Source organism: Emys orbicularis, chromosome 1 (assembly GCF_028017835.1).
Source record: "Emys orbicularis isolate rEmyOrb1 chromosome 1, rEmyOrb1.hap1, whole genome shotgun sequence".
In the NCBI taxonomy this organism is placed as follows: domain Eukaryota; kingdom Metazoa; phylum Chordata; order Testudines; family Emydidae; genus Emys; species Emys orbicularis.
The window spans coordinates 356,348,647-356,492,825 of NC_088683.1; the positions used below are offsets into that span (position 1 = coordinate 356,348,647).

The 144,179-nt window shown below is 47.0% G+C and overlaps 1 protein-coding gene across 1 annotated transcript; it reads left to right on the forward strand.

Moving 5' to 3' along the window:
- The first annotated feature begins 23,920 nt into the window (after positions 1–23,920).
- Positions 23,921–95,729, forward strand: MAP6 (microtubule associated protein 6). Its single transcript, XM_065397408.1, has 4 exons — positions 23,921–24,678; positions 77,366–77,579; positions 79,480–79,676; positions 95,660–95,729. The coding sequence occupies exons 1-4, from the start codon at positions 23,921–23,923 to the stop codon at positions 95,727–95,729; spliced, it is 1,239 nt and encodes a 412-aa protein (XP_065253480.1).
- The last annotated feature ends 48,450 nt before the right edge of the window (positions 95,730–144,179 follow it).

The window sequence follows — 144,179 nt, forward strand, 5'->3', positions numbered from 1 at the left end:
TTACAGATCCTTGGAGAACATCACTATTTACCTCTCTCCATTCTGAAAACGGACCATTTATTCCTACCCTTTGTTTCCTGTCTTTTAACCAGACACTGATCCATGAGAGGAACTTCCTTCTTATCTCATGACTTCTTACTTTGTTTAAGAGCCTTTGGTGACGGACCTTGTCAAAAGCTTTCTGAAATTCCAAGTACACTGTATCCACTGGATCACCCTTGTCCACATGTTTGTTGACCCCCTCAAAGAATTCTAACAGATTGGTGAGGCATGATTTCCCTTTACAAAAGCCATGTTGACTCTTCCTCAACAAATTGTGCTAATCTATGTGTGGAACACCAGCTGTGCTCCTGGTATGCACGTCCCATCAGAAGATGACTTGCTGCACTCTCCATTAGCTTCAGTTTCCAGAATAGCCCCAAGATAGAGCTCACTTTGAAGTGTCTGCTTTTGTGGTGACAAAAGCCTGGGGTTTTCAGCTGATTGATTTTAATGATTACACTTGTAGTGAGAGAGAGAAAAGAGAGGATTCTGCCATCAGGTCTAAGAGCAAGGTGTGGTTAGGGGTGGGCAGCAAGAGGCTCTCCGATTGCACAGCTAACTCGGATCATGATCTCCATGATATTTGCTTGAATTATAAATGGGGCCTGTGGCGTATGATTGAGATAAGTGAGGCAGCTAACTCAACACTTACCAGGAGGGATTAGTTTTTTCTAACAACCTTGAAGCATTCAGCAAACTTCTACCTTTACAGTAAGGAGGAAAAATAGATTTGACAACTGGGAAACTAGACAACTCTTGTTCTGATTTATGTACTGTTGCTTTTAAAGGTGGCAAAAAGGACCCCACCCTGGGAGTTGAAGATCTGAGTTCAGTTCCCTGCTCTGCCACTCACCAGCTGTGTGACTGTGGGCAAGTTTAGTTTCACTGTGCCTCAGTTTCCTCTTTATCAGGCATTAAGGGTACACTTTCTATGGGAGATGCTTTGGAAATCTCTGGATAAAATGGATATTGAAAAATTAGCGAGCTCAGAGGAGAGCTACCTTACATTACTAAAGGAGCTCAACCTGCCTAGCTTATTAAAGAGAATATCTGGTCCTAGAGGGCTCTTTCACCCAGCAGAGCAAAGTGTCACAGGATCCAGTCGCTGGAAGTTGAATGTGAAATAAGATGAAAATTTTTTAAGGAGAGTCTCTAACCAGCTTGCTAATAGGGCGTGATAAATTCTCCATGGCGTAGAGTTTTTAAATCGACACTGTATGACTTTCTACTAGTACAACCACCAGCTTTTGAGCTAGATACAGGCCATAGATTTCCTGTGTTAGACAAGACTAGATGTTCAGAATGGTCCTTTCTGGTCTTAAAGTATCTGAATCTAACGTGCTTTTATCAGAGCTAAACAGTGGCTAGACTTGTGATGGCTGAGAACATCCTGATGACTAACTTGTCCTTCCACCTGTTTCTTCACCATGTCTTGTCTAAATCTTAGCTTGTGAACTCCCTGGGGCAGGGGCTGTCTCTGTGGCTTGTTTGTTGTCTGTTACAACGGGGTCCTGATTCCCCTGTGGGGACCTTAGATGCTATTACAATAGAAATATTTATCATTAAGTCTTCATTGCATAGATGGGGAACGGAGGCATGGAGAGGCTAAGTGACTTTGCCAGAGTCTCACGGGAAGTCGGTGGCAGGCAGGGCTGAGTCCTGATGTGCTCTGATCACTGGATTATCCTTTCTCTGTAGCTTTGTCATCTAAACCACGTGGTATTTCTGCTCCCTGACCAGATGATTGAGCCTCCTTAACCAGAAGAATAATGGATAACAAACTCCAGGTACAAATTTTCAGCTCTGTACTGAAGTTCACAAACATTTGGTGGATCACCAGCAGCAGTCTGAATATTCTCCCCCCCAAATCGCTGAGAAACATTAATAGATCCCTTCCCTCTGCTCCACTAACGTATGGCCAGCTCTGATCATTAAGAAATTACTCAAGAAAATGAGCTAATCCATTGCCAATCCCATGTGCTGTGTAACACTCACTGTGCTCATGTGGTGTAAAGCCTAGAAGATAAAGGCTTTGCATCATAAAAGGACAATAAAGTAATAAACATTGGCAGAGCGACAGTTGCTAACACTGGCAACTTTCTGATAACCAGAAGATTGCAAAGCTTGAAGGTTCAGAATTCAAAAGTCGAAATCTCAGTTTAAACACAGGGTCTGTGTATGTAAGTGCTTTGGGGGCGGAGAAGCTGGGAAAGTGTTGGATGCCTGTTAGAATGTGCAGGGCTCTCACACTTTTTAAATGACTCCCTTGCACTGTGTGCAATCTGCTGTGGGAAGATCTCCCTGAATAGCTTGACTCTGTCAGTTTGGCTATTAATGCAAATGATCAAATTCTAAAGGCAGCCAACTGGCTCTGCTGGTCTCCCTAACCGTCCCTGCCCCCACCTAATCAAGACAGTCTGGACCTCCATCTGCCTGATATGTCTGGTCTGGAGCCGGTCAGGAATCTCCTGACTGAACAGTCTTTCAGCAGAAAATAACAATTAGTTGAAACCAAAATGTTTTGTGGAAGCATATTGGTTTTGATGAACTTCCAGTGAAACACAGGCAGGCTTCAGAATCAAGGGTACTCAGGCTTCTAGGATCTGTGGCAATGTGGCTGCCCCACCACATGGACTGCCCTAGGGCTTCCAGTGACTGCAGCTCTGGGGAAGTCCTGCCAGTTGGACTGCCTCAGAGACAGAGACTCCAGAGCTCTTAAGCTCCCTGCCCATGCACCAGGGATGATGGGGAATCTGGGAGCCTTGGAGTTTGGGTTCCCAGGCTCAACTTCTTTAAGCAAAACATTATTTGGAAACAAAGGGGGTGGGGTGGGGGTGGGGGTGGGGAGTTGGATTCCCCTTGTGATGTTCCCCTGGTGTTATCTGGACCGGTGATCTGCTAGGTCACTCCAATCCTTGACTCTGGGAGCCAGCCTTACCCTGCTCTGCTGTGAGAACCCCCACTCCTGGGCTGTTCACGCACAGCCTCTGGCATGTAAGCTGCTCCCACCACATGAGTGAACACTTTTGGCCAGCCACTGCTTGGATTGTGCAACCGAATGACACTAGCCAATATCTCCGGTCCCAGACACAACCCTAGGAACCTCCATCTTGCAGTGTCCAGTTATGCCCGCTGGATGCTGCAAGCTTGTATTAGTTCGTCAATTTAACAAAGAAATTGATATGTAACAGGCTTGTTATCCCAAGGGGAGTCTCTGACACGCTTCAAACCAAATGCACTGCTCCAGGTAGAATAAACAGACAGATGTATTATCTACAAAAGACAGATTTTAAGTGATTATAAGTCAAAGCACAAGAAGTCAGATTTGGTCAAGTGAAATAAAAGCAAAACGCATTCTAAGCTGATCTTAACACTTTCAATGCCCTTACAAACTTAGATGCTTCTCACCACAGACTGGCTGGTTGCTCTTCAGCCAGGCTCTCCCCTTTGATCAGCGCTTCAGTCGCTTGGTGGTGGTGTCTCTAGATGGAGATGGAAGAGAGAGAGGAAGAGCTTGGCAAACGTCTCTCCCTTTTATCATGTTCTTTCTTCCCTCTTGGCTTTGCCCCCCCCTTCAGAGTCAGGTGATCATTACCTCATTGTAGTCCCAAACTGACCAAGGGAAGGGGGGTGACTCACTCGAGAGTCCAACAGATCCTTTGTTGCTGCCTAGGCCAGTGTCCTTTGTTCCTGTGAGGCTGGGCTGGGTTTGTTCTATACATGCCCTGATGAGGTGTGAACTGCCCCTCTGTTCCTGGAGAGGGCTTGTTTTAAGCCATGAGGACACATTTTCAGCCTCATAACTATATACATGAAATTACAACCTATAACATTACTATAACAACAATGCTCAGTGCATCATGAGCCTTCCGAAGAAATCTGACATGACAAACTTTGCATTGGATACCACACAATCATATTATAAGGATGAACATGGAGGTGCAGGATGTTTCCCCGAGATACAGTGTCACACCCCTTTGGTGAGAAACTGAGAAATTTCTGTTTTGTTCCAAAAAGGGAGCAATCGTTTTTCACAGTTTTGGAATTTCCCACAGAACAGAAATTCCGACTTTCAGTCAGCTCTAGGCAACATGTCCCTGCTGCTTCTAGGCGGAGGCACGGCCAGGCGACTCTGCGCGCTGCCTCCGTCTGCAGGCGCCGCCCCCGCAGCTCCCATTGGCCGCGGTCCCCAGCCAATGGGAGCTGCGGAGCCAGCACTTGGGGAGGGGTGGGGGTAGCGCACGGCGCCCCCGTGACCGTTCCTCCACCTAGGAGCAGCAGGAACATCTTGCCACTTGCGGGGAGCTGCCCAAGGTGAGTGCCACCCGGATCCAGCACCCCGAAATCCCTCCCGCGCCCCAACCCCAAGCCCCCTCCCGCACCCAAACTCCCTCCCAGAGCCCATGCCCTGCACCCCTCCCGCTCCCCCAGTCCTGAGACCCTCCCCCCCCAAACTCCCTCCCTCTTAGTTAACCGGAATTTTTGACTTACTGCCCTCCCCCCCCCATTCCCCCAACATGCCAGATAACAAAGCTTTTACTGTATATGGAGTCCACTGGCATGGCTTGAAGATCTGCACTGCTGGGACGAGGAGGGCAGAAGGCTACGGTGTGAGTCACGCAGGGCTAGTGGCCCAGAACTTGGCATCAGTGTGCCGTTAGTTCCTCATCGATTTCAATGGTGAGTTCATGATAAAAACTAATGTCATGATACAGCCCTTGGAAAGCAGGAAGTATGACCATGCTCAATGCATGGCCATATGGAGGGGTCGGTCTGTCTGCACCGAGCCCAGAAGAGTGGTGATTAAATAGCCTGGGATCAAATAGCTCTTTAAAGTGCATAGCTGAAATGCTGCATGGTAAGTTAAAAGGTAACCCGGGGTCGTTTCTGCCAGACAAATGAAAATGTCCTGTCATGAGCGCGGAAGCAAATCCCACGTTATTTATGGCTACTTGAAAACTTCAAATGTAATTCCCTTGTAATGGACAAGAATGAAATTACAAAGCTACTTGCCTGATATGTGCCATGTAGTCGCCGAGTAATTACACGAGTACTTGAGTACTGCTATAGCTCCTTAAATGTGTTGCCAAACAGCAGTAACAGTGTTCCCATTAAAACACTCCTAAAGATCGCAGAACACATTCATTTTAACTGGGATGCAGCTAACTGCTACACTTATTGGCATTACAGTAGGGCCTGAGGCCCAGTTGAGACAGAGATCCCCTTGTGCTGGGTGCTGTAGTAATGCCTAGTAACAGGTGCTACATGTAACACTTTGCAGAGAACTGTTTGTTCCATTAATTTCGCCCCTTTCTTTGTTTGCAAATTACCAGCACTTTTAATTTGTACATCAGTAAAAACTGTTCAGTGACTGGTTTCTGTTGACTTATTTCAGCCTAAGTTTTTGCTTGCAAGTCAGTTGCTGCAGCGGTTGCATTGGGTATTCCTTAGAGGTCTGATTCGGAGAGGTGAGGAGCACCTCCCCAGAGCTGTCGAGAGCCCTCTTTTCCTTTCAGGAGGTGCTCAGCGCCTTACAGATACCGCCCTTTGTGGTGCTGAGCGCTGGTCTCCTCAGTAATGCGCTATTGTTAATTGGACGACTTATTAACTCCCTCAGCTTTCAAGATAGCCCCGCACACACATTTCTGATGCAAATACGCTCTGGATGTTTATTCACACAAACATTGCGAACTTTCTCTTTAACACATAGCGGACAATTGTGAAATAACCAACCTCTCAGGGAAGTTTGCTTCCTTACCCTCGTCAGTGAATAGGTCAGGGGTGGGCAAACTTTTTGGCCTGAGGGCCACATCGGGGTTCTGAAACTGTATGGAGGGTCGGGTAGGGAAGGCTGTGCGTCCCCAAACAGCCTGGCCCCTGCCCCCTATCTGCCCCCCCCCCACTTCCTGCCCCCTGACTTCCCCCCCTCAGAATCCCCGACCCATCCAACCCCCCCCCTGCTCCTTGTCCCCTGGCCGCTCCCTCTCGGGACCCCCCACCCCTAACCGCCCGCCGGAACCCCATCCCCTATCTAACCCCCCTGCCCCCTGACTGCCCTCACCCCTATTCACACCCCCGCCCCCTGACAGGCCCCCTCATGACTCCCACGCCTATCCAACCCCCCCTGTTCCCTGTCCCCTGACCGGCCCCCCCCAGAACCTCCGCCCCATCCAACCACCCCTGCTCCCTGTCCCCTGACTGCCCCCCGGGACCCCCTGCCCCTTATCCAACCCCCCCCCCACTCCCCGCCCCCTTACTATGCCGCTCAGAGCACCAGGACTGGCAGCTGTGCCGCCCAGCTGGAGCCAGCCACGCCACCGCGCAGTCTAGAACACTGGGGCAGGCTGGCGGCTCTCGCAGCCGCACTGCCTGGCAGGAGCTCGCAGCCCGGCCGCCCAGAGTGCTGGTGGCGCAGCGAGCTGAGGCTGCGGAGGAGGGGGGACAGCAGAGGAGGGGCCGGGGGCTAGCCTCCCTGGCCAGGAGCTCCAGGGCCAGGCAGGAAGGTCCCACAGGCCGGATGTGGCCCGCGGGCCGCAGTTTGCCCACCTCTGGAGTAGGTAGTTCATGCCTTGAAGCATGTGTTTACTGGTGTATCCCTTCCCCCTCTCCCCGGTGCAGCTGTGGATGTTCTCATCACTATACAGATCTAATTCCTGTGTGGGTCCTGCTAAACTCTTGGCCTTAATTATATCTTGTGGCTATGAGTTCCACTGGTTAGCAAAGTGCTGTGTGGCTTTAAATCTCTATCAGTTTTAACCTTTTTGCCTTTCACTGTCATTGACCATTCCCTGCAGTGGAGTGTACTAGCCTATGACGGCTGCAGAGGGGAGTCTCTGGGACCATGTCTGGGTTTTGCTGCAAAGACCCAGGCAGGCTGCCACTGCATGAGAGGAAGGTGTTTGGTGCTCTGAGAAGACCCTGGGCTACTCCTTCTTTCTATAGCTCTAGACTGGAGTTTTGCAATGTGGGTGCGGCTCCCCCTCCCTTGGCCAATCAGAAAGAGTTCTGAGAAAGGGGACAGGATACAAACCAACCTCCTTCTCTCAGGCCTTGTCTACACTACGAGAGTACTTCGATTTTAGTTAATTCGACTATGTGGAATCGATATTACTAAGTCGAACGTGTGTGTCCACACTAAGGACAGTAATTCGACTTTGTGAGACTTTGTGAGTCCACACTAACGGGGCAAGCGTCGACATTGGAAGCGGTGCACTGTGGGCAGCTATCCCACAGTTCCCGCAGTCCCCCCTGCCCATTGGAATTCTGGGTCGAGCCCCAAATGCCTTCTGGGTAAAAAAATGTGTCGAGGGTGCTTTTGGGCGCCTGTCGTCATCCGTCCGTCACTCAAGCCCTCCCTCCCTCCCTGAAAGCGCCGGCGGGAAATAATTTCGCGCGCTTTTCTGATTACTGACAGCGCGGACGCCACAGCAGTGCGAGCATGGATCCCGCTGCGACCATCGCTGCAGTTGTGGCAGTTCTCAATGCCTCGCAGCTTCTCCTCCACCTGTACCAGAGGCAGCTGCAGATCAATCATGAGAGGAGGCTACGGCACTACCGTGACGGCATGAAGTCGGACACTAGCTCCGACCTCTCTGAGAACATGAGACCCAGCGCCCAGGACATCTCGCTGTCACTGGGTCTTGTTGATACTGTTGAACGGCGATTCTGGGCCCGTGAAACCAGCACGGAATGGTGGGACCGCATAGTGCTGCAGGTCTGGGATGAATCCCAGTGGCTGCGCAACTTTCGCATGCGGAAGGGGACTTTCCTCGAACTGTGTGAGTTGCTGTCCCCTGCCCTGAAGCGAAAGGACACCCGGATGCGGGCAGCCCTGACTGTCCAGAAGCGAGTGGCCATAGCCCTCTGGAAGCTCGCAACGCCAGACAGCTACCGGTCCGTCGCTAACCAGTTTGGCGTGGGCAAGTCTACCGTGGGGGTTGCTGTTATGCAAGTAGCCAGGGCAATCGTCAAGCTACTGCTATCTAAGGTAGTGACCCTGGGAAACGTTGAGCTCATCAGAGATGGCTTTGCCGAGATGGGATTCCCAAACTGCGGTGGGGCTATAGATGGGACTCACATCCCTATCCTGGGACCGGACCACCAGGCCAGCCAGTACATAAACAGAAAGGGATACTTTTCCATGGTGCTGCAAGCACTGGTGGACCATCGGGGACGTTTTACCAATATCTACGTTGGATGGCCTGGCAAGGTTCATGACGCTAGGGTGTTCAGGAACTCTGGTCTGTGTAGACGGCTGCAGGAAGGTATTTACTTCCCGGACCACAAAGTAACTGTTGGGGATGTGGAGATGCCTACAGTCATCCTCGGGGACCCTGCATACCCGCTAATGCCCTGGCTCATGAAGCCCTACACTGGCGCACTGGACTCAGGGAAAGAACTATTCAACTACCGGCTCAGCAAGTGCAGAATGGTGGTGGAGTGTGCTTTTGGCCGTCTCAAGGGCAGATGGAGAAGCCTACTCACTCGCTGTGATCTCAGCGAGACCAATATCCCCATTGTGATAGCTGCTTGCTGTGTGCTCCACAATTTGTGTGAGAGCAAGGGGGAGACCTATATGTCAGGGTGGGAGGTTGAGGCAAATAGCCTGGCTTCTGATTACGTCCAGCCAGACAGCAGGGCGATTAGAAGATCACAGCGGGACGCACTGTGCATCAGGGAGGCTTTGAAAGCCAGGTTCCTGACTGAACAGGGTCTACAGTGACTTTTTACTTTGTGGACACAGATGCTGAACCTGCCCCCGTTTCTTTACCCAGTTACTGTTGACTATCCTTCCAAGTTACATACCCCCTTCCCCACCTTCCCAACAAATAAAATCTGTTCTGTTCTGTTAATGAACAAGGTTCCCTTTTCTACTGTTTTCGCGGGAATGTTTTAAACCGGGGACGCAGACTGTGGCGGGGGGCGGGCTTACTGTTTTGATGCAAATGATGCTTCTAAAGTCCGGGAATGACAGGCTCCGCAGTGCTGCATTGGTTGTTTCAACGCAGCCTGCCAGCAGTCCTGGGCGGGACTGGATGTATGTGTCGGCCAAGTGACTTTCTGGCAGGGGGTGGAGGGTAACAGATCCCCTGCTGCGTGGCTCTGTGATCCAGGATAAGGACCGCGGCATAGGATCTCTAACTGCCCTCCCCCGACACAAAGTCACAGATCAACCCCCTCGCACCCCAGAACAAGAAAACCGCCTCCCAGACTGACCAGGGTAACTGGTGACTGTGCTGTGTATGTGTCCTGATGCTGGACCTGCCCCCGCCTCTGTAGCCTGCTACAGGTGACTGTCCTGTCCAAGTAACAAACCCCTTCCCCCCCTTCAGACAGAATCCCCTCCAAAAGACACTCTCGGAAACAGTACTTAACAGAAACAGATGTTTTATTACGAACTGCACATGAAAAGGGGGGGGGGGAGGAAACTTGGACATGGGCTAGTGTGAGATGGGTAGGAAAGGACTTTTCAAACTTTGGATCGAGAGCCTTCCATTGCTGCAGCAGTGTGCAGTGGCCGACTGACAGTTTTAACGGCCCTTGCCGCCCCTCCTTCTTTGTACTTTTGGTGAGGGGGGTGTGGGACTTGGTGGCGGGGGAGGGCGGTTAGAGATAGACAGCAGCAGTGCTCTGTCCTCCTGCCTCCGGTCTTGCAGAACATCCACTAGGCGCCGGAGCGTCTCCGTTTGCTCCCTCATTAGTCCAAGCAGGGTTTGAGTAGCCTGCTGGTCCTCCTGGCGCCACCTCTCCTCCCGTTCCATGACTGCTCTGTGCATTTGTGACAAGTTCTCCCTCCACTGTGTCGTCTGGGCTGCCTGCTCTCGTGAGCACTCCATAAGTTCATAAAACATGTCTTCACGAGTTTTTCTCTTCCTTCTTCTAATCTGCGCTAGCCTCTGGGAGTGTGATGCCAGGCTGGGTTGGGAGACAGTCGCAGATGTGTCTGTGGGAATGGGAAAAAGGGAGTAAATTCCTGAGCCAGATAAATGAAGTTGCTAACAAAGAGCATAGTCTTTCTCTGTGAACAACACCATGCACTGCACCTTTCACATGCGCACTCAGGACAAGGTCGAATTTTCGGCCCTCGCCTTATGTGTCTGGGGTCCTGCAGTTGCGATCAGAGAAGCGTTGCAGGACACCTCTACTTCTGCTGCGGGCAAACATGGTAAGCCGTAGACTTGTGGCAGCTTAAACATGTAATAGTAGCACTGGGCTCCTTTCGCACTGAATGCAAGGCCACTCTCTGCTGGCAGCAATCAGGGAAGCATGAGCTCTGCCCCTGTCCCACCACCTCGCGGCTGTCCCCGGGAAAGATCCCTGTATGCTGCCCCTCTGCCGCCTCCACCGCGTGGCTGTAAAGCAGTCCAAATACTAACATTCCCCTCCCTAATTTAAAGCAGGGCGTCATGTGTGACATAACCCTCATGAGGATCTCGGAGACCGAGAGGGGACGGATGCTGCGTGAATGCATGCAGAGGCCTGGGCCATATGCCGCCATGCTGTGCCGCGCACTGATCCCCGACTACCTCATGGACTCATGGCGTGGGAACGTGTGCTACCACGGGGGACCAAACAAGATTGCCCTGCCGTTGAACCTCGTGCGCATGCTGGAGCGGTACCTCCAGGAGAGCTATGCGGAGCTATCCCAGGAGGACTGTCTGTCCATTCCCGGGCACATTGACCGCCTTTTCCTTTAAGTTGAGCATAACGGACTACAGAGTGGAGGGGCCGTGTTGTGGACTAATCATGAATATCCGGACAGTACTTGATTTTCTATACATAGTTAGTAGTAAAAAGTTTACTAAGCCAAATAAATCATGAACAACAAATTACTGAAATAGTTATTATTCCTGTTTTGTTATAAATAAAAGTTTCTATGTTTAACTGAGTGACTGAAAAGCCCATTCTTAACAATATAAATATTCCACTTATGTTAAAATGAAATGTTTAGATGTTTAAAGCACTCACTGCTTGATCCTTCCCCTGATTCGGTGTCCGGGGTAAGGGCTGTGGACGGTTGGTAGGGGATCTCGGTAAGGGTGATGAAGAGCTCCTGGCTGTCGTTGAAATCAGCGGTGCAAGCGCTGTCGACTGCCTCGTCCTCCTCATCTCCTTCCTCATCTTCCCCGTCACCTAACATTTCCGAGGAGGAACCGGTCGTGGACAATATCCCATCCTCGGAGTCCACGGTCACTGGTGGGGTAGTGGTGGCGGCCGCACCTAGGATGGAATGCAGTGCCTCGTAGAAACGTGATGTGTGGGGCTGGGATCCGGAGCGTCGGTTTGCCTCTTTGGTTTTTTGGTAGCCTTGTCTCAGCTCCTTGATTTTCACGCGGCACTGCGTTGCATCCCGGCTGTATCCTCTCTCTGCCATGGCTTTCGAGATCTTCTCGTAGATCTTTGCATTCCTTCTTTTGGAGCGCAGCTCTGAAAGCACGGACTCATCGCCCCAGACAGCGATGAGATCCAACACCTCCCGATCAGTCCATGCTGGGGCCCTCTTTCTATTAGATTGCACGGCCAACTCTGCTGGAGAGCTCTGCATCGTTGCTAGTGCTGCTGAGCTCTCCACGCTGTCCAAACAGAAAATGAGATTCAAACTGGCCAGACAGGAAAAGGAATTCAAATTTTCCCGGGGCTTTTCCTGTGTGGCTGGTCAGAGCATCCGAGCTCGAAGTGCTGTCCAGAGCGTCAACAGAGTGGTGCACTGTGGGATAGCTCCCGGAGCTATTACCGTCGATTTCCATCCACACCTAGCCTAATTCGATATTGCCATTTCGAATTTAGCGCTACTCCTCTCGTTTTGGAGGAGTACAGAAGTCGAATTTAAAAGAGCTCTATTTCGAACTAAGTAGCTTCCTGGTGTGGACGGGTGCAGGGTTAATTCGATGTAACGGCGCTAAATTCGATATAAGCTCCTAGTGTAGACCAGGCCTCAGAACATGGGGGAGGTGGGGCTAGGGAGGGAGGTGCCACTGCTGGTCCCTCCCGGACAGAGGGAAGGTTCAACCTGCTCCTCTTGCCTTAGCCCAGCAGGAACACCTGGGGAAAAGAAACCCCGCAAAGGGGGTGTTTTGAAATCTGTTATCTCTGGGCTTTGCTCTCTGGGAGAGGCTGGCTCTCTGTGGGGAAAAAGCCTCTGCAGGTTTACGGAGCGCCAAAAGTTCTTTTAACGAGACGCTGCTGAGCATAGCTATTGGAGAATGGCAGCCTACCCCATCCCTTCCTCTCCGTAAATAGCTGCGCCCCTCTGTATTGCTGGTGCAGAGCAATTGCGATAGTCATAAGGCATTCAAAGGGTGACCTTCCTGCTGTCATTGATCTGTCAGTTCCTGCACCGAGACACCTTGTATAAATCTCTGCCTGCTACAGCTCGTGAAAGGATGCTGTCGAGCGGCCGCTTCTGCAGCTCCCTGGGCGCTTCTGCCTCACACAAGGGCACCGTTAGAAACTAGGTGCAAACGTTCATCTCTAGCAGTCATCAGATTGTTTTTAAAGACTGGAGAGAAATAAAAAGGCTGCCATTGCAACTGAGGGGGTTGGTTTTTGTTTTGTTTTAAACCAGACTAGGTTTAAAGCACAGGCAAAACTCTGGCCTTGGTAACACACGGGGTGTAGGATGGGAGCAAAAGATATTGGAGCCATGCTTTCTGGTTGGGGGCAGGCACAGCACATTCCACAGGGTCCTTAATGTTACTCTAAAAAGGAGCTGTAATGAAAAATTGAAATACTCTGTTGCAATAGGGTTGAACGAGAAACGGAGTCCTTTAACCTCATTGAAGCAGCCGTATGTAACCACACTCTGAATGTGTAACTAAAGCTAAGTGTAATGTGGTGTGCATTAATTAAACAGTTCTTTTTTAAATAGAAAATGATTTAAACTGGGACTAATTAGTTTCTCACGGGGTGATAAAAACCATTATTTTACTCGGTAAAAACGACTTCTGGTGAATACAAGACATCTCTGCTTTCCAGAGTACTAACTGTGTTCATCAAGTGCTTGGCAATTGCAGCAGCAATTTGGAGGAGACAAGGGATCGTGGTATTGGCTCATCTGAGGAAGATCAACCACAGCACATGAACAATTCAATGTGCATGATCCTAGAGATTTCTGACACATTGGAACTCAAAATTAACAGAGGGAAAAAAACCCACATGTTACTGACCCAAAGCCTAGGCAGCGTGTTCATTTGAGATCAGTAAGAGCTTATTTATCATAGACTGGAAATAAGGCATTCATACTAGAAATAAGGTATACATTTTTGACAGTGAGAGTAATTAACTAGTGGAACAATTTACCAAAGTTCATGGTGGATTCTCCATCACTGACCATTTGTAAATCAAGATGGGATGTTCTAAAAGCTCTGCTCTAGGGATTATTTTGGGGAACTTCTATGGCCTGTTTTATACAGGAGGTCAGACTAGATGATCACAACGGTCTCTTCTGGCCTTGGAATCTATGAAATGGGTGCAGTATAATATCAGAGCATCTTTACCAATGTGCAGTAAATTAATAGACAGAGGTGGAAGGATGGGCTCATTTTGGGGTCAGAAGATTTGGATTCAATTTCTGGCTTTGACACTGGCTTCCTATGTGACCCTGGGCAAGTCACTTAACTGCTCTGTGCTTCCATTTCCCCACCTGTAAAAGGGGAAATGGAAGGGGTGGTAATATATTTCCTCAGAGAGGTGGGGGGAGGCTAAATCACTAATGTCTGAGGCTCCAAGATACCACGGTGACAAAAGTCAGAAAAATCTCTATAAATAAAGACTCCCACTGACTTTCAAAAGAGCCTTAGAGAAACTCCTACTGAAATTCAAACTCTTAGCCCAGTCCAATTTCTTTCCTGTGCCCCCAGGACAGTTCTGGTTGCAATATCTCTTCCTCTTTGTCTTCCTTCTCCTCTTCTCTGCTAGGTTGAGGAAGCTTCTCCTTCGAAAGCTCAAAGGAGGGATCTGAGAAGTAATGATTCTGGGCAAGGGGAGGACACCCTGGGTCACCTCGCGCTGGATTGCCCACTGTACTGATCCCTCAGTGTTTTATTTAGTGTATTGTCAACACCACAAGCCTGGTGCCTCAGTAACATCTCCTGGCAAATTATTGCAAATACACCCTGGTATTTAAATTCCTCCTATTCTAGGGAATTCCCACCTATTTGACATGCATGGCCACACACCCCACTCACCTTTAATTAAGGATGCGAGTTTGTCACAGAGGTCGTGGAAGTCACGGATTCCGTCACTTTCCGCGACCTCTGTGAAATTCCGCAGCTGCAGCGGCCGGTGTGGCTGACCCCAGGGCCGCCCGAGCAGCGGCTGCTGTGGCGCCTCGGGGACTGCTTGAGCAGCAGTCCTGGGGTGGCCGGAGTAGCAGCTGGCGTGTGGCTCCAGGGCAGCTGCACCAGCTGCTGCTCAGCAGCCCTCGGGAACTGCCTGAGCAGCGGCTGGTGCAGCTGGCCCCGGGGACCGACTGAGCAGCAGGACCTGGGGGGCCCCTGGTGCAGTGGGGGCCTGGGCAGCTAAGATTTAGTCAGGGGTGTTTATAGTAAAAGTCATGGACAGGTCACGGGCTGTGAATTTCTGTTTCTTGCCCGTGACCTGTCCATGACTTTTACTAAAAATACCCGTGACTAAATCTTAGCCTTACTGTGACACTGCACCCCATATTCTTCATAGTGATATTATTATGATATGAGTATGGCATAATTCTGATGTATTTTATGCAAGGTAGGTCATGTGAGATATCATTGAAAAGGTTATAATTTACTGAATATGATTATCCTATTTGTATGCATGTATCATTTTTGTATCTGAAGGTAGGAATATTGACTATGGATCTGTATTACAAATGTGTTTACACCTGAGGAACACCCACTAGGCAAGATGCATTCATTCTGAAAAGCTGGGTGGGGAAGGGCCATTAGAGAAAACAACAGGCCTTAGAAGAAGCTTATCTCCCACCTGGGGGGTCTTCCTGAGGATGCTACAAACGGCCTCCAAGCAATAGCTCCTGTGACACTACAGGGACATGCGACCAGCTCACCTGGTGCTGGACTCCATCTTGGGATATCAATATTTTTCCGCTAAATGGCATGAGATCCAAGCTTAGAAACAAAGGGTTCCCACCATATGCAAAAGCTATATAAGGCAGGGGAGTGACATCATCACTGACTCCCCCACCCAAGAAGACTCCTGGAAACACTTGAGGAACAAAGACTGAACTGGGGGAAGTGCTGGACCCAGGCTAAAGGGATTTTTAGCCTGTGAATGGAACACCTGGGGATTCCAAGCTGTAAGCAAGTGCAGCTTGCCCCTTAAGAATCTGCAGCCTGCTTGTATCATCACTTAGACTGGATATGAATAGCAAATTCTCACCCTATGTAGTATATTAAGCTAAATTTGTGGTTTTGTTTATTTTCTAGATAATCGGCTTTGATCTGTTTGCTATCCCTTATAATCACTTAAAATCTATCTTTTGTAGTTAATAAACTTGTTTTTGCTATATCTAAAACCAGTGTGTGGGAGTCATAACGCGGGGCAGAAAGCTGTTGCATATTCTTCTCCACATTGAGGGAGGGGGCAAATGCCATGAGCTTGCGCTGTACAGTTCCCTGTGCAGTGCAAGACAGTATAATTTTGGGTTTACACTTCAGAGGGGGTGCGTGCCTGAGCGACAGGTGATTACCTGTTCTGTTCACTCCCTCTGGGGCACCTGGCATTGGCCACTGTCGGAAGACAGGATACTGGGCTAGATGGACCTTTGGTCTGACTCAGTATGGCCGTTCTTATGTTCTTATGCCATTCTCACATAGATGAAAGAGCCATTTAGTATGTGGTGGTTTCTCCCCACGAAGGTGCTTATACACTATAATCCAGCCACCTCTTGAGAGAGTTTTTTTTTTTTTATAAACTAAACAGATTGAGCTATTTTTAAGTATCTCACTGTAAGGCATTTTTCCAGCCCTTGAATAATTTTTGTGGCTCTTTCCTGTACTTTCTCCACTTTTTCAACATTCTTGTAAAAGTGTGGACACCAGAACTGGATGCAGAATTCCAGTGTCAGTCTCATGAATGCTGTAACCTTTTTGCCACAGCGTCTCACTGGCAGCTCATGCTGGGTTGCTTGTCTGCTATGACCTCATAATCTTTTTTGGAGTCACTGCTTCCAGGATACAGTTCCCCATCCTGTAGGTATGACCTGCATTCCTTGTTCCTAGATGCATGGTCTGTATTGTAGAGGTCTGCGATCCCTGATCAGCAATGCATCTCGTATAGCTGGAATTCAAGCTGACAATAAATTTAGCCGTGTATTTTGATCCCTGGGGCCTTAAAGGAAAAATAAGGGATCAAATCACTCAGAAACTGGTGGAAGGATCTTGGAAATGGCACCTTAGATACACAGGCCAACATAGCAGCCATGGTGTCTTGTCAGACTCAAAGCCTGGTGCAGAGGTTCTCTTTCAGAAAGTTTGTCCCTACACAAGGAGACAGATGTGCTTGGCAGCCCTAGCTGCAATGGAGGTAGTCAAATATGTCCCAGGTCTCTGGCCAACAATTTCAGACAGACTGTCTCACTGTTGTGTTTTTGAGTGCAGCGAGAGGGGCAAACATGGACCACTGGGCGTTCCCTTTCTAGAGCTCACTTCCGGACGGTGCTTCTCTGAAGAAGCTGGGTCTTGACCAACTCACATTGTAGAGCAAAGAGGGTTTCTGGGAAGTGAAGGCTACTGTTGCTGCACCATGGTAGCAGGTATCGAATTTCACGCCTGGCCCTAAAAGGCTATACCTGAGCAGGGGGTGAGAAGGAGACACAAAACACGAAGTTGTTTCTTTGATGGGTGGGAGACTGTGGACACGGGCTTCAGGGATCCAGCCACTGAGTGTATGTCTGTTAGTGCACACTGGGCCAGCCTTGCCAGTAGCAACAGCATGCCTCAGTGCACGATGCTGTGAATTTTAGAAGCAACACTACTACTACTACTAGAATTCTTTGAGGGGGTCAACAAGCATGTGGACAAGGGGGATCCAGTGGACGTAATGTACTTAGATTTTCAGAAAGCCTTTGACAAGGTCCCTCACCAAAGGCTCTTAAGCAAAGTAAGCTGTCATGGGATAAGAGGGAAGGTCCTCTCATGGATTGGTAACTGGTTAAAAGATAGTAAACAAAGGGTAGGAATAAATGGTCAGTATTCAGAATGGAGAGAGGTAAATAGTGGTGTCCCCCAGAGGTCTGTACTGGGAACAGTCCTATTCAAAAATGATCTGGAAAAAGGGGTAAACAGGGAGGTGGCAAAATTTGCAGATGATACAAAACTACTCAAGATAGTTAAGTCCCAGGCAGACTGCGAAGAGCCACAAAAAGATCTCTCAAAACTGGGTGACTGGGCAACAAAATGGCAGATGAAATTCAATGTTGATAAATGCAAAGTAATGCACATTGGAAAACAATCCCAACTATACATATAAAATGATGGGGTCTAAATTAGCTGTTACCACTCAAGAAAGAGATCTTTGTGGATAGTTCTCTGAAAACATCCACTCAGTGTGCAGTGGCAGTCAAAATATCTAACAGGATGTTAGGAATCATTAAGAAACGGATAGATAATAAGACAGAAAATATCATATTGCCTCTATATAAATCCATGGTACGCCCACATCTTGAATACTGCATGCAGATCTGGTCGACCCTTCTCAAAAAAAGATATATTGGAATTGGAAAAGGTTCAGAAAAGGGCAACAAAAATGATTAGTTGTATGGAACAGTTTCCATATGAGGAGAGATTAATAAGACTGGGACTTTTCAGCTTGGAAAAGAGATGACTAAGGGGGGTATGATTGAGGTCTATAAAATTATGACTGGTGTGGAAAAAGTAAATAAGGAAGTGTTATTTACTCCTTCTTATAACACAAGAACTAGGGATCACCAAATGAAATTAATAGGCAGCAGGTTTAAAACAAACAAAAGGAAGTATTTTTTCACACAACGCACAAACAGTCTGTGGAACTCTTTGCCAGAGGATGTTGTGAAGCCCAAGACTATAACAGGGTTCAAAAAAGAACTAGATAAATTCCTGGATGATAGGTCCATCAATGGCTATTAGCTAGGATGGGTAGGGATGGGTGACAGGGGGTGGATCACTTGATGATTACCTGTTCTGTTCATTCCCTCTGGGGCACCTGGCATTGGCCACTGTCGGAAGACAGGATACTGGGCTAGATGGACCTTTGGTCTGACCCAGTATGGCCACTCTGATGTTCTAACACCTGGTCAGCAGTGTATTGGAGGAACTGGCTGCTGCCATGGGAGAATGGCTGAATGCCTCCTCTCTCTCCCAGGCTCATGTCTTCAAAGAGCTATAATGTGAGACAGGCAATGCACGATGGTCACGTTCCACAGTAACTCTGCCTAATGCATGGCCTCAGTGTGCTGGGGAAGGACTGTCTGAAGTTGATGAGAGAGTGCAGGAGGTTCTGAGGCCTCCCAGGTCTGAGGCCACTTCGCTGCGCGTTGTCTTCTCCAAGAGCTTCAGCTGGAGCAGATTTCCCTGATGCTGGGTGACAGGAGAGAGTGGTGCAGTGGATTCCCCCCCGCCAGCTAGGCATGAGAAGCTCTGTGACATGAAGACTTGGCTGTGGTAGTGAGGAACGGCCAGACCTGAGCTAGGCAACATTTAGCTGTTCCTGAGATTTCTTGAGAATTAATGCACAGTACATCAACCAATCAGATGTCACCAGTCCTCCTTCAGTCTTCCATTCAGTGACTACATCCATCGGTTTGCTGTTAAATAATACCCTCATGGATATGCTTTCTTTCATCTGAAGAGCTCCAAGTGCATGACAAGTAGGCATACATTTATTACGTTCATTTTAAGGATGGGGAAACTGAGGCACGGGTGAAGTAACCTTGATATTATGATGGTGGGTGTATCCTAGAAATGCCATAGAAAAATCGTGAAGTACCTGAGGTCACACAAAAAATCAGTGACAGTCCTGAATAAAACTCAGGTCGTCCCAGTCATCTGCTTTATCCACTAAACAATGCTGTGTTCTACATGCGTTGTAAAAACCTAACCCTATCTATCTTGGGTACTTATATTGCCTCTATTCCCATAGTATCTGAGCAGCTCATGATCTTTTAATGTATTTATCACAGAACCCACGTGAGGTAGGAAAATGCTATTATATCCCTCTTTTACAGATGGGGAACTGGGGGTGACTAAATGACTCAAGTCACACAGGAAGTCCGTGTCAGAGCCAGGAATTAAATCTCCCTCGTCTAGGACTTGGGGGATCTTGGTTCAAGTCCCTGCTCCACAAATCACTGGACCATCCTGCCTCACTGCACCATCCAAATCCATAGCAACCTTCAGTGGGTGCAGCACTAGGTCCTAAGTAGGTCGGAGACAAAGCTAAAGGTAAAGAGAGAAATCCCGGCCTCTTTGAAGTCAGTTGGGGTCAAGATTGCACCCAGATGATTTACATAGCACAATTGTTTCCGCTGTTGGTATTTTCCCATCATTACACAACCATCGGCCTAAGATAAAAGCTCTTCCTGTATACTGCCACCGCTGCTATTTAAACATAAGGCATTTTATTTATTTAAACTTCTGTCCTTTCTGAGCGAGGTTTAAAGCCAGCAAATCAATTCAACTGATTGGTGCTAATGTACTTTACTTGCAGAAAGAGATTAAATTATTTTCTGTAGCTTATTTCTGAAAATGAATCAGCAGCTATATTTCAGGGTGTTTTTTTTTTAACTGCAAAACCAAACAGCCTTTACCAAAAGCATTATGATATTGTCTCATTATGGAGCTTATTACAGCCTCTTGCTCTAACTGGTGTCTGCAAAGCAGTGAATTTATAACACCCTCTGTCTGCAAATACTGCACTGTATGTGGTCATGCAACATCTCATGTAGAATAAGCTACAGAATTAGCTGTATATGACAAAGCATTTTATTTCTCCTTTTTAAAAAAAAGACCTATTAAGAAGTAAAGTGAAATGATGCTAGCTGTACACATGTAATATGCAAGTATCAACAGATATTTTAAAGCTTCTTTCAAATATTGTAGCAAAATTATTTGTATTAAAGTAATATCTGGAGTCCCCAAATGAGGTCAAAGCCCCATTGTGCGAGGTGCTGGACAAACACATAGTGAGACACAGTCCCTGACCTGAAGACTTTGCAGTCTAAATAGATGAAGGATGGGAGGGGTGAGAAGATATATGATTTGGTCAAGATCAGTGGCAGGAGTGGAGGTAGAACAAAGGGTTCCTAAGGGCTTGTCTACACTACCTGTCGGATCGGCAGGCAGTGATCGATCCAGCGGGGGTCGATTTATCGTGTCTAGTATAGATGTGATAAATCGACTGCTGAACGTTCTCCCGTCGACTCTGGTACTCCACCAGGTACTCCACCAGTGAAGACACCGCAGTAAGTAGATCTAAGTACATGACTTCAGCTACGCTATTCATGTAGCTGAAGTTGCGTATCTTTAGATCAACCCCGTGCGGTAGTGTAGACAAGCCCTAACTCCCAGTCTAGTGTAACCTATCTGCTGGACCACACTCTCTCTATTATACTTATTGCAATTAATCACATCAATAGCTTTTAAGGCAACAGATATGAAACAACAGAGCAATAATATCTATAACTAAATGGAAGGCTTGTCGAGGATCATCTAGCCCCCTGACTACTACCCGATGCTACTCCTCCAGGTGGGCATTAAAGATACTGTGAGGTCTGACCCTGAGCAGATCAGAAGTGACTACTGGGGTCTGGGAGTAAGGGGGAAGGAGTTGGGGGTGCAGGTGATGTTCTCTTTGATTATTTCAGTCCAGGGTAGGAGCCCAGCCAGAGACAGATGCATCTTGGAGGTGAATGGCTGGCTGCGGGGATGGTGTCACCAGGAGGGCGTTGGCTTCCTTGACCATGGGATGCTGTTCAGCAGAGAGGGGGTCCACCTATCAAGGATGGGGAACAGCATATTTGGATACAGATTGGCTAACCTAGTGAGGAGGGCTTTAAATTAAATTCAATGGGGGCAGGAGACAAAAGCCCACAGGTAAGTTAAAAACATGGAGACCTGGGAGAAGGGTTGGAATCTGGGGGGAGCATGGGCTGTGATAGCAGGGATAAAGGAGAGACAAGTGAGAAGATGGGGGGGATTCAAATCAGTATCTTAGATGTATACTAATGCAAGAAGTATGGAGAATAAATAGGAAGAACTAGAAATACTAGTGAATAATCATAAGTATGACACAGTTGGCATCATAGAGACTTGGTGGGTTAATACGCATGACTAGAATATTGGTATAGAAGGGTACAGCTTGCTCAGGAAGAACAGGCTGGGGAAAAAGGGAGCAGGTGTTGCCTTGTATATCAAAGGTATATACACTTGGATTGAGTCTGAGATGGAAATAAGAGACAGATCGAGGGACGTGATCATTCCCCTCTATTTGACATTGGTGAGGCCTCATCTGGAGTAGTGTGTCCAGTTTTGGGCCCCACACTACAAGAAGGATGTGGAAAAATTGGAAAGAGTCCAGCAGAGGGCAACAAAAATGATTAGGGGTCTGGAGCACATGACTTATGAGCAGTGGTTGAGGGAACTGGGATTGTTTAGTCTGCTATCATCAGCAGGAGAGAGAAAAAAACCTTTGAAGTGATAATCGAGATGACCCATAGAAGGTGTGAGGATATTTTAACATATTTTAACATGAGGAAATAGATTCAATTAGTGTAATGATCCAACCATTCCCAGTCTCTGTTCAAACCTAAGTTAATTGTATCCAATTTGCATATTAATTCAAGTTCAGCAGTCTCTCTTTGGAGTCTGTTTTTGAAGTTTTAGGATTGAAAGTGCTATAGTAGAACAAAGTATTGTCACTTGGGGGGAGGGATAGCTCAGTGGTTTGAGCATTGGCCTGCTAAACCCAGGGTTGTGAGTTCAATCCTTGAGGGGGCCATTTGGGGATCTGGGGCAAAATCAGTACTTGGTCCTGCTAGTGAAGGCAGGGACTCAATGACCTTTCAAGGTCCCTTCCAGTTCTAGGAGATGGGATATCTCCATTAATTATTTATTATTATAGCATTACTATTAATAATACAACCAAATAGCCGCTGAAGTTACGCTTTGCTGCAGCCCCACAAATTTCAGACACTTACCTTATCTGGGGAGAATCATTTTCTTATCATATTTTGCTCATTAATTGCAAGACATTTGGATGAACCTAGCTCTTTTTCTCTCCCATTGTATATTTCTTGGAATTATTTACCCAGCAGGGTCTAAGAAGATAGAGGGGACAGTATTACAGACCAAGGCCCACAACCTGCCAAGGTTTAGCCCACGTGTGTACGCTTATTGGTGTGTTTAGCTCAGGGCCTAGATACCCACAGGCTCAAAATTGTGGCATAACAGGATTTGCTCTGGTCGAAGTAGCCCAAAGAGAGAAGTGCCTGTAAAAACTGGAGGAGAATGAATGAGGGTGGAGGAAGGGGAAGCAGACTCCCTAAGGGAAACAGAACTTGAGCCATCAAGGGAAAGGAGCAGTGAGTCAGCACCAATTGGAGTGGAGGGGAGGGCTGAACCTTTTCCCTCTTGATTAATCTCCCTCTCTCAGTCCCCTACAAAGGATCTGAGTTGTGTGTGGCAGGGCTTTGGGTGTTTTTTTTTTTAACTCTGGTCTAGACAGTGTTTGCTTTAAGGTGGCGCTGTGATCTGGGTAGGTTTGTTGTGATTTCCCCCCCCCCCCTCTCCATGAGGGGAACCATTTTGATCGCTGAAATCCACACCCAGAAATAGGACACTGGAACGATCTCCCCAGCAAGCAAGTGGCTTTGGCCATTTGGATTTTCTTAAAGATCCTAAGGCTTTAATAGCCGGTAATCTTCCTTTTCTCTCCCCCTCCCCGCCCCCCAGTCTGGCTCTACAGCTGGGCATGCCATGGTGGATTAAAGTGGATTACTTTATTGTTTGCTGCTTCATGCTCTGCACTGCTCTTCTGCATGGAGGCGGGGCTCTGTCCAAAGCTTTTTAGTACTGAAAATGGGTGGGACCATAACATCTCCCTGCTGCTTGTCCAGCCACACACTCTTCCCACCCAGCAGGGCTCCCCTGCCTCCCGCCCCAGGGGTCTGGGCGGGAAGAGTTAACAGGCTCCCAGCCCACTCCGCAGGCGCTGACGGAGGCAGGTGATCTCTCTGCATCCCCCCGCCCTGCTTCAGCATCCTTCGCTGCGCGGCGCTGCTGACAGCGGGGCTGGGTGGGGCCTTTTTTCTCTGCAGCCGCAGCGGCGGCGATGCTCCGGTCTCCGCTCAGATGATGGCTGTGGGGCGGCTGCTCCTCCAGCCGCGGCCGTGAGATCCGCAGCAGCACCCAGCCGGGAGAGACGCGGTGCGGGGTGAAGGCAGGACCCTGCAGCAGGGCTCTTCTCCGCGATGCACCAGGGCTGAGACCCGCGCGCCTGCCGGGGGTTTGCACTTGCCTAAGGTCGCCAAGGACGTGGGGAAATCCGCAGCTTTGACCGACCATTGCTTGGGGGTGGGCAGCATTTCCTTTGCCTTGCGTTTGGGCTGGGCTCTGCCAGAGTCCTGGCCCTTTGCAATTAGTACCGAGCCTGCTGCTTGCAGCTAGGGACTGTGGTGCTTCTTAGGCTCGCCACCGGTTTCCCCTCCGAGGTGCCGCGGGCACCGCCGCAGCTCGGATTGTCCCCCCCCCCTCCCCAGTTCTTGAACTGGCACCGAATTTCCTTTCCCAGCCCCTCGGCCGGGGGCTATTTCTGGAGGGGGTGCGAGTGGATTACTTCGCTGTGTTCTTTGCAGGGCGTGCGGGGAGAGGCCAGGCTGTCTAGGAGGGGAGAGGTTTGAGGCGTCACCATGGCTTGGCCCTGCATCACCCGGGCGTGCTGCATCGCCCGCTTCTGGAACCAGCTGGACAAGGCGGACATCGCGGTCCCTTTGGTCTTCACCAAATACTCCGAGGCCACCGAGAACCCCGCGGCCCAGGTGGGTTTGCAGCAGCCACGCCCTTCCTCTGCCATCGAGACCCAGCCCTCCATCCTTGGCGGCGACCTGGATGCAGTTGCCAGGGCGACTGCGGCTGGGGGGGACCACAAGGCTGGGCCGGGGCAGCAGCCGCTGGCCGACTCGGTGATGCGCCAGGATTACAAGCACTGGAAGGCGCAGCGGCCGGAGCCTAGCTGCAAACCCAAGAGCGAGTACCAGCCCTCGGAAACCCCCTTTGAGTCGGAGAGCCAGTACCAGAAGGATTTCCGAGCCTGGCCCATCCCCAAGAGAGGGGACCATCCCTGGATCCCCAAGCCAGCCCCGTCCCCTGGGCCAGCCTCGGACAAGGGCCCCCAGGAGAAACCTCCCAGCCAGGAGAAGAGGAGGAAGCTGCAGCCAGGGCAGGAGAAGAAGGAGGAGGAGTCAGAGCAAAGGGCAAAGGAGGAGCAGCCCAAGGCAGCCAGGGCTGAGGAAGGGCGGAAGAAGAGGGTCCAGGTGGTCGAGGATGGGGGGCAGCAGCAGCCCGCGCTCTCGGTGTCCCAGGAGGCGGCCAAAGAGCGAGCAGCGGTGGATGCCCTCAACAGGCAGATCAGGGAGGAATCGGCAGCCGGGGTGAGCAGCTCCTACAGGTGAGAGGCGGATACATCATACCCCTACCCAGCACCCCCATCTTCTATGCGCCTCTTCCCAGAAGCTAGTGTCTCTTGGCCACCCCCCACCCACATCCACCTGCTCAGTGCCCCTCCTCCATCCTCTCTGTGTCTGCCCAGCGCCCTCCCCCAACCCCTGTCCACCTGCCCAACACCCCTCCTCCATCCTCTCTGTGTCCGCCCAGCACCCTGCCCCAATCCCATCCACCTGCCCAACACCCCTCCTCCATCCTCTCTGTCCCCCCCAGTGCCCTCCCCCAACCCCTGTCCACCTGCCCAACACCCCTCCTCCATCCTCTCTGTGTCCGCCCAGCGCCCTGCCCCAATCCCATCCATCTGCCCAACACCCCTCCTCCATCCTCTCTGTCCCCCCCAGCGCTCTCCCCCAACCCTGTCCACCTGCCCAACACCACTCCTCCATCCTCTTTGTGTCCACCCAGTACCCTCCCCCAACCCCTGTCCACCTGCCCAATGCCCCTCCTCAGTTCTTTCTGTATCCACCCAATGCCCATCCTCCATCCTCTGAGTCCTCTCTGTTGAAGGGAAGCCAGGGAAATCTCCTGCCATCCTCCCCCAACCTCACCCCAGATATAGCTCCCTGTGGTGTGGGGGACCATTTCCTACTAGCTCAACACAATAAGAATCACTGGCTCTGCAGCTTCAAGAACTTTCTGTGGGCTCCTCCCACCAATGCAGTCTCACCAATAAATCACCCTTTTATTTCCACCTCCCCTTTGTTTGTAACTGTATGTGTTCACATGCTGGGCTAATAAGCCTGCTGGCCACTTTTGCACTATGTCTGCAAGCCGTTATGAACCAGTGAGGCTTTGGGCTGGAGGCTTCATAGGAGCCCAGGATAAAATCAGCTGGGCTGAAGCATGGCCTGTGAGCTGAAGGCAACTTGTGGAGTTTAAAGCCTGCACTGTGCCTTTAATCCAAAGGTGCCTCCTGCAGAGGCTACAGGTGGGAGCATGCATTGGTCCAGGTTTATAAGAGCAGGAGGTGTCTGGGATGAAAACCTCCACAATCGGCTTCATTTGATGCAGATTAGGTGTGTCCTGCAGGATCCTGCAGTTGGTGGGTGCGGCAAAGTTTTGTCACTGCTGTGTTAAATGCATTTGATTGAAGTAGTGTGCTGGCTGCTGGGGGAATCACATGTTTCAGTACATATAAGCCGCAGGTTTTCCCCAGCACTGATGAAGTAACCTCTCTTCTTGGTTTTCTCTTTTGATTCTCAGAAGGCAATTGATGCCTGATTTCACATGAAAATGGACCTCCCTGTGGTTCAGAATGAAATGTAGCTGCTGTAAGGTGTTTGTTTCTGGCTGAAGAAGTATGATGTATTGTAAATAAAAAACAAACTGTAACAAAGAGGTGGCAGGCTGGAAGTATACACACATTGTCTAGACCCGACCGGAGCGTTGATTTCCTTTTGAAATCAGAGCTTTTCCTTGGTGCTGCTTTCCAGATCTTTCCTTGACAGAGGAAACTAGGGTTCTATAGTCCTGAGAGCAGAACTGGTGGTTTTTTTGGTGACAAAATAAATTTTGCAATTCCTCTGTCCCCTCAACCCCCATTAGGAATGGTTGGTGTTTCTAGCAAAGGGAATGTGACTAATTAGCCCATCTCATGGGTTCTGCAGATGACACCTGTCACATAGCAGCATGAGAAACAATTCATGTGAATCTAAAATGTGTACTTAATTTAGCTCCTCCATTTTTCTGCTTGCAGTGGGGAAAGGCACAGTTGGCATTGAGCTTGAAAATCATGGACGTGGTAGATTTTTCCTTCTTATGAACTAAGGCTAAAAATTCTGGGCCTGATTCTTCATTGTCCTGCACCTTGGTAGCCATGTAACCATGTGCAAAGCGTACTCCTGTGGGAATTCTGTGCCAAAAAATTAAAAATTCTGCAAAATTCTGCATATTTTATTTGTCAAAATAGCACAATGTAATCACACCCATTTCAATTATTTTGGTGATTTATTTCAAAGTACTTGTCAGCAAGTATGTCTGTAACAATACAGACAACTAAAAAAGATTCAGGAAATGTTTTTTTGACAAATAGATTCTTTACTAAGCATATTAATACAGAACTCTGAGTAATAATTCATTTAAACTAAAATACAGAACCGTATTTCCAGCACCCCTTACAAGCAGTACAAAGGCTTGGGGAAGTCAGGGATAATGGAGGAGCTGAGGGAGAGGGAAGTAATTGCTGGGAAGGAGCCTGGGAGTGAACTTGGATGGTTGTTGGGTGTGGGTGGAAGAAGTATGCAACATTTTTTTTGGGAGGGGAGGGATTGTTAGGGAATTGGAGAGCCTCCCCCATGCAGACCCTGGCTGACCCCTAGTCTCTCACATTCAGTCAGGCACATGTGCTTCTGTCCCCATGTGTCCCTGCACCCCCACTCAGCCCCCCCTCTTTCCCCTGTCCCCATGTGTCCTTACACCCCTCCCCCCATCCCCATGTGTCCCTGCACCCCCAGTCAGCCACCCCTCCCCCTCCCCCATGTGTCCTTGCACCCCAACTCAGCTGCCCCCAATTCCCATGTGGTCCTGCACTCCCACTCCCATTCAGCTCCCGCCCCAGTCTGTTCCCCCATAGCCATTCTGAACCCCAGTCTGTGTCACCCCCCCAGCATTCCCATATGCCCTGCTCTGTCTGTCCCCCCCAAAAAAATCCCGGGCCTCTTCACCTGGCCCCACGGGCAGGGCGCTGTGAGGAAAGCAGGCTCTCCTCTTCTCTCTCTGCATTTGGCTGCTCTGGCCGGTGAGCCAGCTGCACTCTGTTCTGGCACCACAACAGTCTCTGGTGGGCGAAAGGCGTAGGGGTGACCAGACAGCAAATGTGAAAAATCGGGATGGGTGTGTGTGTGTGTGTGGGGGGGGGTAATAGGAGCCTATATAAGAAAAAGACCCAAAAATTGTGACTGTCCCTATAAAATCGGGACATCTGGTCACCCTAGAAAGGCGTAACTGCAGCGCCTCTCCAGCAGAATGTATTTTCTGCGGAGAAAAATAATCTGCCCAGGACATGAACTCTGCACATGCGAAGTGGCACTGAATTCCCCCAGGAGTAAAAGTGGGTGTAAAAGAGTACCATTCCTATCTGACAACGTTTTCACCCTCACTTTTCACTAGTGTAAATGATACCCCGCCATGAAGAACCATAGTCTATACGAGCCTCATTCTGATTTCACATTCGTATAAAGCAGCAGTGACACCTTTCAAAGTCAATGGAGCTGTACTAGTGTGAGAGCAGAACGGGCCTAAAGAATCTGATATGAACATGCCACCTGCAAATTAGCTCACCCTTGTGAACAAAATTTTAACCTAAAAAGTTTAAATAGAAAAAAACGATCTCTGAAATGTCTGTTTATGGCTAGTATTTGCAAAAGTCAGAAATTAATGTGTATCTGTCACATCCCTGTAGGAAATGTCTGAGAATTAAGCAGGGCTTTTTGGTGGGGGAAGGGGGTTAGTAAGAGCCCTCGGATTTGTTTTGGAGTTGGGACTGATATTGGATTGAATCAAGGCTCCAGTTGTTATCGGCTGATGTCAAAGCTCTGCATGTGACACTTTATATTGTGAAATATCTAGTAGCAAGTTTGAAGGACAAAGGAACTACAGTATTTGGCCAAGATTTGCCAAAGTGACTAGTGATTTGGGGTGCCTCAATATTTAAGAGGGCTCGTCTGGAGATGCCCTAAAGTGGTTTGATTTTTCAGGAAGTGCTGAGCACCTGCCCTCTAAAAACCAGGCTTCTTTAAGATGGTCCCAAACATCACTAGTCCCTTTTAATTACAGATTTTCTTGACCTTTTTTTTTTTTGTTTGGTTTGGGTCAAGCAGAAATAGCTTTTGCCTTTGACATTTCTTGCTTGTTTTTTAATGGTAGGAATAAAAGGTAAACGGTGTCCTTGAATCATGTGAGAGCTGACATGATAAAGTGCCGTACTCTTCTCTGTTCTACCACATCGAGTAAGTGGATATTTAGAGTATTTACATACACAGAATCACAGCCCTGGTGCACTGGTTAATGCAATTGATTGTAGCATCTTTCGATCGGATCAGTCAGTATTTTGATGCCAGGACTAATTCTGAGGATGCAGTGGATATAATGTAACAGGTCTGATCAGGTCAATTCTGTTTGGTATGCTTAATAAAGGGCAGGTTTATGTCTGTTCTCTGAGGCTGTTAGAAGGGTAGGCTGACACCCTTCGCCCCCCCTTCCCCCATGCAGGGAGCAGTCATAATTTAGCTGATTGCACTCCCTTCGGCAGGAGGCATTGCCCAGTGCTAACACGAGTGATCACCACTGCAAATGGGGCTAGCCATGGCCCCATCTTCACACTAGCTAGCGCCAGTAGGCATCACTGGGGTAGCACAAGCTATACCTTTCCTCTACAGGTGAAGTAACTTCTGCAAGTGATTGTGCTTCTCCCTCGTTCTTCTAAAGGCATCATGCCTGCTCCTGCCTTGTGCAGGGGTAATGCCTCCAGCTGCTACCCTGCAGATGGTGCATCCTCTTGAACACAGGGCAAGATCCTTGAGCCATAGTAGAGTCCTACCTTTGGAAAGAAGTTATTTACCATCCAAATGCTAAAAGCTGCTTTGGAGCCTGTTTGCTGCCATCTGTCATATGAGCCTGTACCTATTGGGTTCCGGGAAGTGGGCGGCCCACTGCTGAAGGACCCCCCCCAGCCTAACGGGAGGATCTACATGACCTGGAAACCAAATGATTTCGGGGGACAGCTAATGAAATAACAGGGACAGGAGTGTGGTCAAAGGGTCAAAGGAAGGGAGCCTGACGAGGACACCGAGCAGAGCATATGAGCCTGTACCTATTGGGGGGAGGGATAGCTCAGTGGTTTGAGCATTGGCCTGCTAAACCGAGGGTTGTGAGTTCAATCCTTGAGGGGGCCACTTAGGGATCTGGGGCAAAATCAGTACTTGGTCCTGCTAGTGAAGGCAGGGGGCTGGACTCGATGACCTTTCAAGGTCCTTTCCAGTTCTAGGAGATGGGATATCTCCATAAAAAGAAAAAAGGGTTCTGGGAAGTGGGTGGGCTTGGACCGCCCCCCCCCAGCCTAACGGGAGGATCTACAGGAGCTGGAAACCAACTAATTTCGGGGAACAACTAATGAAATAACGGGGACAGGAGTGCGGTCAGAGGGTCAAAAGAAGGGAGCCTGACGGGGACACCGAGCAGAGCATATGAGCCTGTAGTGGGGCAGTTACCCTGCTCCTGGGGTAAAAGGTAGGCTGATTGGGGCAGCAGCCACAGCTGTGGCCACACCCAATCAGACCACAGCTGACCCTGATATAAGGGCTAAGGGAGGAGCTGGGTTACTCTCACTCTAGCCTTGGAGTGGGAAGGACTTAGCTGCCTTGGAGCACAGGGTACCTGAAGCAGAGCAGTGCGGGGAAGGGCAAGAGGAGCTGGGGAGCTCCAGCCTGGCAACTCCTCAGGCTGAGGCCTTGTCAAAGGCCTAAGGAGGTATTGGGCCTACAGAGGTGCAGCTTGGGGATAGGCAGAGGCAGCTGGTCCAACCCCTTTGCCAGTGATGAGTGGCCATTACAGACTGCAGTCTGCCCAGAGAAAGGGGGCTAGATGACTGGCAGTAGCCACTGAGGGAAGGTGGGCTTAGAGGGTTGGGGGTTTCCCTGACAGCGGAGACCCAGAGTGTGGGGGTACTGCTGTGGGCAGAACCCCAAGGAAAAGGGGCACTGGGGTCCAGGAGGGACACAGGGCCTGAGGCAGGAGAGACACCTGCCAGCAGGAGGTGCTTTGAGTGGAGAGACACCTGCCAGCAGGAGGTGCTTTGAGTGCTGGAATCAAGCTAATTCCCGGATGACCAGCAGGAGGCGCTGTGGCGGTGAGTCTGCGATCTGCTACAGAGCCCATTGTTTGGTGTTTTGCAAAGTGAATCTTTAGCAGTAGAGTCCTAATTCCTTTGTCAGTCTGGGTGTCCAGCATGTGCTATATAGGCTCTATCTTTAAAGCCCTGGAGGTGTTGGAATCAATGCTGATTGAAGGGCCTCAGCGCCTGGCAGGATTGAGCCTTAAGTCTGTGTAGTGTATTACACCTTTTTGGCATCACGTCTTTGCCCGGTATTCCTCTTCTTTGTGCTCTCATTTTAATCTTGTTACTCCTTGGAGCATGTCACAGGAGGGGGGTGGGCTATAAAATGGTCTCTCTCTCTGCACTTGCCTCTTCGTTTATACCGAAGTGATGCTTGCGCTCGTTGCCAGATGATTTCTAGTTCTCTGTTTAATATGGAAATATTTAAGAGTTATTCATTGTTTAAACAATGCCAAATTCTAGAAATCCTCTTAATTATTGAAAAGCTTTCTGCTCCTCGGCAGCACGCTGTGCGTGTAGTCTCTCGGACACTTACATTTCCCCCTCCCCGCCAAGACATCAAATAAGAAAAAGAGTGTGCCAGAGACTAAGGGCACAGTTTGCAAACTTGAATGCCAGAAGTTTAGACAGCTCAATATACAGTAAGGCACATACTGTAAATACCTGTTTCAGGCACCAAACTGCTGATTTAGGCATGTAGGACCTCATGGCATGTGCATTTCCCTACACAGGTGTGTGAATTTCACCCATCCGTGATGCAACCAGCTAGATAAGTACGTAAAATCCAGATTTAGGTGCCTACCCTCTGGCGCCTACATTTGAAAATTTGCCTCCATGTGCTCATTAAATGTCGTGTTGTGTCTGATGCGAAAGCCACTTTTGACTTGCACTAGTGTAAAAATTAAAGGAATTGCTGAGCTACTCTTTTGTTTCATGTTTAACTTTATAAAAAAAAATCAGGTAAAACGCTGTGTCTGAAAAGTGTTTTTAAAATGAGCTGCTGGGGCTTCAGGCATTAAGGAAATATTGATGGCTGAATTCCAATCACCTGAACTTAAGGAGTTAGACTCTAATCCTGTCAGGTGCCAGGCTCTCTCTGCCCCCAGTGACATCAGCACAGAACTTTACTCAGCATCTTTCAGGATCAGGCCCACAAAAGCACATTGTAGGCAGAGAAGGGAGGGGCTGGGTGGATACAGATCTGTAGCCGCTGAGCAGAGGTGCTTGGGGGCATTGCTTGCACAGGGCAGATAAAGGTGAAATGCCGCCTTCCTTGTACCACTGGATAGCCAATGGTACAAGGACTGATCACACCTTCAAACCAGTTGGCTATGCCTCCTTCGGGCCCAGCAGCAGCAGCAGTACCAGCCCCTTCTCCATCAATGCTAAAGAGTGCTAGGGTCACCGTTATGCCTGGGGTCTCCATGGGTGTAATGGGGAGGGAAATGGCTTCCTGTGTTTTCTTTCCATCCTCCCCCAGCAAAGCCAAGTAGGGGCAGCCAGAGGTCAGACCCTAAGCTCAACATACTACTATTATGTTCAGGTCAGCAAGGACATTTCATATTGGTGCCTGTCCTCTTTGCCCTTAGCTACGCTAATGCACAGGTGGGGGCTGGCAGCCAATATTCAGAGAACAGATGACTTGGGAGATTTTCTTACAGTCCTTGTTGCTGCTGAAGATCAGCGTAATGTGATGCTTTAAGGCCATGAAACCGGTCTCCAACCGAAAGCAAATGACAATTCAGTAGCAGATGATATTCTGGTTATAGGGATGCAATGGGAATAGGGCCTGATTCTGCACTGCTTTCTCTAACAAAACTCCCACAGCACTCAGTGGGGATTTCACCAGGATCAAGCCTAGGAAGGGGACGCACTATTCTGGGGTCTGCTAGAGGGGGCTCGTGAGAGCTGGTCATGAAAATTCTGACACCTAATTAAAGCGAGGCTTGGGGCCTGGTTTCCTAGCCCGTGTTGGAGTCGCTCCCCGCTCCCTCCCCCCAGGATATGGCTAGATAATCATTTCTGCCAGCATTGACTTACTCACAAAAATAGTTCCGAATGTACAAATGGACAAGACTGAATCAACGGGTAGATATACAAGACAAATCGATGCGGAGGACGCTCCCCATTAGCCCTACAACATCTTCATTCGGGGGTGTGTGCAGAAATTTAACTTTGACCCCTTTTGGGGGGTGGTACATTCTGTGCTCCCCTTCCCCGGATCTTGCAGGAGCTCGCTCTCCCCTCCCTCTCTCTCCCCCCCGCCCTGGCTCTGGCTGGAGCTCACTCTCCTCCCTGCAGCTCTGGGGAGGACTGGAGAGTTCTGTGCCCCCGACGATTATTGGGCGGCCTGTGCCCCTGCTTGCCCCTCCCCCCGTGCACACCCCTTCACTTCCATCCTTCCCTTACAGGGCTCATCTACACGGGCAGAAAGGGGGCTCCCTACAGTTGTGTTAGCTGAGTTGATGTAGCTCACCATTGAAAAGTTCTCTTAATACCCCACCCTCTTTTGCCTGTGTAGACAAGCTCATAATTACTCCCGCAAACACTGAGATTGAGAGCTCTTTGGAGCCAGGACTGGCTTTTTGTTCTGTGTTTGTACAGCCCCTTGCACAATGGACGGGGGCTCCCAGAGGCTATGGAAATACAAACAATAAATAACACATATTGGCATGATATATTAATTATTCATATTTCTCTGTATTACAGTAGCACCTAGGAGCCCTAGCCCAGGACCAGGGCCCCATTGTGCTAGGTGCTGTACAAACTGCACATGGCAGCACATCACTGACTGCCTGAGGGGAAATCTTGCTCATCTCACTCCCACGTGCAGCTCCACTGGCTTCAAGGGGACTACACCCATTGGCAGAGGGAGCGCAATTTGACTCACACGTCTGCACTAAGTGGATACCAGTAATCTGTTGTACATGCACATATCTGAGATTCTCTTCTGTCTATGGGCTCCTCTGTAGTGTCAAAGCATCTCACCATCATGCATAGATTTTATTCTCACAATGCCCCTGTGAAGCAGAAAAGTACTTTTTTCTTTACATATGGGGAAGTGAGGCACAATGTAGGCTAAGCCACATGCCCAAGGGAGTCTACCCACACAGGGAGTCTGTGGCTTGGCAAGGAGTTCCCCATTCCAGCCCCTTTGTGCCCCAGAACTGCCCTAACGGGGCAGCTGGGGATTTCAGAGGCATAGAGAATATGCTCTGTGCTGTTCACTCCAGCTCCCCACCATCCATAAGGACCATCTTGCACTCTGATGAACCCCACCTGTATAATGGCCACGAAGGCCACTGATTCATTGGGATAACTACAATCACATCATCTGAGTACTGGCCACCAAAAATCAGGCCAAACTCAATAGCCTCCAAACTGGTGGAGAACACAAAAGGACCACTTCATAAACATACAAGAAGAGGGGGGAGGGATAGCTCAGGGGTTTGAGCATTGGTCTGCTAAACCCAGGGTTGTGAGTTCAATCCTTGAGGGGGCCATTTAGGGAACTGAGGTAAATATCTGTCTGGGGATTTGGCCTGCTTCGAGCAGGGGGTTGGACTAGATGACCTCCTGAGGTCCCTTCCAACCCTGATATTGTAGGATATCAAGAGAAGTGTATCAACAACTCTACAGAACACTTGCATCAATCCTCTGAGGAGAACCTTCCACTGTCAGCGTTGAGGAAGTAAAAGAAGGACTTTCTGTGATTGAAAAAAGGGAAGGCTGCAGGCCCTGACAGTATTCTGCCAGAATTAGTATTCCTCCACCATCTGGTCCCCAAAGGACTCCAAGAGCTAGCAACATTGTACTCTGCTACCGTAAGGACCAAACGGATCCCTGAAATATGGGGTGAGGCCATAGTAATTGCCATTCCAAAGCTTGGAAAGCCCCCTGATGAAGCGGGAAGCTATAGGCCAATTTCTCTGCTATGTACGACCTATAAACTCCTTGAATGTATCCTCCTCAAAAGAATACGCCCTTTTACTGAGCCAGTTATCCCTGTCGAACAGGCAGGCTTCTGGCCAAAATGTAGTTGTTGTGACCAAGTTCTGGCACTCACAACTCACATTGAGGCTGGCTATTAAAAAACAACAACTAATGACTGGCGCAGTATTTGTTGACCTGTCATCTGCGCACGATACTGTCTGGATTAAGGGCCTGATGCTGAAACTTGCTAAAATTATACCTTGCTACCAAATACTTTGCCTGTTGTGGACCATGCTGAGTAATAAATGCCTATGGGTGTACCTGGGTAATAAGACCTGCTCACCCTGTATCAGAAACAACGGGTTACCACAAGGCTCTGTACTTGCACCAGCCCTTTAAAAAATTTATGTAAGTGACATGCCTCCAACTAAATCACAAAAATTTGGATATGCCGATAATCTTGCCATGATAATCCAAGCATCAAATCTCCATGACATTGAGAAAGCATTAACTGAGGACCTCCAAAATATGGAACAATATTTCCAGAAATGGAGGCTCAAACCAAACCCTGGAAAAACAATAGTAAGCGTGTTTCATCTTGATAATAGGAGTGCCAAAAACACACTGAAAGTAACATTCTGTGATAAAAATGTGCAACATGATTACACTCCAACATATCTCGGAGTGAAACTTGACCGCACCCTCTCCTTCAATGATCATGTTGAGAAGGTAGCTGCAAAGATGAGAGTCAACATAATCCAGAAACTAGCAGGTACAACCGGGGTGCACCAGCATCAGTGCTGTGAACATCTGCAATAGCACTTGTATATTCAAGTATCAGAGGGGTAGCCGTGTTAGTCTGTATCCACAAAAACAACAAGGAGTCTGGTGGCACCTTAAAGACTAACAAATTTATTTGGGCATAAGCTTTTGTGGGTAAAAAACCCACTTCTTCAGATGCATCACGGGAACCCTTAAGTCAAATCCAACACCATGGCTACATGTCCTGTCTAACATCACTCCCCTGCCAATACGTCGAACTGCTGAAACTTTCTGCGAAGCTCAGCAAATCCGGGAAAACAGATGCCTTCCTATTCACCAAGACCTTGACAACGCCCCCCCCCCCCCTCCCCTCTTGCAATGTCTTGCGTCCCGCAAGACTTTCTGGGAACATTCGTCTAGCCTCATGCAATCAGGCTATGATCAGAAGGAGGCTTGGAAAGCAGATTGGGTTAAACAAGACTTAAAATATAAGCACCATGTGCCAGATCCCACAAAGAAGGTTTCTTGGGTTTGACCTTCCACGGTCATCTTGGTCAACTCTGAACTGAATTTGAACCAACCTTGGTAGCTACGGATATCTAATGCACAAATGGAAAATCAAGGACTCCCCCGTGTGCGAGTGTGGTTCCCCACGACAGACCATCGAACATATCACTACCTACTGCCCAATTGATAAATATGAAGGAGGCATCACTGCAAGACATTCTGCTACTCCTGATGTAGCCATTTGGCTCGATCAACTTCAGGTGAAATTGTAGTTGCTGCTCTACACCAGCCATACGAAAGAAGAAGTGTAAGTGATGGGGAAAAGCAGCCCCTGCCGCTGACTCTTGGTCCCATGGCCATCACCTCCATGATCTATCTCAACTAGCCCATTGTGCTTCTCGTCTTGTAAGTGGATTGTGCTGACTGGTAACAAGCCCCCTACCAGCAATGGAGAGTCCTTACAAAACCACAGCAAGCGAATGGGGCATTTGACTAACTGAACGAAGAAAGATGCTCTGCAGCGGCAAAAGGTAGCCAAATAAAAGCAACCGAGCAGGGTTGGCCAGCAAGGGACAGGTACGTGACTGACAGTGGCAGGGTCTGACCCCAGTCATCCAGTTCAAAGGGGGATTAGCTTTATTTTAAAACCAATTGTGATCATCAGCCATGGTTGAATGGAGGGGGAAGTACTCGTGTATGATACTCAGTGATTGAACTCATTTTTGGCTTTCTGCTCTGCAGTCTGACAGGAAAAAAACAGGCCTACGTGACTTGTCCAATTATCGGATGAATGAGCTAGGTGGAAGAACCAAATTTGTGGTTTTCAGCTGCTTGGAAAACTCTTGCTGGTGAATGGAGCCCTTTTGTATTCAGTTATCTGGTGTCCTGCAAGAGGATCCAGTAACATTCATAATCTGCTTAATCTCTCTGTTTTACAGACATCTATAGCCCCTCTTACCTTAGTAGCTGAGCATTTCTCAATGCATTTATCCTCACAGCACCCCTGTGAGGTAGGGAGTGCAATTATCCCCATTGTACAGATGGGCAACTGAGGCCAGAGAGACCAAGTGACTTTCCCAAGGAAGGTTGTGGCAGAGCAGTCAATATAAATGTGCATACAATTTAGCAGTGGCATTGAGTCATGGAATCATAGCGTTTAAGGCCAGAAGGGACCATCTGATCATCTAGTAAGACCTCCTGTGTATCAACCAAGAGCTGAAATGACACCAAAGTATTACAACCCACAGGACCTATTGATTAAAGCAGGTGAGAAAGTGAGGAATGTGTTGGGTGAAAAATTTAAAAAAAGAGAGAACATTTTGGTTTTATCAATGAAAAATGTTGAAGCAATTTTTTTAAACTTTCATGAAAAAAAATCCCTATATTTTGGTGGGGAAAAGCTTGCACTCACTTCTTCCCCCCACCCCTGTGGGGAAAAAAATAGAGTGGGAATTTTCCATCTTTTATTTTTTCCTCACTGAAAAAAAAAGAAAAAAAAGAGTCCCCCCTCATCCCAATGAAATTAACGTGTTAAAAAAATTAACTCCGTTCAAAAAATTTTCACTGAAAAATGAAACATTTTGAGCAGAATGAAAGGGTTGGGTTTTTTGTGTGCGACAGGTTTGGGTTGACAGGGCATTTTCCCCTCAAGTTTTGTTGGAAAACTTTTGACCAGCATTGTCATGGTGTTGATCTCGAACAGTAGATATAATTTGCTAGCATAAAAAAAACCCTGGTGTGATTGGTTGGTTTTTTTTTTTTTTTTAATCCATTTTTAAAAACCGGCTAAACAAGTGAAAGTTCATAAAAGCCACGGATGTCAGTGCCTGGCCTCCTCCGGTACACAAGCAACAAATAGAGGGACCTTTTAGGAAGTGCTGACCCTGATCGAGTAGCAAGGTCATATTCAGAACTACACTTTATGTTCAGAATTGGGTCTAGAATTCTGTCTCTGACTCTGAAGATAAGATTGAGTTAGTAATACATGCCCGATCGATCTCACTATGACTGGATTATGGGTACTTATTGAAACCATTGGACAGTAGGAAGGTCGCCTTTTCTGTAAATTAACGTTTATGGGATCTATTTCTACTCTGTTACTATTGGGTAAACCCAGAGTAATGAAGTCAGCAGTTACTCCTGATATCCACTAGTGGTGTCGGACCTGTTCAACTTGATGGGAATTTCTCCATGGACTTCTATAAGCTTTGGATCAGACCCATAAGGAGCCAGACTGGGCCCATGATATTATTAAAGCAGGGTATATAACAGTATGGGCCAAATTCTGCTCTCGGTTACATCTGTGAAATCTCTCGAAAGCTGTGTGTCACTGAGCATAGGATTTGGCAATATTTAAGGAAAGACCAAGCAAAGTTTCCTTCAAGCCATTATGGGCCATGTTGAAAAAACATGTTTGATAGCTTTGGTACTGAGTGGTTATTTAATATGTAAATGAGTACTAGCATGGACGTTATGGCTCTGCTGAAGCCATGGAGAACAGGCAGGTTAATGGGAGAATAATTGTGTATGCATCCGTCCTTTATGGTTACAAAGAGAACCTCCCAGACACGAACAGAGTGAAAACGGATGCTGAGCTACTGCAGAAGAGATTGAAAACATAGCTGTGCGGGAGGTGAATTCGTGCACCCTGGAGTCCAGTTCACTCCTGCCTGTTCTCCCTGTTCAGGTAATAGGCAGCACTGTGGTCTGGCTAGTACAGTCTGTGGTGGGGGCTCCCGTCTCAGCTAGGTTCACTCACACCTATCACTGCAGTGACTAGATCAGCATGGGCTGAACGCCGGTGCCATGGCAGAGAACAGTCAATGGGCGTGTGATATAATCCCAGATGCTGAACAGGAACTCTGCCTCCCTCAGTCATACACAGTCTCAATGGCCCCTCCAGCCTGGGGTCCACAGAGCTGGATTAAGGCCCTAACCTCCAATCAGAGGAGAGCTGGCAGGAGGGGTGGGATTTCTGGCCAGCTCTCTACCCAACCATCTGTGGGGAATGGAGAGGCCAGCTTCTCATCTGCCCATCCCCAGCCAATCAGGGCTCTGTGGATTGGGGTCACCCAACCTATATAACTGGGGGACAGAATGATTTGGTGCTCCAGTCTTTGCATAGCCCCTTATTCACTGTGCGACCTTGGACTAAGTCACTCAGCATCTCCCATACTGAAGATGCAGAGAACATCTGGTTCTCCTGCTGCTTGCTACTTTTCAGCCTGCACACCCAGTAAGTTGTTATTAGATGTGAGGTGTATGTTCATCTTTTCTTAAATCCATTTATTCTACCTGTTCCAATCGCCTGTCTGTCTAGTCTGTTACCCGTACTGATCAACTTCACACAGAAGAACCCCTCTCTTCCCCCCGCCCCCAATATCAGCAGTGACTTGTTTGTGAAGATTCCCAGCCGTGATGGTCTTTGATCCTGTGAGCCACGGCATATTTGACTATTTCTTTGTTATTTGTTCAGGGCCTTGGTGCTTTGCAGAACAAAAGTCACAAGGGGCTTACAATCTAATTTTAAGCCTGATGCAATAAGAGAGCAATAAACAAAGGAGAGGGACAGGGGAAAGGGAGGACAAGAGTAATCAGACATGGTGGCTCAGGTCTGTGTATGTGTCTTAGTGGCTTTGCTATGTCACTGTATTTTAATGAATTTATTTATTATTTAAAATCTGTGTTTATAAACTAGGGCCCTGATTCTGCAGTGGTACAATTTGCAGGTTTTCTTTTCCCTCTTTATTCCTTCTCCCTGTTTACTTTGCTTTCCTCCCTCTTCTGTTCCTGGGATGAAGAAAGCAGCTGACTGTGGTGGGTTCATGGCTGTAGGCCTTGCAGAAGATGTCATTTCATTAATAACCTTGGCACAGAAAGTGGGAGTGCACTACTAAAATTTGCAGATGAGACAAAGGTGGCAGATATTGCCAATACAGAGGAGGACCAGAATATCATACAAGAAGATCTGGATGACTTTGAAAACCGGAGTAAGAGAAATGGGATGAAATTTAACAGTGCAAAGTGCAAGGTTATGCACTTAGGGACTAGCAATAAGAATTTTTGCTATAAGCTCAGGATTTATCTGTTGGAAGCGACAGAGGAGGAGAAAGACCTGGGTGTATCGGCTGATCACAGGATGACTGAGCCAGCAAAGTGATGCAGTTGTGAAAAAGGCTAATGCAGTCTTAGGATGCATCAGGTGAGGCATTTCCAGTACAGATAAGGTAGTGTTAGTACCATTATACAAGGCACTGGTGAGACCTCATCTGGAATACTGTGTGCAGTTCTGGTCTCCCATGTTTAAGGAAGATGAATTCAAACTGGAACAGGTGCAGAGAAGGGCTACTAGGATGATCAGAGGAATGGAAAACCTACCTTATGGGAGGAGATTCACTTGTTTAGCATAACCACACGAAGGCTGAGGGGAGATATGATTGCTCTCTATAAATGCATCAGAGGGATAAATATCAGGGAGGAAGAGGAATAACTTAAGCACCAATGTAGACACAAGAACAAGTAGATATAAACTGGCCATCAACAGGTTTAGGCTTGAAATTAGATGACGGTTTCTAACCATCAGAGGAGTGAAGTTCTGGAACAGCCTTCCAAGGGGAGTAGTAGTGGCAAAAAACCTAACTGGCTTCAAGACTGAGCTTGATGGTATGATGGGACTCTGAGTTACTACAAAGAAATCTTTCCCACTTGGCTGCCTAGTGGGTCTTGCCCACATGCTCAGGGTCTAACTGATTGCCATATTTAGGGTTGGGAAGGAATTTTTCCCCAGGTCAGATTGGCAGAGACCCTGGGTTTGTTTTTTTTTGCCTTCCTCTGCAGCATGGGGCATGGGCCACTTGCAGGTTTAAACTAGGGTAAATAGTGGATTCTCTCTAAATTGAAGTCTTTAAATCATGATTTGTGAATTTTAGTAACTCAGTCAGAAGTTGTGGGTCTATTACAGGAGTGAGTGGGTGCAGGCCACAGAACCTCAATGTGCAGGATTTGAATGAGTGCCTGTGTGACAGCACAGAGGAGTGCATAGGGGCGCCATGGCAGAAGGCATGAAAACAGAAGTGGGAGAAGGACACAAGATTCATGATGTTCATCTAGTGTGCCCTCTTGCACACCACAGACCAAAGATTTTAACCACACATTCCTGCACTGAGCCCAACTTGTGCTTGAACTTGCAGAGGGCTCTTTGGAAGGCATGAAGTGGACTACTGGACTGGGCCTCAGGAGATCTGGGTTCTAGTCTCAGCTCTGATGTGTTGTCGAGTCACTTCACTTCTGTTTCCCCTCCTACCCTTTGTCTGTCTTGTCTAGTTAGACTTGGTCCTGCTAGTGAAGGCAGGGGGCTGGACTCAATGACCTTTCGGGGTCCCTTCCAGTTCTATGATATATATAAGTGTGTGTGTGTGTGTGTGTGTGTGTGTGTGTGTAAGATTTCTCTGTGTAGATGCCTAAGGCAATGGGGCTCTGACCTGTGTTGGATGCTCAACGTGCTCCTGTAATAACAATAATAAAGAATGGAAATAAAGGCAAGGAGCAGCTAATTTAGAGAGCGGGACTTTCCCTCGCCTTACGCTTACAAACAAACCATGGAACACCCATTCTAAATGTATCTTCTAACACCTTCGGATCATGACTTCTGGTTTTCCTATCTCCCTGCCATCAGAGCAGGTCTTTGCTTTGGAAATACTAATACTCTAATCAAGCGCCACGTCTTGCTTTACTTTATCCCTAGCTGAAGGTATTCATTTATTCATTATGCTGACTGTCTAATCTCCAGATCCACCTGTTAGCCCTCTTTGTACCATTTCAGGAATTCAAACACCCCTCCTTTAGCCAGACAGCCCGACTGGGAGACAGTGAGGGTGATCTTAGGAGAGTTTTATCTAATGGAACAATTGATCTTTCGATTTATAACTTCCTGCACTTGCTTCACCTTTTACCCACTTCCGTATACAGGGCTCCTAATTTCGGTCCCCAAGTGTTTCTCCTGCCCTCAAGTAGAACGTTATCTGAGGTCTATTGCTTTCTAATGATACCTACATATATTTATATGGGGCCATTCACCCCGCAGCGTCCCAAAACACTTTGCAAGCAGTATATACAGTAGGAATAACTTGGCCACCAGTGGAAAACTGCTACCTCCATGGTGAAACACAGCACACAGCCTGTGCCTGTGAGATGACATAGCCAGGGTGTTGTCTAGTGGGGAAGGGTGGGGAGACTGTTTGTTGCAGGGGAAGTGACCCAGTCCTAGGGAGGATTTTAGGTGGCACATGTAATTACTGGGGTTGCCATTTGAACAGGACACTGTAGTTCCTACAACCATTCACTCAGAGGAGTGGCTGTCCCACCGAACACCAGGATCCAGATCTTCTGCTGGTATAAATCAGTGTCGCTCCATTGACTTCGATGGAGCGACACTGATTTACACTCGCAAAGGATCTGGCCTAAGGACTGCGGCCCCATAGGACTGAGTGCCCTAGCCACCCCATAAAGGGCAGTGAGGGGAGGCAGTGGCCCCAAGATCCTCAGCATTGGCTGGAAGAATTGAATGGTCCCAGAGTGGAGCACATAATGTATCCCTGAGCCCTGGTGTACACTGGGGGGGGGGGGAAAGAATCGATCTAAGTTACGCAACTTCAGCTACATGAATAATGTAGCTAAAGTCGACGTACTTAGATCGACTTACTGTGGTGTCTTCATCACGGTGAGTCGACTGCTGCCGCTCCCCCGTTGACTCCGCATGCGCCTCTCGCGGGGTGGAGTACAGGAGTCGACGGGAGAGCGCTCGGGTGTCGATTTATCACGTCTAGACTAGACGTGATAAATCGATCCCCGCTGGATCGATCGCTGCCTGCCGATCCGGACCTTCACCAGGCCTCCTGGACCTTCCTCGGGGACAGGGCGATGTGTTCCACCCCGGCGAGGGCCAGAGCCTAACACGCAGGACCGAACCCTTAGCTTGGCAAAGCATTGAGTCAGCACAATAAACTCTCTTTGCATCAGTTGTTGTGAGATGATAAAACGTGGCAAGTTTCAGACAACACCTAATTCGCCCTCACAATGCCCCTGTGAAGCAGAGTCATTAGTGTCCCCATGTATAGGGTGCTTTGAGAGTCTCAGATGGAAGGCGCTGTGGTGAGGCAAAATATAATTATTGCTATAGGTGGGGAAACTGAGGCTGGGCTTTCAAATAACTTACCTCAGGTCATGCATGGGAGTCGGTGGTAGAGATTAGAACTCAGATGTTCCAGGCTCCCAGTTTTTAAATTCAGACCCTTTGAGCCCACTGCCCCTCTGTATTGTATTATAAGAACAGAAGCTTGTCATTGCAGTTTAGCAGTGGATAGAACTGTCTGTTGCTGCCAGAAGACTGGTGATTTGAGTGATTGGCAATCGCTTCGCGCAAGGCCTTTCTCATTTACCTCTTAACTCGAAAAATGTCACCACAGAGACCTGGTGGAGCTGCGAGTCAGATGATCTGTTTCAGCATCCGTTACTATGCTGCTAACGATAGCAAGGAAGGCTGTGTTGTCTCTTCTGTGTGGACTGTACTGAATAGCAGTGGGACGTTGCATGCATGGCACTGCAGGATCACCCCCCTCCATGTAAATGAAAACTAGAGAGTGTTGTTTATCCATCCAGTCTCGCGGATGTGTTTGCTGGAGAACGGCCGGGTATTCTGTTATAAATGGCCTTGCAAACTATTTTGGTTTGCAAATATTGTTTTGCTGCTGCTTTTCATTCGCTTTAAAGATAAGTATCAGAAGTTGACCTGTTGTTTGATTCTTGCTGCTTGTCTAACTTATAAGATATAAAAGGTGAAGAACGTTCTTTTCTCACCAGAGGCGCTTTCTGGGGAGTGGAGCAGTTCTGGAGCCATCCTGATTGCAGAGGGCGAGATACTCTGTGGTGCAACTTCCTGCCGCTCCAGGAGGCAGTAGCATGAATACCCCTCCTGCCAATCACAGCATCTATGCAAAGGGGCTAGATCTTCAGCTGGTGTAATTTGACAGAGCTAAATAAATGGAGCTATTCTGACTCGCACCAGCTGGGGATCTGGCCAAGAGAGGCAGCCTCCATGGGGCTGCGGAGTGCTAGCAGGTCCACTGAGCCCTGCTTTCATGCTGGTGCAGTGGGTCACAGCGGGGAGGGGAAGGTTATTTAGAAATAAAAACATGGTTGATTCCCATTTGCTGCTAATGCTGTAGAAAGCAGCTTTGTGTCTGAAGAGAGTGCTGTGCAGAAACATCACAATATCATTAGTATAAACCAGTTCCCTTGTTCTGCCTTCTCGCTGCTTGTAGAGGGAGTCACCCGTGCTGGCCCTGATCCTACCCCATCTGCAAGGGGTACAGGTAGTTAAGCCCATTATGGAATGCCGGTCATGATGGTTAACAGAGAAAGAAAGAGTGTGGTTGAATATGAGGAATTCTCTGTGATTAATTATTCAGGGAGTGAGTTAATGCTTTCTTCCTCCCTGTCCATTTTCTTCTCATTCCTTCCCATTAACCAGGCCACAGAGCCTACTGCGATCAGAGGCATGGAGCGGGAGATGGACTGTGAGTTAATCACTTTGGGTCAGGGGTGCACATTATTTCTCAGTGGATGAGCAGCCTTCCATTATGGTACAGGGGAGCAGGGGTAGCTAAGCACCTGAAAACATTCTTAAGGCAGAATGCCAAAATGTAGCAGGTGCCACTGTGCGTAGATGCCTGCCAGAAAGCCTGCACTCAAAAACTCACAGCCTCAGCAGGTCCTTCAAATACAATCTGCAAGGGGGGAAGACAATGCCCCAGACTCCTGGGTCCCTGACACCAGAAATCCCTTGCCCCAGCATGGCCTCTAAACACATTCCTAACGTATACAACCCCTAATGTTGAGGCACATAAACCAGTTTACACTTCATTTAAATTGGTTTAGCTTAATTTAGGAAATTTGGTCTGAACTCTCCTTTGTTCAGAAATCTCCGGTTTTTTTTCCTAGCATGCTGAAGGTCTCTTGGATATGGCAAACGCCACGAATTGCACGGACAGAATGAGACTGCTTGTAGCTGTGATGTCACATTTCAGTGAACCAGGAATGCTTCACAGGACAGAGAACAGAATGTACAAATTCTGTCTATTACGGTTCTTTCACCACGCCCCTCACCGTGCTATCTAAGCCATACTGAAATCCCTGTGGACCCATTCTGAACCAGTGCCTGCCAGCGGCTTAGTGAAGGGACTGAATTCAGAAACCTGGGCTTAAGTCAATATCCACTTTTGATTTGCATCCCCTGCCCTTGAATACAGCAATATGATAGTCAAGTGCAAATGGGACTTTTCAAAGAAATCCGTGTAGCAGCTCTCTTTGGAAGCATAGGGAGAACTGAAAACACAGCTAGCCCTTTCTTAGTCATACTTGGTAGCTCAGGGACAAATAGATGGGGCTGGTGATTTATTTGTGAACTCCCTGGAACGGGGAGCCACCCAACCTTAAATCTCATGCACTGTACTGTAGATAATGACCCTCTTCTCACGCCAGTTGTGAGTGTGGTGCCCCATGGATCTGACTTGCCCTGGTGTGAGACCAGAACTGGGTCCAGCGTGTCCTAAACTCTCCTGCAGGCCTGACTTCCCCTCTCACTGATGCTGGTGTAAATCAGGAGTGACTCTCTTGAAATCAGTGGAGTTACGCTGGAGTAAAACTAGTATAACAGAAGAATCAGGCCCCAGAGAGTGAGAGGCTGATTTCCCACTGACTTGGGGATTCATTTACACCTGGGTAACACCTTACCATTCTGCTCTCAGCACTTCACCCTCCCTTTGCCCAGGTGTGAATGGCTTCCCAAGGGATGTAAGATAATAATGAGTGAGCAGGGTCATCTGAATTCCCATCCTTGTCCACCCTAGAGAGACTGACAAGTCAGCTGGTGTATTGGGAGTCCTGGGAAGCTTAGAGAAAAGGAGACACTTGAATCAGGATGATAAAGTACCTGGCACAAGTGCCAAGGAAATATCCCTGAAATCCCTATGGACCGATCCTTAAGCAATAAGAGAGCTGAGCAGGTTGCATGAAGGAGGGAGCCCCTGTCATTATAAAGGACTTGGCTCTGGTTGCATGCGGCTGCATAGTGAATTGCTGGCAGGCAGCGTAGCAAGCCAGGGATGCCATGTGTCCAGTGGATAAATGAGCCCGTCTGAGCGAAGCAGTGGAGCTTGTCACAGAGTCCGCGAGTATCTATGGTAACCGGCCCTGAGGTTTCCGAGAGGGTTTGCTGGCAGGCAGCCAAAGGGGCGAGATGGAACAGTGGAGTGCACGGAAGGGGACCCACGTGCCCCGTTTGTGCGGTGCTGCGGCTGCGGGGTGGTAATGTGGAGAGCCGATCAGCCATACCGAAAAACCCACCTGGCCAGCTGCCCAGCTCCAGCTCCCAGCCATGGACGAGGTCAGGGACATCAGTGGAACGGTCTGTTACACTAATTACAGGCAGTGCCCTCTCCCCAACCACTGGCATAAATATACAGAGCACAGAGTAATCAAATATGAGCCACTCCTAATGCACTGTACTGAAGGCAGCATCAAAACATGTCTACTGTGGGCCATGCTCACACTTAGCACCTCTGCCGCGTTTTTCATGGAACTGGGCTTGTCTCTTCTAAAGGTCACTTTCATTCTCCACGAGTTGCGGGCAGGGCCGGCTCTAGGATTTTTGCCGCCCAAAGCAAAAACAATTTTGGCTACCCCCCCCCCCCGTTTTTTAATTACCCCCACCCCCGGCCCCGCCTCAACTCCGCCCCTTCCCCAAATCCCCAGCCCTGCCTCCTCCCCCCAGGCTCTCAAGCCTGGGAGGGAGGGGGAGCAGCGGTGCGCGAAACAACTGTTTCGCGCGCCGCGGCCGCTCGGGCCAGAATGCCGCCCCTAAAAATGTGCCGCCCCAAGCACCAGCTTGTTTTGCTGGTGCCTAGAGCCGGCCCTGGTTGCGGGCTTGTTTTATTTGAAGGCCGCTTTCTTTTGGGCTTTAAGGCGGGCTGGGCTTCCCTTCCTCGATCAAACACCTGAAGCTTTGCTTACACGCTAGGCAGGGCCCCGGGCGGCTCGGGAGGAGGTGGTATCTGCTGCTACTCAGTAATCTCCATGTGTGGCTCTGTAGCAGTCGCACAAAAGAGTGGGTGTGGCTTGTCCCAGTCGGTCTGTGAATGTGGAGCAGGAGTGGAGGTGGGGGGAGGTTGGGGGTGCAGTCCCAGCCCATGGATTTGCCAATTAACAGGGGAGGAAACATGAGGCACAGAGGGGGAAGTGACTTCTGGGGGACTTCTTAAGATTTAAGGGGACTGTGTTTCCCGGATAGGAGCGGTTGGGGAAGTCTCCCCATGACACTACATATGTTTTAAGGTCAGAGGGACCATTAGTTTGGCTAACCTGACCTCTTGTACAGCACAGGCCATAGAATTTCACCCAGTTACCCCTGTTCTGAGCCCTGAAGACTTCAAGAGATAGAGAATCCACCAATTCCCTTGGTAGTTTGTTCCAATGGTTAATCATCCTGCAGTGTTGCCAGTTCTCAGGATATTTGGTGTTTTTCTTAAAGCCCCAGCTCCTGGAGTCAGGTGATTATGTGAGGGCACAGCTTTCATTTAAAACAAAAGTCAGTTTACAGCCTCATGGTTGTAGAGAAATGCTCGAAAAGGGGACATGAGGCTCAGAAACTAGAATGCAAAGAAAAAGAACCCCAGATCTATTATTTCTAAAAGAAAAACCACTCTAGGCTTTTAAGCCAACCTCCGGATGTGTAGCGGGCTGACTCCTGAATTTTGAACACTTGGGATTGGCAATGCTACATGTGTGGTGATGTGCTCATTAAGTCATGGGGAGTTTGTATTTAACAACTCAATGATTTTCATTTAAACGTGACACAACACAGTGATCAGAACCATGAGCTGCAGCCAGGCCCAGTTTGTTTTGTTCCTTCCAGGTCAGAGCTCTGTCTTCCAATTTGGAGGATTTGCAGCCACACTCCAATAACCTCACATAACAATTGCATCCTCTTCACACCCACACTGGCAAGGGAGGCTGTTCTCGTGGTTTAAGGATGGACGTGGAAATCAGGAGACTTGGGTTCTAACCACAGCTCTGTCACTGACTCCCCCGTGGCCTTGGTCAAGTTACCTAGTGCCACATTTACTCTGTGATGCGGGAGGTCAGACCAGATGATTGTCATGGTCCCCAACTGGCTGTAAAATCTATGAATCCTCTTTTATTTCTATGGGTGGAGTTGGTGATGTCCTTTAGGAGTCTCCCAGAGGGGAGTGTGAAAGTGACCCACGGAGGAGAAAGGGGTGAGTAGGTGCCTCCTATGATGCAGGATGGCGAGAGCTACTGTGTTTTGGGGGGGAAATGCGGGATCCCACATGCTGCACAGAAGGAGCACTAGGCAGGGGTTGTCGGCTCTCATAGCCTGATTCTTTGCACAGGCTCAATAGTATCCTGTTAGCAGCAAGGGAGAGCTTTGTGACTTTGACTACTGTGACTTAAATGCAGGGTTATTTTGTTCACAGCCCCCCAAATGCAGCCAAACGCCATGCATCCATTTGTGCTTCACCTTCAATTAATTTAAGTGCAGCCCTAGCCCATATAAGTGAGGCTAGACAGACTCTCTCTCCGTACTCTGGAAATTGCTTGGCACACAGAATCGGTCCCAGTTTGGTGATGTATCCTGGGTCCCCATTGCTGGTAGTGAGACAAGGGGAATGTGAAAAGTCCCATTGCCAAAAATGCTGTAGTGGGTATATTTTCAGAGCCATTACAGCAATAAGTGTATAGATCCAGAGGCATAGGAGAGCAGAAGCAGCGCCGGAACGCTGTATTTGCAAGGCTTCAAATATGCCAGGATAGCCAAGCTGCGTGTGGCTATGGAGTGATCGCTGTTGCCCTACCATTAGGGCCAGTTTTAGGTGCTAAAGCCAAGTGCCCAGGGCTTGCTCCATTGCCCAGTGAAATCAGTGAAAAGATTGTAATTGACTTGGAGTCTTGTATCTGTCACTAAGTGAGTATAGTTGCTGCTGCCCAGCTACCCTACTCATCGAGCAAATACCCACTGTCTAGCCTTCACGCACACTTTGGCAAGGACGTTTCTCTGTATGAGAAAAGGTCAACACAGCTTCTCATCCTCACAGCTCTCTGGAGAAGAAAAAGCGGTTCCTTCCCTTCCATATAGGAAATAATCTACTCAGGAGCCCCCAAAAGGGGCTGACTTCACAGCACTACGTCTGGTGAAGGTTCTGTGCTACTAGCCTGACCTGGAACCTATTGCAATTCATAGATTTGAAGGCCAGCATGAACCGTCAGATGATCTAGTCTGCCTGCCTGCCTAGAACAGGATTTTGGGGAGACTCCTGTACGGAGCCCAGTAACTTGTGTTTGGCTAAAGCATAGCCTCCAGAAAGGCACCCAGGCTAGAGCTGAAGACTTCAAGGGAGGGAGGATCCACCACTTCCCCTAGTAATTTTTGCCATTGCTTAATCCCCCCTCACTCTTCATAATTTGTGTTTATGTCTAATTTGGATTTGAATTTTCAGATCTCAATATTTGACTCATTGAGCTACCGCCCACAAATTACTTTGCAAACCCAGATTTAAAGTCTCTCTAGGCCCTTGATCCAGCGAAACACTTAAGCGCATGTTATCGTTCAACATGTGAATATCGATAAACACGATGACAACACCCCCAGGGAGGTCAGTGGGGTCACTCACATACACAAAGTGAAGCACGTGCTTATGGGCTTTACTGCATCAGGGCATAGGTCCAAGGTATGTTGTGCACCAGCTGGAGGGTATAACTTCTCCCACTACATCCCCAGTGTTTCGGTCACCTCCTCCATGGCCCAACACACACAAAATCATTCTCTCCGTTGATTTCCAGTCGGCGACGCCCTTGGTGTTCCTTGCCTTCCTTCATGCTCCACAGGGAGAGCGCTGGATCAAGCAATGGCAGTTGTAATGAAATGTACTTTGATATATGTGAGGTCACTTGTGATTCAAATGACCTTTATGGCTTTGTTGGTCCTTAAGCATTACCCCTCCCCCGACACACGTTTCCCACCCACCCCCCGCCCCCGGTTCCTCCAGCCCAGCAAGTGCTCTGAGGCGGTTGGCATGTGACTGGACGTCTAGGTGCATTCCATAGCACTTGTTTAACATACATGTTAACTTGTCTGAGCAATCATATCTACCACCCCTATGCTCGTGGGAGATTTATTGGCCATAAGTGACAAGGGCCTAGACTGGTGGTGATTTGGGGTCCCTCCATTTTGGGGTGCCCAGCTTTTAAAAGGCCTGCTTTTCATCAGGCAGATGCTCAGCTGTTTCTGAGAATCACGTCTCAAGTGGAGCCCCCACAAAAGGAGGCACCCAACGTCACTGGACGCTTTTAAGCGTTTAGGCCAGCCCCTCCAGCAGCACATTGCCTCCCAGCCCCAGGCTGGGACATTAGCTCAGGCTGGGGTCACCTACTGAACCTCACATGCCAAAGTGCACAAACAAGCTGGGCAGGTTGGGTGCGCAAATGCCAAGTAAGGGCTGCACACAACCAGGTGCACATAAACTTGCAGGCCATGCCCCCAGCGCCCTTCGCCACATCCTTGTTGCCCTCTACAGCTAGCAGAAGAGAGCCTATGGAGAGGCCTCAGTGGGATTTTGAGCTGTCGAAAACTTCTGCCCTGCACCTCTGTCAGTGAGTGCTGTAGGCGCATGGGGTAGTGCATGTGGCACTAAGCGCTGGTACATCATGCAGCTGGAAAGACATGCAAATGTGCATTGAAAAACAAAGGGAAGACCGTGCACAGTAGATGCATGGAGTTGCTGTATGCAGGAACGTCCACCCTCCCACCTAGAAAGCACAGATGAGACTATGCTGCACCCCAGAAAAGGAAGCAAGCCTACAAATCCCCCCAGGTCCATGAGGATCTCTGGGACTCCACTGGCATCATCCATGTGACAAGGGCCAGGGGGCATTGCATTAGCAGTGCCGCCAGTGTCCTTCTGGCCTTGCCCTGCCTCTCTAGCAGCTGCTGCCTCAGGATCTCCCCTAAGGGGCATTCCATATTTTGGGGGGGTTGGGGAGAAGCTGGATGAGTTAACATTGATGAAAAGAGTCTCGATCCAAATGCCAAGGAGATCAGTGGGAAAACTCCCACTGGTGTAGACAGGAGAAGGATTTGATCCTATGCAGAAGAGGGAAGGACTAGCTGTCTGATTCCTGCTGAGCAAAATAGTCTCTCTTTCAACCGCTTTTGCTGTGGGTTGTGGTGTGCCGGTGACTAAGGAAAGACCCAACACTGTCATTTAAGGACCTTCACTTTCACCACCCGCAGTGCTGTTGATTTCTCTCCCAGCTTCAATCTGACTTTATTGCATTCTTTTAACATTTACTTTTCTTTTCTTTTTTTAAATATAAACATTTATGAAATGTTACAAACTGTAAATTATTTATGGGAGAGGAAGGCACGGCTTTCTCCACACTTTCTGCTCCGTCAGTTGCAATAAATATCAATGTAGGGATGTGTTAAACCATGCACAGTTTGCCGGAAAGGAATTTTCTTCCTTGCTCTGGTCTCTCAATTAAGTACCCATTTAATACATTTGTTCCTAGCAGGTTTTAGTTTGTCAATTAAACTTGGAACCGCTCCAAAGAAATAAGTATTTACAGACTTTGTTTCCAAATGCAGATTATTTACCCAGTGGACCCCAGGGGCTCGGAGGGAGTGTAAATGTATGCAGTATTTACTCCCATAATTATAAAAAATATACTTAGGAAATATTTTTGCAGATAAGTTACAGGTGTTTAATATCTTGGCCATTTTATTATTATTTTAATTCAGTTGTCTAAAAGTTAAGAGCACTGCCATCCAAGCCACATCTCAAAGCCTTAGTGGGTAGCTGTATGATTGCAGAACATCTTTGGAGAACCTGCAATGATCAGTGTGTACAGAGGGAGCGGAGCAGAGGTAGGTGAAATGCTGACAAATGCAGGGTGGTGCACGTTGCAAGGAATAACTGGAAGTATTTTTACACCGTGCTAAATTAATTGTAACCCCTCAGGAACAGGAGAGGAGCCTCGTTTGTAGATTTTAAGGCCATGTGGAACGGCTGTGATCATCTCGGGAAACATTTTCAGAAGTGATTTAGGCACTTAAGAGCCTAAATGTCATTGAAAGCCAATGGGATTTAGGTGCGTACAACCCACATCATCCAATGTACTTAAATGCCTACCTTCACTTGATTTCAATGGGAGTTAGGCACATAGTAGTATTTTCAAATGTGCCTTAGCCAGATAGGTACCTGCCTGCATCTTTAGGTGCCCAAATACCTTGGGAAATCTGGCCCTTAGGCACTTACTGCCTTTCAATGAGACATGGGTGCCTCAGTCACTTCTGAACATGGGACCTAGGCTCCTAAATCACATAGATGTTTCTGAAATTTTTACCCCTAATCTGTGCAACTATTTTGTCTTTGTTTTCTGTGTACTGCACTTTTAAATCTCTGGCAATGTGGTTTACAGAGGCTGGTGGCCATTTTATGTTTAGTTCAGTGCAGACAGTTACAGAGGAGACACACACACTGTACTCTCTCATGGAGACTTTCCTTTTGTTTGAAATGAAAGCCATTCTTATTTACCTTATATGATCTGCTCTGTGTGGCTGGAAAAACACATATCACCTCTGAATTTACTTCCTTGTTTGCCAAGTGTCAGATAAAAGAGGAAGGATGGTCTTGTGGTTAAGGCACTAGAGAATCAGGATATCTGGATCCAATTTCTGGGTCTACCGCAGATTCTCCGTGACATCTTGAGAATTCACTTAATCTCTGTGCCTCAGTTCCCTCTCTGTGGAATGGGGACAATAATTCTTCCTTTGTTTGTCTTGTGTATTTAGGCTGTAAACTCTTCAGGGCAAGGATTGTCTCTTACTATGTATTTGTACAGCACCTTGCACAATGAGACCTCAGTCTTGCTACTGTAATGCAAATAATAACACAATTTCTGTGGTCATTGTGATATACATATTCCCCCTAGATCAGGTGTTTAGAACGAAACCTTCAGTGGAATGTATAAAGTTGCCCATGTTACTGTAAACTCCTTTGGTATATAAAGGTGCAACCAGTCTTGCTCGTTGTTCAACATAAAGGCTTTGAATCCGTGTAACTTTTGGAGAACACCTCAAAGCGAATTAATTATAAAATAACATTCTTCTGAAGCCTGGCTTCACATAACCTACCAAGCGAGACTTTTCAGCATTTCTGGTTTTCTAGGGCAGTCGGCATATAAACAGCGTCTGTGGCATCGGTACCAGCTCTGACCAATCCACTTCTATCGTTCCTTGTTTCACCTAATTAGCAAGAGGTCTTACAATGTAGCCATCTGCTGCAGTGTCTCGAGCTGTCTCTTCCCCAGACTCCCCTGAGATGCCGCTGATGGCCCTGGCGCTTTCTGATCCAATAGGGGTTAAGACCGTTGTTTGGGAACCAGATTCAATCGTTCTTCCCTGTAAAATAATGATTGACGTGCAAATGATGTTTACATTTTCCAAAGCTTTCAGCCTGTTTTTCGGGGGGGGGGGGGGAGAAAGGGGTGTCTTACTGTGTCGCCTTCTGCCATTGATCCAATCTCTTGTGCCCTCCACAGGCCTGAATAACTACTAACGAAGGAAGAGTCAACTGAAAAAGGAGTGGGCCGAGTATTACTCTATTGTGCTATGTGTGCTATGCACTCCGTGGGCCTAACTCTGCCCTCAGTGATCCCCATGCAGCCCCATTGACTTGTAGTTTTGGGGGGGCTTTTGTGGCTTCCTAGAGAACTATACAGATTATAGACACAGTGTGAGACTTTGTACCATAGTCACATGCTGACTGGCCCTATTTACAAGGAACATCCCCATTTTTCCACTCTGTCCCTCCAAAATACCCGTCTGTCTGTCTGTCCAGCCCAGTCTAGTCTATTTGTCTATTTTACTTTTAAAGCACTCAGTACCATATGGTCTAGGCACTAGCCCAGTGTATTTCAGTGGACTTAAAATCTATGTCCCTACATTTCTTCCCAAAAGCCCCTACTTAAAATTTGAGGTCTGGGCTCAGGGATCATGCAGAAAGTCACCTCACTTGTCAGCCTGATGCACTCTGCTGTGAAGAGTGACATGCTAGAGATGCATTGTTCAAATCTGGAGGCAGGTTTTGCTCACCCCAAAGTTAAAGGTTCAGATTTGGGGCAAAGGTTGGCCCGTTTATAGAGATAATGAACTGTGAACATTTAAGATTAGGATCCACCCACAAAAAATTCAGTGGTATTTGGATCTAGGATTTTGGTTCTGATCCATCTTTATGATTGACTTTATTCCCAGTTAAAAATAAATACAACCTTCATTTATTTTAGTACAAGAAACCTTCATGAATACGTTGCATGGGAGTAATGGAGGGCAGAATTCAGCCTACTACATCAAAGCCAGCAGCTATACAGTAATTTTTGCTAGCTAAAAATTACCTTAGGCTACGTCTACACTACTGGGGGGATCGATTTCAGATACGCAAATTCAGCTACGGGAATAGCGTAGCTGAATTCGACGTATCTGATCTGACTTACCCCGCTGTGAGGACGGCGGCAAATCCCCCGTCGACGGCGCTTACTCCTACCTGGGCTGGTGGAGTACACGCGTCGATTTGGGGATTGATTATTGCGTCCCGACAAGACGCGATAAATCGATCCCCGAGAGATCGATTTCTACCCGCCGATCCGGGCGGGTAGTGAAGACAAGCCCTTAATTTCACTATAAATAGCCTTGTAAAAAGACACAGACATACACCAATTCCAGCAGTGGAATCGGCTCTGCTCTGGGTTAAGCTTGGCTGCCCTTCACGTTCCATGTTACATTATTCATATTTCTGCTGTTGTCGTAATGCACGCATGATGGCGTTCTAATGAAGATACACATGTTGCATATTGCATGTCTCTATGCCTGATTTCACTCACTGGCGTTACGTTCTCAGGGCGCAGTGGAAAGGTGGCTCGTTGAATTGCAGAAATGTGTGCTATGAAATATTCATAGTGGGTCAATACGGAATTCTGTGCTACCAGCTGGTGAGCACATTATAGTAAGTCTCAAGAAAATGTTGACATAGGACATTAGGCAACCCAAAGAAAGCTGCAGAACCACATGCAGTAGTATTGCAAACAGCACTGAAGCTAGCCAGCACTTTTTAGTTGATAGTAGCGTAAACTGCATTCAATTTTACTGCTGAAGTTTAAGTAACATGGCCAGAATGTTGGTCGTGCTCAGGACTCTCAGATCTGAAGCCCCATATGGTCAATGAGTCTTCCAGTCTTCATCAAATTTTGTTAAGGGTACAGGTCTGGATTCTGACCTCATACAAGTGGAATAAGCCCTGCTAAGAACAGCATCTGGCCTTGTAAGAGTGGCACTCGGTGGTCCCTCCACTATGTTAAAACATGGACATATTCTATAGTACGATGAAGTGTACAACGTCATTGTTTTAAATCATCTGTAAAATTCTGAAAATATCATTTCACATAATACGAAGCATTTGAGGAACAATATAGAAAATAATGCATATATATTGTAATTAATTATATTATATAAATAAAAATAATAATATAGGGTAAAATTCTCAAAAGTGTCTAGGTGATTAACTAGCTCAAGTCCATTGAAAATCAACAAGCTTCTCTAAGCACAGAAGTTTCACTAGATTAACTAAAGGTGCCATGTTGCTCTTGGATTAATGTCTGCTTCTTAGAGCAGCTAGTCCAAGAACCCACAAGAGGAGAGGCAATTCTTCATTGAGTCCTCAGTGGTGCACAGTATCTGGTCCAAATGTGAATATAGCTGGACCGCTTGGTATGAAACCATAATGTAATTAAATTTAACACCCTTGTAGGTGGGAAAATACTAAAGAAACCCACCACAGTAGCATTTAACTTCAAAAATGGAAACTACATAAAATATTAAAGGGAAGTTAAAAGGAACAGTCACAAGAGTGAAATGCCTGCAAGTTGCATGGAAACTCTCTCTCTCTCTCTCTCTCTCTCTCTATATACACACACACACACCGCAAATAAAAAAAAAAAAACAGTAAGAGGACAACAACAAAAAATGCCATCATAGCTAAACACAGTAAAAGAGGCTGTTACAGTCAAAAAGACATCTTTTAAAAAATTGGAAGTCAAATCCTACTGAGGAAAATAGAAAGGAGCATACACTCTGGCAAATCAAGTGTAAAAGTATAATTAGACAGGCCATAAAAAAGAATTCAAAGAGTAACTACCAAAAGACACAAAAACTAATAGCAATTTTTTAAAGTACATCAGGAGCAGGAAGGCTGCCAAAGAGTCAGTGGGTCACTGGAGAAGCACTCAAGGAAAACAAGGCCATTACGAAGAAGTTAAATGAATTGTTTGCATCGGTCTTCACTGCAGAGGATGTGAGGGAGATTCCCACCCCTGAGCCATTATTTTTAGGTGACAAATCTGGTTGCCGCATCTCAAAAAAGATATATTAGAATTGGAAAAAGTATAGAGATGAACAAAAAAATAATGATTAGGGGTTTGAAACAGCTTCCCTATGATAAAAGATTAAAAAGACTGGAACTGTTCAGCTTGGAATAGAGATGACCGAGGGGGGATATGATAGAGGTCTATGAAATCATGAACGGTGTGGAGAAAGTGAAATAAGGAAGTGTTATTTTGCCCTTCACATAACACAAGAAGCTGGGGCCACCCAATGAAATGAATAGGCAGCAGGTTTACAAATTTAAAACAACCATAAGGAAGTAGGTTTCAGAGGGATAGCCGTGTTAGTCTGTAACAGCAAAAACAACGAGGAGTCCTTGTGGCACCTTAGAGACTAACAAATGCAACCTGATGAAGTGGGTTCTAGCCCACGAAAGCTTATGCCCAAATAAATTTGTTAGTCTCTAAGGTGCCACAAGGACTCCTCGTTGTTTTTTCATAAGGAAGTACTTCACACAGTGCACAGTCAACCTGTGGAACTTGTTGCCAGGGGACATTGTGAAGGCCAAAAGTATAACTGGGTTAACAAAAGAATTAGATAAGTTCATGGAGGATCGCCATTGGTGGCCCTATTAGCCAAGTTGGTCAGGGACACAAACCCATGTTTTGTGTGTCCCTAAACATTAGACTGCTAGATGCTGGGTCTGGATGACGGGATGCATCACTCAATAAAGTGCCTTCTTCTGTTCACACCCCCCCACACACACACACCCCGAAGCATCTGGCACCGGCCACTGTCAGAAGCCAGTGTGGCCTAATGTATAGTGCACTGGACAAGGAACCCAGGAGACCTAGATTCTAGTCTTGACTCCACTGGCTGACCTTGGGTGAGTCACTTCACCTCTGCGTGCCTCAGTTTCCTCCTCTATAAAATGGGGATAATGATACTGATCTCCTTGCACAGTGCTTTGAAATCTGCTGATGAAAAGTGCTATATAAGATGTAGGTATTATAGTCTACTTAGGCACTTCTGAAAAATGTTATCCGTAGGCATTTGTGACAATTTAGGGCATGATCTTGCGTCAACGCTCCTGAGGAATTTGATGGGACCTTGAAGTCGAAGGAAGCGTTGTCAGTTTAAGGCTTTCTGGATCAGACCCTCAACCTTGGTAGTAATTAAATTAGCAATATGTGCTGAAGGCATGTTCAGTGCTCCGTGGGCTGCCAGAACTTTGCACTGGACTGTTAGCACAAAATGTTTGCTGTTAATTCGAATTTGAAAATGCTGAAATGGCTGCAGTGCTGCCCAAGGGAAGGCTGCCTGGACATCCCTGCAGATGCAGAATACTAAGTGGATTGATCTGACCAGACATAGGCCTGAAATGCCTATCTTGTCAATAATTAAGGACATGATCCAGCTCCTCCTGAGGTCAGTGGGAGTTTTTCCATTGATTTCAGCAGGAGTGGGAACAGGCCCTAATTGTATTTGCAAAGCATCATGGTCCTAGTTCTCCTTTCACACTATTGTAAACCAAGAGTGACTTCACTGAAGTCACCCATGTTACACCAGTGTAAGGAAGAGGAGGATCATGCCCCATGACTCTTTCTGAACTGCAAGTGGTATCCAGCGCGACGCTCAGTTGAACATTGTTATAAAATGTACTTTGGTTGCATAGCTCTTTATTTTTGTAAATGTCTTGGGATGACACTTGTTGCTCTTGGAGGGGCTCCCAGACAGATTCCGGACAGACTTTTACAGAGGGGGTTGGAGAAGGGGGGGACCCTGATTCCACCTGCTTGTGTTGAGCAGGCTGGCACAGAGGTGTAAAATTTGAGTTCTCCCAAACAGTAGCAGCCTCTCCCCCTCCTCCAGCACCCCTTGCTAAAAGCCGCATCTGAACAGAAGGCTGGGGAGCATGGCCACACCCGCCTAGAGCTACACAGCACCATTCAGCGTGTTCACTGCTAGTGCGCAGGCGGGGTCCTTGTTCTTCCAATGCTTCTGCATGAGTGAACAAGGAGAGTTAGATCCCTGTGCGCCCTTTCCCAACTTGGGTCATTATTTTGCCTTGTTAGTGTCTTGAACATCAAAAGCACCAGAAGCTGCGTACCTGTGTCTCACAGTAACGCCTGCAACATTACCACATCCTCATATTAACGTGACACGGGCTGTGTTTTCCAACTTGAATAACCAGTAACTTTCCATGGCTGGGAACGATATTTTATTTACGTCTTGCAGTACGCTGTGTCTCGTATACATTTTAAGAGATACTCCAGATGTATTCGTATAAAGGATGCTATGGTGCTGCGCGCAGTATGAATACACAGCTGGAGCGACAGAACAGCAAGACAATAGCTGCTGTTTAAGTAGGACCTAGACAGCAACAGTGTTTCTCATCCTGTGTCTCCTTTGTTGCCTGGTCAAAGGCAGTCGGTTCAGTTCTATTCCCACAGCTGAATTGACATGGTTGATGATGCTGATGCACAGATAAGAAAGGATATCAGAAAGCCATACTCATTTCAAGCTCCATTAGAAACACCAAAGGGGGAGCAGTGGTTGCCAAATGGGACTGGAAAGAATATTTTGGCCAATAATATTAAATGGGGGGGAAAACAGAGACATAGCTCAGAGCTGTGTAAAATTTCACACCCTGTGCAACATAGTTAGGTCGACCTAACCCCTACTATAGACACAGCTAGGCTGACAGAAGAAGTCTTCTGTTGACCTAACTACTGCCTCTCGGGGAGGTGGATTAACTGCATAGATGGAAAAACCTCTTCCGTCAATGTAGGAAGCGTTTACACTAGGGCGCTCCAGTGGCACAGCGGCTGCGCCATAGCCGTGCCGCTCTAGCCCCTGCAGTGAAGACATACTCCTAGATTCATAGATTTTTTTTTAAGGCCACTGTGATTGTCTAGTCTGACCTCCTGTATAACACAGGTGAGAGAATTTCACCTCATAATTCCTGCATCCAGCCCAATAACCTCCCGCCATGATCAGCAACAGCTGCCCTGCTCCATCAACTCCACCACCACAAGTGTCCAGACTTTGCTCTGAGGTCTTGGTCCTGCACCTCAGTTGGAATCGAGTCCCACTGCTGGAGCAGGGGCAGAGTCTAGATAACAGGAGCAGGCAGTGTGTTGAAATTGCTTCACACCCGAGCTTCCACAAAGGCCAAAACAGCAGGGCTTCTTCCACAGTGGAACTCCTCCCCCGCAAGGGCAAATACCTGTTCCATGGCACGGTGACATGAATCACTCCCTCAAAAGAAAAAAGAACGAGGAGTACTTTAATTAAGTTAATAAAGGAAAAGCAGAAGAACAATTTGTGGCTGTAAACCTTCTTCCTCAAGTTTTATCCCCCCCCCTTACCTGAACCAATCAGGTGTTTAGGAGAATAATCGTTCTCCCTCCTCCTTGTAACAACCTTTTAGGTACTTGAAAACTGTTATCATGTCCCCTCTCCTCTCCAGACTAAACAAACCCATTTTTTTCAATCTTTCCTCTAGACCTTTAATCATTTTTGTTGATCTTCTCTGGACCTTCTCCAACTTGTCCACATCCTTCCTGAAATGTGGCGCCCAGAACTGGACACAATACTCCAGTTGAGGCCTAATCAGCGCGGAGTAGAGCAGAAGTATTACTTGTCTTGTCTTGCTTACAACACTCCTGCTAATACAGCCCCAAATGTTCACTTTTTTTGCAACAGCGTTACACTTTTGACTCATATTTAGCTTGTGATCCACTATGACCCCCAGAGCCTTTCCGCAGTACTCCTTCTTAGGCAGTCATTTCCCATTTTGTATGTGTGCAACTGATTGTTCCTTCCTAAGGGTATGTCTACACTACGAGGGTATTTCGATTTCACTTAAATCGAATATGTGGAATCGATATTGCAAAGTCAAACTTGTGTGTCCACACTAAGGACAGTAATTCGACTTTGTGAGTCCACACTAACGGGGAAAGCGTCGACATTGGAAGCGGTGCACTGTGGGCAGCTATCCCACAGTTCCCGCAGTCCCCGCTGCCCATTGGAATTCTGGGTCAAGCCGCCAATGCCTTCTGGGTAAAAAAAAAAGGGTCGAGGGTGCTTTTGGGTAATTGTCGTCATCCGTCTGTCACTACCGCCCTCCCTCCCTCCCTGAAAGCGCCGGCGGGAAATCAGTTCGCGCACTTTTCGGGTCAGTGACAGCGCGGACGCCACAGCACTGCGAGCATGGATCCCGCTGCGACCATCGCTGCAGTTGTGGCACTTGTCAACGCCTCGCAGGTTATCATCCACCTTTCCCAGAGGCAGATGCAGATAAACCAGGCGAGGAGGCTACGCCACCGCCGTGAGGGCCTGAAGTCTGAGACTGGCACCGACCTCTCACAAAGCACGGGACCCAGCTCCGAGGACATCACGGTGACAATGGGTCATGTGGATGTTGTCGAAAGGCGATTCTGGGCACGGGAAACAAGCACGGACTGGTGGGACCGCATAGTGCTGCAGGTCTGGGACGAATCCCAGTGGCTGCGAAACTTTCGCATGCGGAAGGGGACTTTCATGGAACTTTGTGAGTTGCTGTCCCCTGCCCTGAAGCGCAATGACACCCGGATGCGAGCAGCCCTGACTGTCCAGAAGCGAGTGGCCATAGCCCTCTGGAAGCTTGCAACGCCGGACAGCTACCGGTCTGTCGCGAACCACTTTGGCGTGGGCAAATCTACCGTGGGGGTTGTTGTGATGCAAGTAGCCAACGCAATCGTCAAGGAACTGCTCTCAAAGGTAGTGACCCTGGGAAACGTGGAGGTCATCATAGATGGCTTCGCCGCGATGGGATTCCCAAACTGCGGTGGGGCTATAGATGGAACTCACATCCCTATCCTGGGACCGGACCACCAGGCCAGCCAGTACATCAACCGAAAGGGCTACTTTTCAATGGTGCTGCAAGCACTGGTGGACCACAGGGAACGTTTTACCAACATCAACGTTGGATGGCCGGGCAAGGTTCATGACGCTCGCGTCTTCAGGAACTCTGGTCTATTTAGACGGCTGCAGGAAGGTATTTACTTCCCGGACCACAAAATAACTCTTGGGGATGTGGAGATGCCTACAGTGATCCTTGGGGACCCAGCCTACCCGCTAATGCCCTGGCTCATGAAGCCCTACACTGGCGCCCTGGACACTGAAAAAGAACTCTTCAACTACCGGCTGAGCAAGTGCAGAATGGTGGTGGAGTGTGCTTTTGGACGTCTCAAGGGGAGATGGAGAAGCTTACTCACTCGCTGTGATCTCAGCGAAACCAATATCCCCATTGTTATAGCTGCTTGCTGTGTGCTCCACAATCTGTGTGAGAGCAAGGGGGAGACCTTTATGGAGGGGTGGGAGGTTGAGGCAAATAGCCTGGCATCTGATTACGCCCAGCCAGACAGCCGGGCGATTAGAAGAGCCCAGCGGGACGCGCTGTGCATCCGGGAGGCTTTGAAAGCCAGGTTCCACAGTGAGCAGGGTAACCAGTGACTTTTAAGTTTCTGTACAGAGAAGCTGAACCTGCCCCCGTTTCTTTACCCAGTTAAGGATGACTATCCTCTCCAGTTACAGACCCCCTCCACCCCCTTCCAAAAAAATAAAATCAGTTTTACTTTTGTTATTGAACACCGTTGTCTTTAGTACTGTTTTCGCGGGAATCTTTGAAACCGGGGACGCAGACTGTGGTGGGGAGCGGGTGTAGTGTACTGATGCAAATGATCCTTCTAAACTCCAGGAATGACAGGATTCACAGTAGCGGACTGGTTGTTTCAACGGAGCCTGCCAGCCCTCCTGAGTGGGACTGCGTGTATGTGGGGGCTATGTGACTTTATGGCAGGGGGAGGAGGGTTACAGATCCCCTGCTGCGTGGCTCTGTGATCCAGGACAAGGACCGCTGCATACGATCTGTAACTGCCCTCCCCCGCCACAAAGTCACAGAGCAACTAACCCCCCCCCCCCCGCCCCCCACAGAACATGAAAACCACCTCCCAGACTGACCAGGGTAACTAGTCACTGCACTGTGTATGTGCCCTGCTGCTGGACCTGCCCCCGCCTCTGTAGCCTGCTAAAGGTGACTGTCCTGTCCAATTACCAAGCCCCTTCCCCCCCTGCAGACAGACTCTCCCTCAAAACAGCCTGACTGAAACAGTAATGAACACAAACGTATTTTTTATTAACAACCACACATGAAACTGGGGGGTGAAACTTGGACGGGGGCTTGGGTGAGGCGGCCAGGAAAGGACTTTTCAAATTTTGGGGAATGACAGCCTTCTGGTGCTTGAGCAGTCTGCAGGGGTGGAGTGAGAGTTTTCACGGACTCTTCCGCCCCTCCTTCTTTGGACTTTGGGCGAGGGGGGTATGGGACTTGGTGGCGGGGGAGTGCGGTTACTGATAGACTGCAGCGGGGCTCTGTCCTCCTGCCTCCGTTCCTGCAGAACATCAACAAGGCGCCGGAGCGTGTCCGTTTGCTCCCTCAGAAGTCCAAGCAGCGTTTGAGTCGCCTGCTGGTCTTCCTGCCGCCACCTCTCCTCACGTTCCATGTGTGTCCGGTGCATTTGGGACAAATTCTCCCTCCACTGGTTCTGCTGTGCTGCCTGGGCTCGGGAGCAGCCCATAAGTTCAGAGAACATGTCCTCTCGCGTCTTCTTCTTCCTCCGCCTAATGTGCGCTAGCCTCTGGGAGTGTGATTCCAGGCTGGGTTGGGAGACAGTTGCAGATGTGGCTGTGGGAATGAGGAAAAGGCAGTGAATTCCTCCGAAAGATAAATGTAGTTGTGAATCAAGAACATAGTCTTTCTCTGTGAACAAGACCATGAACCACACCTATCACATGCGCACTGAGGACAAGGTCGAATTTTCGAACCTCGCCTTCAGTGCCTGGGCTTTTGCACTGCCGATCTGGGAACCGGGGCAGGACACGGTACTCTCTGTAGCAGGCAAACATGGTAAGCCGTAGACTTGTGGCAGATTAAAACTTTAGGAGTACCACTGGCCTCCTTTCACATTGAAAGCACTGCCAGTCTGTGCTGCCAGCAATCGGCCAAGCAGGAACTCTGGCCCTGTCCCACCCCCTCGCGGATGTGCCAGGGAAAGATCCCTGGATGCTGGCCCTCTCCCGCCCCCACCGCGTGGCTGTAAACCAGCGGTCACAGTTCTGTAAAGGAACTTGTTGCAAGCAGTCCCAATACTAACAGTCCCCTACCTAATTCAAAGCAGGTTGTCATGAGCGACATTACCCTCATGAGGATCCCGGACACCGAGATCCAGAGGATGCTTCGAGAAAGCCTGCAGAGACCGGGGCCCTATGCCGCCATGCTATGCAAGGCACTGATACCAGAGTACCTGCTTGTCTCCTGGCGCGGGAACGTCTCGTACTTCGGAGGACCAAGTAAAGCCGCTCTCCCCAGGAACCTGATGAACAGGCTATCCCATTACTTGCAGGAGAGCTTTGTGGAGATGTCCGTGGAGGACTACTGCTCTATCCCCGGACATATAGACCGGATTTTCATCTAGCTGCAGTAGCAGGGACTAAAGAGTGGAGCAGCTTGGGCAGCACAATCATGCACAACCGGACACTGTTTGATTTTTTTAAAAATAGTTGTTACTGATTACTTAAGCGCCCAGGGGGAAGAAATCATGAATCACAGATTGTTATTAGTCTTAATATTCAAGTTTTGTAAAAAATAAAGGTTTATATGTTTAAAGCACTTACCGCTTGATCCTTCCCCTGAATCTGTGTCCGGGTTACATGCTGGGGAGGGTTGGTAGGGGATCTCTGTAAGGGTGATGAAGAGCTCCTGGCTGTCGGGGAAATCAGCTTGGTAAGCGCTGTCGACTGCCTCGTCCTCCTCATCTCCTTCCTCATCTTCCCCGTCCGCTAACATGTCCGAGGAACAGGCCGTGGACAATATCCCATCCTCAGAGTCCACGGTCAGTGGTGAGGTAGTGGTGGCGGCCGCACCAAGGATGGAATGCAGTGCCTCGTAGAAACGGGATGTGTGGGGCTGGGATCCGGAGCGTCCGTTTGCCTGTTTGGTCTTCTGGTAGCCTTGTCTCAGCTCCTTGATTTTCACGCGGCACTGTGTTGCATCCCGGCTGTATCCTCTCTCTGCCATGGCTTTAGAGATCTTCTCATAGATCTTTGCGTTCCGTCTTTTGGAGCGCAGCTCGGAAAGCAAGGACTCATCGCCCCACACAGCGATGAGATCCAAGACTTCCCGATCAGTCCATGCTGGGGCCCTCTTTCTATTCTGGGATTGCACGGCCATCTCGGCTGGAGAGCTCTGCATCGTTGCCACTGCTGCTGAGCTCGCCACGCTGTCCAAACAGGAAATGAGATTCAAACTGCCCAGACAGGAAAAGGAATTCAAATTTTCCCGGGCCTTTTCCTGTGTGGCTGGTCAGAGCATCCGAGCTCGGACTGCTGTCCAGAGCGTCAACAGAGTGGTGCACTGTGGGATAGCTCCCGGAGCTATTAGCGTCGATTTCCATCCACACCAAGCCTAATTCGATATGGCCATGTCGAATTTAGCGCTACTCCCCTCGTTGGGGAGGAGTACAGAAGTCGAATTTAAGAGCCCTCTATGTCGAACTAAATAGCCTCGTGGTGTGGACGGGTGCAGGGTTAATTCGATTTAACGGTGCTAAATTCGACATAAACGCCTAGTGTAGACCAGGCCTAAGTGTAGTACTTTGCATTTGAATTTCATCCTATTTACTTCAGACCATTTCTCCAGATTGTCCAGATCATTTTGAATTTTAATCCTGTCCTCCAAAGCACTTGCAGCCCCTCCCAGCTCGGTATTATCAATAGAACTACTTGTGGGGAAAGGCACCATCCAACATATACAAATCTGGCTCACAGATACATAAGGTGATGGGCACCATAGAAGAACTTAGGCTGGAGAAGGAGAGAGCACATACAGTCACCGTGGTGTCCTGGAGCCAGTCTACCAGTACCCTGATATGTGTATGAATTACACTTGATATTAATTGCACGAAAGTATATTTGCATCTTCAAAGAAAAGCAGAATTTACAGGACTGTGCTAAGTACTGTTGTCTTTGCAGGTTATTTCACTTCCCTTCCTCCCTGAATTTAGGAAGATATAGAGCATATTGCTTTGTTAATCTCAGTATTTTGTATGTCTGTATCCTCCCAGTGTGATAGCAGTGCATGTGTTCACAGATAAATCAGACACACAGCGCTCTGTGGTCCAAGAAATGTTTACAGCAGCACTTTCACTCTTCTAGCTCTGTTTAAATACCAAAGCTTGCCAAGCTCTGCCTCTGACAACTCCTGTACTGGATTCGAATCCTGCTGCACTCAGCTGTTAGTAATAAAGATTTTCACGTCTCAGAACATCTGTGTAATGAATTGTTTTGTTCGTTTGGTCTTTTAGCGCATTGCAGGGTGATCGGCTCACCCGCATTTGGAGAGAGACGCTTGCAAATTCTCCCACTCGCCCTCTGCAGCCCCCTCCCCACCACTTTTGGAGGGTGTGAAGAGAATCTGTGCTGTGGCTTCCATTCTGACACCACTGGGAGGGAATTGGGGGGCTTGCAGGGCACCTAAATGTTGCCTAAGCCTCTAACTGGCCCCTCTGCTCAGGGCTGACCGGTACTGTTGTTTTAGCATTTACACTAGGAAGTTTGACTGTGTCAGTGGGCTTTGGGTCAGACCTATAAACAGTTCCATGAGCCTGGGTGGCGCGTATCATAGGCTGGGAGAGGCTGTGCCTCCCCAAACAGCCCCGCATGGCCCCACCCATGCTTCCTCCAGATTGCCCCCTCCTGCTTGCCCTTCCCCCTGGGCCCCAGCCCAGACAGGCTGGCTGCTCCTCTTTAGGGAAGCATGCTGGGGCTGGTGGTTGCGGCTAGGGTTAGGGCTAGGGCTACCGCGGTCGGTCTGCGGTTGGGACTTGGAGTGGCTGGGGCCGCCCAGCGCTGGGGGGAGGCTGCCGGCACTGGGGCTGCCCCCCTGTGTTCAGAGGGGGCTGAGGACTCTGGACCTGGGGGCCGCATGTTGCCTGCCTGCCCGGCTGGTGCTTGGGTTGGGGGGGGAGGGCCGCGCGCTGTCTGCCTGGTGCATTGGTGGGGAGGCTCTGGGTTCCAGCGGGGGAAAGGGGGTGGGGCCGATCAGGGGCTAGCCTCCCTGAGCCAGAAGGTCACTTGCCACGCATGTCCATGAGGGTTTCAGTCACACAACGTCAGAAGCCCAAGATATAAAACTGGTCTGTGCTGCTTTAATAAAGTCTGGACAATGATAGATGGGTCCATACTTGACTACTGCAGCATGCGTCATGGTCCATGGAGCTACTTCTGAAGACCGCTCTGAAGCTACAACCAGGGCAGAAGGGCTCAGCCCACTTGCTCACTGGGGATGGTCATAGGGAGCATCTTACACCCATGGGCTAAAGACTGCATCACTTTCCTACTTGCTTTCAACAACACTCAGTGTGTTAGTATCAACATTTAAAGCGCCGTATTGTTTGGGTTCTGCGTACCCTATAGACCACCTCTCCTCCCCAGGCACCATTGCAGCAGTTGAGATCAACTGGGTCTGAACACGATGTGTGGCTGTTCTCAGTGGAAGGCCCTCAGTTCTGGAACTACTCCCCATGTTGGTCCAGCAGATCCTGAAGCATGGGCACATGGCAAATCTGTTAATCAAGCAGGGCTAGATGGTGGTTGTGCCCTCAAGGATGCATTGCTATCTTACCTGCTGGTTTTCTGAGGTTCTCTAGAGTATTCGTGATGTCACTCTTCTGCATCGTGTCGTTTTGCAGTGGAGCAGGGATAACAGTGGGTGCAACTTCTGTGTTGCGCTGTATGGGGGCCACGATGCATGGCTGGCACATTAACTTGGGGTCCTCATTCTAGTGCTGTCTTGAGCTACTGACTCTAGCATCCTTCATAATGTGGGGAAATAGAGCAGGGGGGCCTTCTTTTTAATAGCCAGAGCTGTGAATCTGAAGGCCCCAAAATAAACCCTCCAACAGAGATCTGTTATGCTAACTACCCTTACACAAAGCAGTACAGGCCAGGGCCCAGGCCAGGGCCTGAACTAGACTAGACTGCACAATTCCCTGCCAAACTCGGTCAAGGGTCATGTCCGGGGGGGGGGGGGGCAAGGAGGGAAAGAATAAAAAAAGCCCCAGCAGCAGCACTAATGAAATATGTTCATGACTAATGAAATATAATAACCACTTGTGTGAAGCAATAGGTAACTTTAGCTAAATGCAATTTCTTAACTCATGCAGCTTCTCCTTTGGGTGATCTGTGACCCACTCCGTGATTCCAGCTATCTGCAAAAATAGCCAATCATAGATCCTCTTTAAGCGTCCCATGGAAACCCCCTCCCCCCAATCTTTAACCAAAAGACCCGGAAAATAACATGTGTCTTGAGAAATGTACCCAAACTGGTGCCAAGTACCACCCCTGGGGAAAACCACCAAGCGCCCCTCTACCCAAATAAACACCCACTTCTCGGAAATTAATGAGGAAGGTACAAGGGGGTGGGTGGGGGGACTGACCCCAACCCTAATTTCTTAACTCATGACGTATTGTTTGTACTTTGCTTGCGGTTTAATGAAATAAAAACCCGCCTGCGAGCAGTCCTCGGGGTGTCAGTCTTCGGACTGCACCCCAGTGCACTGGTATGTATGTCAATAAACTGGCCTCAGGCTTGAGTCTTTGAACTAAAATCACTGCGTGGGTGTCTTTGACCACGACAATAACCAGATGGAAGGATGGACTCCTCTGCTAGCTGAATTGACCACATCCTGTGGAGGATATGGTACATGGACAGCATGTTAGCCTGGTCCTTCTTGAACACATGCCTCTTGCACAGTGAGAGAGGATCCCAACAGACTCTTTCCCCATCTTGTGTTCAAGTTCAGCACAAGGTAGGACCTAGCAAAGCATATCCACAGGTTTTATTTCCCCATGATACTTGCTCCTTTGTTTGATTGATGTTTCCCACTCACACACTAATACATCAAATTGACTCAGGATATTTGTACATAACTAACATTATAACATTATATATATATATTGGGCCAACCATAGTGGGCTGTTATGCGTGTGTGTGTGTGTGTGTGTGTGTTAGGTGAAGCTTGAATATTCATGTTTGGAAAAAATCATCTCAGGCACAAGTAGCTGCCTTACGCTATTTACAGTCCCGGAGAGATGTTACAGGAAATTACTGTGCACAAAATAATAATGGATGCACCAGAGGAAAATGCTGTCTTTTAGCACCCAGAGGGAATCTGAGACCGTAGCTCCTGATGCTGTGTTAGGGGAGCAGATGGGATAGTTCTTACGATTTTATTGGCAAATCTCACTCGCTCACTTGCAGTTGCTCACTCGGAATTGCTCTTCTGATCAAAAGAAGCTGAAATACGTGTGGGCTAATGGTGAGAGCCAGAGTTATACACGAACGGGAGGCTGCCTGAATTTCAGCCCCCTGCTGCTCTAGCCCCTATGGGCGTTGCGTCAGGACGCAAGACTCAGACTTCGCCATGAGAAATAACACCTCCTGCAGATTGCGAGCGTACAGATGCCTAACCGTCATGGAAACTGTGGTTGCTGAGGTCAGGGTGAAGGATTTTAGTGCCTGGGTGAGCGTGAGGAACGTGGTACGTGCATTGTCTTACTGTACACATTGGGGGTTACTTAGAAGGTGGAAAGTATCAGAGGGGTAGCCGTGTTAGTCTGAATCTGTAAAAAGCATCAGAGGGTCCTGTGGCACCTTTAAGACTAACAGAAGTATTGGAGCATAAGCTTTCGTGGGGGAATGCCCACTTCATCAGACGCAAGACAGGTGGAGTCTGCCAATGATTTGAGGGGCTTTGGGGACTTTAAAGAAGACGGCCAATTTGTTTAGGGCATCACAATTGTTGGCTGCCTATTTGAGACACTTTAAAGGGGCTTGATTTTTGAGAGGGTGGGTGCTCAGAGCTTGCTGAAAATCAGGCCCTTTAAAGGTGTCTGGTTGGGCATCTAAAAATTATGGTACCACTAAATGATGAGTCTCTTTTGAAAATCTTGGATGGCTACTTGGACATTTCCTTGCTTTCAGAGGTTTGTGTAGGACAGTGTTCCCCTAAAGCAACCTCACCTGTTCTTAAGAATGTAAATGAAATTCAAATTTGCTCTATTTTACAAACCCTGAAGCCCTGGGGATTGCACAGGCTGCAGTAGATCAGGGCAGAAGTTGCCCCTAAAGAGTTTCACTCATACCACGATACTGCAGATATTTTGTGCAGTTCAAATTCTGCTCTCCGTCCTGCTGGCATGTGGTCCTGAGCCAAATCTCAGTGAAGCTAAGGGAAAAACTCCCATTCACTTCCAGTGAAGCTGGAGCAGGCCTTAAGTGTGCAGTTTCCCCATTAACTTCAACAGAGCTACTGAGCTTTTTACATAGATGTAACTGTAGGCAGGGGTTGCACCAGTGACTGTGGCAAAGTCGATAACTTTCCCTTGACTGATCAGCTGTTACAGGGTATTTCAGCTTGCCTCTCACTCTCAGATGGGATCTTCCCAGTCACTGGAAATCCTGAAAGATGTGAAGCACCTGCAATTCTTTTAGTACAAGAGTTTCAGGAGCTCAGCACCTCCTCTCAGGGTTCGATCCATTGTTATGCTTGGAGGGCTAGTTGGGTTGAACCTTAGGTCCCAATATCTTTATGCCATTGGTCCTTAGGGCCATTGATATAAGTGGATAGGTAGTTGGAACGCCATGGTCCATTTGCAACTCGGGTTGCAGGGAACTCGGATTGCTTAGTCTGCAGAAGAGAAGAATGAAGGGGGGATTTGATAGCTGCTTTCAACTACCTGAAAGGGGGTTCCAAAGAGGATGGATCTAGACTGTTCTCAGTGGTACCAGATGACAGAACAAGGAGTAATGGTCTCAAGTTGCAGTGGGGGAGGTTTAGGTTGGATATTAGGAAAAACTTTTTCACTAGGAGGGTGGTGAAGCACTGGAATGGGTTACCTAGGGAGGTGGTGGAATCTCCTTCCTTAGAGGTTTTTAAGGTCAGGCTTGACAAAGCCCTGGGTGAGATGATTTAGTTGGGAATTGGTCCTGCTTTGAGCAGGGGGTTGTACTAGATGACCTCCTGAGGTCCCTTCCAACCCTGATATTCTATGAACTAGGCCTTTCTGCTGAGCTGGCCAACAATGGTGTCAATTAGTACTGGCTCTGCTGGTGGTTTTGTGATCTGGGCTCTTGTCCATTAGGAACTGGATTGAGACAAAGCACTTTAGAAAATGCCCAGTAGGGATCAGTTCTGCCTGGGGCAGGGATATGAACTGGGCTAGCTAATGCTCCCGTGCTATCTAACTTCTGTCTAGGCCACCTCCCCTATTTCACACAGACGACCAAGGATTTACTACATGGGAACCATTTTGAGTCAGTAAATTATAGCTCTGAGCAAATAATTGATTTTTTGGTTCATGGGCCGAACCGCAACATCTGAAAAATAAATGAGTTCAGTTCGAACCAAAACTGAAATCTTTTGTTTTTTCTCACCAAAATGAAAAAAAAAAAATCATTGTGGATCAAACAAAACATTTTGTTCAACCCAAAACTAATTTTGGGGGGCTTCTTCATTTTGTTTTGGGTCATTTGGGGGTGTTTTCCCACCTTTTTAGTTAGCAAAGTTTTTTAACGAAATGCCATTTTGAAATGAAAAATCAAAACATTTTATTTCTAAATGGCTGAAATGAACAGTGTCAACTTTTTTGAATTTTTTTCCTATTTTTGGGGAGTCAAAACTATTCACCAAATTTGTCCCAAATTCACAAATAGTGTCAATGAAAAATGCATTTTTTGGTGATTACACTATTCACTGAAAAAAATTGCCCAATACTGACCTGGACTGCATTCCCATCAATGACTGAAGGGCGAAAGGCTCCATAACTCATTACCAAGTCCCTGGGCCAAATGCTTCTCCAAGTAATACGAATAACAATAATACAATTTTTAAAAGTATCGGTGACATTTGTATGGCTGCATGTAGAAATTTGATTTTATAAAAACCCACAGTCCAGGGGGTCTTTATTTTTAACATTCATGGAGCACATACTGGCTTGCAGGCATGCGCAGGGGCCTGTTTTGCTGTTAATGTCCAGGGGATGTTTGCCACTAGAGTTGAGCTTAACCACATTTTGGTCCTAAAGCTCTTATCTGACCCACCTGAGCAGTCCTACTGGATTTGTATGAGTAGGATCACCCGATTGGATCAAACCCATAGTCCATCCTATCCAGTCACTGACAGTGGCCACCACCAGATGCCCAGAGGAAGGTGCAAGAACCCAACAGTGGGGAGTTGTGGGGTAATCTGCCCCCTACACATAGCTCTCATCCTGGTCTCTAGTTAGAGATTAGCTAAGACCCAAAGCACACAATGCAGCATGAGGTTTATTATCCCTTCCAAAATTATAGTTGTCATTAATTATAATAACTCTGGACATTCTTGATGTCCATGTACACCTCTACCCTGATATAATGCGACTCGATATAACACGAATTCGGATATAACGCGGTAAAGCAGCGCTCTGGGGGGGGGGGGGCTGCGCGCTCTGGCAGATAAAAGCAAATTCGATATAACGCGGTTTCACCTATAACGCGGTAAGATTTTTTGGCTCCCGAGGACAGCATTATATCGGGGTAGAGGTGTAAATGTTCACCTTTTTGAATCCTGTTAAGTTCTTGGCCTCAGTGACTTCTTGTGGCAGAAAGTTCCACAGGTTCAATCACATGTTGTGTGAAAACATATTTTTCATCATGGGTTTTGAATTTCCCACCGTTGAATTTAATTGAATGTTGCCTTGTGTTACGGGAGAACAGAAGTTCCCAAACTACCTTCTCTACATTCATTATTTTAAATGCTTTCTTTATGTCCCCTCGTTCTAAGATGATTGTGTATTGTCCTCTATAATTTATCTGATGTGTAAAATCAGGAGTTTAGGGCCAGATTCTGCCACCCTTACTTACATAGAGTAGTACCTTGCTTCTCAACTAGTTGCATTGAGCTGAATGGAGCTACCCAAATAGTAAGGAGCTACTCACTATGAGTACGAGCGGCAGGATGTAGCCCTTAATTTGAGCCAGCCAGTCTTTTCTGAAGAAACATTTATCATGTCTAGTTGGTGCTAAGTGGATTTTGCAAATGTTTCTTAAATTTGCACTAATAGAGTTGCCAAACATGCTGCACCCGTGCAGTCTGCAGCCATCAGTGTTGGTCTCTGACTGCCAGGAAACGCATTTCAGTTTCTGTGTTAAAAGGAGACCATTTAAGGTGCTTTCTTTTTAACCTGGAGCCAAGGCAGAAGTGGATGTGATGGAAGCAAGGGACTGCACATTTTATCAGCACATTCTCAAATTTGGGGTTAATTTCTGCTTTGATTTATTATGTTCCCTTCTGCACACCTTTCCTCTAATTTTATCAGTAGCATTTAACCTATGAGAAGCAGTTTCTTTTCAGTAACTGACTAGTTCTACTTAATATTTTCCTAACCAAACTGTTTCTCTTAATAAGTGATTTATCAACCTATCTAATCTATCTAACGATTTGTGTACAGCTCCCATCATCTTATTTCAGCACCCGGGCTCCTAAATCTGTTCCACCACTTTGGTACCTTCACAGCCCAAACACCACTGTCCAAGTAAATTCAGTGTTAGAAGCTGGTTGCTGATCACAATAAGGAAGGAGTCTGGAAGGTGGATAGAGCAGGAGACTGGGATTCTATCCTGTTCACTGTTTTCTAAGCCGAGGCGATAAGTAAAAGTGCTGCATTGTCTCATAGCCGTCCTTCATCAGTCTGGCATTTAAAAACAGAGTAACCGTTTACTGACAGGTAGAACACAGGAGTGGGTAGCAAATGTTCTAAATCTTTGCTAAAAATAATTTCGTGCATTGTTGTGTAGTCATGAAAATATATTTCTAACTCCCCAACACAAAGTGGGTCACATGCCATCCAGTTTCTATTTCTCAAACTCTGGTGGAGTGAGTATACTTACAGATTGGCTGGGTCTGCTCAAAGCTGACATTTTGGGGGCAAAGGTTTGTAACAGGGTCAGAGTTTCTAGGCTCCTGCACACGAATTCAGGGCTCCTCTTTTAAGCCAGCCTAAGCTCAAGATGTAAAGACTTTTTTACAACCCTGCATAAAGATGCAGAATAAACACTGTTGATTCATGCTGGCAGATGGATTTTGTTAGCGTCAACCAGAGTATAAGGAAAATTGAAGCGTTTCTCTAGAGCAGAGAGAACCATGGGCTGGAGTAGAGGAGATGCTGCCGGGAAGCCCTAGAAAGTGGATAGATTGGAACCATGTACAGAGTGTACAATGACAGTAATCACCGGGGACCAAAAATGGGACATACTAAGAGCAGGTTTCAGAGTGGTAACCATGTTAGTCTGTATCAGCAAAAACAATGAAGAGTCCTTGTGGCACCTTATAGACTAACAAATTTATTTGGGCATAAGCTTTCGTGGGCTAAAACCCATTTCATCAGATGCATGGAGTGGAAAATACAGTAGGAAGATATATATAGCAAAAACAACAAGGAATCCGGTGGCACCTTAAAGACTAACAGATTAATTTGGACATAAGCTTTCGTGGGTAAAAAACCCACTTCTTCAGATGCATGGAGTGAAAGTTACAGATACAGGCATTATATAATGACACATGGAGAGCAGGGAGTTACCTCACAAGTGGAGAACCAGTGTTGACAGGGCCAATTCGATCAGGGTGGATGTAGTCCACTCCCAATAATAGATGAGGAGGTGTCACTTCCAGGAGAGGCAAAGCTGCTTTTGTAGTGAGCCAGCCACTCCCAGTCCCTATTCAAGCCCAAATTAATGGTGTTAAATTTGCAAATGAATTTTAGTTCTGCTGTTTCTCTTTGAAGTCTGTTTCTGAAGTTTTTTTGTTCAAGGATAGTTACTTTTAAATCTGTTATAGAATGTCCAGGGAGCTTGAAGTGTTCACCTACTGACTTACAAAAAGTCTTACAAAAAGCCTTCATGTGTCACCGAAAGAAAAAACTCCTTAAAAACAAACTCAGCAAAATTAAAGGCGGGGAAAAATCTGAAACAAAAACTGTGGGGCTAATCGAGGCTGTGCGTACCGTGCCCATTCTCTCTTGCACATACTCACTGCGGCAGTCCACCCGCGGCCTTTCTTTCATATTGCCTGTTTGGGGTTAGGAGACGGCTTTGCCACAAGCCCTGTATAAGGGGCCCTGTGTGATGATTAACCTGCTTCCTCTCTCCCACATGGTCCAAGCGGGAAGTCATCTGCACCAGCACTTTACCATACTGCCGGCTCATCTGTGCTGGTTGTGGGAGAGGGGGTGGAGTCAAGGCTCCGACAACTTCCCAGCCCTGCTTGCCCAATTTCCACCCGCCTGTGCTGGGGGGCGTGGGATGGCAGCTTTGTGGAGGCTGTTGTCTCACTCCAGCGATACAAGCAGCCAGTGCTGGGGAGTGAGGAGGCATCTTATGTCTTTGTCTCCTCTGCGTGGAAGCATAACGTGGGTTCCATCATGCTGTTAGACTGTAAGTTCCTCAAGACAGGAATCTTGTGCTCCTACCTGTTTGCAAGGTGCCTCACACCCTTCTGGGGCAATACAAATATTAAATAGTAATGGGGGAGCATTCAGACTCGCAACCACTTACCGCCAGGCTGAATCTGTTTCATTGTTCCAGGATCAGCTGACACGGCACAACAAAGATGCCATGCATCCATAGTATATCACAAGGGGGCGCGCTGTTCTGAACAAAGCCTCAGTTTTTGTTTGAAAGCAGCATCTCTTGGCCACACAAACGCTGTTGAATAAGAGCTTCATTTTAATTTGTTCAGTGCTGGCCACAAACAGGCTTTCACCTTGTTATACTTCATGTCTTGACACTGCAAGCTTGGTTGCGGTGTTGTGGGAGCCGTGTTGGTCCCAGGAGACAAAGTAGGTGAGGTCACATCTTTTGGTGGGAGGGGCGAGCTTTTGAGCTACACAGAGCACTGCATCAGGTGTGGAGAAGGTAAATACAAAGTAGGACAGATTGCTAAGCCTAAGGGGGTCACACATACTGTAGGAGACCACTTAAAATGAAGTGGGTAATTAACACCTCTGCAGAGGTTATGAGGCAGCAGAGTGTGTTACTGAGGGCAGGTCTACACTTAAAATGCTGCATTGGCGGACTGTAGCACTTTAATGAAGACACTCTAAGCCAACAGGAGAGAGCTTCTCCCGTCGGTATAGTTTGTATAGTTAATCCACCAGACAATGAAAGGGTTAAATAATTACAGAGGGGGAGAGAAATGAAGAAGTAGAGGCAAAGGACATAAATTTGGTTTTAGCTGAGATCTGCCATAAAATAGGGAGTTGAGGTGGTGTAGAGATACAAGGAGGCTGTTCCAACTGGGAGGAGTTGCAGAGGAGAAGGCTCTTTCACCAACAGTGACTGCGTAAAGGTAAAAAAAAAACATTAGATGGGCAGAGAGACGAGGCGGGGAAGCAGAGAGAGGAACATTCTGTGAGGAAGCAGAAGCAAGAGGCTTGTAAATACAAGAACAAATGGATCCTCAAGTGAAAGGTATTGTTAAAAATTAAATTACTAATCACTGGGAGCTTTTACTAGTGTCAAAGATGGTTCATAGCACCCACAGAGACATAGCACCGACAGCAGGAGGGATAGGAGTTGATGCAGGGGTTAATTTCCTTCAAGAGTCGTAAAAACAGACAAGTGCTGTGCTATGTAGATGAAATTCACCCCTGTGCAGAGGGTTATGGCATCGCTGGTGGTCCTACTCGAACCCTTAGGACATAACTGATGCACAGATCTTGTGCTGGCTCCCTGAGCACAGGTGAATTTCATCCGTAGGTGAGGAAATGTCGTAGCCTGGGACTCGGATTTTGTGTTTCCTGCAGCTGGTCAGGAAATGCTTCTCCTATTCTCCTGAGTACAGTTTTGATGAAAAAAAATATTTTTTGTCAAAAGTTTGTTTAAAAATTTTCCTGGTTGTGGATTTTATTTTTAATGGAAAACGTTGGGTTTACAACTGTTGGGTTTTTTTGGTTGATGAAAACAAAACAATGTTTTGCTTGCTTTTTTTCTCCCAAAATCCCTGAACATTTTTTAACAGAAATGGAGTCTTTAAAAAATTTCTGATTGATCAAAAAGCCATTTCCCCACCACTAAAAGTTTTGATGGGAAATTTTCCACTAGCTCTAGTGTTTGCCTTCAGGGGCTAATGAAGAAGAGAAGCAGAGGTGTAGCTACCAGTGCTTGGTACACATGGCAATCTGGGTGAATCCTAAAAAAACCCCTTACATAACTGATAGATGTACAGTAGAAGGGATGTGCTAAACAAGGGCTTTAATGTATACATTGTGGTGCAATATACAGCAAATGGCGCAACACAATCCCGAGATGAGTGGCAATGGTAGACTCTTTACATTTGACGCTCACCTAGCTGGTTCTCATACAGGTAAGCTCGCTGACAACAAAGCTTGTGTGCTGAGATGGGAAACCAAAAGTTTATTGTGACATCCAGTAAACCTGCACATTCCTCTCTCTCTCTTTACATATGAATTTTCATCATAAGAATAATTGCATGTAAGAGTCAGGAATCTCTCCTTGGGCTTTCCAGAGCGTAGGTGAAGCAATATAGATTTAAGAGGCACCGAGGTCAGGCCAGATTTTCAAAAGGGCTCAGCACCCACATCTGGAGCCAGATTTTCAAAAAGCCCAGCTATTTACACACCTAAATTAAGTGATCAGATTTTCAGCCTCCCAGCAGCGACATTTGTTTCAGTAGGACAGATCCGAGTAGGAGTTTTTCCATTGACTTCAATGGGCAATGGATCAAGCCCAACGGAAACTGTTGGATGCTGAGTTCTGGCAAATCTGGCCCCATATGTCTATGGCACGGGGTTTTCAGAATGCAAAATATACAGCCGGGGGAGGGCCATCCAATGAGATGTCCGCTAAGAAAGGGGGTCGGCTTACTTTCCACAAGCCACCCATTTTCCCGTTGTTTTAATTTCTGCCTCCTGTTTCTTTTTGAACCCTAGAAATGAATTCAGACCTTGGGTAGACGTCAACAGAGTCAAGCTTATAAAAGCTAAGTCCCAGTACAAGCCCCCGGACGAGAAAGTGAGCCACGAAACCAGTTACAGTTCTCAATTCAAGGGGGAGCCCAACAAGCCTGTACAAGCCGATAACAAATTCATCGATCGCAGGAGGATACGCAGCCTGTACAGCGAGCCCTTCCAAGAATCTTCAAAGGTGAGAAATACAGTGTAAGGGGACAAGGGCCAGCAGGTGCCTGCAGCAGCGCATGGCTATGAAGACTTCACAGCACCACTTAGTTTCATTCCACTTCCCATGCCTTATTCATGTCTGGCCGGGGACCCTATTAGAAATTATTCTCTGACACCCCAGTAAGAAGCGTGGGGCCGAATCCTAAGCTGGTGTAGATCAATATAACTGCACTGAAATCAGTGGTGGGATGCTGGATTACAACAGGTGCAAGATCTGGCCCCAGGACAATCTCTTTGCATTCGCATTTCCCTGATCTCTAATGTAGACTATTATTACTTGGTAAACACAAAGCTACAAATGTGTTACCTTCTTTTATTTCACCCCAGTAACATGCTAAGGGCCAGATCCTCAGTTGGTGTAAATGGAGGTAGCTCCATTGACTTCAGTGGAGTTACACTGATTTACAGCAGCCAAGGATGGGTTTTTAAATGGATCCGATCTGTACAATTTTGGGTCTGGATTTTTTCCTTCATCCCAGAGTTTGGGGTTGTGCAGTTCTTCGAGGTATTGTTTGGTCCCGATATAAAGAGAGAGGGGGTCAGATGGGAAATTCTGCTTCCAGTGGGATTCTGAACCCCCCTCCCAAGTTTGGGAGCGAGAACGGGCTGGATCCAGGGTTTTGCTTCACACCTTCCCCTGATATCATTCCAAGTCCACGCTTGGTGCTGCTGTTTCTTTTGGCAGCCAATGAACCCCAGGCATCCCAATGTGTTTTTCCTCCATTGTATCAACCTGAGAAAGGAGCAGATTAAGGAGCACGCCCTCCCCCCCACTCCCAGTCCGCAGCCCCCCAAACAATGGTTACAGTATGGAACTTATAGAGCGTCCAACAGAGGATCCTGAGACTCTTCCCCTCCCCTTTGTTCTGGGCCATCATTTCCCTTGTCTGATCCCAAAGAAAGGCAACACCTAATGAGATTGCAAAGCCACTCCCCAAATCAGCCAGGCAAGGAGGTGACAAAATGTGCCCCCTGCCTCCAGCGACTGACCGGGTGTCCCTGCATCCCTCCGTGTTTTCCTCAAAAACTGGGGAGTCCATCATATAACATCAAAAAACTCCTTTTGCTAGGCTGACCTAGCAAAGATTGCTGAACATTGACAGCTGTTTTCCTCAGTGGTGTCCCGACAGCCACATGCATTACAGAGACATTAGAATGAGAACTTGGACGGCATCCTTAACCAAATACAATAAGGCTCTGAATGACGTCTCCTAATGAGTAGAACTCCTTAGAGAGCTCAGAGTCAGGCCACATAATCAGCTGGCGTTAATCAGTGTAGCCCATTGACTTCAGTGCCATTACATCAATATGCCTTGCGCACGAGGGTCTGGCCCTTTGTACTTAGATAGCATTAGCCCCAACACTTGACTTAGGGCTTGTCTACACAGAGACTTAGGGCTTGTCTACATTACCCGCTGGATCAACGGGCAGCGATCAATCCAGCGGGGGTCGATTTATCGCGTCTAGACGCGATAAATCGACCGCCGAGCGCTCTCCCGTCGACTCTGGTACTCCACCAGGGCGAGAGGCGCAGGCGGAGTCGACGGGAGAGTGTCGGCCGTCGACTTACCGCAGTGAAGACACCACGGTAAGTAGATCTAAGTACGTCGACTTCAGCTACGTTATTCATGTGGCTGAAGTTGTGTAACTTAGATCGATTTTCCCCCTCCCCCCAGTGTAGACCAGGCCTTAGTGCACAGCAAGCTGGGGTATAAATCAAAGTCTCCGTGTAGACAAGCTCTTAAATGTGGAACATAAACAAACACATATTGCCGTCTCATTGATGATGTCTCTCTCTAAATCCTGTTCTTCTACCTTTTCCTGTGTGTTTCTGTGTTGGCGGTTTGTATGTTACATCCATCCAGGTGGAGAAGCGTAGTGTTCAACCTTCCAAACCAAAAAAGACAACAACGAGCCATAAACCACTGAAAAAGGCCAAAGACAAGCAGATCGCATCTGGCCGGGCTGCCAAGAAAAAGAGTGCTGAGAGCTCCAGTGGGACAAAGCCAGAGGACAAGGAGAAAAGTAAAGAGATGAACAATAAATTGGCTGAGGCTAAAGAGTAAATTTTACTGCACTTTTCTCTCTCTTTCTTTTTTTTTCTTTTATTAAATAAAGGCCACAAAATTAATTAGAGGCTTCTAATCTGCTTTTGTTCTGATTGTATTAGAAGCTTTTATGTTTTATTTCCAAGGAGGATTAGGAATACTCATTTCAGAGGTCAGGTTTTCGGCTTTGCCTGCACGACACAGATCTACACAGAATGATGGGGGGAGGATGAGGAGGGTGGAATGCACAGAGGATTGTAGGATTACAAAGGTTTTCAATTAATTGTGCGCTGCAAATGTATTAAAAGGCTTGTCTCTTTCCTTGGGCCTGATCCTCCAGTGCTTTGATTGCATAAAGCTGCCATTTGTTCTGCTGGTGCAGTTCTGTTCCTAAGAGCTGATCCCATGAGGCTGAGCGTCCTTTGGGGGTGCTGAGCTCTGTCTTCTCCCATTGGCATCAACAGTATAGGAGAGATGCTCAATATCTTGCAGGAACAGGCCCTGTCAACCTGGCATAACTCAGTGGAGTCACTCCAGATTCACACACTGTGACTGAGAGCAGAATTGTTCTCCGAGACATCAATGGGTGTTTGGCCCAAGGAAGTGATGAAGGCTCAGATCCCTTGTAAGGAAAGATTTGGGGCTAGATCTTCAGCTGGTATGGATGGGCCAGGCCCATTTACACCAGCTCAGGATCTGGTCCTGTGTTACAGCAGAATGGAAAGTGAAGTAAGGTGCAGAGAGAGTCCAGATGGTTGCAAAGAGTTCCTGAATGGGCTTCAGGTCAGACTCTGCAGGTTGTTCCTCCCTGTCGTTTTCCAGGATCTGCATCTTTTGTATGGTTTCCGATTTGTTTTGGATCTTGGTCTGATTCCTTTGTTTTTCAGCTACAGATGGATATTGTGTGCCACAGGAGTAGGAGGAGGTTTCAGGAATGGATTCAATTTGCAGACATGGCTTTTTTATCGGTAGCATGGAGCAAGTCACCATTGTTAGTTTTAAATATACCTGCATGTTAAGTCGTGGTTGCTCATAATTGTGCGAATGGAGCCATGACCCAGTTATTGGGAGCCCCAACCTCCAACTTGGCCAAAGCCTCAAGCTCTCAACTCAGTGTTTATTGTGTCCTTACTCTGGTAAATTCCCACCAATGTCAGTGTGACTCAGTAAACACAGAAGGCCTGTTTCCCAGCCGGCGTCAATTGCATTGCTCTGTTGAGCTCCATGGAACTATATCGATTTACACCAGCTGCGGGGTCTGGCCCAGAGTGCTGATCTCAGCATGTGGCTCACAGATTCAGCAGGAGCTAAGAGAGCGAAGTACCTTGTAGGATTGGTTTCTGCTTGACGAAACTGAGACATTGAACCACCTGGGTAATAAACCCCCAGAGCAGCTGTAGGAATCACGCCCGTTTGGCCTTGGTTAATCCTTTTTGCTATAGCTCAACCCAAGTTGCAAATTTCACTGGGCAAAAGCAACTGGGGGAGATGTAAGGTGAGAGCTCCAGAATTGCTGTAGTGGTATTGGAAAAAGGAATATCTTGCTTCTAGAATATATCAGATTTCAATTAAATACTGGCAAAGGTGTGGGTTTTTTTTTTTTTTTTTTCTGGAGGTGGCGATTTCAGTTTTCAGAATCTAAATGTTTGTCATTTGGTATGTCTGAAAAATTAAAAGGGATGCCACAATGGAAGGGTAAGAGAAGGTTTCTAAAGATTAAGGACGTTCTATGCTATGGGAATAGCAAACTTTGTTGGCCTGAGTAATGAATACATGCAAAGTTTAGTGTGTTGTGTAATGTGTCCTGTTTGCCTTGTGCTAACAGCCTAAAGCTTTTGAGTATAAATAAGTGTAATGTTCTGAATTCAGTGGTGTATTTCCAAGTTTAGCTGTGTTAGAACTGTGTAGTATGAACTAACCAGGATGTTTATGTGGAAAAAAAAATATATATATATATATATACGTATACCTCCAATATTTAGGAGGAAACCAGGGAAATCCTCCAGGAAGTAAAACTGTGGAACTGTTTGCGAATGTAATGCATTTTTGACATGCATGCTTCATGGAGAACCTCACTGAACTGTCTATAATGGTCATCACTATTCCGAGTGCTCAGAAATTGAATGGATGTTGCGCAACTGCAAACCTCAGTTCATTCTGTAAGTGCAGAGTAGCTCAGCTCAGCTCAGTAGTTTCATTGAAGTCACGAAAGATAATGCAGCTCGCTGTTCCTTGCATGAAAACGGATGTTTGTTAACTTTTCGCGGAGAGCTGAGCCTCAACGACTCTGATTCTTGACCTGTTAACGGATGCCTCCATTCACCTTTACATTTCTCCGGCCATGTTTACACTGACAAGCTTCCAGTGGCACAGCTGTACCCATACAGCTGTGGTGCTGTCACAGCCCTCGTGTAGCCGCATGATGCCAAAAGGAAAGCGCTCTCTTGTCAACACAATAAAACCAGCTCAACGAGCGGCAGTAGCTATGTCGGTGTGAGAGTGTCTCCTGAAGACATAGTGCTGTGCACATGAGCACTTATGCCGGCAAAACTTATGTCACTCCAGGAGGTGTTTTTTTCACACCCCTGAGCGACAAAAGTTTGTCGACGTAAGTGGTAGTATAGACATGGCCTCCGTACCATCCCTTCTTATCTCAGGTAGAGGATAGCAACTGTTACGATGATGAAGCGTCAGAGCAGTTGAAGCATGAAAGTAGTTTACAATAGCCAGAAACACTGGCTCCTTCACACATGAGAGAGATTGTATCCATTCATTGCAGAGGATCATACATTTTTGCCCATTAGCATCCATATTAATGCTTCACTAAGTGCCAAGTCCACTGGAAGTCAATGGGACTAAAATGGGGCCCTAAGAGATTTAGCAGTAAGTCCCTTGGAAAGGCTCAATTTTGTCTCTAGATGTGCACACTATTGAGGGCCGCAGGCATGCATCGAAGTGCATAAATTGGCCCGGGGATTAGTATTAGGAGATATAATAAAATCAGGACTTAAGGTCAAATTCTTCATTGAGTTGCACTCCATGCTAGCCCGCTGACGTCAGCTGGGTTACATGCGGTGTATCTCACCACAGAATTTGGTCCTAAGGGCCTCATCTTGCCTTAGTTTGTGATGGAACTCCTACCAATGTCAGCTGTGTGCATGGATTCAGGACAGTGTATAGCCCTCTGCCTGCTTTCTCGTTGCTCAGACTTAATACCCATGTAGCGAATTTAACATTGATCAGAAAGGAGATGAAATCTTTGCTGATTCAAGTCCACTTTGGATGCTAAGCTTGTTGCTTTAATTTGGCAAGAATTTATTCTCTGATTTTGGGTTTCCAACTGCCACAAAAGCAGTTATACTTCATTACCAACTTACCATATGTTTTGCTCTCCTGGTTAAAAAGTGTTTGCTTTATCCTTGTGAGAATTCCTATGGCTTTCACTGCCTGCTTTCTTATTTTCACTGTGTCTTCTTATTGTGCTGTCACTCCCTTTTGCAAGATGGTGCTAAATGCCAATGGGCTTCTTTTTCTGACTGCTTTGCAAAATCCATCATCCGCTTCCTCATCTGCAATGTTTCTGTTGTAAATATATGACTCCCATGTACTCTTGCCTTTTGGAGGCAGATAGGAAGTGTCTAATTACTATTTTGTGGCCTGGCTTTAGTTGCATATCACAAATTGTCTCTGTAATGTGTTGAGCACACCACCTCTTGGTGCTACTTCATTCTTGCTGTTAGTATGAGAATGATAAAACAAACAGATTAATGTATAGCCAATTGATTGTGACGTGCTTGTGATCTTTGCTTGCTCAAAGGGTTTTTTTTTCAATGATAAATAAATGCTGAAGACGAATACCATCTTCTTGAACTTGTTTTCTCGCTGAGAAGCACAACTGAGTAAGTGAAGGAAGTACCCTTTCCAATGTTTTACATTGGGAGAGCCATGCTGAGTTTCATATTGCGGAGATAACAGTGAGAGGCTGCACTCTGGCTCTCTTCAGATGGCTGCTACAGTCACATAGGCATGAACTGAGAGCTAAACATTGGCAGAGATGAAGATGGACAGTGAAGGCATGTGAAGGTAGTTTGGGTTTTATTTCTAATCGGTGCCGTGTTGAACAGAGGTCTCCTGCTCCGTGCCCCTGCGCGCAGGAGGCTACTGGGCAAGATTCTCTGCTCCTTGCTGCTGTTCGAATCACAGGCAGCCAGGCCGCAGAAACATGGCCCAATGCGGAGGAGGAGAGGAGCTCCTGCCAAGAGTATGATGGCTGAGTTATTAGCACTTGTACCTGGCATTCCAATAAAGCCACTTAAAGCCCATTGAAGTCAATTGGGAGTCTTTCCATTGCCATCAATGGATTTTGGATCAGGCCCTGAGCGCAGAAACTTACGCTCTGGGTCCTCTGACATGATCATATCAAATGAAAGCTACTCGGCGGTGAACTAGCAATGGCACATCCTCAACCACAGGCCTGGAAACTCAGAATCCTACTCTCAACACCAGCGCTTGCATCATATCTTGCCAACAGTCATGTCCATGTGTTGGGAAGGGTTGGTGGCCATTCACAAGTTGGTCCATATGCATAGATGTCCAGCAACAGGGGGCTTACACAGGCAGTCTATATGAAGCCAAACCATTTTTTGACCAGGGTCCATAAAATCCTTGCTGGTGAAATAGTGCATTTGTTTTGCCTGACTTTTTTTCAGTGGTAATTAATCTACAAAGGGTTAAAAATCCATGTTGGAACATGTACTATATTGGATACATGAGGGAGGAAGAGTGGTCTTATTTTGAGCAGTGGATGGGAATCCAGGACTCCTGGGTTCTGTTTCTGTGTGCCACTGATTGTCTCTATAAGACTGCAGGCAAGTCACAGATTAATTTATTTGTGCCTCAGTTTACTCATCTAAAGCTAATAATACCCAACCACCAAGATGTTCTTCAGGGGCTTAATTAACTGAGTATGAAGCACTTTGAGCCCCTTGGATGACACTTTCTGTGTAAGTGCAAAGTATTGGTGTGTATAGTAATGTAAATGTGATTACCAGCTGGGAAAAAAAGATGAAGGGTAGAGGGGGAAGGGGTGATATTTTGACTTCAAGTTATGAACAGCCAGAGAATTTAATTCAGCTTTTTTCATCCAGAACTGCAAGCTTCTGCCTTGAATATGACCTCTATTCTCATTTAATGAATGCTATGTTAACACACTGGGCCAGATCCTCAACTGGAGAAAATCATCTCTGCTTGGGCCAGATTTGTGGCTGTTGTCTTTTGGCATAGCACCATTGACTTCAGTGGAGCTATGCCCATTCACACCAGCTGAGAAACTGGCCCATGTAAAAAAATTGACATTATACCATATGTCCTACCAGATTTCACACCTATGCCTAGTCTACAAACAATCTGCTAAATATATTCCATTTCCATCAAGTGCTGAAAAAACACCCTGTTCTAGCCTCAGCAACTTCTCACAGACACGCACATACCAACCTGTGGTCAAGCATGACAACCATACAGTCGTAAAACATTTCAATTGCTCTAAGGGTGTCACAGCCACAGGTCTAATTTCCAGAGGCGTTTGCACCCAGCTAGATCTGGTAGATAGACAGGGAAAACGTGTGTCATTAAGCGTATGCAATTTGGATGTGTTTGTTTGTCATTGTGGAAGCTAATCAGAATTGTTTTCATACATCCAGTATTAATGCACCCGGATCTGACCTACCATGCAATCACTAAGCACCTCTGCTTAGCATTCCAACAAGAACATGGAGGAAACCACCATGCTCAGTGCTGGAAAACATGATTTAGAATTAGCTGCGAATTTCAAGCGCTACATATATGTGAACGATACATTTTGAAGAGACTGTGTGGTCTAATGAATCGAAGATAGGCTTAGACACCAGGAACCCTTGGAGAGTTAATCCCAGTTCTGCCTCTGACTCACTATGTAGCATGGAGCAAGTCCCTTACTGACACAATTGATCTGTCTCACAGGGGTGTTGTGGGACGGTCGGTACAAAGCTTTGAGGACAAGCGTTATTTATAAAGGGATGTCACGCTTTGTAGATCACTTAAAAGGTGGAGATGCTCACCAGAATAAGCACAGTGTTGGATATGAATTTAGGGGAGAAAAGATTAAAAAGAATTGAAATGTATAAATTAAAACTACCAAAGGTCAATTTTACTTAATTACACCCTCAGAAACCGAATGTTTGACGTTGGCTTCAGCTACCAGTAGCTGGCCAGTCAGAAAATGGTAAAATCTGACAAAATACACTACATTTTCCTTCACAATTGGCTACTTTTAGATTGTCTGGTTGGCTAAAACGTGGCTTTGGATTGAGATATTCCAAGTTGCATGTCTAAATCTCCAGATCATCTTTGAAAATCTCAAATTATTAAACTAATCAGTCCCAATTCCTGACTGTTAAAGTCAAAGGGGAGGGATAGCTCAGTGGTTTGAGCATTGGCCTACTAAACCCAGGGTTGTGAGTTCAATCCTTGAGGGGGCCACTTAGGGACCTGGGGCAAAATCAGTACTTGGTCCTGCTAGTGAAGGCAGGGGGCTGGACTCAATGACCTTTCAAGGTCCCTTCCAGTTCTAGGAGATAGAATATCTTCATTAGTTTAATTTAAGTCAAGAATATATCTCACTGGCTGACATGCCACCCGCAGAGATGAATCTTGTCTTTTGTGTCTCGATATTGTATATATTGGGTCAGTGGACTGCCAAAGAGAACAGGAATGTCAAGGCAGATGTCGCTGTCATTGCTGGTGTTTCCCAGTGTCCTAGAAATAATTGTGTTCTTCTTTCAACAACTGCAGCATCAGAAACTAAAGAACTATACAGGAACAAGAAATGTTTTTCTAAGCGTGGACTTGAATATAGCTAGCATTCAGTGCTAAGAATATTATCCCCAGTGCTGTAGCAAAATGCCCTGGTGCTTCCAGCTTCCAGACGTCAGACGTCAGCCAGATCTTGGTCACCTATCTGCAGTAGCTACTTGGTAAGGCTGTGGGTTTAAGGGCCCAATCATACAAATCCTTACTCATGTGAGTAAATCTATTGAAATTACTAGGACTACTCACATGAGTAAAGGTTTGCAGGAAGGGGTAATAAACCTCTGGTATTTGATGACTGGTGTCTCATTGTGAAGTGTGGAGATTCCTTGTAAGCAACATGGATTTCTGTTGCAGGCTGCCTTTTGAAAAGCTACCTACCCCATGAATGCCAGGATGGAGGACACGTGAGACTCATGACAAATCTGTGCATAGATTGAAAGGACCTTTGGGTGTCTCGAATGCCAGCTCGCTCTATAGAGAGGCTGCTGCATAAAGTGAGCTACAGGATGGAGAAGTCCGTGCTCTCTCAGAAGACAGTGGCTAAGGCAAAGTAAACATAAGCAACAGCTGGAAGGAATGTTTGCCAGCAAAGAGAAAATTCATTTCCATTAAACATTGGTTGAGATTTGAAACTACTTTGTTGTCATCATGATACCTCATGATCTCCCACCCACATCGGCTTTTAAAGCAAATTGTCTGAGTGTCCTGTTGTGTAGTAGTGGCCTTTCTTCACATCGCCCGTGGCCAGCAAGACACCATTGCATGGGATGGGTGTGTTGCCTTGCTCCATTCTACTAGGGTAGGCCCCTTGCCCATACACTGAAACTCACTGGGTTCCTTACTGAGCTGAAAGGGCCATGTAAGTCCTGGGAGCTGACATCATCCCAAAAGGCCGGGTTTTGCACTGTGCTTTTCCATCTCAGCAGCAGGGGTTTCCATGTGGCCGATAGGGCAGGTAGAGGCAGCTGCAGATCAGAACAGGGCAGCGCATGTGCTGTTTCAAAGATGCCGTTCAGTGCTGCCGTCTGCTGCGCGGGGAGCTGCTGATCACACTGCACCTGAGTCCCCAGTCCTGCTAGCTGACAGTCTGTGGTGACCTCCTCTCACTGGGACAAGCCTTGGTACCCCGGGACCCTCTCGGGACAGAGTGTGGCTCAGCCACCCTTCAGAGAAGAGAGAGGTCACCACCACCTCCTCTCCCTCTGTCATCGCACATTGCTTCCCCTTTTGCTCTCTCTGCCCCCTCTCATTCCCCTCCACATTCTTCACTCACCCTCAGTTTTGGGGGGGGTGCTGTCATGCAGCCCCTCCCTCACCCTTAAACCGCTCCCACTTCCCGTCCATTAAGTGCCTTCTCCTTCAAAGCCTCCCTGAAAACCTGCCTCTGACAGGAATCCCTCCAGCGTCCCCACACCCGCCCCGAGCGCCCATCTCGTGTCAGTGTAAGCTCCTGGGGGCGTCCCTGAGATGATAGGTCCATCGCTATGTAACTGGTGAGAATAAACAATGATACCTCACCCCTCAAGGGCCCCGCTTCCCTCTCTGTCTGTGGTACGGCTTCGGCACCCCTGTCTCCAGTCTGCCAGAGCACTGTCTGTCTGGCTTGGTTGCCTGGGCAGCAGTTGGGGATTGTCTATCGTAGCAACCTTTGGGGATTGTTGTGCTTGTGTTTCCGTTCCCTCCCACACCTCTCTCTTACAGCAGTGGGTAACCCCACTCAGCCCTGTGCCTTCTGCCCAGGCGTCCTCCCTCTTCATCGCTGTAATGTGACTTTCTGCCTTTGCCGCGCTGGTGCTGCTGGCAGAACATGGGGCTCCGTGCAGAAGAATTCATGGGGTCTCTTGGATTTTCATGGGACTGTGCAGCCACGTGAGCTGTGAAGGCTGGGAAAGAGCTTGTGTAGCCCAGAAGGGCAAAGAAAGCTGCAGAAGCCACAACAGCAGCAGATGTCAACGCAACAGCCTTTCCTAGCAGAACAGAGAAAGCAGCAGGAGCCACATCAAAAGCTGCATCAGTGGACATCAAAGCAGACGCCTTTTCCAGAGGAAGCTGCAGAGGCTGGATCAGCAGCAGGAGACATTTCAAGGGTTGATTTCAACAGGGCTGTTTGCAGTCTGCCTGGACGACAGCCTGATTGTTCTGGTTTGCACTGCTCATCTTTGGCCTGCCCTTGTGAGGGGCAGAGCCGGGACTGCATTGAGACTGACAGTGTCACAGCTTGATCCCTGCTTCTCAGTTCCTACAGCATCCCACAACAAAATATTCTATGAGGAGGGTGTGGGTGGCAATGCTTATATGCACTCACTGAACTGCTACCCATCACCACACTCTGCTCCTAATGATCTCCAGCTGGAGACCTGCCATTGCGTACAATGGGATCACTGGGTGCAGTTAGCTATAGAGAAAGAGCAGCATGTTAGTAAAAGACCTGATGAGGGACAATGGGAGCCTGCCAGTCACCAGTGAAAAGGTTTCCTTCAGGAACTGTACTATTGTGTGACATCATAATACAGTGCCAGCTACAGCCACGGGAGCAAGCCAGAGACGATGTATGGCGTGAGGTGCATGAGGGAGCTGGAAGGGGAGAGAAGGCAGGGATGTGTGGCGAGGGGCATGCCACTATGAAGGACAGATCTGTTCCCCTTAGTTCTGATGATAGTTAGTGCTCATACAGGGCCTTCCTCACACTGAGTAAATGACTCTGCATTGAAATCAATGGGATTGCTAGCAGATTATCCACTGTGAGTCAGGGGATCAGGATCTAACACCCCTACCCTCTGGTGCTGCGTTCAGTCCATCCGTGCGACTCAAAGGCGTGAGGCCCTGTATTTACAAAGCACTTGGAAATGTTCCCTAGTTAATGCTCACACTTCTCAGAAGAGGCAAGGGAAATGGTATTACTCTCCCCACTCTACATATGAGCCACAGAGAGGCGAAGGCCTAGCCCCTCAAACCTATTTAGGTGCCTAGCGCCCATTGAAATTAACGGGAGGTAGGCATCTAAATACCTTGAGGATCTAGGCCTAAGTGACGCACCTGAGGCCTCACAGCAAGACCTTTGGCGACCTGGGATTACAATTTAACTTAATTAGAATTGAGCTCAACCAGAAGATATGGGCCTGAGGCAGAGGGTGAGGTTCTTTGGTCTGTGTCAGGCAGGAGCTCAGCCGTGATGACCATACTGGTCCCTTCTGGCTGAAACTAGGAACTTAAGAGTGCCCATCTTTATGCTCAGTCCACTAGATCACCCTGCCTCTATCTCTCAGCCTCTTAGAAAAGAGAACACACAGGCGGGGAAGTGACTAACACTGCAGATGCCACAATATTGGATCCTTCATTGAGGAGTAGGAAGGTGACCAAGGGCTAGATTCACAAAGGGACGTGGGCACCTAACTGCCTCTTAAGGCACCTGAGGCCAACATTTAGGTGTCACTGACATTTACAAAACCACCGCTCAGCTGACACCTAACCCCATAGGCCCTAGGCGCCTAAAGTTCTGCCGGTGGGCAACCGCAAAGCTGCCTAGGATGGTCCTGCTGTCGCAAAGCTGCTGGGAGCCCTTGGTCACACCTGAGCCCTGGAAGAAGGATCAAATTAGGCATTTCCCCCACTTATCTCGTCCGTGGGCCATGGCTTGGTTGGGGGTGCTCAGAGCATACCTCACCTGCACACACAGCCAGGAGCAGGCACGTAGGGGGCTTGCTGTAGTATGTGTCTGTCCCAGGCTACCCAATAGCCCTATAGTGAGGGGACTCATCTGGAATGTGGGAGATCCAGGTTTGAATCCCTGATTTAGTTCAGGGACTTAAACCTGAATTTTCTGCCTCCCTGGTGAGTGACTAACCACAGGGTGGTGGCTATAATGGGCTGGCTTGCATGCGTGCTGCCTCCCAGCTCCTCTCTTTGGCATTTCCTACTGCCTAGCGTAGGTGGCTCCCCACTCAGCATCCTGCTTTCTGTGAATCCCTTTCCTAGGTGCCTAACTGTGCCCATGGGGAGCCTGGGTGCATAACTTGGGGCGGAGGATTCCATTGGGCAGCAGGACGCCTAGGCATTAGATGGCTAAGTCCACGTTGTGAATCTAGCCCCAGGTTCATGATGACATGAGCAGAGCAGGCGTCTAGGCAAATAAATGACATGCAATTCAGGTCTATGCTATGCCCACTGGCACCAGCTGAGGATCAGGCCCTTAGGATAAACGAGGAACAAAAGGAACAAAAACTCCAGTGCCCAAATGGAGCAGGAACATGCATGTGCCTTGGTTCTTTTTCTGGCAAGCGCTGGGTACCAGCACTTCTCCTTATTCCGAATTCTTAGCAGCTCAGTCCTTGTTTACCAAAGATAAACCTTAGTTACAAATCATAGCAGTTTGCATCTAGCTCTTTTTCATCTGGAGATCTCAAAGTACTTCACAAAGGTGGCGAAATCTCATATCCCTAATACACTGAGGCACCAAATGGTTAAGTGACTTGCCCAAAGTGAGTCAGCATCAGAGCTAGGATGAGAAGCGAGGTCCTTTGCCTCCTAGGTTCATGCCCAACCCATAGCGCTGATTCTGGCCCACTGTTTTTAATGAAGCTATGTCCATGTACACCAGCAGACGAGCTGGCCCATTCTAAACACATTTACACCCGTGCAAACCAGGATGAGGCGTGCCACTGAGCTCACTGGCGTGACACCAGCGTAGTGGTGATGTAAGGGAGAAGAATCAGGAGGTGGGCTCCCGTCTCTGGAAGGAAGGGAGCCCAACGCCTATAGACAATGGAGTCAGTGGGCCCTTTAGGCCCACAGCACCTCTCCATCCAGCCCAGTCAGTTTAGGGCGCTGCATTGAGTGCCTTGGGGCATGTCTACACTGCAGTTGGGCGCCAGCCTCCCCGCCTGGGGCCACAGCCTCCTGTTAGCACGCTAGGGGTTAGGTGTGTGACATACAGTATTTCAGTCTGTTGTTTAAAGCTGTTAAATGCTGGCCGGTTATTAAGACGCCTGATAATTCACTACTAAACCCCTGCATTTCTTGCCAGATCTCTTTCCCAAGCTGCCTGCAACCAGAGTTATGAGCTGCTGCCTAGCATCCATCCCGTCCTTAGGGCACCGAACTGTCACCTTGTCATAGCACATCATTAATTTTTGCTGCAAACTTGGCGAGACCCCAGTTTTGTTGGACGATACGTTGTCACAGACGGGCCGTGAGAGTGCAAAGAACTTCAGATAAGTGCCTTGCCTGGCTGAGACAACAGGAATTTTTAACACACAGTCTATAAATTGAGACAGTTTTATTTCAAGAGCTAGCTTTTCTTTCAAACTACCACTTGTTCTGACTGTAGATATTTCACCTTCCTGACTCACTTTGCCCAAGTCCACTGAACATGATCCAGTTGGTTGTTTTGTGTGTGCTGGAAGATGTGGGGTGTGTGGGGGATGTTTTGTTTCTTGTGTCCTTCCTTGACTAGGGATTTCACAGGGAATTAATGCAGCCTCCCTCCCCCATTTTAGCACCTGTTGTGAATGAACTTTATTTGAAATGACTATCACACTATTATTCTTATTTCAGTTTCTCATGAAGGATGCCAATGAGGGGCCTGGTGGACCTTTTCTCCTCCAGGAGGCTGCTGCATAGCCTGCTGGGACATTCCCATCTCATGGTCATTCAGTGGCTTACATGAAAGAAGCTGGTGGTCTCAGCTCAGCTCCTAGGGGAGAACTGTTCACAGCACGAGTGCTGCATTGGGGCATGGAGACTGAAAGGCCCTCTCACCGCTAGGGTGTCTGCTGACACATTCCCAGAATACTGAGCATTCTGGTACTTCGGGGAATGGCAGAGGCCCGCCCCACCGGCGCAACCTTGCCCCCGCTGGCCTGCCTTCACATGCCCAGTGTGGACGAGGTCACGCCACACAGAGAGGACACCATTTTGAAGCATGTGCCATTCCACCCCCCGTCGACGTGGCCTCTTCAAAATGGCATCCCCATCCGATACTGAACAAAACCAGGTCTGGTTTTGTCTCAGTACCGGACAAGGGACAAACCACCCAAAAAGAGGTCTGTCCAGTTTAAATACAGATGAATAGCCTGCCTGTGTGATGCTGGTTGAGGCATATTTGCACAGGGTGATGCAGGGGAACTTTCATTGCTGTTCCTGTTCTATGCCAAGAGGACTTTGGTCTCCAAGGGTATGTCTACACTGCGTCTGGGTGAAAGCCTCACAGCCTGGGTTCACAGACTCATGCGAGCACCTTCAACATCGCTGTGTAGACATTGCTTTGATGGTGCACCTTGGGCTGGAGCTCAGGCGCTGAACCCCACTCCGGGCTTCAGAGCCCCAGCACAAGCCACTGCGTCTACACAGCTATTTTTAGCATGTTAACAGGAGTTTGTGGACTGAGGCTGGCTCCTAGATGCAGTGTAAATATGCCCCAAGGCATTCAGTGCAGCGCCCTAACGTGACTAGGCCAGGTGGAGCGCTGCTGTAGGCCTGACACTCCCACTGACTCCATTGTCCTTAGGTGTTGGGCTCACCTCCTTCGTGGCTTCCCCTCCTCCCAAGTTATGGCCAGCTCTCAGCTCTCTCACTGTGCACCCCCCGCCTCTGCAGAAAGCCAGTTGTGTTACCAGCTCACTCCCTGCTCCGTGGGGTGGGGAAGTGGCCACAGGCCCCCTGCCAATATGTTCTGGCAGAAAAATCCTCCTTGCTGTGAGTGTGGAGGGCAGGTAAACCCTGGACACGAGTGAGATTGTCCCTAGCTGAGCAGCTCCCAGTCCAGGCTCTAGGCTGAGCTGACATATAGCCTCTTGCAGAGAAAGTCACGCTCACAGGCTGCAAACCCGGATTGCCCTGGATTCGATCAGATGGGCAGACACTACTGTACCTACACTCACATGGGCAGGGCGCTGGCCACAAAATCCGCCCTGCCTTTTAATCCCAACTCTCATCGGTCTGTACATATGGCCAGAGCCTGAGCATGAGTCTCACTGAAAAGGGCAATGCAGTTCCCAGATATTTTAAATGGCCGCCGCCCTGTGACAGCAGCCATTTTAAATCTGGCCAGGATTCCGCCTGCATCTCCATTCTGCCTCTGTGACCTCAGAGAGCCCGTCCCACCCACTGCATCTCTCCCTTCCCATGTGCCTCTCCTGCCCCAGAAATCCCTCTTCCATTTCCTTACTGATCAACATGGATCCCATCCATTGCCCTTCCTGACCCCGGAGATCCTTTCCTTCCAGCTCTCACCTGCTGTACGCCAACCCCGCAGATCTCCTCCTTTTCCTGCCCTGAGCCAATCTGCCTCCTGCCCTGATCTCCCTCCGCTTGTTCCCCCACCATCCTCCCTGATTCCAGGATCCTCCACCTGCACTGACCCCAGGCATGTAGCACCTCCTACTGTGGTCCCCATGGACTGTCCTCCTCGGCACATGGGCCCAGCACCTCAGCTGGTTAAATTGGCATTGACTCCAATGGAACTACACCGATTTCCACCAGCTGAGGAGCTGGCCCCGTGGAGCACTAATTAATACCAATGCCCAACATCTGGGTCCCTCCCCAAAACAGGATCTGTCATCATGGGCGACGGGTATAATAGGCCAGGGGAGGCTAAGCCTCCCATGGCACAGCCACCTCTGACCCGCTGCTAGATGCTTGGCCCATGGTGGCCCCGCCTGCGCTCTGCCTCTTCCCCTCCCTGCTCTGCCTTTCCCCGAGGCCCCCACCACCGACCGCGGCTTGGTGAGTCAGTCCCTCCTCTCCTCCACTCCACCCCCCTTCTCCAGAGGTTGCCGCTGCTCACCGCATCCCTCCTCTCCTCCACCCCGTCCCCTGTGGGAACTGGGGGGTGAGGAGGGACACAGCGAGTGGCGAGTGTGTGGGGGGGTGAGGCGGGGGTGAGGCGGGAACAAGACAAGCGGTGCATGGTGGGGGTCTTGAGGGGGTGAGGAGGGACGTGGAGGGCAGGGGGGGTCTCGCGGGGGCAGGGGGATGAGGAGGGAATGCAATGAACGGTGGGGGTCTCACGGGGGTGAGGAGGGATGTGGCGGGCGGGGGGTCATGCAGGGGCGGGGAGGTGAGAAGGGAAGCGGCGAGTGGTGGGCAGGGGAGGGGGAGTCTTAAGGGGGGGTGAGAGGTGAGGAGGGATGTGGCCAGTGGCAGGCAGGCAGGCGGGGTCCTCACAAGGAGGGGGGTAGAGGAGAGGAGGGACGTGGCGAGCAGCAGTGCGGGGGCTGAGTGGGGATGGGGAGGGGCCTGGGGCAGAGCGGGGGACATTGAGCTAGCCCCCCGGGGAAGCTTCACCCACCACCCACGTCTGTGAGCTCCCTTGGATTGCTGAAGTTACTCATGAAAGGTGTTGGCAGAGTGGAATCCTGGTAGGGTGAGCAGACGTCCCGATATTATTGGGACCGTCCCAATATTAGGGGCTTTGTCTTATATACGCACCTATACCCCCATTTCCCCACCCCCAAAAGAAAGTGTCCCGATTTTTCACATTGCTATCTGCTCACCCTAAACCCTGGCCTGTATTTTTCAGGCATCTGCTGCTTGGTAAAGCCAATCATTTTAATGACACGGCAGGATCCGAGCACTTCAGGGGTCCCTAAGAAGCTCAGGGCAGACGAGTCGCCCCTTAATTTATAGCACACAGGTCCCTTACGTTACAGGGCATTCACCAGCATTCACTGCTTGCTTTGAGGGAAATACACTGCTTATTTATTATACAATTTTACAGTGTGACACCCTTTGACTTCCTATGCAGGTTATAATCAATTGGCAAACATTTTTCATAGCCGTTTTGTGGCTTCCCATTGGGCCTGATCCTGTTTGTGTCCAAACCCAGAGCAAGTCTGCTGAAGTCAATGAAGCTGCACAGGTGTAATAAAACCAGTGCACGGGCCTGACCCAAAGCCCAGTGAAGTATATGGAAAGACACCCATTGACTTCAATGAGCTTTAGATCAGTCCCTAAATGAGAGCAGAATCAGGCCCATCATCAATACGGTGAACGTGTAAACTATTGATTGGGTTTATAATAAATGAATGCACTCCATGCAGTGATTCACTGCTAGGCCAATACCAACTGGCGAGGGGCCGGGGGCATGTTCTGTGGTCTTTGATCACCGGTTCAGTCTAGCAGCTGTGGAATGACTCTCTTTTTCTGCTTGCAGGACCCTCGATAAAGCCACCGGTACTACAGACCAGGAACCAAGTACCTTAGCCCAGGACCCACCCACATGAAGTGAAGCACTTCATTCTGAGTGGCAGCTGGGACAAACACATAGCCTGCATGAAACGTGTATAGTCCTACGGCGTACAATAAAAATGGTGAACTGCTTGGAATGGGATTTTCTGTTGCTCGTCAGTCACTGAAACATTACTTCTATCAGCGTCATTTATTTCACTTGATCATGATGGATTTATATTTGGTTGAGCAGAGAAAGCCCATGGGTCTGATGTGCCCTTCGCTTACACTGGTGAAATGCCACTGATTTCAGCTGAGGTACTGTGGCTCATATTGGCTGGTGAGAGACAGACTCGTGCAGGTATCATATTGGATTTTAGGGCTTATCCTAGGAGCCTAATTTACAGGGTCAGCAGTTCTTTTTGAAATCCTCAGAGGATTAATGCAATATAATTTCTTAACTGATGTTTAAAAACCCACAATTGGATGCCATTTGATTAAGCAGGCTGTATACCAGGGGTCAGACTTTTGTACTGGTGACTCCTTTCACGTAGCAAGCCTCTGAGTGCGACCCCCCCTTATGCATTAAAAACACTTTTTAATATATTTAACTCCACTATAAATGCTGGAGGCAAAGCGGGGCTTGGGGTGGAGGGTGACAGCTCTCAACCCCCCATGTAATAACCTCGCGACCCCCTGAGGGGTCCTGACCCCCAGTTTGAGAATCCCTGCTGTATACAATATTCAACGGGAAGATAGAATCCCTTGCCTTTATTTTGCAGTCAAGAGCATCTTATACTTTTTAAGGCCAACACAGGTCCTAAACACTAGAGCAGGGTGAACTTTTTTGGTGGAAAAGTAACACCCAAAAATTTCACTTGAGCAATACTGCCATAGTGCTTCAGGGGAGTTGTAGTTCAGGTGTTCCATGCCCCAGTTCTCCTCTATTGGCCAGGTACCTTGGTGGGACTACGTCTCCCATAATGCACCACAGTGTCCCCTCTTGCTGAGATACTGCAATACATCATGGGAGTCAAATAGCTTTGGGGCATCATGGGAGATGCATCCAGTTGGAAACCCCAGCCCATAGAGATGAATGAGGGCATGAGGCACATGAACTACAACTCCCATGATGCATTGCAGTGGAATTTTCTAATTAACTTCAGCCCAAACTCTATTTTTTTTCTGCTTTCAGTTGTCTTTTTTTTTTTTTTTTGATGAAACAGCACAACTTTTTGCAAAGATCAGATACTTTTCCCGAAAAACTTTGTTCAGTCAAAAACGTAATTTTCATTGTTTTAACGCCAAAATTTGGACTGCTCTACTATACTCAGTTTAAGCCTTCAGGTAAGACTTAAGTGGTGCATATGCCTTAGGCATATGCCTGTGCATGGGGTCAATTTCACCTTTAGTGAGTCATCACTATAAGCACAAAGGACCAGATCCTCAGAAACATTTAGGCACCTAACTAGCTTTGAGGCGCTGGGCCAGGGTGGCCTGCTTCTCTTTTCTGCTTCTCTTTTCTGCCTTGATTAGGGGGGAGGGATAGCTCAGTGGTTTGAGCATTGGCCTGCTAAACCCAGGACTGTGAGCTCAATCCTTGAAGGGGCCACTTAGGGATCTAGGGCAAAATCAGTACTTGGTCCTGCTAGTGAAGGCAGGGGGCTGGACTCAATGACCTTTCAAGGTCCCTTCCAGGTCTAGGAGATAGGATATCTTTATTTATTTATCTGAGGTAGCTAATTCTAGCAAGGTAGGAAGAGAGCTGGACAGACATTCCTGGAGCCCCAAAACAATGTCCCCCCTACAGTGGGCTGGGCACAAAACCCCTGATTCAAAAGTGGCCCAAGATGAAGCATTGAAGAAAGTCCCAAATTTTTCAATGTGGATTTGGAAGGTGGTGGGCCTGATTCTCTGCCCTTTCACACCAATGTAAATCTGGAGCAACGCCAATGTAGTTAATAGTTTCACACCAGTATAGAACCAGTGTATGCGATAAGAGATTCAGACCTTTTGACCTTTAAAGAGGAAACCCTTAGTGATTGCTATTGTTTATTATTTGGGTTGCGATAATATCTAGGAGCCCTATTCCTGCACCAAGACCCCATGGTGCTCTGCGCTATACAGACACAGAACAGAAAGGTGGTCTTTGCGCTACAGAGCTTGCTAAATGTAAATCTTAAGCTTTTGGTACCTGCATTATGGTGACTCTCGTCACTGGGAATGGAATGGATGTTAGGAAATTCCAACACCTGTTAAGGCGATAAAACACAGCACAGTATTTGTAGTGACAGGGTTTGTCAGGTAACAACCAAGAAGAAATTAGACAAAATCCAGTCATCAAACCATTACAAAGCATCTCAGAGAAGCTGCGTATGGTAACTAAGGACAGAGTCAGTACAAAAGGAGGTGGATTAGAAGCCTGTGAATAGTTGGAATGAGCGTGTGCATAGCTTGCTAGCTGAAGGGTGCTCATTACACATGATTAAGAAATTATCTTTTTGTGTGTAATTACCATAATCACGCAATTACTAGAGATGGGCACACAGTAAAGCTCCAGTTGCAAACACCCTTGGAGCTTTGAGGAAGTCTCACTCTAGATCATTGCAGCTGTCTCTATACTGGGCTAAACCAAAACCCTGGATCTGAACCTCACTGAGTTCTGGCACCATTCAGGTCTCGCTCCCAATTTGTCACCTCAGGCCCATCACAAGTCATTAGATACAAAGAAGGTGAAATGGGACCATGCAAGGAAAAGGAACGGAGGATGCTTTTTGCTGTATTTAAAAACCACAAACCACGTATGCATTGCTCTGCGGTCACGGAGTACGTTTTCAGTGGTTTGTAAGACCTTTGGACAACAGTGAGGAAAATCACCCAAGAGATAAGGCAAGGCCTCACCTGGTGCAAACCAGCCCATCTCTATTGATATCAGTGATCACTAACCACTCACAAAGTCAAAATCGGCATCAGAGTTCCAATAAAGGCATCCTGGCTTCTAGCTAGTGCAGAAGTGTGCACGTTTTTAAAAAAAACCCATGTATTAGACTGGGTTAGTTAGATAGTTCCTAATGATTTCTATGTTGCACTGGTTTCTGGTCTCCTTATTGCTACTAGTATTGACTGTGCTTGCTTCATGTTTCTTTCTGTTTAGCTTATCCCCTCCTAACTACTCCCTGCCTCCCCTGAGTCCCCTCCCTCCACCCCAAAATCATGGAACTAACCTGACGTTTGCCACCATCACATTGTTCACTCTGCTTGTGTGTTACAGTCCATTCCCCTACCCTGGGTCTGCTGTGAGTATTCAGATTGTAAACTCTTGGGGCAGGGACCGTCTGTTACGCTGTTTTTACAGGCCCTAGCACAATGCGGCCCCATTCTTGGTGTGCTTAGGCACTACGTAATAAACATGATTAACCGTTTCATAGAGTCTAAGGCCAGAAGAGACCATCAGATCATCTGGTCTGCCCTCCTGTACAACACAGGCTGTTAAATTTCACCCAATTGCCTCTGCATTTAGCCCAAAGACTTTAGTTAGACCAAAACATGTCAGTCCTCAGGAAACTAAATTGTATGCTAAAGAACAGGAGAGACCGAGATGCCACTGAGCATAGGCACCAATAGGGTGACCAGATGTCCCGATTTTATAGGGACAGTCCCGATTTTTGGGTCTTTTTCTTATATAGGCTCCTATTATCCCCCCATCCCCTGTCTTGATTTTTCACACTTGCTGTCTGGTCACCCTAGGCGCCAATCAACTCCTCCCGCTCCCTCCCAGTGCCTCCCACTTGCAGCAACCAGCTGTTCCCGGGAATGCAGGAGGCACTGGGGGAAGGGGGCTGAATTGCATGGGGTCGGGGTGGGGCAGGGGCAGGAAGAGGCGGGGCAGGGGTGGGGTCTTGTGGGTAGGGTGGAGTGAGGGGCAGGGCCTGGAGCTGAGCGGGGGTTGAACAGCCCTGGGGAAAGGAGGAAGCCAGCGCCTGTGTCACTGAGGGCCGAGGCTGACTAGGTGAGATATAGCCAGATGATCCCAGCAAATGATCCAGAATCATACTCTCAGCAGCAACAGCAATTCAATGGGACTTTAGTTTGCACAGTGTCGTTCGTACCCAAAATGCTTTCTGCGTGTTACAACACACCAGCGGCATTTATTTACACAAACCAGCAGCGTCAAAGATATTTGTAGGGTGGTAAAAAATACAAGAAACCCGTACACAGCCAAGCCCAGAACAGGAAGAGACAATGGGAGATTAAAAACAGAAAAAGCTTGAGGAAAGAGAGGAAAAGAAATCTTTCCAGATGAGAGCTGAAATCAGATGAAGAGCGACAGAGACGCCTGGGCTGCAGGGGTGAAGGTTCTTGGGCTCATGCTGGCTGGGTGATGGGAATGGGCCAGAGAGGAGAGCTGTCATAGATCAGTGAAGAGGAGCCATAGGCTGGCGCAAAGCTATGGCCAGACTGAAAACAAGGAAGGCCATTTCTGAACTTGGATTACCTCCTGGCTTTATGGCAGGCCCAGGGCTATCGCAGTTCTCAGGCTTCGTACTGGTTTTCAGTGAGTGGCACATACAGGGCATTGCAGAGAAGTATAAATTCGCTACACCCCAAAGACACTAACTGCATTAAGAGGGATTAGCGTTGTAAAAAGCCTGATCTTCTGGGTTATTTCCATGTACTGTGGTAATGACTGAAAGAGCTTGGGGACTGGGGAGACAGTACAGACAAAGCCTTCAACCATCTACAAATCTTCCTCTCAGTCAGAGTCAAGGGGGATACACTTATGAATCCAGGGAGAAAGGCATCCCTGATGCAACTCCACTGAAATCAGTTGAATTTGCCCCTGTGGTATTAATTTTGATGGAATAAATGGGCCCAAAGAGTCAAAGGTGTTAACATGACCCAGAAACTGCCCAACATTAAGCCGTTTTTAACAGGGTTTGGTATACAGAGACCTCAGCCTGTGTAGTACCATGGCAAACACATCATTTAAACCTTTTATTAAAGAAACAGAAAAGAAAGCAAAAGAGCTAGAGCCTACGAAATATAAAGTATTAAGTAAGGCCTTCATTTTCACAACATAGACTCATAGACTTTAAGGTCGGAAGGGACCATTATGATCCCTTGTTCCCCTGCAGAGAGAGTTAAAAACAAACAAACTAACTAACAAACCCTCCTGTTTTTACCTGTTTTAATACTGGAGGTGGTATTAAAGATGGTAATAACTTGCCTTTTCACAGGAAAGAGAAGTTAGTTAAGATGGGCTGTTGTTGCAGTCCAATCCCGTTTCCTAGAAGAGAAAACATGACAAACACACACAAAAGGGTAAAGAAAAGAACAGCAAATATAGAAAATGCAGCTTCTGTCTCTGCTGTTTAGTTTTACTTGCAAAGTGACTACGGGAAAAACACAGGCACAGCACACAGTTTTATCAGTCACCCTGAGATCTGGCAAACTTGTACCAGCATTGGGCTGTTTAGGGCATTGCTTTTAGCTGCCTCTTTCTTGTCAGAGGTTTATACCAATGTTGCATGATATACAGTCTTCAGACTCTTAGACAGATGGCAAGAGGAGAATAGGAAAGAGAAGAAATAAGGTGGGGAAGGAAAAGGAGTGTGTGTGTGTGTGTGTGTGTGTGTGTGTGTGTGTGTGTGTGTGTGTGTGTGTGTGTGTGTGTGTGTGTGTGTGCGTGTGCGAGAGAGAGAGAGAGAACAAAGTCATCTGGGGCCTGCTCTTGGCCCAGTCAGGTCAGGACATACCTCACAATCAGGCTAATGCAGGCCAAGGATGTCATGGTGGATCCCAGGGTCCCAGAAGACGGTGAGGACGGCAGCACGCTCACTCCTTCCCCTACTTTCAGTCAGCACTTGTTGCATTAGCTTCCCTCAAGATCTTTTTTTTTTAAAAGGACCCAAAAGAGAGTGACAGGTGGAATAGCCCATCTCTTTGCTGTTTTGTCTACCAATTAGGCCTAATTTCTGATACAGCAATTTTGGTTCATTGATTACTAGTCCCACACTTCTCTTGTTTACCAGGCATGACTTTAACACAGACCTTGAGTTATATCAGTAGGACATTTTGTTTGGACTAATTCAGTCTGCCTGTCTCCCTTTTGTACCTTTTCCCATCACTATTTATTGGTATAGTTTATTGTGACGCTTTATAAACTGTTATCCACTTTCCCACAGTTAGGCTTTACATAACAACATAAGAAAGGCCATACTGGGTCAGACCATTGGTCCATCTAGTCCAGTATCCTGTCCTCGGACAGTGGCCAGTGCCAGATGTTTCAAAGGGAACAAACAGAACAGGGCAATCTTCAAGCGATCAGTCCCCTGTGGTCCAGTACCAGCATCTAGCAGTCAGAGGCTTACGGACACCCAGAGCATACAGTTAGGATGACCAGACAGCAAGTGTGAAAAATTGGGACAGGAGGTGGAGGCTAATAGGTGCCTATATAAGAAAAAGCCCCAAAAATCGGGACTGTCCCTATAAAATCGGGACATCTGGTCACCCTACAAACAGTTGCCTCCCTGACCATCTTGGCTAATAGCCATTGATGAACCTATCCTCCATGAACATACCTAAGGGTACGTCTATACTTACTTCCTGGTCCGGATGTAAGCGATCGATCTTCTGGGATCGATTTATCGCGTCTTGTCTAGACGCGATAAATCGATCCCGGATCGATCCCGGAAGTGCTCGCCGTCGACGCCGGTACTCCAGCTCGGCGAGAGGAGTACGCGGCATCGACGGGGGAGCCTGCCTGCCGCGTCTGGACCCGCGGTAAGTTCGAACTAAGGTACTTCGAATTCAGCTATGTTATTAACGTAGCTGAATTTGCGTACCTTAGTCCGAAGTGGGGGGGTAGTGTGGACCAGGCCTAAGTCTTTTTTGAACCCAGTTATAATTTTGGCCTTCACGCCATCCCCTGGCAATGAGTTCCACAAGCTGACTGTGGATTGTGTGAGGAAATATTTCCTTATGTTGGTTTTAACCTGATGCCTGATTGGGTGATCCCTGGTTTTTGTGTTATGTGAAGGGGCAATTAACACTTCCTTATTCTCCACACGAGTCATGATTTTATAGACTTCTACCATATCCCTTCTTGGTTGTCTCTTTTACAAGCTGAACAGTCCCAGTGTTTTTAATCTCTCCTTATACAGAAACTGTTCCATACCCTTAATCATTTTTGTTGCCTTTCGCTGGACCTTTTCAAATTCTAATATATGATTTTTGAGATGAGGCAACCAGAACTGCAGGCAGTATTCAAGGTATGGGCTGTACCATGGATTTATATAGTGGCATTATGTTATTTACTGTCCACAGGGGACTGATCGCTTGAAGATTGCCCTGTTCTGTTTGTTCCCTTTGAAACATCTGGCATTGGCCACTGTCCGAGGACAGGATACTGGGCTAGATGGACCAATGGTCTGACCCAGTATTATTTATTCCTTTCCCAATGGTTCCTAATATTCTGTTAACTGCTTTGACTGCGCTCCACACTGAATGGATGTTTTCACAGAACTATCCAGGATAACTCCAAGCGCTATTTCCTGAGTGGTAACAGCTAAGTTAAAAGACCACTCATCCACTTTTGTGAGATCCCTTTGTAATTCTTCGCAGTCTTCTTCAGACTTAACGCTCTTCAGTAATTTTGTATCATCTGCAAACTTTGCCACCTCTCTGTTTACCCCTTTTTCCAGATCATTTATGAATATTTTGAACAGCACTGGTCCCAGTACAGATCCTTCAGACACCCTGCTATTTACTACTCTGCACTGTGAAAATTGACCAATTTTTCCTACTTTTTGTTTCCTATCTTTTATCCAATTGCTGATCCATGAGAGGACCCTCTTTCTTATCCGATTGCACCTTACTTTGCTTAAGAGCCTTTGGTGATGGACCTTTTCAAAGGCTTTCTGAAAATCTAAGTACACTATATCCACTGGATCACCCTTGTCCACGTTTGTTGACGCTCTCAAAGAATTCTAGTAGATTAGTGAGGCGTGATTTCCCTTTACAAAAACTATGTTGACTCTCCCCCAACATATTGTATTCATTTAAGAGTGTCTGATCATTCTGTTCTTTACTATTGGTTTCAACCAATTTGCCTGGCATTAAAGTTAGGCTTACTAGCCTGTAACTGCCAGGGTCACCTCTGGAGCCTTTTTTAAAAATAGGTGTCACATTAGCTAGCCTCCAGTCATCTGGTACAGAATCTGATTTAAGTGATAGGTTGCATACTACAGTTAACAGCGCTGCAATTTCATATCTGAGATCCTTCAGACCTCTGGTCCTGGTGACTTATTACTGTTTAATTTATCCATTTGTTCCAAAACCTCCTCTATTGACACGTTACTCTGGGACAGTTCCTCAGATTGTCACCCAAAAAGAATGGCTCAGGTGTGGGAATTTCTCTCACATCATCTGCAGTGAAGACTGATGCAAAGAATTCATTTAGCATCACTGCAACTGCCTTGTCTTCCTTGCGTGCTCCTTTAGCAACTCGTTTGGCCAGTGTCCCCACTGACTTTTTGGCAGGCTTCCTGCTTCTGATGTGCTTAACATTTTTTTTGCTGTTAGTTTTTGTTAGTTGCTCTTCAAATTATTTTTTGTCCTGCCTAATTATACTTTTATATTTGACTTGCCAGAGTTTATGCTCCTTTCTATTTTCCTCAGTAGGACTATTTAAAGGATGCCTTTTTGCCTCTAACTGCCTCTTTTACTCTGTTGTTTCACCATGGTGGCATTTATTTTTTTGGTCCTCTTACTATTCTCTCTAATTTGGGTATACATTTAATTTGAGCCTCTAATATAGTGTTTTTAAAAATTTTCCATGCTGCTTGCAGGCATTTCACTTTTTTGACTGTTCCTTTTAATTTCTGTTTAACAAGCATCCTCATTTTTGCATAGTTCCCCTTTCTGAAGTTAAATACTACTATGGTGGGCATCTTCAGTATTCCCCCACAAGGATGTTAAATATAATTACATTAAGGTCATTATTGCCGAGCAGCTCGGCTATATTCACCTCTTGGACCAGATCCTGTGCTCCACTTAGGGCTAACTCAAGAATTGCCTCTCCCTTTCCAGGATTAGCTGCTCCAAGAATCTTTCAACTGGAGTAGGCCCCAACTTTCACTACACCCCTTAGTGCCATCTTATGGGCCAGATAATCAGCTGGTGTAAATACACGTCGCTCCATTATCGCCAATGCTGATTTACATCAACTGAGAATCTGGCCCTAATGTCTAAAAAAATCAAAAGCATGGAAATGTTTCTTACCCTAAGTGAGCTAAGACTTTCAATGGGACTTAATGTCCTGGTGACTTTAATGTCTCTAAGCCCAACCTGAGTTCTTTACCTCTCATTTCCTCTCTCTTTCTTTGACCAATTTCTCTCTTTTCCTTTCCTTATTCCATACTTCTCCCCCTCAGCTGTGATTGCAAGCACTTTATTTCTCTTCCCATCGCCATGCATCTTTCATGTTCTACCCCACTTTGCTATATATTTAATGAGGGGCAGGACTTCTCATTTGGTAACAATCAGCCTATGTGACATATTTGGGTTACTCTCAGGATTTCTAGTGAAGTAAAATGTATCTTTCATTTTTTATGAAGCTGCTCAATAATTTAGCGTTCATTAACGATGTAGGATGAAGTCACCATCTTGGACATGGCTTTTGTCTGTTGAGATGTTGCAGTGGGGATGGGCTGAGAGGGGAGGGGTTACCTATGGACAGCATTTCCATGTGAGAGGCCAAGAAGAGAAGCTCACATTGGATCCCATTGCCTGGAATTTTGGGAGCGAGAGCAGGTTGAATTCCACTGCCTGGATCCAAAACCCGCCCCCATAGTTTGGGGTCTGGGTCAGATTCACAATGGAAATGGCTTGTTTTCTGGATTCAGTTCTGGATGTAGCCCCATAATGCAGAAATCACAAGACATGAGTAAAAGTTATTACCTTCTGATGGGCATTCAATGGCTCCTGACTAGAACCTAGTCAACAGGCATCCAACCACCTTCCACAGCCTGCCAAAGCATCCTCTGCCAGGGAGTCCATAACATCAGCTTCGGGGGTGCTAGAGCCAGGCTAAAATAACCAGCTCCTCAATGCCACATTCCAACCCTGGCCAGCCAATTGCCTTGCTAGTTATGAACTGGCCGGTGTGTATATGGCTATGCCCCCAACTAGCGGAGTCAGACCGGATTGAATGGCTTGTCAGACTGTTAAAAGTGTAGGCTGGCCAGCTGGGCTGCTTGGAGAACAGTGCTGTAGGCAGTCAGGGTGGGGCGATGCATGGCAGATGCCAGCTGCAAGGTCCCCTGTTCACTGGTACACAAGAAGTGGTGGGGAGGGGGAGGTTTAGAGTCCAGCTGCTTGGAGAACGTAGTGGGAGCTAAGTATCAGAGGGGTAGCCGTGTTAGTCTGGATCTGTAAAAGCAGCAAAGAGTCCTGTGGCACCTTATAGACTAACAGACGTATAGGAGCATGAGCTTTCGTGGGTGAATACCCACTTCTTCGGATGCACAGTGGGAGCTAAGGCCCAGGGATCGGGCGGGGGGAGGAGGCTAAGGTGACCAGATTTCCGAGCGCAAAAAGCAGGACATGGTTGCAGTGATATTTTCTATAGTTGTGAAATACTCATACAAAAGACAAGCAGGCACTTATTAAATAACACGTGCTGGTGTCACAACTGCCAGGTTCTGAAGCACCAGCTATTGCAATGGGAGTTAGGCAGCAAAATACCTTTGTGAATTCTACCCTTGGTGGCTGAATGAGTTTTTAATGAAACTCTGAACCAGCGTCCTTAACACTCACTCGGAGTCAAAGGACAGCTTCGAGTGTGTTTACACTCGGTCAGCTTCTGCCTTGCCAATATGAGATTAATTTCCACGCCCCCAGAGAGACGTAAATTTGATGTTGAATCTCATGCCTGGCAGTCCCTGTCTATTATACCTAGCCATCAGCCTGGGTAACGCTATGCTGTCAGACAAAATGGTACTGCTGTAACTCAAAGTAAAGGAACCATTCTCTTTAATAGGAGCTCTGGGTCTCGCATGCAGCTTCCTCCTCACTGGTGCTGCTTCATTGCCTTATTTTTTGGCTGCTGCTACTCAGCCAGGGCTGTAGGTCCAGATTAATGCAACGCCATGGGATGGTCAAGGGTTAGTTAAGGAGGTACGTGCATGTTTGGGTGCTTCAGGCATGTGATGTGAGAAACAAAATGTACCTTTACAGAATCATAGAAATGTAAGGATGGAAGAGACCTCAATAGGTCACCTAGTCCAGCTGCACTGAAGCAGGACCAAGTATAAACACTTTTCTGGGATGGTCTAACGGGCTCTTAGAAACCTCCAGTGACAAGGATTTCACAAGTTCCCTACTCAGCCTGTTCCAGTTTCACTGGGCTTATAGTTAAATACGTTTTTCTTAATTTGTAACCCGAATCTCCCTTATTGCAAACTAAGCCCATTACTTCTTGTCTTACCTTCAGTGGACGTGGAGTACAATTGATCACCAGTCTCTTTATGCCAACCTTTTAATTATTTGAAGACTGTTACCATGTCCCCCTTCAGCCTTCTCTTCTCTAGACTAACCCTGGCCAGTTCTTCCAATCTTTCCTCATCTCTCATGTTTTCCAAACCTCTTATCATTTTTGTTGCTCTCCTCTGGACTCTCCAATTTCTCCACATTTTCTTTACTTGTGGTGCCCCAAATTGGACACTCCAGCTGAGGCCTCATCAGCGCCAAATAGAGTGGAAAAATTATTTCCCTCTTCTTATATATGACCCTCCTGTTAATGCCTCCCAGGTTGATATTAGCCTTTTTTGCTGCAGCATCATATTGTTTTTCTAGCAATAGCTCCAATATTCCACACAGTCTCCCTGTGGACACTACTGAATGCTTTCCTGAAGTCGATAAAGTTAATTAAAATGGCAGGAGCTTTTTTGATGATCTGACAAAGGATGAATATCTGTTCACAAACTGATCTACCAGCATGGAACCCAGACGCTTCTTCTTGTAATAATTTCATGCACCACCTTCTTCATTCAATTCAGCATAACAGTAGCCAATACTTTGCCTGGGATGGATAGCAGTACAATACCACTTCTGTTCGTGCATTGAGTAAGCTCACCTTTTCTTGGCAATGCCATGATGATACCATCTTTCCCGTCTAGTGGCACTTCTTCTTTCACCCATATTTTGTTAGAGTTTTGTTAACTGTTCATTCAGAATTTCACCTTGCACCTTGAGTACCTCTGCTGGAATTCTGTCACCCCCCAGGAGCTTTCACATGCTAGAAACTATGGGTTATCAGCCAAAATGATCAACATAATGAGTTGATATCATGGAAGCAGATAGGCAGTAAGATCAGATACAAGCCTGGGTGAGGAGGTTCAACATTATGACTGGCATTAGACAAGGATGTGTGTTATCCCCAATCCTTTTTACATTAGCAGTAGCATGGGTGAGGAAGCAGGCAACAAAAGGCCTGGTGGATGGTGGAAAATGGGATAGTGGAGACGAGTTACATGACCTAGACTTTGCCAATGACATTGAAGTGTGACATAGAACAGAATGATTGCCCTTTCATCAGAGGGAGAACAGGAAGCAGCAAAAAATGGATTGAAAGTAAATGCAGCGAACACCTAGATTATGAAGGTAAGAAAGAGGACAACAGAGGGAAAGGTGTACATGGCTGGAAAAGAAACTGAACAGGTAGAAGAGTTCTGCTACCTAGGGAGGGTGATGACCTTTGAAGGTGGCTGCGATAGAGATATTCATACGAAAATAGGAAAAGCAAACACCACTTTTGGAATGATGAACAATATCTGGTCAAACAAGGTCACCCACCACATCAAACTCCAGGACAGATTATGCCATGCAACTGAATTGAGCATGCTACCATATGGAGCAGAGACGTGGCCGATGACAGTGGCTAACAAAAAGAGATTGGAGGCCACCCATCACAGATGGCAGAGGAAGATACTACACATTTCAGGGAAAGACAAAATAAAAAATGTGAGAGTAGGGGAGCTGACGGAGCAGGACATGTCAGACAATGTCATCAAAGAAAGAAGGCTCAGGTGGTTGGGACATGTACTCCATATAGAAGATGGGAGACATGCTAAGGAAGCATTGAATTAGGTACCTGAGGGAGGAAAGAGAAAACGAGGAAGGCCATGGAAGAACTGGCAGAAGACAGTGACAGAAGATATTGAATGCACTGGCATTATCTGGGGAAAAGTATCACAGCTAATGAGTGACCATAATGTATGGAGGAACTGGACTGCCCAATGTGTCAGCGACACAGGTGGAACTAAGTGCTAAGTAAGTGACTAATGAAACTGCTGTTTCATTCAGTTTGTGATCCACTATCACTCCCAGATCCTTTTCTGAAGTACTATTGCCTAGCCAGTTATTCCCCTTACCCCGAGCACAGATGAGTGCCTTACATCCTCTAGTCTAGAGTGGGAATCCTACACAGCCACAAGGCGCTAAACCATAAACATAAAAGGGCTAGATGCTCCACTGGTGTAAAACAGCACTGATTTGGTACTTGGACTTGGATGGAGCAATGCTGATTTACAGTAGCCAAAGACCTGGGACGATCAGATCCAAGATCCAAGTGACATTGCTAATCCACTATCACCTTGCTGAGCAGAACCAAAATCCCAGATCCAAACACTCAAAGGCTTTGGAGCTGTTTGGGCTTGGATCCAGCCTTTGCCCATTGCTTCTTAGGGCTGGATGACAAGAACCAGTTTGCAAGTTCCAGCACTGCCAACTGCAAGCATTTAAAAATAATGAGACAGTTCCCCCCCCTCCAAATCCTGTAATTGGATTAAAAAACATGAGCTAAATAAATAAATGTTGGGTGCTTTTAACTTTGGCTTTTTTTCCAGCCCTCAGGTCACTCATGGGTCATGTTTTTCAAGTCTTTTTTACTCTTTTCTTAAATGAAAAGCTGAGATTTTCACCTGATCACGTGACTCCAGCAGCTGGGGCTTTATGAAACATCAAATATCATGAGACTCAAGATAAAATCTGAAGATAAAATCATGAGTGCTTTCCTAAACCAGCTTAAAGTACATTGAATATTTTGTGTTGTCTGGCTTTTTGGCCTATGATATTTCACTCTGCAAATGGAAAGGAGAAATCTTACCAGAACTGTTGGTTGCTCTATTCACAGTGCATAACATTCTGGACTTTATTAATCTTCATGGAAGTCATTAAATCAGTTAGATCAATGTAACTGATTTTCCTTTTTTCTCGACGGAGCACATTTATGGTTAGCAATTCTTTACTTGGCATTCTTGGGGAAAGAAAGTGAATGTACAACGTCTGGGGATTGGTCCTGCTTTGAGCAGGGGATTGGATTAGATGATCTCCTGATGTCCCTTCCAACTCTGACATTCTATGATACATTTCTGAGCCATGAAACTACTCACAACAATCACAAGTCCCATAACAGTAATTTTTCAAAGGACTAGCAATTCTTGTAGTAAACATGAATGTTTTACTTGGGGGAATTTATGCCAGCTTAAGACTTTATTGGCTGGTGGTAGGAATTATAGTTGTTATAGAAAGAGAGCTAAATATTAAACTTGGGTATAAAAGAAAGATAAACCATTTATTCAGCCCTGGAAACAAACAAATAAAACCTTCCTGAAACAAGGGGAGGCTAATAAAATACTAAGAAATCTTAGTGGAAAAGGGTTTTTTGCTCAAAACCTCACCAGGGACTGAGTACATTTTGGAATAGTACTGACCACCACCTAGGAAGAAATTCTTAATGGTCATTTCACCAGATTCTCCATCTGGTTAAAAAATTTTCATCAGAAAGTTTTCAGTTTAAAAAAAAATGCCTTTTTGAATCATATGAACATTTTTGCAAAAAAATTTCGTACCATTTTAAATTTTCGGATTTGTTGATTAAACAAATTTGAGATGAAAAAAAAATCTGTTTTCAATCAAATCAAACAAAAAAAGGTTCCTCTTGATTGGAGCCAGATGGAATTGAAATGAACTTTTTCCTGTTTTGGCTTTTTGGAGTTTGGCAAAGATGATCTAATAGGGAACTACAGAGGTCTATGGAGAACCAAGTATAGTTAAGGTAGGGAAATCTCAGCCATTTCAGTGAGCAGGGCATGCAGTTAGCATGACAGAAGACAAATCTTCTACGGAAGGACATCCTTATGGCATCTGATGAAGAAGATTGAGGGATAATATTGAGCAAGATGTAAATGCTCTTACTGTGAATTATCATCAATGGGAAAAATATGTCCTTTACAGCTAGAGGTATGGGAAGATTGTAAGAGCAGTCAAGGACCTCCATGGTCTATAAAGGCCAAGAGTAGGACAATAGGTGTAGTTTTTTCAGTTCTCCCCACTCTCCCTTTTCACCCCCCTTTTTCCAGTGGAAAAAATGAAAATGTGTCATTTTGAGTCTATTCAAATCCAAATGATTTTTTTCCATTTTTTAATGGATTTGAAGCCGTGTGTGTGTGTGTGTGTGTGTGTGTGTGTGTGTGTGTGTGTGTGTGTGTGTTTTGAATCCTTTGGTCAAAAAATAATAATCAGAAAATGTCAGGAACCTGGTTCGACATTTGGCAGAGAAAGATGCAAATGTTTAGCCTGGCCCTACCAAACCTTTAAAGAATTCCAAGAAAGCCCTGTGCAATGAATGGAGAAACTTGGATCTGCTTGTTAAACCTCCAATACTAACTCGGAGGAATCCGTTTGGTGATCAGAAACTTAATTAGATTAAAGCTATGGTAACTGCTAGTTGTCAAAGGAGGATTAGCAAGAGGCAAATAATGTCAATGGGAACAAGCTCTAGGAGGATCTCTGAACTAAGAGAAGGATGGTGGGCCATCACGCTGAATGTTCTGCTGTCACGAGCAGAACAGACCTCCTTGGAAGCTAAGATGTCTAATCCTACTTAATCAATAGATTTTTACTATAAGAGGTGGCCTAACTAACTAGTCTACTGCTCAGTAGATACTCATCTTCTGTGGGTGAGAGAGTCAAGCTTTCGAGCTACAAAGAGCTCTTCTTCAGAGGAGAGGGGACTGGACTAGATAGATGACCTCTCAAGGTCCCTTACAGGCCTGCGATTCTATGATGCAATGATTCGGGTCTGGGAAACTAAGCAGAGCTCTGTGTGGCTCGAAAGCTTGTCTCTCTCCCCAGCAGAAGCTGGTCCAAAAAAATATATTACCTCACCCACCTTGTTTGTCTAATATCCTGGGACCAACCTGGCTACAACAGCACAGCATACTTCACCTTGCACAGTCATTTACATGGGGAAAGTGAATCTCAAATGCCACCATTCTGGTCTGTTGTGTTTCACACTCACTTTGCACTGGTGTAAGTGAGTGCCCAAGGCGCAGGGCAGTGGCAAATCTTATTTTAACAATGACTAGCAAAGCATAGATCCTGTATGTCTGAGGTTATAAACTTCCTGAATTCAGTACAGGCTTTTCCACGGTGTTTGTCACCATGGCATCTGAGCCCCTCACAAACAGAAATGGCTTCATCCATATAGCTAGGGGGTAGCACCGCTGAAAAGGACCTGGGAGTTAGAGTGGATCACAAACTCAATAAGCCAACAATGTGGTGTAGTTGAAAAAAGGCTAACCTTATTGTAGGGTGTATTAACACGAGTGTCAAATGTAAAACACAGGAGGTAATTGTCCTGCTCTACTCAGCACTGGTGAGGCCTCTGCTGGAGTCGTGGGTCCAGTTCTGGGGGCCACACTTTAGGAAAAATGTGGACAAATTGGAGAGCGTCCAGAGGACAGCAACAAAAAATGATAAAAGGTTTAGAAAATCTGATCTACGAGGAACGGTTAAAAAATCTGGGAATGTTTAGTCTTGAGAAAAGACAACTGAGGGGGGACCAGATAACAGTCTTCAAATATATTAAGCACGATTATAAAGAGTATGGTGAGGAGGACAAGAAGTAATGGGCTTAATCTGCAGCAAGGGAGATTTGGTTAGATATTATGAAAAACCTTCTAACTCTTCAGATGGGGAACTGAGGCACAGAGAGACTAGATGACTTGCCCAGGGTCACATGAGTTTGTGGCAGATCTCCTGAGTGCCAGTCTAGCCTTAACCACAAGAAGACCAGTCTCAAGAAATGCCCTAAAAACACTGCCTTTAGTCACCAAGTCCTTCCTCCTAGACTAAGAGTGTCTTAGCAGCTTGGAAACTGGTGACTAAATGATTGCCTGGTTCTGTTCTCTCTCTCTCACACACACACACACACACAAGTTCAGAAGGGATGCCAAACACACCGACACTTTTAGGCTGCTACGGACGTTGATTAAGTCCGATCTCTGCTCCAGGCACTTCAGAAACGTGAGTGACATTACTGCAAATGTACCTCCAGTGTCAAAGCACATCCATTGATCCCTTTTGTGAAAGCAGTGCGCGCTCTACCAGGCTCACACACTGTTTTATTTATCGAAATCATTATGGTTGAGTTGGTGTTTCCATTACAGAACTTGGACCCTGAGGGCTAGCGGTTCGCTCTGCTGTTTAAAACTGTATTGGACGGAAACTTGGCTTACAATTGCCTTGATGTCAAGAGTTAAATACATAAAGAGGCAGTTTTCATTCCGTCTCCGTCTCCGCCGTGATCCAGAGCTTTGCCACCTTGTGGCTGGATTGCTGCAGGAGACTCCTCCTGGGACACTCCACCTTGGGGAGCACGCAGCTGCCTGTTTAGAAGACTGTGCCCGGCCTTAGCACAGGATAGGGCATGGTGCTAGGAGTCTCCCCTGTGCTTCTGCACGAGGGTCTGGCCCATTCACAGTCCCTGCATTCAGGGGAGCAGGAGGATGCTCCCTTCTAGCACCCCTGGAGGCACAAATCACCCCAGTGGTGGGACTGTGATCCAGGGTTATTCCATAACTGCTACAATGCTTCTTAGACCTTCCCTCTGAGACCCCGGGTACTGGCCCCCATCAGAGACAGGATGCTGAACAGGTGCAATTCCTACAGCGTAGAGTCCACCCCATCCTCATCACAATACCATAGGAGCTGAGGCCCAGGGGCTTGTTCAAGCCGCCAGGCCCTAGCTGTAAGTATCAGGGTGCAGGAGGCAGGGCACTCTCCAGGAAGGGCCCGGGGCTCTGGAATTCGATCCCCTGCTGGCCTGACAACTTTCAGAGCAGTTGTTCTAATTACTGGTGCCCTGGCCAGAGCAGAAGGGCTCACGTACACTTTAAAGGCGTCGAACAGCACGTTCTAAATCGCAGCAGCGAAGCCCCACAGCAGAGAGGGGGTGTGTCTTTTACAGAAAACATTCCAGGCTCCTCTCCCAATCCCGCAACTGGCTCCCCGCTGTCAGACCTCCATGCCTACCTGTATACCACATGGGCTCCATGTAGGTCCAGAGGGCCATCCAGGCAGACCCAGCTGGGCAATCAGACCTAATTTTATACATGGCACATGGATACCACAGTAGCTGAATAGACAGAGAGAGAGAGAGAGATTTCAGATGCTGTTTTCATTTCGTTAGTTACTTGTAGTTAACACCCGCTGCCTGAGAATCCTTGTCTAGTTTTATTTCCCAGTTCACATATCTGGGCATCCTACAGTGGGCGAGTGGGGTGGGGGGGAAACTGGTGTTAATGGTGCCCATTCCGTACCCCTTCCACACATAAGGTTTTCAAAAGTAAGCAGCAATTTTGTGGGCCACCATTTCTGAGTGCCCAACCTGTGACACCTTAAAGGGGCTGGACCCTCAGAAAGCACTGAGTGCCCACCCTCTAAGCTGTATCAAGTTGGGCAACCAAAATTACTAGCCACTTTTGAAAACCTTGGTGCAGCGATCTCCAGGGATGATTTTTCTGGGGCTAACCAGCACCAAGGACTTAATTTATTGGGTGGTGTGTGTGTGTGTGTGCGCATATATTGATGTTCCTCATGAGGCTTTGAAAGAGGTACAGAGCAAGATAAAATGGGAGTGACTTGGGTCTACATCTGCTTCGCTCAGTTGCATCAAAATAAGCGCTGGATGACAGGATGCGGTCTGTGCGCATTGGCATCGCTCTGCTTCCCATGGTTATGTACAATTAAAAAATAGGTTACTTGGTGTTCATGGTCTAATGCATAATGATACTGAGTGCCTGTGTAACACCGACAGACCCCGGTCATCGGCATCGAACCTGGGACCTCGGGAGCTAAATGCATGAGCCTCTACTGCATGAGCTAAAACCCAACTGGCTGTTTGTTAAGGCTGTAGAGAAAACTCATTAATCTCCGTCTCTAAGTGGTCTTGGTGCCACTAGATGAGACAGAGCACCAAACCCAGGAGTGTGGGTTACACCTGCAATTCCCAATGAGGTCAGTAGGTGACAGTAGTGCTTGGCACCTCTTGGAATCGGGGTGGATGTGTGTGTCTGTCTGTCTTTCTTTCTGTTGTACATAAAGCTTTTTAGAGGACAAACGATACCTTTAAAAAAGCAAAGGCAACTGTCAAGCAATTGACTGTGCCCAGCAACCACTGGAGAGGTGCAGAAGGGTTTAAACAGACTGGGTTTGATCATTTCTTGAAGCTCAAAGCTGCGGCCATCAAGCCACCATTTTGCTTAAAAAGGGCGTGATCCCTTTTAAAAAAAGACTGTGTAGTGATTTAGTGCTGGTGAAAGGTGTGGGATTTAATGTAGTATTATTATTTGTATAGCAGAACATCTACAGGTCCCAATCAAGGCTGGGTCCTCTTGCACTAGGTATTGTAGGAACACCTAGCAAAAGAAACAGTCCCTCCTCCCCCAAGGAATTTACACTTTAATTAGACGAGGCAGACCAAAGGGAGGGAGAAAGGAAATATCATTATTGCTGCTTTACAGCTGGGGAATTGGGGCACATAGAGATAAAGTGATGTGACTGAGGTCACACAGAAAGCCTGTGGCAAAGTCTGGGGTTTAACCCAGATGTCCTAAGATTCAATGCAGAACCTTTAGCCACTAAGCCAGCCTTTCCAACTAAAGTCCTCTCTATGCCCACAGAGACCCTGTCCTGGGAGGACCATCTCAAGGGTGTTCCAGTTTCCATGGCAAGTCAATCCTTGGCCATGCTGGGGAAGCTCACAAGGCACAAGTTAGAGTATGACCACACTGCATGTGAAGGGGTGATGGTAGGCGTGGTAGGTTTAATCTAGCCAGCACAGGTAACAATAGTAGTGTAGACTTGGTGGCACAGGTTTCAGCATGGCCACACGAGTACAAGTCCATCAGAACTCCTGGGTACATACTCTGGTTGCTAGCCCATGTCAACACTACTATTGTTACCCAGGCTAACTAAAATAAAGGCAATACAGGTATGCCTACCCCATGATATACCTTCATTTGCCCTGTAGATAGCCCGTTGGTGGCAAGCATGATAGGGAGTGGGAACTGAACTGAGATTCCTCCTAACTCATTTCACAAAGGCCACTGACCCACCATCAGATGGTAACTATAAATTGCACACTCTGAACCCAGAAGATCAATCACCGCATGAAATGCTGTTGTGGGTTATCACCCCGGTGATCTCTACTGGCCAGATGATTATATTAACCCCTGGTGGGTCCCCTGCCCTAAGTGGCAAAGGCAATTAATGGCGTTACCCACCCATATCCCAACAGCCCTCTAGAAATAGCACATTCATTGCCATGGTCTTTGCTGCTCTCACACCAAACACCAACAGCATTCTGGGCAGCCCAAGGAACGTGGTCATAAGTGGCATGTCCGCTCTAGTCAAAGTTCTGGACGGCTACTTGAAGGTCTTTTCAGCTGCACATGAATGAGCATTTGTCCCTTGCACCTGGGGATGATACAACAGCCACTTATGAGCCCGTTTGGTCTAAAAATACAGTGTCAATCCCCCTGACACTAATGCTGATTTTGAAAGCATTTGGCACCAAGTTTCATCTGACTGGGCCAGCGGGCACATCTTTGCCTCCGTCTCCTGCATCGTCATCACGTGTCAAAGCACCTAGTAAGCCAGAGACCCCAGCAGCAGGAATTTGGCAAACAACTGTTATGACTTCAAGACTCATCACCCTATTTCACTGAAACTTGACGAAGGATGTAGATCAGCATTTGGAGAATTACCATTCACGTACACTGCCCCGCTGGTGAAGAAATGATCAGTAGTGGCAATCGGCCTGCTTTACTAACTGCTAATTTAGAGAGACATAGTCTAGTTAGCTTTAAATCTGAAGGGTGCAGTGATGGTACCTAAAAGTCTATTTTTAAAGATGATCTAAGGTTCATAACTAATGATTTCAGATAGTACATGTAGCATTTACTGTGGGTTTCATGTTTTGTATTCATCCTTGATGGTAAGAATTTTCAAAAGAACTCAACTCCCATCTGAGTTCAAAATTAAGTGGCCGGATTTTCAAAAGAGCTCACGAGTTCTTTGGAATATGTGGCCATCACGGTCACAAAGAGTGCTTGGACCTTTTGAAAATCTGGCCCTTATTTAGGGACGAAAATGGGAGCTGACCCCTTTTGGAAATCCACCCCAATATGTCTATTTCAGTGGTTCTCAAACTTTTTTTTTTCACGGACCACTTGAAAATTGCTGAGGGTCTCGGCAGACCACTTAATGATCTTTCCAAATGTTGTTCGTACCGTTTGCTAACTATTGTAAAGTGCTTTGGATAAAAGTGCTATATAAAAAAACTTTTATAATAATTAACTTTTTTTCTTCTACAAATAAAAGTACACAACTCATATTTTAATATCAGTAGTCTTACCTTTCTAATGACATGGATGTGCCCTCTCTCCCACGCCGCGGCAGCCCCCGAGCTAAGGCTGGAAGGAGGGGGAGTCTCTCCCTCTCTCCCCCACCACAGCAGCCCCCGAGCTGAGGCTGGGAAGGAGGGGGGTCTCTCCCTCTCTCCCCCACCACAGCAGCCACAGAGCTGAGGCTGGGAAGAAGGGCCGTCTCTTCCCGGCAGCCGCAGTCCTGGAGCTGGGGAAAGTCACCTCTTTCTCTGGCTGCCGCAGCCCTGCACATCCCAAATTCCCCCCAATCCCTCTTCTCACCCCATTGCCCCCTCCCAACTACCCCCTATTCCCCCCAAGGCCACCACCTCATCTTACATGTGCGTCTTCTCCAGGGTCCAGGCACCTAATTAGTGGAGCCACGCCTGCGCAGCTCCACTAATTAGGTGAGTGGCCCTTCATTCTCTCGTGTGTGACCACCCAGGTGTGCACCTTAGAGGGAACTATCCGCGGACCACCTGAATGGAGCTCGCGGACCACAGTTTAAGAACTTCTGGTCTATTTGATTTTAGTTATTAAGCAAGGGAATAGGGGATACCAACTGGTGTAGCCCCTACTTACTTCTCCTAGGAACTTTAAGAAGAGACAGTTTTTAAAAAACTTAGTTTTCCCATTGGCACCATTAAAATGTCCCTGTAATGGGCCCTTGACTTTACACCAGCATTTTTTGTCTTTAGAATGTGGAGGGCACTGTGGTCTTTATACCATGCCACTGAAAATGAAAAACTATATTAAAAAAAATCTCACTGAGTGGTCATTCAATTCCAGTGAGGCTGACTTCTCAGCAAAAGACTTTTCTGCCAAAGTTGTATTTTAAAGTGATGGGATTTTCTTCTGCAAAACTGGGTTTAAAAAAAGGGGGCACGTTTAAAGTACATACCGTTTATTTCAAAAGGTGGGTATTTTTCCTGCAATAGTTTAAGGTTAATTTCAAGATAGAGGCTTCGCTTATGGTGGCAACCGTGATGTCACAGCAACAGGCAGAATGTGGTAACGGCATGAGAAGAACAGAGTGACATCACAATGGCAGTCTAGAAACAGCTGCTGTTTGCTTTCAAACGCCTGCATGGAGAGTGTGTGAGGATCTGAGAGACAGCTGCCACCTGTGTCTGCGTGTGTGTGTGTGGAAAGAGATAATATTCCAAGCCCCAGCTCTGGCTCTGCCTAATTCTGGACAAGGTAAGAGTTTTCTCACGTTACTGCATTTCTCGTGATTTGTATATGTTCTCTGACCTTCACTGTTTCCTTCCCCCCCTATACTGTCCTTGCAATGCAAACCCAATGCCCGTTTCTCCTACTTGCATGCTTTCCATGCTGCCCACACTGCCGCCAACCCAAAACGTGAGTCAGACCCCACTCCCCAAATCATGATATTGCCCTAAAGAATCATGAGAGATTTTTAAAAATAAAAATACAGGTTTCTTTTTAGTTGATTTCTTGTTTAGGAACCTTTAGGGTGCACTCAGTGCACGTTCTAAGCTCTTCTTTGCAACCAAGAGGGCTAGAAGCTTCCTTTATTAAAAAATGAAGGCAGAGATTCTCACGTGATTCCAGGATATGGGGATTTAAGAAAAAACACCAGCTATGGCATCACAGCCCTCCCTAAACCTGTTCTCCAACCCACTGCCCTCTTCACATTCAAATTGTTCCTAAAATTTATTTCTGTCTGAGCAAAGGACTAAGATCCAGGAATTCTTGAGTTCTAATCCTGGCTCTGACAAGATAAAGTTCCACTTGGATTCTTATTCAGATCCTTATCTGACCCAAGACCTTCAGGTCTGCAACAAGTTGCTGGGAATCTTGAAAGAACTCAGACTCACTTGTGAGAGGTTCAGTACTTCTAGCAACACCAAAAATGCCACAAGAACTGCCTCCCTCTCCTGGCACCTTAGCATTTCTGGTTTCCCTCCCAGCCAGAACCAGCGCAAAATGTATTTTCATGGGTTCCCCCTCCCCCACCAATTTAATGGAACTTTTTTCAGAACTCAGAACTGTTTTGTTCAGATTCACTTTGAGTTTGGAGCAAAGTCTAAGGCCTGGTAGCCAGAAACACCTGAATTCTATCCCCTGACTCACCTTTGACCTTGGGCAAAATATTTAATCTCTCCCCTTCAGTTTTGTGGAATGCAAAACTGCACTGGGATAACTCTTTATTTACCTGCTTCATGGGAAGTTGTTGTGAGGATTAGTCAGTGTTTGGAAAGTGCTAATTAGAACTAATGGAATTATTCCCTGAGAAATATGTAACATCAAAGGCATGAAGCAAAATCCAGCAAACACTAATGCAGCAGGTTCTTCATACCCCAGTGCTCGCCTCTCCTAGATCTGGTGCCAGATCCCCTGCCAAAAAAGCACTTTGCTTCAATTCCCCTTCCCCAAGCCTGTGTCTCAAATCAAATCTACATGGACACCCAGCCGATAAAACAAAATATCCAACACATTTTCTGCTTGTGAATTGATCATGAACAGACTTGAATTTTCACCAATTGTAGTTGTGCAAATTAAAACCCCCTCACTTCTGCTATTTGCTGTTCACTACACAGAGCGGGTGACAGGTCAGTGAAATCACAGGGTATCGCTTCTGCCCCCTCAGTGGCAGAGTGAAACTTTTTAAAGCAGGAAAAGCAGAGAAGGTGAATAGCAAATGCTGTCATCTTGTTCACATGATAGCTGTATGAAGAGCAGCCAAATTCCCAAGCATTGGTGTGAACACAACCTGGGAGGCACCATGTTCAAATAAAAGGGGCACAAGGGGGAGTCAAATCAAAAAGCTGCTTTGTGGTTTCCAGCCATCTCTCCCTTCAGAATCAGTTGGCCCATCCATAGCATTACTCCCAGCTGGGCTGCTCCTGTCCACTATCAGCAAATGAGAAGGGGTTGAAAATGACACTTTCCTGGCACAGAATTTGCCTGTCCTTCTTTGAACCCCTATAAAGAGCAGGAGTTTGATGATAGCTACTCAATAGTCACGGAGCTCTTAGAGAGGGAACGGCAGTCACATGTTTATTGATCAGAATTAAAGTGTACATTGAGAGGACTGCAAGATGGGCCATGTCCTGCTTTTCCACATGTAGCTTAATGGGGCTCTGAGCCAGTTAGTTATTTCATGAAGGAGGCAGACAGCCATTGACTCGTCTAGCTGTAATGAATGAGTTGGTGGTTCACAGTGGCTGGGGTGGTTTATAAAGCACTGGTCTGTTAACTCTTTGATTCCCTCTCTTTAAAGCTGAAGCTGGAAATTAATATGCATATCAAGTGGGGTCCCGCAGGGATCAGTTCTGGGTCTGTTTCTGTTCAATATCTTCATCAGTGATTTAAATAATGGCATAGACAGTACACTTATAAAGTTTGCAGACAATACCAAGCTGGGAGGGGCTGCAAGTGCTTTGGAGGATAGGATTAAAATTCAAAATGATCTGGACAAACTGGAGAAATGGGCTGAAGTAAATAGGAGGAAATTCAGTAAGGACAAATGCAAAGTACTCCCCTTAGGAAGGAGCAATCAGTTGCACACATCCAGAATGGGAAGTGACTGCCTAGGAAGGAGTACAGTGGAAAGGGATCTGGGAGTCACAGTGGATCACATGCTAAATATGAGTCAACAATGTAACGCGGTTGCAAAAAAAGCAAACATCATTCTGGTGTGTATTAGCGGGAGTGTTGTAAGCAAGACACGAGATGTAATTCTTCCGCTCTACTCTGCACTGATTAGGCCTCAGATGGAGTTTGTGTCCAGTTTTGGGTGCCACATTTCAGGAAAGATGTGGACAAAATGGAGAAAGAGCAACAAAAATGATTAAAGGTCTAGAAAACATGACCTATGAGGGAAGATTGAAACAATTGGGTTTGGAGAAGAGACGACTGAGGAGGGATATGATAGTTTTCAAGTATATAAAAGGTTGTTACAAGAAGGAGGGTGAAAAATTGTTCTCGTTAACTTCTGAGGATAGGACAAGAAGCAATGGGCTTAAATTGCAGCAAGGGAGGTTTAGATTGGACATTAGGAAAAACTTCCTGTCTGGGTAGTTAAGCACTGTAATAAATTGCCCAGGGAGGCTGTGGAATCTCCATCATTGGAGATTTTTAAGAGCATGTTAGACAAACACCTGTCAGGGAGGTCTAGATAATACTTAGTCCTGCCATGGGTGCAGGGGACTGGACTAGATGACCTCCCACCTCAAAAAAAGGTTGGAGGTGTTCACATATAGGCTATGACCTTTCAGTCAGGTCACCCTCCCTACACAGACTCATTCTGCTTTAATTCTGAAGGAAAAGAATTTACTGTCTCTCCGCACCCTCCCGAACCCACTACAAACCCTTAGAATATTCAGAGCTTCTGCATGAGACAACTTTGAGTGCCTAGCAAAAGAGGCCAGGCTGCCAGCCCCAGGGGGCTTCTATCCCACTTTACTGGACAATATCTTTTTATTTAACTAAGGAATTGCCTCTTGCCTCTTTCAGAGCTCAACCCACTAAACCTCTCAGCCCTCGGAAAATCACACATGTGCACACCGAATGGGGGCAAGAGGGAAGTGTGTTGAACCAGAGACAGGTTACTACAAGTGGGGGGATTTACTCTGGCAAGGAAGGGGGCTACCTCAGGGCCTCAGACAAATCAGCTGAAGAACTCTGAGGGTCTTGGGAGGCAGGATCCTACCACTAGGAATGGGTGAGGACTGCTCTGGTTTCTATCTGTCTAATGTACTTATATGGACCTCATTACCATAGCATGAGCACCTGACAATCTCTTCCACCTAACACTCCAGGGTTATCCTTCTAACACTCCAGGGAACTAGGAAAGTGCTCTTATCCGTATTGGGCAGATGGGGAACAGAGCGACTGGCCCACGGTCACACAGGAACAGAGAATTGAATCCAGAGCTTCCAAGCCCCAGGTACTAACTCACGTTTCTAACCATCGGACCATCCCTCCTCTTCTCCCATTTTAAGACTGCCAAGATAGCTCTTTGGAACCTATGGTGTATCACAATGCTCAGCATGTTCCCATCTCCTGACACTGCACAGAGCATTTATGAAGTACTCTCCTGTGTGAAACATCTGCATATTCATATATCAGTGCAACAGGCTGGCACAATGAACATCTCCGTACTTGTAGCTCACCAGCTGCCGGAAACCAAGGCTATGCCTCCTTGTGAACTAGGAGCTGGCTCTGAACCATGACACACTTTAAAACACCCTTAAAGCTTCTTACTAGTGCCGGGCTTGAAACTGGCAGATGATGAAGTGACTGCCTGCAACTCTCCCCATCACCGCCTTTTTCAGCTTTCCTTCCTGTTCTTAAAACCAACAGCTGTGAGATCTAGAGCCAGGGTTAACCACCCACCTTACCTCTCCCCTCTCACCAGCTCAAACATTCCAGCGGCACAGACTGAGAAGGAGACACAGAGGGAAATGGCAGGTGAATTCAGACAAGGATAAGGCTTTTTCCTCTTCAAGGGCTGGTGGTAGAAGGATGGTGTTGTGATTACGGTAGAGATCTGGACGTTATTACTGGCTGTGGCAAAGAAGTCCTGCGGGACTGTTGACAAGTCCCGAGAGTCAATGAAGCTTTTGTAAAGGGAAACCAGACCTCCCCAATCTATTAGAATTCCGTGGACACGGAAGCACATGGACACGGGTGATCCAGTGGATATAGTGTACTTGGATTTTCAGAAAGCCTTTGACAAGGTCCCTCACCAAAGGCTCTTAAGCAAAATAAGCAGTCATGGGGTAGGTAAGAGGGAAGGTCCTCTCTTGGATCAGTAACTGGTTAAAAGATAAGGAACAAAGCGTAGGAATAAATGGTCAGTTTTCACAATGGAGAGAGGTAACTAGTGGGATACCCCAAGGATTTGTACTGGGGCCTGTGCTGCTCCACATATTCATAAATGATTTGGAAATGGGAGTGAACAGTGAGGTGGGAAAATTTGCACAAGATATAAAATGATTTGAGATAGTTAAGGCCAAAGGTCTGGTCTACACTACAGACTTATATCAATATTTCTACGTCACTCAGGGGTGTAAAAAATCCACCCCCCTGAGCAACAAATTTATACTGACCTAATCCCCATGGTAGACAGTGCTATGTCGGCAGGAGAGTGCTCTCCCATTGGCGTAGGAGCATCTTCACTTAAGCACCGCAGAGTTTTAAATGTAGACCTGTCCTTACAAAGGGATCTCACAAAAGTGGGTGACAGATGAATGGCAGATGAAATTCTATATCGCTATCCAAAATAACGCACACTGGAAAACATAATCCTAACTATATCTACAAAATGCTGGGGGCTAAATTAGCTGTTACCACTCAGGAAAGAGATCTTAGCGTTATCCTGGATAGTTCTCTGAAAACACCCGCTCAATGTGCAGTGGCAGTCAAAACAGCTAACAATGTTAGGAACCATTAGAATAGGGATAGATAATAAGACATAAAATATCATAATGCTACTTTATAAGTCCATGGTATGCCCATAAATACTGTGTGCAGTTCAAAGCGCCCCCATCTGAAAAAAAGATATATCAGCATTGGAAAAAGTAGAGAGAAGAGCAACAAAAATGATTGGAAAGATGGAAGTGGTTCTATTTTAGGCAAAATTACTGTTCAGCTTAGAAAAGAGACGGCTAAGGGGGGATGTGATAGATGTTTACAGAATCACAAGTGGTGTCAAGTAAGTAAATAAGGGAGTATTACTACCCCTTCACATCACACAAGAACCACGGGTCAGCCGATGAAATGAATAGGCAGCAGGCTTTAAACAAACAAGGAAGTATCTGGCACCAGCTAGTCGAATAACAAGATACTGGGCTAGATCGACCTATGGTCTGAGCCAGCATGGGCATTCTTATGCACTCAAAGGGACCCCATTTCCGGTTGTGGCCTGTAGCTGCTAATGTAATCTAAATAATAAATGGGGGCCAGGGCCCTCAGAATTCTAGCAGTGCCCCCCGGGGGCAGACTGCCTCAAATTTCTCTAAGATTGGGGTAGGAAAACAACAGCGCTAGAGAATTTTGGTTCTAGTTGTTTTCTGGAGGCTTTTCCATTATTTGTACATGTGCTAGCGGAGGATTGCTCACTACCATGCACGCCACTGCAAGGAATCCTCCAAAGCAGGCAACAGCATCACAGAACAGCTAGAAGAGAAGCCCTCTAGTATAACATTCACAGCCTGTGGGGCCCCATTACCACCCCGCCTCCTCCCTCAGGGAAATGGAACCTTCCCTTGTCTGACACATCCTAGCAATTAGGGAAAAGATCTGTTAGTTCATGGGAGCCTCAGGGGCCAATGCTTCCTTCAGTGTATTGTCCAGCCTGGCTTGAAAAGGCAAAGGACCTATTGCTTAAATGTATGGATGGCAAATTCTGTGATGCCTCTGCCTCTCCTACCCGCCCCGCTCCCATACCCAGCCCCAGAAGGAGAGTGTATTTAACTGTGTGATTTGAAAGAGACCCCCATTCATCATACTACCAGGCTGGCTTGCTCAGCATGTCCTCTAGGACCACCCCCTCCTCGCTGCCTGCCTCTCCTTTCCAAAGGAGGTCGTTAATAATACATGCTCAGGGAGTCTCTGAGTGATCGCACGTTCTAATCACTTCAGCCCCTATTAGCTTTCCAGGGGAGCTGACCTTTCATAGCCCAAGAGGGCATCTTCATGGAAAAAGGGCTGGCACCGTGTGGGCGGACACAGCTCTTCTATTTGCTGCAGCTGGGGAGAGGCAGGGCTTGCTGAGCGGTGAGCCCCGATAAGGTCAGCGACGGCTGTGTCACACGCAGTGAACCTCTTCTTTGAACACGACAGTGATGGACGTACTAGTTGGGGGAAGACGTATTGAGAAGAATGGAAGCATGGGAAGAATTTAACCAGGTTGAGGCTGGCTGTGACAAACTGCTTTGGCTCGTGATCCACTCTTTGGAACACTGTTTTTATTCCCTGATGTTTTCCATCCCTGAGATGCATGATAATTCCCTTTCCCTGTATTTAGTGCAGTGACTAAATGTAGACAAATTCACTTGGAAATGTTTTAAAACATAATATTTAGTATGTATATAGCCCTTTACAGACGTAGACATTAATTAATCCTGATTATATTACTGTGATGTGGGGAAGTATTATTGTCTCTATATTATCAGTGGGGAAACCGAGGCATAGAGAGAGATAAAGTGACTTGGCCAAGGGCACAGAAGGAGTTGGTGTCAGCCCTTGAATTAAAACCCTTGGCATCCATTCCTGTGCTAAAGCCACTAGATGCCCTCTATGATAATCTATTTCGTTTGTATAATATATTTAACAATTAATGTGTATACAGCGCTTTAGGAATGTAAACTGTTGTTATAAGAACAATAATGAAAACCAGGAAGTGAAGACGCTACATAGGACACATACTTAAATTAAATAAGAAACACACTTCTCCCAGAACAGTGGACCGAATCAGCTGTTGAGAGTTTCAGAATACAAGACACCTGAAAAAAATGCCAAATATTTGAGATGGGCCCAAGCAGCAGGACTAAATCTGAACCCTTTGCCACCAGACCTTGTGGGAGTTGAGATCTAAACTTTGGGTTATTTTCATGAGGAGCACAAACTAAAATCCCAAATCTGAGTTCCTACCCAGGGAAAGATTTCTGGTACCAGAGGATTCTCCAGTGAAGCAGACAAAAATCTAATCCCTGGAAGCTGAAATCAGCAAAAGTCAAATAGAAAATAAGATAAAATTTTTAATACTATTTAGGAAATATTAACAGGTTCATAAATCCCTGCCCTGTAAATATCAGAAACAAAACAATAATCATTGCAACAGTGAGCTTCAGTACTGGATGTCTTTTAAGATTGGATGTCTTCTAAAATACATAGATTTTTAAGGCCAAAATGGACCATTGTGATCATCTAGGGCTTGGCTACACTTGCGAGTTAGAGCGCATTAAAGCAGCCCCGGGTGCCCTAACTCACTATCCATCCACACTGGCAAGGCACGTAGAGCGCTCTGACTCTGCAGCGAGAGCGCTGCTGGTACTCCACCTCAGCGAGTGGAATAACATTTGCTGCGCCTTGGCTACAACACCCGGGCTTCAGTGTGAACGAGGTGTTGCATTACTGTGCTCTGATTGGCCTCCGGAAACGTCCCATAATCCCCTTAAGTCAAGTGGCCACTCTTGTCATTGTTTTTGAATCGTTGCAGGACTGCGGATATGCCCTTTCAACGCTCCGTTTCTGACAGCTGGCATGCTTAGCTGCTCCGAGCCAAAGCAACCATTACTGTGGAATGCTGTGTGTGAGAGAGAGAGAGGCGGGGGAAAAGGGGGATCTGCTGCTGTCTGAACTTACAAGACAGCATGCTGACATGCTCTCAGCTGCCCCAAAACCCACTCTCTCTCCCCCCACATACACACAACACACTCCCTGTCACACTCCACCCCTCCCATTTGAAAAGCATATTGCAGTCACTTGCATGCTGGGATAGCTGCCCATAATGCACCACTCCCAATACCGCTGCAAGTGCTGCAAATGTGGCCACGCCAGTGCGCTTGAAGTTGTCAGTGTGGACAGACTGCAGTGCTTTCCCTACTGCACTCTCCGAAGGCGGGTTTAACTCACAGCGCTCTACATCTGCAAGTGTAGCCATGCCCCTAGTCTGACCTCCTGTATAACACAGGACATAGAATGTCCCCAAAATAATGCCTCGATCATATTCTTTTACAAAAACATCCAATCTTGATTTAAAAATTGTGAATGATGGAGAATCCACCACCACCCTTGATAAATCATACCGGTGGTTAATTACTCTCACTGTTAAAAATTTACACCTTATTTCCAGTCTCAAGTTGTCTAGTGTTAAATGGCACAAATCTCACAGCCTTGTCACAATCCAGTTACAGCCCAATTTGATCCTGCCACTCTTAGGTGCATGGTATAGACAGAGGCTTATGCCATACAGTCAACAGGAAAACAGCATATGGTCCTTAACAGCTTCAAGCCACACTGGCACGAAGAATTGCTTGGTATTTAGCAACTCCCTTATAAAGGGACAGCTCTTGTTGTGGTTCTGTTCTATAAATAGAAACTGAGACCTGGTCTGTGGCTGGGTAATAAGGGCCTTTTTTCAGAGGTACAGAAAACACCCACAACTCCAGATGAAGTTATCGGGCGCTGTGGGCAGTGAAAGGAGACGCATGGGCTAAAGCACAAGGCAAGGAGCCAGGAACTCTTCTTATGATGCTGATTCCTTTTGTGACTTTGGGAAAGTCACTTACCCATGCTGCTTCAGTTTCCCCATCTGCAAAATGGGAATATTAATCCTTGCCAGCCTCACTGCAACGTTGTGAGGGTCTATCAACTAATGCTTATAATCTGCTTTGAAGATTCGTAAGTATTAGTTCTGGCCAGGGGAAGGTTAGAACATAAGAATGGCCATACTGAGTCAGACCAAAGGTCCATTTAGCCCATGTTTTGGTAATACACACATAGCAAAACTTCCGACAGTGACTGTGTATTCAAGCACATTGGGGGTTAGGTACTTTGATTCTGGTTAATTTTATATTGGTGCAAAAGAGGAGAGAAAGGCAAGTTTCTCAGCCCCCCGACCTTCCTCAGCACAATCCAGAAAGCCTTCCCAGAAGGCGCAGTATCATGTGAGCTCCTCCCATTTAATGAGGGTCAGTTTTTCCATAACATGCCTGTCTGAAACCAGTTCCTGTGTTGAGGGGGATGGAGCAGTGGGTATGTGTGACGGGATCCCAGGGGTGCAATCTGGACTGTGGGACCACTGAACTCTCTGTCCCACCAACCTGGGACATCCCTCTCATTCTGTGATGCTGTTGGGAAGCTACAGACCTACTGCACTTACACAGACATCCACAGGCAGGGACACACCCAACTGAGTGACATGAATGCTTTGCCAGTCACTCATAAACCAATAATAGAGAGGCTCCAGCCAGTTCCTCCCAGCTCCCCAGTCATTTACGCAGAACTGTACCATCTTATCCTGGTCAGAAACCTGACCAGAACAAGTTCATTACCCAGTCTGCTACTCCCATCCCAAGCCCTTCAACCAAAACACACTGCATTAGGTAAATATAAAACAGATTTATTAACTACAGAAAGATAGATTTTAAGTGATTATAAGTAGTAAGCGTAGAGATCAAAGTTGGTTATCTAAGAAATAAAAGTCAATTCTAAAAACTAAACAGAATTTGAATCACGCAGGGTCTCAGCCTGGCAGATGGTACAAACAGGTCACAGATCTTCAATGCACAGGCTGGAACTGCCTTCCAGCCCGGGACCACCTTCCCCAGATGTGTTTCTCAGTGTTGAGTTGTGGGGGGAGTGAGGCCAAGTCATGATGTCACTTCCCTTCTTTACAGACTCTTCCAGCTTGCTGGAAAGATCTTTTGCTATGACACGGGTCAAGCAGTCTCCACTGTATATGTGCTCTCTCTGAGATGATTGTTGGGAGGATGGATTCCATTCAATGGGCCATCAGCACATCTGGCTGCTCCATTGTTGTACCTGAAAGGCTGGCTGTGGGTGTTCCCAACCTCACAACATGTTTTGGTAATACAAACATAGCAAAACTTTGTGACGTTACATACAATGATAGCACATAAGTGTTTAACACATCAAGCCACTTAAAATGATACCTCACAAGGCATACTTTGTACAAAATATATCGCAATTATATGACAGTGGTGGATATGAGGGTTCTAGGGTACTGCTTTGCGGTACAGAGTGCCACAGTGTGCAGTTAGGGAACACCAACAAACTAGCAGCTGGCAGTAAATGTTAGTGGCCGGATCGTGGCCCTTGCTTCACACCAACACTAGGAAATGAAAGGCCATAAGGAGCCACCTTACTGTCCTTCAGTAGTAGCTGTAGGGCAGGCAGGAGCTTGTGGGGAGAGCAGCCACTGCTGGACCAGGACTTCTCCTGCACAGGCCAGGGCAAGGATTGGGTGGAATCTTGGCTCTGCCCTCCTACCCTCAGCCGCTGCAGCTGGGCCTGCAGAGAAGGGCAGTGAGCTATGCCAGGAAAAGGGCTGGCACAGATTACTTGCCCCATAGAGCAAGTGGGTAGCAGAGATCTCAGTGTGACTTTGGTCTGTGCTCCACTTGTGGGGCAGTGCAGCTACGTGTTGCCCCTTGCTCAGGGCAGAGCGTTAGGTTACAATTCAGCCTTAAGCGAAGTCACAGACACAACCCAGGGTCAAGAAATCTGAACCCGAGAAGGGCGAGGCTATTTCCTAAGACTCTGTGTTTGATGATATGAAAGACTCATCCTGATGCTAGAGATGATGGGACAGGTCCATTGCTTGTGCAATCACTCTCCCCCATCCAGGTACTTGTGCAGCAAGCCTAGGAGCTGAAGGATTAGCCTTCTTGGAGGAGGTACACAAGGACAGCCCGAGCATTTGCAGAGGACTGTGCATGGGAGTAGTCTTGGGCAGACTTTCATCACCTACGTACTTTGGGGCAGCTGGCGGAGAGGGTGGGGCTGAGGGCACTTGCCATGAGGGACTGAAAGTAGTGGTAGATGGCTGGCCCCCAGGCCATTCTGAGCCACTGCATGGGGAAACATCCGGCAGAGCAGGACCCTCCAAAGTGCAAGACCTTGAGCAGGGGGACAATGGCCCATGTGCCCAGGGCTAACCCTGGAGGTATGAATGGAAGAGCTTCTTATGTTAGATTTCCAGGCGTCTAGCGGATGAGCATGTAGCAGAGTTCAGGAGGCTGTTTACAACTAGAAGCTCAGAAATCCAGGGTATGGTGAGCTTTCCAAGACAGCAGTGACTTCCAGCTGGCACTCATGTTTATTTCCTTTAGTAGGAAGGACGCTGTTCAAAAACCAATAGTCAAATGTCTGTCCCCTAGGGATGCTGGTTAAAATGTATTATACCAGAATTGGTTCCTACGACGTTATAATTAGGACTCATTTCCTTATTATGCCTATTTCCTACCTAGCGTGATTCACTAATGAATTTCTATGGGCTGTGTAATCTGCCTGCTTTTCTATTTCAATACGTGGCTGCTTGCTGTGTCCAATTTTCATTCTGACTTCAGCTCAGTAGAAGAATCACATCAGAAATGCTAGCAAATGTCTGAGAAAAGCTCTTCAACTTGATTAAAAACAGCACACGCTGATTTACTGCAAGTGTGCTTCTTGCAGAAAAGAGTATATACATTTTTCTACTACTGGGGAGGAGACTGACTTTGAGCCTTGGGGGACTCCTAGTTCAATTATTACATATTTCCATTAGCAAATCCCTTACACACTGAATTTCAAAAGTGACTGGAATTATTTTTGTCTTTTTCCTTTTAGTAACCCTATATAGTGTAAACAAGAGAGAGGCTCAATATGGATCCAGACCACGAACACCACAAGATTTAGGGTTGCCTGAATTTTTTTGTTCACCCCATTATTATATGCAAGGCTGTTGACACTGCCTCTTATTAAGGTTGCCCGACACTTCCCATTATAAGACCCTGTTTCAGTGGTTTTAACTTGGGTAAACTTTAACCATTTGGGCTGACATTTTCAAAGCTGGGTGTTTGGCTCAGGCTGAATTTTTCTGGAACGTTTCAAGCCAAAACAGATCAGCTGCTTCTGAGGAGAAGGCTAATGGAACATAAATTATTTTGTAATGTTAATAAAAATACTTAAGAACAGCCATACTGGGTCAGACTAATGTCCATCTAGCCCAGTGGCTGGTGCCAGATGCTTGCGAGGGAATTGTGTGTTTTGTGAAGGGGTACATTTCCTTATTCACTTTCTCCACGCCATTCATGATTTTATACATTTCTATCATATTCACCCTCAGTCATCTCTTTTCCAAGCTGAACGGTCCCAGTCCTTTTAACTTCTCTTCATATGGAAGTTGTTCCATACCCCTACATTTACTGTACTTTTTCCAGTTCTAATATATCTTTTTTGAGATGGGGCAACCAGAACTGCATGCAGTATTCAAGGTGTGAGAGTACCATGGATTTATATAGTGGCATTATGATATTTTCTATCTTACTATCTATCCCTTTCCTAATGGTTCCTAACAATCAGTTCCTAACAATCAATTAGCTTTTTCTGACTGATGATGTACATTGAGCAGATGTTTTCAGAGAGCTATCCAGGGTGCTGCCAAGATCTCTTTCTTGTGTGGTAACAACTAATTTAGACCCCATCATTTTGTAGGTATAGTTGGGATTATGTTTACCTATGTCCAATTATTTCAATTTATTAACATTGAATTTCATCTGCCATTTTCTTGCCCAGTCACCCAGTTTTGTGAGATCCCTTTGTAAGTCTTTGCAAGCTGCTTTGGACTTAACTATCTTGAGTAATTTTGTATCATCTGCAAATTTTGCCACCTCACTGTTTACTCCTTTTTCCAGATGATTTATGAATATGTTGAACAGCACAGGTCCCAGTACAGATCCGGGGGGGGGGGGGAGGGGGGAGGAGAGGGACCCTCTATTGTGAAAATGGACCATTTATGCCTACTCTTTGTTCCCTATATTTTAACCAGTTAATGATCCATGAGAGGACCTTTCCTTTTATCCCATGACTGTCTACTTTGCTGAAGAGCCTTTGGTGAGGGATCTTGTCAAAGACTTTCTATTTGTCCAAGTACAACTATATCCACTGGATCATACTTGTTCACATGTTTCTTGACACCCTCAAAGAATTCTAGTAGATTGGTAAGGCATGATTTCCCTTTACAAAAGCCTCATTGACTCTCCCCCAACATATCAAGTTCATCTAGGTGTCTGATAACTCTGTTCTTTACTCTAGTTTCAACCAACCTGCCTGGTACTGAAATTAGGCTTACCAGCCTGTAATTGCCAGGATCACCTTTGGAGCCTTTCTTTTTAAAAAAATCGGTGTTATATTAGCTATCCTCCAGCCATCTGATTCAGACTTTGATGTAAGTGATAGGTTACATGCCACAGATAGTAATTCTGCAATTTCATCATATTGGAGTTCCTTCGGAACTCTTGGGTGAATACCATCTGGTCTGGGTGACATTACTATTTAATTTATCAATTTGTTGCAAAACCTCCTCTATTGACATCTCAATCTAGGTCAGACTTGTCACCTAAAAGGAATGGCTCGGGTGCAGGAGTCTCCCTCACATCCTCTGAAGTGAAAACCAATGCAAAAAATGTATTCAGCTTCTCCACAATGGCCTGGTCTTCCTTGAGTGTTCCGCTACCACCCTGATCATCTGGTGGCCCCACTGATTGCTTGGCAGATTTCCTTCTTCTGATGTACTTAAAAGAATTTTTTACTGTTTGTTTTTGTGTCTTTCGCTAGTTGGTCTTCAAATTCTCTTTTGTCCTGTCTAATTATACTTTGACTCCTGACTTGTTAGGAAAATAGAAAGAAATATAAGCTCTGAGTAGGATTTGACTTCCAATATTTAAAGGATGCCTTTTTACCTCTAACCACCTCTTGTACTCTGTTATTTAACCATGGTGGCATTTTTGGGGTAACTTTTACTGTTTTTTCTCTAGTTGGGGTATACATATAGTTTGACCATCTGGTGTTTTTAAAAATTTTCCATGCTGCTTGCAGGCATTTCACTCTTGTGACTGTTCCGTTTAATTTCCCTTTAACTAGCTTCCTCATTTTTGTGTAATTCCCCTTTTTGAAGTTAAATGCTCATGTGGTCGGTTTCTTTGGTATTTTACCCCCTACAAGCATGTTAAATTTAATTACAACCTGGTTGCTATTACAGAGCAGTTCAGCTATATTCACCTGTTGGACCAGATCCTGTGTGTCACTTAGGACTAAATCAAGAATTGCCTCTCCACTCGTGGGATTCTGGGGAAGCTGTTCCAAGAAGCAGTCATTAATAGTGTCTAGAAATTTTATCTCTGCATCCTGTCCCGAGGTGACAGATACCCAGTCAGCCAGGGATAGCTGATATCCCCCATTATTACTGGTTTCTATTTTTGTGGCCTGTCTAGTCTCCCTGAGCATTTGGCAGTTACTGTCACCATCCTGGGCAGGTGGCCAGGAGTATATTCCTACTGCTATACTCTTGTTATTGAAGCATGGGATTCTACTTTAAGAAGCTCTAGTGCTCCCATGCACTGGAACAGGGATTTCAGTTTGGCAGTGGGTTGGCCTTTGTGTCAGGGATGTGCCTTTAGCTGTTCCTGTGAAAATCTGCTCAGATTTGGCCAGGTTCTAAACCTTACAACAAAAATCTCAGCTCACACATGCTCGGTAGAGACTTCTCAGAGTTTCACTGATCAATTTTCCAAAGATTCCATCCTTACTGAGCATGCTCCATCCCCTCACAGCTCTTCCTGATGACCACAAGCTGCAGCTGCCATCCCCACAGAGCGAGTGGCCATGCTCCATCCCCCTACATGTGATTGGCTTGTGCATGTTCCACCCCCATAGGACCAGGCACTGGAAATGAGCAGGGAGCCTGTCTTTCCCATGCTCTCAGTGATCCACCACTACTGGCCCCCAGGCAGCATGGAGGGGGAAGATGCCTGACTTGAACGTTCAGGGGAGAAGAGCCAGATCTTGGGGGAGGAGGGCAGGGGGTGAACGTAAAGGCATAGGTTGGGACAAGAGATGGGGACTGGAGGGAGAGAGAAACTAACTCAGAGCTGAGGAAGGAAGGCTGGGACAGGATGGGCAGGGAGACTGGGAAGTAGTGAGGAAAACAGTGGACTTGGGGGGCACTGAGATTGGATGAGGAGCTCTGGATCAGGTGGAGAATGGGACTGGCTGGACAAAGAGATTGGGACTGGGAGCAAGTGGAGGGGAAATAAGGGGGGTCTGGGGAAGATGGATCTGATGGGGAGCAGGGGGAGAACTGGGACTGGCTGGGTAAAGAGACTGAGACATGGAGCCAGGACGGGGAGGAGACTGGAACAAGGAGTAGAAGGGGTTTGGTGGCAGGAAATGTGAGAATGGATGAGGTGTCTGGGGCAGGAGAGACAAACTGAATGAGGATCCAGGAAGGGGGAACTGGTACTGGTTGGGCAAGGAGACAGACTGGGATCAGAAGCCTGTGGTGTGGAGACTGGGACTGGGTAGGCAATGAGAATGGGACTGAGGCCAGGGGTGGGAAAGACGGGAACAGGAACAGATTGGAGGGGATGTGGCAGATGGGGTGGGGAAACAGCAGAAGAGCCTGTGACCACTAGAGCACACTCCTCCCCGGAGCCTGGAATGGAACCCAAGATTCCTGAATCTCACCTTCCCTCTACTGGCAGCAAATATCTGTGTAACCCACTAGCAAAACATGTTTCATCCCCTCTGCCCCTTCTGGGTAGACGGACACACGTTAGACACTGCTTGAGCTAGCATGCTCAAAATAGCAGGGTAGCTTGGGGGTAGCATGGGGCAGTGGCTTGGGCTAGCCACTGGAGTACAAACCCACCCAGACCCCCAGGGCACTTACTCGGGTGACTAGCCCGGGCCACCGCCTGTGCTACTCACAGCTAGTGGCTACACCCTGCTATTTTTTTAGGTTGAGCAGCGCTACAGCACATGTATCTACCTGAGCAGGGATGCACACGCCCAGCTGTAGTGTAGACATACCTTGTACGGACACAGGAGTTTGTTCACATGGAATACAGTGTGTGAGGACCGTCATCTAGGACATTAATGCATCCAAGACAGCACTTCTACCATGTAAGCCACCTTCTGGCCCAGCCGGAAGTTGCTGTGCTAAGCTTGTTTCAGCTGGAAGTCGCTTGCCTCATGTCTCAGAAGGAGAGCCATAAATCAGTCTCAAAGGCTATTAACCACAGCTGACATTTTCATGACTTTTGCAGTCTGACCACTTTCAGGTTACAAATAAATCTAAGGGCTGAACCAGTCCTTACTTTAATAACCAGAAAATGCTCCCTTTTGGTGGGTGGGACTGAGGAATAACAATAAATCTTTGTCCATCCATCGTTTGTTGTTGTCACTTTCATGGCTGGCAGAGATCATGATTGTTTCTCAAAAAGATTCTTTAACCCAGATGTGAAAGGTATCAATTTCATCAGCCCCAATGCTCCAGACTCTTCTGCATTTGAGAAACTTTCCACAGGGGAATAGTCCCATTGAGTTCAATGGCAGCGACCACTCACGTATGAAAGTGGTTGCAGGATTCAGACTGTAGACTGCGAGATCCTCTGGGGAAGGACCGTCTGCCTCTGTGTTTATGCAGCACCGAACACAATAGGGCCCCCAATCTTGACTGGGGTCTTTGAACACTACTGCAAATATGAAGGAGAATAATCAGACACAGAAAAATGTTCAAAAGCTCCAAAGTCACTTAGGGAATGTCTGCATAGGAAGCAGCAGCCTGCGGCAGTGAATCTCAGAACCCGGGTCCACACACCCAGGCTTGCAGGGCTCATGTTACAGCACTAAAAATAGCGGTGTAGATGCTCGGGCTGGAGCTCGGGTTCTGAAGCCTGCGGTGGGGGGACCCAGGCTCAGACTCCCTGCTGCTGTCAGAAGCTGAGACTTGGAGGGTCATGCCCAGTGGTTGGAGCAGTGGCAGCTGGCCTAGTGATCAATGCAATAGCAGCCAAGCCAGGAGTCGAGAGCAGGTTGGGAACAAAGCAAGGGTAGGGTTGGGGGCTAGGCTGGAGCAGTACTGGGAACAAGGCTGGAGTCAGAGCAGGGCTGAAGCGGGCTAAAGCCTGTGGAGTCTATCACCACTATCAGGCAAGGAAAAGCTCCAAGCTACAACATGACACTGGGCAGACTGAGCTGCTGTCTCGCCTGTGAGGCTTATATACCTGCCCTGAGAGTCACCCGCCCAGCTCCTGGCTAGTAGATTGGCTGGAGCCTGGCACAGGAATGACTCATCACCACCCGTGGCTTAATCAGGCTCTAGTTCGGGGATGACTCCACTTCAAAGCTGCAGGCTGCTGCTTGCTGTGTAGACAAACCCTTAGGTGCCTCAATCCCACAGTGTTTCAGTAAGATTTAGGAGCCTATGTCACTTAGGAACTTTGGAGAATTTTATGCACGGTGCCAGATTCTGAAATCAATAAGGCTGATGTAAATCCATAGCTTGAGGTCCACGGAGTTACTCCAGAGTTTTACACCCGTGTAACTGAGAGCAGAATCTGTCTCTCGGTCATTGGCCTGTAGCAGTAAATGGAATTTAATTTTAGAAAAAAATATTTGCCACTTTGGATGACTGAATGTTGTCATTTCCTGGAAACAGAGTGCACTAATCACAGGGAAAGCTCTGAGACGGTTGCTCATGGCTGCAAAGCAGGGAATTCATGAACCTGGGCTTGATCCGGTGCGGTGCTAAGCAACCTCAACTCCAATCAAAGCCTGTGGGAGCAGAGGGTACTCAGCATCTCACAGAAACATTCAGCACTTTAAAAAGCAACAGAGGGTCCTGTGGCACCTTTAAGACTAACAGAAGTGTTGGAGCATAAGCTTTCGTGGGTGAATGCCCACTTCGTCAGACGCCCACTTCATTCAGCACTTTGCAGACCTACTCCCAGAAAGAAGAAAATCAAATAGGAATCCCTAAATGTGCCAAACAATCAGTTAGTGTGGTAGCAGCGTATCGGAAGGAAATCAGTTGAGCCATTCCCAAAAGGACCTCTGAAGAGGTTTGGGTGTAGAGATAAAATAGCCAAACATGGGCAAGTATTTTCTGGTTTGTTTTTCTTTTTTCAGTCTTCCATATTGATCGTGGACCGTATGGCCATTTCAGTCCTCATTCCCTTTTTCACTAACACAGATATATTTGGAGTGCCCCAGCTGCTCAAGCACTTGGCTGTCTGCATACAGCTAGCCACCTGTTCTTAGCCCGCTGCTGCTCCTCTGGACATGGTTTAGTATTGTCGACAGGAGAAAGTGAAGCCATAAATCAAGCACTGCTCAAGAAGCTTAAGAGAGGAAAATACTGCATGGAGATGTGATATAATCTTTAAAACCATGATTGGCTGCAGACCCAACTCACATTTTGTCCATGTCAGAACAAATCTGTAGCTGGCTTGCTGTCTCCAGAAGGGAGAGAGAACAGAAAGGCAATTGATTGAACCTCCTTGCTTCTAGTGGGTCTTGCATTCGCTTGTAATTCCAATTTTCTTCCAGTAGCAAGGCTAGCTGTAACCGCAGCAGCAATAGGTTCAATACAGCTTAGCTGGAGAGTCTCTCTCCCCCTAGCCATAGATCACTGGTATGAGCTTTAGACCAGCACCTGGGCTCACGAGCAGTGCTACCAACTAGAGATGCATCCATGCTGCAGTAGTAGGATCTGGACTTTGGACACCTCTTACCTCAGCTCATGAGTGTGTAACCCTTCTGCCAGGCAGAGCCAGCAGCAACCAGGGCCGGGTTTGATATCAAGGGGTTCCTTTCCATTGATACAACACAGAACCATCTTGAGCCCCCACCCAATAACCTGGGAAAATTATACACCACCCCTGGGTGCCACTGAGAGGCAAAACTTCCCCACTCGCAAGCACAGAGTCTGAGTGTAGAAAAGAAACTTTTAATAAAAGGAGGGATGTAACTCGGTGTTAATTTGGGAAAACACCACAGACAGGGTTCATAAACATAAACCATGAGCAAAAGACCCACCCCAAGTAGGTTGGGCAGTGTCCTTTTCCCCTCAAGTTCTTAAGTCCAGCAACCCAAAAGTCCCTTTAAGGTGCCCATCCCTTCTCTGCACCCCACTCACAGTTGCTGTGCCACCTCACCAGCTGCTCATTCTGCTTGCTGAGCTGTTAGTCACCTTCTGCTGCCACCTGCCTCTCTGCTGTGACCTCTGCACATCAGGTCTCTTAGTGATTTTCAGGTCTTTGCAGGCTGGGCAGAAACATTGCCCCATCTTGAGTGATTTCAGCTCTCAGTGATTTTCAGCTCTGGGCAAAACCACAGTCTCACCACAACTGATTTTTAGCTCTCATTGAGCATTTAAAATAACAAAGAGGCTCCTAATGAAGCCCATTTAGCTCTTCCTTTAAACAGGTTAAACCTGTCCAGGGAAAACTCTTAGTGGGGCTGTGCAGCTTCCTAGCTGGGACACCTGTTCCGACCTCTCTTACTTTCACAGGGCCCTGGCATTCAAGCCCCTGGCTTAACGAGGTCCTTTCAGCTGACGGTGACCCCCTCATTTGGTACAGGTTAAGCACAGTCCTGCTTCCCTGTATTCCTACAATAATTACAATTTGGTATAATTTTGGTAACAGCATTTCATTACCCCTGCATTCAGTACTAAAGTGATTTGTACCCAACACCAGCCAAAACTGATTACTTTGACACCGCTCTATGTGCTGAACATCTAAAGTAGAGCAGGAGCAAACTGTATTTACATAAACACACCCAAAGTCTCCCCCCTCCCAGTCAGGGGAGCATTCCTTCAGACCCTGCTTACAAGTGTAAGGCACTTTCCAGACTGAACATAAAATTGTGATTTTGTAACCACACCAGATTCTCTCACTCTCATCTGATTGCTTGTGCTGTTGCGCCTGACTCCACAAAACAGCATTTTTTCACAACACAACCCTAGTGTGCATCCATGCCTGGCATGCTGCCCAACTCTGGTTTTATCCAGGTATTCTGGGAGCATCTGAGCAGCTGTCCCATAGAGCCTCAGCAGGGGAGAGTGTGCCCAGAGGACATGTGGAGAGAACCCACCCCCCACTCCCACCCCCAGCAGCACAAGGGGCAATACAATCTGAGCTGTCTCACTGCAGAGAGAGCTGATAGGAAGCAGGAATCGCTAAACTATGCTGAGTCCCCTCTATGCTGCAGTGACCGGGAACACAGCCGCTGTCTCAGATTCCCCAGCGTGGCTCCCCAGTGAATGCACATGTGCACATGGGTCAAGTAACATCTTCTTGGGGTCTGGTTTATTCAACCCCCAACACAGAGTCCTTTGGCCTTTCCAGGGACAAGTAGCGCTTCACAAGTCCCTTTAAATCCTTAGGCTTGGGCCTCTTTCTTGCTCCCCCCCCCCCCCCCGGAGCAGAGTCTCACAGCCCCCGCTGCAATCCATCAGCCCTCGGTGTACCACACATTAAGGCTTCCCCAGCCCCTCACAGCTCCGAGGCCATCTGCCTGCAATACATGGAGCGTTCCATCGCAGGTCCTTCCCCATCCCTCAACCAGCTGTGCTGGAACTAGGGGTGCTGCCGTGCCCCCTGGCTTGAAGTACTAACAACAAACACATGCATGGTTTCCATCATCAGCACCCCCACTATAAAAATGGTTCCACCACCCCCTCCCCTCAATCACTCCTCTCTGCCGCAGAGACAGGAACCCTTCGATCTGGCTTCCTGTTTACTCCTAGTCATTCTCCCCGTGACTACAGCTCCTAGAACTGCAGGGCTGGAGCCCATAACAGATGCACCGGGACGTCTGCATGTGCCCAAGGACAAGCTGCAGACAAACAAATCAGTGTGCCAGCAGGCTAAAGGAAGCCAATCGCATGCCTGGCAGCTGCGCAACACACTCAGTTGCCATGGATACAGTACCAAGTATTAACTCTTTTGGGTCAAGGTGTGTTTTGAGCCAATCAGGTTACAAATTGGCTTAAAAGACAAGCATAGCCAAGGCCTTATTTTGGCCCATTAACAAAGGTTTGTTTGCCCAGTTCCCATCCTGCTGCTCCCCAGATCCCAGGCAGAGGTCCTAGGGTTTGAAAAACACCATCCTTCTCTCGCCTGCTATGGAATGGGCTGGGGGCGTTGGTAGGGTGACATCTTGCTCCCCTGACGACCTCAAATGGCCACCCCATGAGCCTTATGAGAGAGGCTTCTCAGAGCCCACCCCCTGTCTCCAACCCCCTTCATGGGCCCAGTCAGTTTAACCACACACACAAAATAACTTAACACCTTAGAAAGGGTCTGAGAAGATCTATAAAGATGTGTTAGCCCCTCTGGGAGGAGAGAGACAAAGGCAGGGGAAAACCGACACCACACGCTAGTTGTTCACCAGTTGGAAGGGAGAGTTGCTACCTGATGCAACAACAGGCCAAAGTAGCTGTAGCTAGTTGCCTTTTCCAGGTTTAAAAGCCCAGCAGCCAGCAAAACATGTTGGGAAAGCTTCACAGACAAGACTAAAACCAAAGAAGAGCAATCAGCGAAAGCCAAGCAGTCAGGAAGTAGAGTGTTCATAGAAAATAAGGAATACCTAGCTTGTACACAGCACATTTCATCCACTGATCTCAAAGGAGGTAGGCATCATTATTCCCATTTTACTGACAGGGAAACTGAAGCACAGAGCAATCCAGTGGCAAAGCCAGGAACAGAAGGGATGGATTCCTTTCATGGCTAGGGATCTGCATGGAAGACAGCCCAAGATGTCCCCACTTGAAGCCTAGCATGCTGCCATTTGTACCATATTTCAGTTGTTTCTGTCTTCGCTATGGTTTGTTATGACTTGTTGCTATCCCAAATATTCACACCCTTTTGGGCATTATCACATTCAGAGAGGAAGGATGAGTAGGGTGCTAGACAGGGACGTAGGGGACCAGGGTTAAAATCCTGGGTCTGCAACAGATTTCCTGTGTGATCTTGGGCAAGTCACTTAGTCGCTCTGTGCCTCAGTTCCCCAACAGTGTAATGGGGATAACAGCACTGCCCTACCTTACAGGGATGTTATGAGAATAAGAACATTCTAGATTGTGAGGTGCCCAGATACAATGGTAATGGGGACCAATAGATGTACCTTAGCTATACTTCCAGTGGTGAAGTCCTGCTACCAAGCTGGGCTTTCTGCTGAAAGTTCCATTAAGTTGCCATCCTCCACAGAGACACATCAGCCTCCTTCACTGAATGAAGATACCAAAATAGTGACAGCTGTTTCCAACGACTACTTGGAAAATTCCTTTTTAAAGATAAAAGAGGCACCAGCGATGCCCCATTCCCATTCATCCATTCCCTCTACCTTCGCCGCAGTTAATTCATGCTGGAAAACTCCTTTCTCCCATTATTCCCACTATAAATCAATTATAGCCTATAGTAACCATCTTACAGTATTATTTAACATTCATATGGCAGTAATGTTCAGAGGCCTTAATCAGGAGCCCCAAAGGAAGGCTTTCTTCTGCCCTGAAGAATTTATCCTCTAATCTTAATGTGATATCAGTTAAGAATAAACAAATAAACAAGCCACAGAGATGTGCACACGCCACAAGTGACTAACTGCTGTACTACCCGTCGATTGCTCAAATGAGAGAATGGTGAAAAAATGAAGAGCTGGTTTTAGGAAATAATTCAATAGTTCAAAGTTGTTCTAGTTTGAAATTGACCCTTTCAAAACAATTTTTTTTGTAATTTAAAAAAAAAATACATTCATTAAAAATTTTACAATGCCAACAAATTTTAATGGGAAAAAAATTATTTTCTAAAAATGGTCATTTTTCCAATTGAAAAGGTCTCATTTATTTTTATTTTTTTTAACCAGTTCCAGTAATAACCCTTGTGTTTTCCTGCAACCTTTCCTTTCCTTTCCACTGGTGACATTTTTTTGGTTTTGTTTTGGGGCGAGTTTCTTGTGCTACAAAGTGGCCAAAAAAAGGAAGGCTGTTTGAACTCTGGCGTCCTCACGTTTCTCAGCTACTTCTGGTTTTGTCCCAAATGGATTTTGTTTTGTCACAAAATGAAATTTGTTCCTTGGTATTAAACAAAACCTGGCTGTTGGCCTAAAATTCACCTTCTGCAAATGTTCATACAAAACAAGCTTCATGACAAACTATTTATTTAAGAGACACACAGTGATTTTTATTCTTCTTTGGCAGTAGAGGTAGGGAAGAGAGTGTCTTTTCTATTACACTGGCACTTTCCCTGAAAAAAGAGATGAAAGCTAAACTGGAAAGTACGGAATAAATTATAAAGAGCATGTTCCTGCACTATTATAGTGAAAGGGGCTCTGCTCCTTTAAGGTATTTATACACCTGACTCCCATGGAAATCAACAGGGGACCTAAATGCTTTTGAGTATCTGGGCTTGGGTGCTTTGCTGTTGATTTCAGTGGGACTAAAGCCCATGCTTAAGTGCTTTGCTGAGTAGGGATGCTTTCCTGAACTGGGGCCACATATTGTATGATTAGATTAGATTCATCTGGAGATGTAATATTGGGTGCAAGTTAGGACAGCTAGATACCTAAAGTGGTTGTCTATTTAGGGAAGTACTTATTTTACTTCTGAATCTCAGCTGAAGTCCAATCAGTAACAAAGATCTCTGACATTCAGAGGCTCTGAGTACTGTGAAAACGAGGGCACTAGTGACAGCAGACGAGGTCTTGCTAAGGTGCCATTGGAATGCACACAGAGCTGAAGAAAATCGATCTTTTGTCATCTTTTTTTGCCATGGATGAAGGCCAAAACTCAGATACTGCATCAGAAAATTGGAACGATCTCTAGGGCATGTAACAGGCAAGGCCACAGGAAGGCTGGTTTGAGGAAACTCAAATGGCCACGCAGAGTATTTACATCACTGACTATAAATAAATAACTTCCTTTTCCTGAGTTGTCAGGTTCTTAATTTTCATGCACCAAACCCAGACACGCACAGCAGCCTGTCAAGATTAATTACAGCATTTAGAACCCACTGAACACACAGCAGTGTGGGACAAACACCCTACACTCAAGAGCTGCCGGCCTACATGAACCAACCAAGATTGTTTCTTATATACAAAACTTCTCAAGATAGTTAAGTCCCAGGCAGACTGCGAAGAGCTACAAAATAATCTCTCAAAACTGGGTGACTAGGCAACAAAATGGCAGGTGAAATTCAATGTCGATAAATGCAAAGTAATGCACATTGGAAAACATAATCCCAACTATATATATAAAATGATGGGGTCTAAATTAGCTGTTACCACTAAAGAAAGATCTTGGAGTCATTGTGGAGAGTTCTCTGAAAACATCCACTCAATGTGCAGCGGCCGTCAAAAAAGCGAACAGAATGTTGGGAATCATTAAGAAAGGGATAGATAATAAGACAGAAAATATCATATTGCCTCTATATAAATCCAGGGTACGCCCACATCTTGAATACTGCGTGCAGATCGGGTCACCCCATCTCAAAAAAGATATATTGGAACTGGAAAAGGTTCAGAAAAGGGCAACAAAGATGATCAGGGTCATGGAACAGTTTCGGTACGAGAAGAGATTAATAAGACTGGGACTTTGCAGCTTAGAAAAGAGACGACTAAGGGGGGATATGATAGAGGTCAATAAAATCATGACTGGTGTAGAGAAAGTAAATAAGGAAGTGTTATTTACTCCTTCTCATAACACAAGAACTAGGGGTCACCAAATGAAATGAATAGGCAGCAGGTTTTAAACAAACAAAAGGAAGTATTTTTTCACACAACGCACAGTCAGTCTGTGGAACTCTTTGCCAGAGGATGTTGTGAAGGCCAAGATTATAGCAGGGTTCAATAGATAAATTCATGGAGAATAGGTCCATCAATGGCTATTAGCCAGGATGGGCAGGGATGGTGTCCCTAGCCTCTGTTTGCCAGAAGCTGGGAATGGGCGACAGGGGATGGATCACTTGAGGATTACCTGTTCTGTTCATTCCCTTGGGGGCACCTGGCATTGGCCACTGTTGAAAGACAGGATACTGGGCTAGATGGACCTTTGGTCTGACCCAGTTTGGCCACTCTTATGTTCTTATATAGTGATAGGCTGCTGCTCTGTGGTACGGATTTCCATGCCCTTGTGTGGAAAAGGCTGTGGTTGGTGTCTTTCAGTGGCATTGACCATTTTTAGTCAATATCATA

Bases quoted from the DNA above. Each gene is read 5' to 3' on its own strand.
- MAP6 (XM_065397408.1), top strand. From the start codon at position 23,921: ATGGCTTGGCCCTGCATCACCCGGGCGTGCTGCATCGCCCGCTTCTGG. The intron at 24,679-77,365 runs GTGAGAGGCGGA...TTTGAACCCTAG, and splicing joins GGGGTGAGCAGCTCCTACAG to AAATGAATTCAGACCTTGGG. The intron at 77,580-79,479 runs GTGAGAAATACA...ACATCCATCCAG, and splicing joins CCTTCCAAGAATCTTCAAAG to GTGGAGAAGCGTAGTGTTCA.